Genomic DNA, 121896 nt, shown 5'->3' with positions numbered 1-121896 from the left:
CGGCGACTGGAAAGGCTAGCTCATTATGCGTTAAAAAAAAAGGATTCCACAGATTGGAAAAAAATGTATCGAATTTCTGTTATGACTGTACAGTACTTGTCTTTACGACGCCTGAGGGAATAGACACTTGTGGAACAGAGATTGGAATGTTCCATTTATCGCAGATCAAAACATTTGTATAAACGTATATTAAATCTATCAAAATAGTATTTTTTAAAGAAAATCGGCCTGTCTTCAACATTATGATGCTGTACTCGAGCTGTTCAACCGGTTTTCAGCTATTAAAAACAATTATCGTAGGAGGAGATAGGAAAATGCGAAGCATCCTTGCATTATTGTCTGCGGGTATTTTTCAAGTTAGACATCCATTAGACAGTGTATACCACGACCACGAAACACCCTATTTGGGGCAAATCGTTGAACCTAAATTCGTTTTAATTGTCAATAACTAATTATCTAACTCAATTTAATTAGTAAACATGGTTACATCAGATGGTTAAAATCAGTACCGAAAGTACGAACCAACTTTATATACCATCGAGTAAAAATTCTAGAAATAAACTGCGATTTATCGAATTTTGCCCTTACGTAAATTTATATATAGATTAGAGCTATTAGGGACTAGAGACGCAACAGAGTTACCAACCGTGACAGAGAAAGAACAATATAAACGGAATAATCAAAGAAATAAAAAAGTGGATTTAGGCACGACACATATTCAGGAGAAAAGAAGAGTTTGCCATAGACTGTACACCTAACCCACATGGAAGAAACGGAGAAGGTAGACAAAACAGACGGTAGCGAGATAAGTAGAGAGTTTAGAGGCAAGGGAGGAATGGAAACAACTGGCTTAGAAGAGACTAATAGAGGATTGACGGAGAGGCCTATATCCACCCATGGAAAATGGCTAACAATGAAAAAAAAATCGAGGCTCCATTGAAACTGTGTAATATTTTAATCAGTGTCCTGTATTTTAATGATATGTTGTTATATTGTAATTGTCTTGTGTATTATATAATAAGCTTTATAGTGCTGAAATAAAGTGTATTGTTATCATTATTATCTTGTTATGGATTTTTACTCACAATGAGAAGTGTAACTAATTAGTTTCCATATTAAATTTACCTTTTATCAACTTCGATCTAAGTTGTTCCTATAATAGTATCCACTGTTGTCATACACCTATAAAATAAAAAAGGTTATTCCAAAATTAGAAAAAAATTAAGTGGAATAAAAGAGTGAGTGAGTGGCCGAGCGGTTAGAGTGAGTGAGTGGCCGAGCGGTGGTTAGGACAGTGGAACCGTAATCACGTAGCCATAACATTGGCAGGGGTTCGAGGCTCACTCACTCCATGGTTCTGGTGGTAGAACGAGTCTTCTCGGATAAGGACTTTAAACCGTAGGTCCAGTGTACACAACTTGCTCGTGTGCACTTTAAAGAACCTAGTACATCTTTCAAGACGAGTAGGGGGTTATCCCGGTGTATTAGTACATCACAGCCACTGATCACCAACTGGGCCCTCTGGGAGATCAGTCTTTGACTGAAGAGGTCACCCGGTATAAAGATAAAACAAACAAACAAAACAAAATCCAACACTACAAAAACCCGTAATATTAGATCACAAATTACACATTAACTTGATGACAAGGCATGAATTATAAATGTTCTAAGCGACCATATCCCGTAATTAACAATTAGAAGTTACTTACTGGTTGATGTGTATGTCTCAATAAATGCGCTATGTGATTCATTCTACTCTCGGAAAACACACTCTGTAGCGGTGCCGACGGTATCGGGTTCCGTTAGCATCTACCACCACCATAACTTGATGTACCAAATTGTTACTTGGTGAAGCTGCTACGATTGCGATAGTTCCGCCGCTACAGTAGTTGATCTTGTAGTTTTTTTCTTTTGTTGTAAATGTGGCAGTTGCAGACGACTTTGTTGTAGATACCTTCGTTGTTATTCATCTACAGTAGTAGATTGATACGTTGTGGATTTCTCTGTCATGTCACCTACAGTAGTAGATCCTTTTGTCATTGTTTCTTCTTGTGTTGTAATTATGGCAGTTGTAGGTAACTCTGTTGTAGATAGCTTACTAGTAGATGCCTCCATTGTATATGCATACGTTTTAAATTCATCTACAGTGTAGTATATTGATACGTTGTGGATTCTTCTGCTATTTCATCTACAGTAGTAGATCATTTGGTAGTTCCTTCTTTTGTTGTAATTATGGCAGTTGTAGGTGACTCTGTTGGAGTTGTAGATACTTCAATAGTAGATACCCCAGTTTCAAATTCATCTACATACTGATACGTGGATTCAATTGTCATCTAGAGTACAGCTAATTCTTATCCATCTACAGTTGATCCTTTTGTAGTTACTTCTTTTGTTGTAAATGGAAATGACTCTGTTGTAGACGACTCTGATGTAAATACACCAGTTGCAGATGCATCAGTTGTATATACCTCAGTTGTAGATGCCTCTGTTGTGGATGCCTAAGTTTAAAGTTCATACAGTAAGTAGATTGATACGTTATGTATTCTTCTGCCATGTCATTTACTGTAGTCGATTTTTGTATTGTTGCTTCTTTTTTTGTAAATGTAGCAGTTGCAGACGACTCTGTTGAAGAGCTCAGTTGTAGATACCTTAGTTGTAGATGGATCCGTTGTAAATGTCACAATTGTAGATGCCTAAATTTCGAATTCATCTACATTAGTAGGCCTAGATTCATACGTTGTGGAATCTTATGCCATGATTCCTTCTTTTGTTGTAAATATAGCAATTGCAGAGGACTGTTGTAAGCGAATCTGATGTAGATGCCTCTGTTGTAGATGCTTCTGTTGTATACACAACTCTGTTTCACATTCATCTACAGTGGTATAATATTGTGCTAGGCCATCACTGTAGTCGATTCTTGTGTGGTTACTTCTATTGAGAAGTAGATATTTTATATGCGCTATAAGAACAGACTATTATTGTTATTATTATCCAGGGACCAAAATGCGTTTATTTTTCAGGTGAAAATAGGCAATCCACTTCGCAACTCCTACAAATTTACAGACAGCAACGGCAATGATGACCTCTAATAAAAAGTAAATTAGCACGGCGCTGAAACAATGTATTGTAATCAAAAGTAAAAATACTTTACTCTTTTTTACGCTTCTTTTCCCGATTTCCCGATACAATATAACGTTTTGCTCAATATATTTATAGCAGTAGCTTCACATTTTTTTTCGAAATTGTTCTAGTTATTAATTGATAATAATTAATTTGTATTAATTGATTTTAATTCCTAACATTTATTACATGACCGGAAATACCTTCGTCAGGGACCTCCTCTGACCTTCGCATTGAACGAAAAAAATGTTTTCCTATTTGTCGCTTGTGTTTTACCGGCGGAAAAAACAGGCGTGATACGATCTGTTTTCTACTGTAGCCCGATATAGAGCGTCATTTCTATTTATCGTGAATTTTACGTGCGAGAGTACCATTTCCGGCCAACTGGAGGTGTCATTTAATACAAATTCCTTCGCCATATGTCTCCGCCGTTGAGGGAGGGGTGTTTTGCGGCTGTGGCGCAAATAATAATAATAGGCCTATATAATAATTTATTTGGAAAACGCTTTTTGAACAGCGGCACACATAATAATGGTGCATCCTTAAAACAATTAAACATACAATATAAAAAAATATGAGTACTGTATAAAAATAAAGATAGACTAGATTAAAACAGATAATACTCAGATAAGACGGGAGTTCGATAAAACCAAATTAAAAATAAACTGTAATACTAAAACCAAGAGGATTTTCTGGTATGTCTATGGTATCCGACGAGTGTGACGTCATCCTAATTAAACGATCTTTGCGAGAACTAAGTGCCGGCTTTGTGGTAAGTGTAAATAGGGATGAAAATATTAAAGTGAGAATATCGTCAGCGAAGTGTGTAAATGTAATAATAAAATTAGGTATCAATCAGCCACATTAATGCTATACTTTTGTTTTTGTAGAAGGCCTACTTTTACATCTGTGTTTTTACGTGTCCTTGTCAGTATTTGCTGGTTATTTCCGTTTATTGCTGGTCATCCTCAATAAAGGTTTAATCAAATAAATAAAAAAAAGCATGTTATTTAATATGAAACTTTATTTTCATCATTTAAAAAAACAGCTTGGTTTTACCATTGAGAAATGAGTATATTTATACTAGTGTACACTGTACTTAGTTTGCCACACACTCTTCTTATAAAGTGCGAAGTCTAAACTTACCAACTTGACCAAACGTTTAGTTTGTCAAGAAATGTTTTGCTAGTGTAGACAATGTCTACTGTTAAATGTCACTGTTACAACTTCAAAATAATTCTACAGAGAATCCTGTTCCTGTTAATGCACATTCATAACATTGACACAATGATGTAATGCTACCTCAGAAGGAACGTTTGATAAACAGGCAGACATACTCTTCTTGAATAAACTCTGTGAAGAGCAGCACGGTACTATGCAATTAATTTAAATATTTAATTTTCAACAGATTTAATCTCAGTACTGTATCTACCATCTTTCCAAATAAACTGCATGGTACAGGGTACTATGTGTATCCAATCCCATGTAAGACATGTTTCATCCCATGGGAGTCATGTTTCATCCCATGCGAGACATGTTTCATCCCATGCAAGTCATGTATCATTCCATGATACAAAACTGACGCATTTGTAATGCGGTATCACAAAACTGCTTTTTTAATTACAATGGAACCCTCCTCTAGGACACCCTTTATTAAAGGTACAATGTGCTGGGTTCTGTGTCCCCTTAATTAACGAGATGTATTGTACAACCTTGTATTGGAACTAACCTAATATTTATATACATTCGAAGGAATTCATGTCATTATTCTGTTGTTTCAAGAAGAACTTCTTGGTTGTTCAAACAAACTTTTCATACACTGTGGTTATTTACGAAATAAAAAACTCAAGAATGTTTCAGAAATTGCATTGTATGAACTGAATAGCATTGCATGAAAGTGGTAGACAAGACCACTTAATCGGTAGTTCGAATCACTTACTACTTACCAGAGCTCAAACATATTTGTGAAAGCTTAAACATTGATATCAAACAACTAAACGTTACTAGTAGTCCAAATGGCTTTTGACAAGTAAAAACTGATAATCAGTAGCCTGGAAACGTATTGGTACAGTCAGTAATTGTAAACATTTAAGTCAGTATATAAAAATCAGACACTTTCTCATACAGTAGTTTTTGTAGAACTACAGTGAAACCTCTATTAAAGAACCCTTTTGTCCTCTTAATACGAATGACTCAAAGAAGAGGTATTATACAGTATAAAACGACTCAAAGAAGAGGTATTATACAGTATAAAACGACTCAAAGAAGAGGTATTATACAGTATAAAACGACTCAAAGAAGAGGTATTATACAGTATAAAAGGACTCAAAGAAGAGGTATTATACAGTATAAAAGGACTCAAAGAAGAGGTATTATACAGTATAAAACGACTCAAAGAAGAGGTATTATACAGTATAAAACGACTCAAAGAAGAGGTATTATACAGTATAAAACGACTCAAAGAAGAGGTATTATACAGTATAAAAGGACTCAAAGAAGAGGTATTATACAGTATAAAAGGACTCAAAGAAGAGGTATTATACAGTATAAAACGACTCAAAGAAGAGATATTATACAGTATAAAACGACTCAAAGAAGAGGTATTATACAGTATAAAACGACTCAAAGAAGAGGTATTATACAGTATAAAAGGACTCAAAGAAGAGGTATTATACAGTATAAAACGACTCAAAGAAGAGGTATTATACAGTATAAAAGGACTCAAAGAAGAGGTATTATACAGTATAAAACGACTCAAAGAAGAGGTATTATACAGTATAAAACGACTCAAAGAAGAGGTATTATACAGTATAAAACGACTCAAAGAAGAGATATTATACAGTATAAAACGACTCAAAGAAGAGGTATTATACAGTATAAAACGACTCAAAGAAGAGGTATTATACAGTATAAAACGACTCAAAGAAGAGGTATTATACAGTATAAAACGACTCAAAGAAGAGGTATTATACAGTATAAAACGACTCAAAGAAGAGATATTATACAGTATAAAACGACTCAAAGAAGAGGTATTATACAGTATAAAACGACTCAAAGAAGAGGTATTATACAGTATAAAACGACTCAAAGAAGAGGTATTATACAGTATAAAACATGATATAAAAGAATGGTCAGTTATTTATTATATCTATAGATGGGTGGAAATAGGTAAAAAATAGCCTTTGAATCAAACAAATTGCAAAAGTTTGTTTTATTATTTATTGTTGTTGAAATATGTTAACAATATATTAGAGAATGCTATATCCAAAATCTACCCTGATCTGCCCAGTATAAGTGGCCTAATTTGCACAAAATCAAAATGGCTGCCATTTGACATAATAATTAGATGTTTCAGCAAAAAAACTCACTTTTGCAGTTTGTTTGATTCAAAAGGCTATTTCCACCCATCTACAGTACTACATTACACTAAATTATGAAAGGATTGCAATTTCTCAAAATGTTGGGAGTATGTAAAAAAGCAAGCTACAGCAGTTACTGCAGTAACCACATTTTGTTCACACTTTTAACCTGTTTTTGCAATTGTCTAGCAAAATTTTTGGTAAGGCCAAAAAAAAAAAATAGTTTGTTTGCTGTCATCCGCCGCCCCTAATTTCGCCAAAAATTTGGGGCGGAAATAAGAAAAAGTTTTTTTTTACGTTGAGGGCGCTTTAAATTTTTTTTTTTTTTAATGATTTTTTTTGGCCGAAAAGGTGTAAAAATCGAGTGTGCGAGGATGAAACAATAAAAATAATAACGTAGCGTATATTTCGGTGTATAATCGCACTTTTGACACGCAAATTTAACCTCTAAATTAAGGGTGCGTCTTATACACCGAACATAAATGCCTCAACACACAGATATCGCCACCTTGTTGGCTAGGCCTGGGCTTTTTAAGGTAAGGCCTATTAGTATTACTAAAGTCTAAAGAGTTGCCTAGCCTAGCTACAGTGTACTAGCGTAACAGCAACCTGCTAGTTTTCAAGGCATTTTAGCGTGATTTTTTCATTATGGAGCTGTTTTTTAGGCGCTCCGATAAAATTTCATTTGAAAACGACGTTTACGATTGGAATAGTATTATAGTTATACGCACGACCGTCGTACCCCCAGCGCGAGCGAGCCCTTCTTGGCAACCACATTGTTTACACAGTATTCGACTAGTATATTCTCCAGTTGATTATAGCATAGACCTCCTAGCGTACACACTTCAGGATACATAGATACTAATCGAATACGATTGTCCGTGAAAACGTACTTGCGCCTCTCGATAAAAGGATCGAGCGAGGCTAGCCCACACACACGTGCGGTCATGCACTCGATGTTGCGGGTGCGAAACTCATTCATAACAAGTTAGAAAGAACTGACGGAATGGGGGACTTCCCTTCTTGTTGAGGCTACTGGGCGCGGCCGTCTTATACATCGACGATATACAAAATACCGATATTTTACTCTCAGTTAGGGGTCGGGTGCGTCTTATTATACACAGGTGCGACTTATACACCGAAATATACGGTACACTAACTTCTAAAAATTAAAATATTTAATTAGGCCTGCTAACAACGACCTACTGTGTAGTGTAGTAGGCCTAGCCTAGGCTAGTTTAGACACGGGGCCTAACGTGCCCAAAACAGAATTAAAGTGTGAAACAAATTATGAATAGATGTTTGAGCTCGTTGTTTTATTCAGTGTGTTTTGTTACTCTCAAATTCGCGAGCAATTAACAGAGAAATTAACATTAAAAAAAAAAAAAAAAAAAAAAAAAACTTTTTTCCACCCGCCCCCCCTACCAAAAAAAAAAAACTTGACAGCAAACAAACAATTTTTTTTTTTAGGCCTAATCATACAGTCACCATGATTATTACAATGAATGCCTTACAAACAATAAAACAAACTGAAATCATTACAGTAACTGCGGTAGATTATTTTATAATGACATGATCCCTTAATACACTCAGAATTTTCAGTGTGTTGTTTACGGACTCCTCAGTTTGATTTTTATGAAGTTTATTTTTTAAATGATTTCATAAAAAAAAATAACATTCATGGCATTTCGCTTTTCTGGAAACTGGGAGATGAATTAAAGGTTTTAGAGACTCCTATTAAGTTTTGAATTTTTTTTTATTCTGAATAATACCAATCTACTAGTTTTTATTGAGTTAAGCTCTGTCTACACTATCAAAGTTTATGTGACAAAAAAATGTATTGTTCCGATAATATGGACACGATGAAGTCATATCAGTACCATATTTGGGCATTATTGGTGGCAATTAATCATTGCATTAACATCAATTATTAACATGGTACATGATTTATAATAATAAATAAATAACATTATCAGATTGGGTAAACATTAGAACACGATTAGAATATGCCAAATAGTTTAGATGAACTGACTATGTAGTACAATTTCAAATTATACAGTATAAAAATTAATCCGCTTTCTCAATGGAAACCCAATATGCAATCCTGAGACTACAATCATACATAGAGTATTTAAAGACACCTTCCCTACAATTTGTGACGTTTTGTAAAAATAATACATATATATTACTTTAAAAACATTAAACCAGGTCATTCCTTGTCTTAAATGTACGTTTTATGGTAAATTATAATAAAAAGTGAGAAACAATGCACTACTAAAGTAGCTCACTGCAACTGACCTCTCGTGGACGGTCTTTAGGCCTAGCCTAGCTTAGTTTTGTAGGCCGCCTGGTAAACATTGGTAACGTACGAACATCGTACGCTAGCTATATACCTAGCCTGACGTTGTATAGTTGCTGCATTAATTGTCTTTCTATTTTTGCCAGACTCCGTTGATACAAATTGGGGAAAACCCGGTATTTTCGCTGAAAAGTTAGGAGTCTTCCATTTGTTTTGGCCTCGCGATCGATCGAAAAGTGGGTTAATTACAGAAGAAAAGCAGAAATATCAATCCGCGCGCAATGCATTTTGGGATTTATAGCGGGCCGCTATAATTATTAGAATCGACTTATTTTTCACATTTTTAACCATTTAAAGACGAAAAAAGTTATCGCAATAGGACCATATAGTATTATTTTTACATTAAATATAGTTTGTGATCTTAAAATAGATCTAAAAAACGTAGGGAAGGTGTCTTTAAGTATAGCTTAAATTAAAATAAAACTTGTTTGGTAAAAACTTACATACCCTAATAGACATGCTTTCGGCACATAATGACATTACAAATGTAAAGATACAGTTTGCAATATTTGTTCATAATTTAAAGGGCGCCCTCATAAGGCTATACCTTTATCCACGAAAGATATTTACAATGTCCATCATGGTTTATTTCTCCATGACTTTATGAACGTTCAACAACAAATATACCTAGTATTAAGGTGGTTAATGTTATGATTTTGTAGTTTTTCGTTTTAGACGTTCTCTCCAATCTCCTTTGATCGTTTCAAAATTAGCATTGTAAGACGCTTTTCCTCTGAAAAATAAAGGATATTTAACGTAAAGCTAAATTATTTTGTTATTAATCTTATTATATCATTATTAAAAGGCTGTAGCAATGAGAGAAAATTGACAAGGCAAAGATGCTTTAAATATAATTATTAATATAAAATATGATGATCTCTGCTGGGGAAATAGGGCGGGTAGTGAAAATTGAAAATCTCTCTGCCTCATGCTGGTTACGGCCCTGAATATTTGATTTTCTTCATGGTCTTCTTCCAACAACCCCAGTTTATCAATTTTAATTTTAACATTTTATATGACTTATTTCAAAAATAACATTTCGACAGGGCTCGCGAGCAGGGCTGTAATTAGCGACGATTTTGATACCGAAAAATAAGCAGACCACGATTTTATATGCTAGGCATTAGGAAAATTAATAGTTTTGTCTGAACACCTTAATTGTTAATGCCATGGATTATGTTACACTTAGATAGGAAACCTTAATGTTTCAAGTCTAAATTTTCAAAATATCCATTTAAACATTGGGAAAATTAATTGTATCAAATAATTTGAATGCTATGGATTATGTTACACCTTGCTTTAGATAAGAAACCATAATGCTGCGAGTCTGAACATAGACGAAGGAAGCCTAATGAATTTATATTTAAACATTAGGCATTGGAAAAGTTGTTTGTCGTGTCTAAATGCTATGGACTATGTTACACCTTGCTTTAGATACGAAATCTTAATGCTGCGAGTCCGAACAGAGTCCGATGAATTTCCATTTAAGCATATGAAAAATTGCTTTAGACAAGAAACCTCAATGCTGCGAGTCTGAACATAGACGAAGGAATTTCCATTTAAACATTAGACAAGTTATTTGTCGTGTCTGAATGCTATGGATTATGTTACACCTTGCTTTAGTGTTCAAACAAGAGTTAAATTAAAATTCATACACTGTTGTTATTTAAAAATAAGAGACAGGAAAGTTAATTGTTGTGTCTGAATGCTATGGACTAAGTTACACCTTGCTTTAGATAAGGCACCTTAATGATGCAAGTCTGAACAGAGTAAGTCAGTACTTACGTGAGACGTTGCTTTTCCTTCCACTCTTCTATCCTTCTTTGGTTCATTGTCTCCATGTCTTCTTCCTCTTCTTCAACAACCTCTTCCTCTTTTTCTTGCTCTTCCTTAATCTGTTTCCACTTCTCGACTAAATGCAAGGGAAGAGTTTTGTTGGCAAGGTTTTTTTTAATCTGAAAGAAAAAATCAAATTTAATGAAATTATTATTTTATTTCAAACACAAACAAGGCGATGGTGATGATAACAATCATGGTACTTTGACAAAGAAAAGACTCGAACCAAGGACTATGGAGATGGTAAGCAAGCATGTTAACCACAAACTACACAGTGCTATGCATGTCTATGTTAAAAATAAAAATTGTATATTATTAATAACAGAAAGAAAATCATACATGATTGCGTGGATATTGGTGCGAAGGTTGGAGAAGGGCGTCAAATTTGTTCCCAAAATAATTGTTTTATTTTTGAAAACCATCTTTATTTTCAGGTATATCACAAAAATCTTTTTAATAAAAATCGCAGAAGAATATTTTGTTACTATTCCATGTTATTTTAATTTATTTGATACACTACATTTATTATGTCATTTATCCAGTACAAAAGTCAATGTACCTTTTTAGTCTTCTTCGTTTTTGTCTTTACCGGAACAGGTTCTTTCTTTACTACAGGCTGTGGTGGAGGAGGTTGTGGTGCTACAGTTGGTTGGGCATACAGTGTCGGTTGCACCGGTACAGCCGAGTAGCTTGGTACCATCATAATGGGTGGATTGACAACCGATACAGGATTAACATATCTCACCACAGGTTTTGATACAATTGAAACAGGCTCTTGTGGAAGTAAAGGTTCCGATGGCATTGGAGGTATTTCTGGGGGTGGTGAAGGTGGCGGACTCACTCCTGGTGGAAGCGGTTCACTGTCAGAGTCAAAATCTGGAGGAGGCCTAGGAGGAAGTGGTGGTGGTGGTGAACTGGGAAGGGGAGGTGGTGGAATGTCTAACTCTGGGGGTGGTGGAGGAGGGGGTTCATCAGGTAATGGAGGAGCGCTTGAGACTTCTGATGAAATGTCTACATCAATTGATGGGCGAGGTTCCTCAATTGGTTCTTTACTAATTTTGTCCATTTCTGCAAACAAATAAAATATAACACTGCATATATAGTACATTATAAGTACGACCTTCAATGAGAAATGTGAATAGGTATATTTTGAGGATAGATGCCTGTTTATACTAGCAGAATAATGACTGACAATAAATAATTTTTTTTTTCCACGGAAACAAGATTATAAAAGTTTGTAATCCTAGATCTATACGGTTTATAGTGAAAATAATATTTCAAAAATTCAATCAAATGATGCCCGGATCTATATGTACAATATAATGGTAACAAATTCTTATTGATACTTAAGAAAAGTGCCTTCAATTTAATAAATTAATTTATATTCACATGAACACACCTTTTTGTTTGTTCTGGTTGTGACCCGTCTCATCTTTGTTTTCGTTGTTGTAGCCACCAACACTAGACGCCTGGTTGAAAGTATCCTTACACACAAACTGATCATGATTGCCTTCCGAGCCGACTGTCTGCTTGTGTTGCTGCAACGCTTCTAACGGGTATTCCCATTGTGAATCACCGGTGTTGTTGTTTACGTAATAGTACAATTTGTGCGTTCTATGGAACGAAAAATACAACTTATATCAATTGTAATTCAAACTCGGTTGACTTGAGAGAATGTCATACAAGTATAGAATATATAACTAAGAAGATCAGAAGGTCCCTGTCCTGTGAAACTAAAAAAAAGTCAGTAACTAATGAAATATTTCTGCATCGTCTCACTGTCTTTTTTGCAAACACTATGTTTGTACTAAGACAGAAAACATTGGATTATAACAAAATGCTGCAATTTTGTTTTCAATTGGAATAAGTCAAAACCGGCAAGAAAATATGAAGCGCGAAAAACAGAAGATTATCATTCTTTTAATAAATTTTACTTAAATTTGAAATAAAAAATTGACATTGGTATTGAATCGACGTTTCATCTTTCAAGTTATAATTTTTGACAACATGAAAGGTAGTGTCGGAATAACCTTTCAATTACGGCTATCCAGACAGTGCGGTTTAGAAGGCAGTCAAAATTGCATTCAACTTTGACTGACTTAGGGTATAAGGCATACTCACAAATCGTTGTACTCGTCAGAAAGACCATTTTTACACCTCTGTAGCACATTACTTCATCGTAAAAGATAGCCGCATCTTCTCTCACCACGTTTCAGAAAAATTTCATACATAGCAAAAAATATGGCTTACATGCCAACTTAATATATTCTATAAAAATTACACCACCCTCATTTATTGTAAAAAAATATTTAAAAAAAAGTTGTTTGTATGTTGTTGATGTGGTAATGTATATTAAATTTGTAAAAAAAAATATGCTACGGACGACTCCTTCTGCAACTAGTGCTGATTCAGCAAGTTTTTTTTTTGTTCACTACCGTCAATTCGTTGAGATTATTTTTTGCGGTGTTCCTTAAAACTTTCAACAACAAAAGTTACAACATTCAATGTGTATGATATGTACGGTCATTTTTGGTATCTCAAGAAAAAAGAAATGACCGTACCTGTCCCACGCGCACGTCCAACTGGGCGGTGCAGCTTCTCGTTCATAGAGTTCTAATTCCCAGTTAGCAATTTCTAATTTTTTCTTCAAGTGCTTGCCGTCTAGAATTCCATCTCGCCAGTCTTGCACACGTGTCTAAAACAGAAAATCATTGCAATGTAATAACGCAAAAAAAAATCAACAAAAACAGAAATTCCAATCAGGGATGTCACCAGCTTTTTGGAGTGCCGGTCGGCAAATTTCCCGGGGAGGGGGTCCCCCCGAGGTATCCCCCCCCCGGGGTTTGTCGTTATTTTAGCGAAACATAAAGAATTATGAAAATAATAATAACAACAAATTGCGTCAGGTCTAGGCCTAACCTTGTACCACCGGGGAGTCGCCGTTATTATTCGCGAAAACAAAAAAAACGCCTACGAAATGAATAGCAATAGCCTTGTAGACACTACGACCACTAGGCCTAGCCAAGGCTTAGATAGATGCCCCAAAATCTGAATTCCACAAAAACAGGCGCTTCCTTATTTAGGCCTAATCCCTAATCAAATACTGTAGATAAATTATTAGCCTAGACCTTACTACTTGTTGCTCGATATAATGTTCGTGTTCTTTTGCGCGAGAGTTGTTTAGCGTATTCGCGAATTCCGGATTTTTTGTTTCACAACTGTGCGGCAAGCATGTAGTGCATGGCCGGCAAGAACAGACACGTGTTTATGGGTTAACTGAAGTTCAGCAACCTGAAGTTATCCCAGGGACGTGTAATTATTGTACCATGCTCGGCGATCATAAACGAACGAACTTGCCCGGTCTCACTGAACCATGCGCATGTTTTTTTATTTTTTTTAATAGTTCGTAGAGTACAAAAATGTAAAACTAGTAACATAATATAATTAAAGCAGGGTGACAAAACATTCAGCAATTAAAAATGATTTTTATTGGGTCTATGTAGTTGTACATTTTTAATTACTGCGTACTTGTTTGTATTTTTAATCTGTGCAAAATAAAACGCTTGAATGGTCGCTATGTGAACTTTAAACTTGTACACTGTGCTGTGTAGCACGTTGTTCGCCATGACTCACAAGCTGTAACAATGAATACCAGGGCAGGGTAGGCCTGGTATTGTGTTACAAATAAAGTAACGTACGTAACCACGGAAACATTTGCTGTAGTCTTTTGTCTTATCTATATGAGGCTAGCTTGACGATGTGCTAGGTAAAATGTTTTAGTACGAATTTTAGTTAGGCCTAGGCCTAATATAAATATCGTAATGATTAATAAATAATAGTGGTGGTCGGCAGCCTGTAAATCCTGGTCGGAAATGTTGAGTGCTGGTCGGGGCCGACCAGCGCCGACCAGCGTGGTGACATCCCTGCCAATATTCAGAAGGTATTTGACTGTAAACATACAAATACACATTTGGGACGTTTGAAGTCTCAGGAAAAGAGAAACACAGAACTTTGGAAGTTTTATTGTAAAAAAAATTGTTTGACTAAGGAAATTAGTGACATTATAAAAATGTCGGATATTGTTTAATATGTTTCCATTTTACTTGACAAATGATTTCTATATACCTCAATTTCAATCAAAAGTATGTGAAATTTGTTGAGATCTTTCCTTGACATTCCCAGAAATCCAAGCTTGCTTTTTAAATCTGATGTCACTCCAGCAATTTCAGCCTATGAAGAACAACAATAAAACAATAGATATAAATGTTCAAACATAATAGTGCACTGGGAGAAAGTCCTACTAAACATATAAACTATATAACACCTAGATATATTCCTGTCATTTCATTGGACGATTGTGGGTAACATGATAAAAAATAAATGCTCGCAATCATGGTGTATTTCTATTTTTGTTGATGGAAGGCCAGAGGGCGCAAACTCTTACAAACAGCATATCAATAATGCTTTAGAAATGCTCTCATGAGAGTTTTGTGTATTTATGAAATTATTTGTACCATTCCACTCATAAACATTCATTATTTGTATACTAACCAATTAAATTTATTGTAGAATGTAATAAATAATACCACTCTGTATAATATAGATACTGATAGTAACCTTCAAAACGTTATAATTGGAATAAATACTTAGATTGTCAAACCATATACCGCTGTGCTGGCATAAAATGTCTAGTTATCGTGAAAGTCTGTATTAATTTCTATAGTTTGCAGATGTCTTTATATATGCCTTTTTTCATCTGAACTCAATTTCAGTTATAGCTTACCTTCAGATCTGCTTCTTCTTTTGATTTCTGTTTGGTCTTTTCATTTGCAGCTTCTGCTACGTCCAGGTCATCGCACTGTGTGGCTTTGTCTTCCATTAATGCCTGCTTCTGACCTTTTAGCATTTCCATACGTTTCTTCTTGAATGGAAGCAGATTTATCTCTCCATTTTCGGCTAGAAATAAGCAAAACATTTTTTGTGATTAAAAGAATAAACGGTGCAAGTTCAATATTTATTCAATAATTAAAATAAAAGTGTATATAGCATTGTATAAACATAGATCTCGAGTACAGTACACCAGCAGTGAAGTCAACTGATACCAAGTATCCGTCAATGTCAGTCATGTGTCTTCAGAAGAAGATGGCTACAAGAACATATTAGACACAACATAAACAAAAAACCATTAAAATGGCAAAGTTTTCAATTAATATGTCAAATATTTTCCCTGTACTTCTTGGCCTGTTTCCTGTTAACCTATTATTTTTTTTTTTTAAGGTTTTCATGGTGAAATCAAATGTTGATATAAAGTTTGCAATACACCACATATATTTAGTTCTGTTGAGTTTCACAACGTTACGATAAATATAAATTTTTTGTTCTTCGATATCTTTATTCATTAATTCTGCTTTGAGATGGCATGCAGAAATCTATTCCCTTCAAGACAATGTTAAAAGTTTAAACTTACTGTAAATATTCTCAGACATTTCATCTTGTTTGCGCTTTTGTACTGTAGTCACTTCCTCAGATGAATCAGATGGCTCAATTTCATCAAGAACCCGTAACTCTGCCTATAAAATGAAAAAACAACAATCATAAATCTCAGTCTACACTATCACACTTTATGTGACAAAAAAAAAATGATGATGTCATATCACTACCATATTTGGGCATACCACTACCATATTTGGGCATATCACATTTTGTTTTTGTCAAACTAGACAGAGCTTTAGTAGATTAATAATTGCCTGTACTGTGTATTCCTCATCCAGGATATTGCAGCAAATGCTACAATCTGATCTCTCTGGTTTTCGGTCTTCATATAAAGTAAGTCTGTCTGCACATGTCATTTAAACTGTATAATATTACTTTAATTTGAAGTTTCAGAATTTAGTAGGCAATATATACTGTAAAAGAAGCTTACTTTTTTCTGTTCAAGTGCCATTTCTAACTGGGCATCAATATCGTCTTCATCAAATTCCAACGCTGAATCCTTTGCATCTTCTTCCTCCGCTGCCTGTCCATCAATTGTGGAACCATCTTCCTTCTCTTCTGACTCCATAGAATGATCATCTTCATTGTCACTTCTGCCCTGGACATCATTTCCCTCTTTCACCTCCTTAACCGGTGATTTGTCCGCAAAAATATCATAATCTCTTTCATTAGATGGCACCAAAGGCTCACCTTTGACAAATATCCCGTACTCTTTAGAAATATCTGGCTTTTCTTTTTTTAAATCCTGATTAACAGCTGTCGATGCTTTACTTAAGTCTGCATCCAAGTCTGGCTTTGGTGCTTTAGGTCCAAAGAGAGGAAATGCTGGTGAAGCGTCAACCTCCATATCTTCAGTGTCATTTTCTGGCACTTCTGGGACTTCTGGGATACTAGGCTCTGCCTCTTTATTGATGTTATGTTTATTGTTTATTGTGTGGTTTGCAGAAGTAGTCACAGAGGATGCAGAAGTTGAAGGTTCTGCTACGTTCTGAAGTGACTGTGGCAGTTCCCATGTAACTTCATTGGTTACTGTGTTCCAAAAATACATGCAGTTTGTATTTGGATCTAGTAGCTCCTGCCATTCACCTATGGATTTAGAAAACACAAATTATCTTAAATGACTGCATAATTTAAATTAATCTTATATACTATAGTAGCACTGAATCAACTCTTTTCTCCTAAACCTCAAACACTTTTAAATTCTGTTGTTGGTATTTCTTGACCGAAGTCACAATCAGAGATATTGATTGCCATTACCCTTCTAATGTACGGGCACTATCTATTTAATTATTATTTATTAAGTGTGTCTGGAAGCAATTAAGGCTGTCAAGTGCATAAAATGCATATTTGAATATACATGTGTCACAGTTCTGACAAATACATTTACTCTAAATACCTATTTGTTCTGCAGATTGTTCTGTAGTTTGTGCAGCAGGTTGTTCTGATACTTCAACAGATTCCTCATCAACAATCTCTTCTCTAGGTGTATTGGATCCACTGCCTGTTGGAGTGTCTAATGCTTCTATCTCCTGTTATAAATAGAAACAAAGTTTTATTAAAAAAAATTTAAAATTAAACTTTTAGTTTACTTAATGTTAATGGTTTGATCAAATGATTGGCGGGGCACCACAAAAGTTTAACAACATTTCAGGGGAATTAAATTGTTACAATACCAGAAATAATAAGATATATTTTTTTAACACACTTGGTTATATTCTTGCCATTTGATTGGCTAATTACGCATCACATGCTGGTCATTATTTTGAACTAATTAACGATGACCGGCACTATTGAACGTTCATTTTTTTGTATAAAAATGTCAATACTTTTAACAAAAAACAGTAAACTTTATATAACTATCAATACTATGTTACTTTTATGCAAAATGTTTTTATATGAATATAAACATAACAGTACATACCGCAAGGAAGTCTGCCACTTTCAAGTCAATTTCTGTTTTTGGCTTAGCTGGTACTTCTTCTGTAAAAAATGAAAGAAACCAGAAACTTAGTACTTCATGTCAAAATTTTAAGCAAATTTAATAATGGATGCATAAATTAGGGATGTAGAGAAAACTCTAGGGGTAGGTTTTAACAACTTTAAGGCAGGAGGATGGGGTACTAAGAAGGGAAAAACATCCTCAAGACACTTCGGAGAATTTATGTAAATTCGTTACCTTCTTCTTCCTCTTCACTATCTTCTCCATAATGACTTATCAACCCTAACGAGTTACCTGCAATGTAATGTACAATAATAATAATGTAAAAATAAATTCTTATACATTGTTTATGAATTAAACTCAAAGTCAGGTTTCAAATTGTATATTGCATTTGAGATATTTAAAATGTGAATCTTAAATTGTATATTTCTCTCTCGCTGATTCACTGCAAAATTAATTATTATTAATTAAAGCGAATAATCTTACCTTGTTTAACTGTAACAGGGCTGCTTCGATTATTTGTAGTACCTTTAAAGAAAACAAATAAGGAAATATATATATATTATCGGTAACGGGACGATTCGGCCCTGAGACGATTCGGCCCGGGACGATTCGGCCCTGAGACGATTTGGCACACTTAAATTTATTGGCTTTGATATGCATTTTATAAGCACAAAATAAGCTTTTTCCCCAAACGTTATTTCCAGAGAGACTATAATATGGGGTAGTACTACTAGGGATAAAGATGCAATAAAGCAAACATTTTGAAAAAATTGTCAAAAATGATCATTTTTTAGTCACGCGAACGATGTAAACAAGGTACACCCTCTGTTGGCTGCTTGGCGAATGCATGCACGAAATAAACAAGGTTTTCGAAGTAATAAATTGAATATAAAATTATGTTTTTTTAGTAATTTATTATATATATTATATCAAAATTGTCAATATCAATAAAATACGGATTGTTAAACACCTTTAAAAACTTGATAATACCCAAAAAAATGAATATGAATTTGGTCTAAAGTGAGACGTTTCGGCCCACAACGTGGGATGTTTCGGCCCAAAAAAAGTGGGCCGAATCGTCCCACCAAAAGTGGGCCGAATCGTCCCTAAACCATATTATCAGAAACTTTTCGGGAATATATTATTTTTGTATATATTATTTCTTCATCTGTGTATAGAACCTTAATGTCTTACCTCACCTTTTTAAGTAAGAAGAGTTTGCTTTACCATATCAAACTTTTTTTAACCATCCGTGGTTAAATCACAGTTTTTATAATTTGTATAGAAAAATGAGACCGAGAGATAGGCCTAGCCTAGGCCTAGTGTTTACTATATTTCATACAACATTTTATTAGATTTATTATCATATATAAATTAAAACCATTTTTAAACAATAGATATGCCTAAAAAAAAATAAAAAAATTAGCGGTTACCTCGATTGTCATCTAACTGTAAAACAGTTCTTCTCTTTGGTGCACTTGCTAATTGGAGTTGCCTTTTCCTACCCATTTTAGTTTTCTTTTGATAAGTCGGTCGTAGTTTTCAAATCAACAATTTAAACTCTGTAACCATCATCTTCCCTGAAGAAAAACATTGAATGTTAAAAGCATGAAAAGAAAAAAAAAAACATCTATAAAATGCATATTCGACAATAGGCCGAATGGTCCCGGGCCGAATGGTCGTGCTGCCATCGACGACACGGCCTCCTTTAATCTAGCTAATTAATTAGGCAGGCTAGGCCTTGCATTTGGTTTTCAGTAGGCCTTCTAACAAAACACACAATATTTGCCAATCGACCCTATATTATATATAATTTGTTAACCCAATATGAAGGTTCATAATTAAAGAAATTGATACTACCACTCATATTGAAACTAAAAATAAAACAACGAAAACTACTTGTATTTTATACCTCGTTTTTGCGAAAAAATGCGTTTCTCCGTCGTCCATCATCACTATATATGGCTAATGTCTATTGTCTATGAAAGAAACATTGTGATTGGATAACTAGTTATTCTTTCAGATATTTAGCAAATCAAATCTAATGTTTTATACCGTTAGGTAATCTTCAACATCACGACATGGATTTTGTCAATATTAATATTTTAATTATTGTGTCGCGACAAAAATGGAAGAATTTGTGCAGTCAATGTTTACGGTGTTTGACAGCAGAAATGAAGCACAAATATGTAGTAAATTGCAAGAATTTAATAAAGAGGTAAGTGTTTATTATTCCATTGGTAAATAAAATGGATTAAATACGTAAATACTGTATTTTATGATAACGAAGTTTACCTAGGCTAGGCATATATAGGCCTCTAAGTATAGCCTAGGCCTAGAGGCTAGATAGTATAATGATGGGCTAGGCTCAGGCCTAGGCCCTAGGCCTATCTTAAATGCTATGGAAAAGGCTAACCTGACAGAAAGAAAGCTGCGTATGTGGTGAGAAGGGTAGAGGCGTGGTCTGGTGGGGTGTTGCGTAATAACATTTTTTACACAGAAATATTTAATACTCTACATGCATCTTTTTTTTTTTACAGAATGCCCAAATATTTTCCTTTAGACCACTCAAAACTGAAACAAAAAGGGTAAGTATAACTATATTAAACAAGTAGATACTGTAGACTACCTAACTAAGCCTGACTAAGGCCTACTTGAAGAAAGGACATGTATTTGACCAATTTTCTTTTTTAATGATGATTGATATGATTTATAAATATTGTAATTGCATGCTAATGCTATTGTTTTGTAATAGAAACTGATAGGTGATGTGCTGCGATGCCTTGAGGAAGCAGATTATGGTAACGAGTGCAAGTGCCTGTGTTTGGAGATGGTTCGAATCTTGAGCAGGGACAAGTATCGCCTGTTACAGCTACAGGAAGAAGACGGGGTTAATTTAATTATGAAGTTTGCTGGGCTTACAAATGAAACTTGTATTACAGATGGTAAGATTAGGAATGTATCAAAAATATCAAACCTACATCAAATAACATATTTTTTACATCATTCATTTCACAGAAAAATGACCATTATAAAAGGGTCAGAATGATATTGCCATGAATGAGAACAAAGTTAGTTAAAAGTACATTCCATTTCTAAATTTGTTTATTACTGTTTGCATTGTCTACACAGCTTTGATAGAAGCACAAAAATGTTTATGTAACTTAGTCTACAACAGCCAGACTGTACAACAAATTAGCAGGTAAGAACTTCTTCTAGTACATACATTGTACCACTTTTGTTTCATCAGAAAATGTACCCTTAAAGGGGTTTTCCAAAAAGAGGTATTATAACTTTGTATTCATTTACATTTTCAAATGGTTTTAAAATGGAGCGCTAAATCAGGTACAAATGTATTATTGGATTGTAATTTCTTTACAGTAATGGAGATTGTGTTCAGCATATTTTAATGAGAGTCAACAACGTGAATAACTCTACATTGAATCACGATACAAGATATTACGACCTGCGATTACTCTTTCTAATAACAGCTTTTAATCCAAACACCAGGTTAGTGAGAGTGTATAATTATTCATTCTGTTTTTAAAATGTTTGGTTGTGAGTACCACTTAAGTGAAATCCTCAAATGTTTATTGACTTAAGTGAAATACAAATTTTTTATTTCAACTAAATAATTGAATGCATTGAGATAATAAATATATGACATTTTATACAAGCTTAATTATATTATTTTGTAGAGGTATTGTCACTTTTTGTTATTCTTTTACAATATGCATTATTAAAATTGTTGACAGATCTTATCATGCATATAGCAGGATTTTCACAAAATTCTTTTGTGTTTTATAGGAGCATGGCCAGACTGGACTACAATGCTGTACGAGTGCTAACATCAACACTACATGACCACATTCTACAGCCAGATAACACCACTATTACAAGTCAACAACTCCAACTTGCGATTGAAGTTCTCAAATGCTTTTTTAATGTCACGATAGATGCTGATCTTGATGAGGTACATTTGCGTTTAAGTTTGCTTGTCACTAGGACGTAAACACATTGACAAATCACAAGCAGTGGATCATCCATTGCTGGCGATTGGTCAAATTTCTTTGCACATCAGAAATTGTGTTGTGTCCTAGCATTAACCAAGTTCAATCTAGATATATTTTTGAATAGCACCCTCTATGGTTTGATGTCATTTAAAAACAATTATAGCATCCTTTATAGTTTAGACATGTTTTTAAAAATATTCCCAATATTTGATTTTTCCAAGATAAACAAGTAAACGTTTTTTTTTTGTGTTAAGGAAAACGATCAAACATTGGAGCTTCTAGGAAATGTTATACAGAAGTTGCTTCTAATAAAAGGACCAACAGACGAAGATATTCACAAGCTACATGGGTATTGTATATTCTATTATATTTTAAAACAGTGTTTGAATATAATAGAAGTGTAAATAATTGTATGAGTTTTCATTCACGGTGAAGGAAAGGACATTCAAGACACAATTTTTATATTCTGGGTAAATTACTAATCGGTGTAAACTATTTCATTTTTACAGCCACATCACAAATTTCTTGACTGTCTTCTTGCCGAAGGTATGTGTCAAAGAGCTTGTACCAGAATCCGATGAGGGCGCCTGTGGAGGAGCATCCATTTACATGGGACATTCTATGGAGTGTGTTGATATTCTGCTCAAGTTCATGAACAAGAAGCTGGATGAAGTGAGTAAAAAGGAACGATTCACACGCTGGAAGATATTTAAAATTATTGCAAGTCAAGTCGAGTGGCCGTAGAAGGAAGGGACACGGAAAATCATAGCCATACATTTTGTACAGCTTCTCCTTGACTATAGTTCTGGTGGTAGAAAATAAATTATCACATAAGAAATAAATTGGAGGTCCTGTGTACACATCATGAGTGCACTTTTCAAAACCCAGAAAAACACAACATTGTTTATATCCAGCACTCATCCAAATTTCAGATCTTTTCTAATGCTTATCAATAGCACGATTTGTTAGTTTTAATTTATAAATTTTTGAATTATATTTTTTTTTCTCCAGGTCCAGGATAATAATAATAGAATAGCTGGTTTTGAGTTGATTTCTCCTCCAATTACCGCACTGTGTGCAATTTCCAAGACGGAAGCTATCATCCGGAAATACCTTAAAGATGTGGTAAGAGCAGTACTATTCCAATGAGACACCCCTATAATGTAGAAACTCATTTTAAGAATAAATTAATTAATTAAATTTCAGTATATCACATAAATTATATATTAATAATAAATATATTTAAATAAACGTTTCTTTTTAAACAGATTTTACCACCTTTAACTGCTACCATTTGCTCACAGCTACCTGAAGAGGGCGACACAACAAGAAACAGGTAAGCAAAATAACTAATTGAATGAGTATTCAGTACGTATCCATATAGTGTCAGAAGGAATTTGTAACAAATCTGTTCATAGTTTGTGAATCTAGGAGATATCTAATTCTGTACAAGTGTATTTGTCCTACAGCCTTTAGGCTGAGTAGTCTTCTGACTGTATGTCTGGGCTGCTTTTGGTAAGGTGTGTATCTAAACATCATTTTTCGAGGTTCATTTTTCATTAATTATAAATATTTCCATTCCTTTTCTTAGACTTGTTCGTCTTATGACAAGCCCAAACACTAATGTAAAAGAAATTGTAGCAGAATTCTTGTTCGTTTTGTGTAAAGAGAATCGTAAGTACAAGTACAATCGCATTAATTTATGGTATACTTTTGTTCTGGTTCTGTTTGTAATTGTATTTTTTGGTAGATTTGGCCATCACCCTGATTGGGCTTTACATACATATGTAATAATTCCATACACATGGCCTTCAACATATATATAACACTTGCACTGACAAGGGCTAGTGTTGCCCGAAAGCTCTGCTAATTTTGTTTGGCTGTTTTACTTCATCGTTTTGATTTAGCTTTTTACTTATTTTATTTTGTATCTCCATTGAAATCCAACCACTGATACCCACAGCATTGTCATTTTTTCAGTAATTTGCGGTTTTATATAATATATATGTGTGTCTTTTTATATTGACACAGCTGGGCGTCTGGTGAAGTACACAGGATATGGTAATGCAGCCGGATTGCTAGCCCGCAGAGGTCTAATGACACTTGGCAAGGGGCATGGGGACTATAGCTCAGACGAAGACAGTGACACTGAAACATACACAAGAGTAATAGACAAGTGAGTGACAATAGACTAATTGAATTATAAAGTATAATCTAATTGTGTCTAATAGAATATACATAGAATACCATGGCATATTAAGACTACTTGTACTCCCATAACACTTGTATAAGCTAATGTAGTGTGTATAGTTATGTCCTTGGGGGGAAAATAGAGATAGATTTCAAAGTCCATATTTGGTAACTTGCTTTAGCTAAAAATGCACTGTAAAAAGTGTGCATTTTGATGTTATATGTCGATGCAGTCAACATGCTGTCAATGCCCTAAATGTTTATTCGGCCCAAATGAACAAACATTTAATGTAACATTAAGGTGTTAATATGGGTGTCCCCTGAATAGAGGTGTCCCGAAGTTACCCATTAGTACTGTTGCAAATAACCATATATTTACATGTACCTTTTTTAAACCAAAAAGGATAAATCCAGTGACTGGTAGGGTAGAGGAAAACAAGCCAAGTCCACTAGAGGGCATGTCCGAGGAGCAGAAAGAGTACGAAGCACATCAACTTGCTCAGTTATGTGTTAAACTTTCAAGGTAAAATATTATATTATGTGTTTTTGATGCCACTGAGGCTGGTTCAATTCTTTCCAAACCTAATTGTTTACTAGAAAAACTGGTACAAAGAATGATGTATTTCAGTTTGGTAGAACAGAGAGTACTGTTGGAACCATTCTACACTACTGTATATTATAGGATATTCCATAGACTTCATTGTGTAAAATATAGTTGTATTAGGCAACCATTATAATAATAATAATATCCTGGATTTATATAGCGCCTAATGTTGTGAAACCTTTAAGCGCTGAACATTATTACCCCAGTCATTTTTTCCTGATCAAACACCCATGGAAACATACTCCCATAATGCAGCTAGTAATCAGCGCAAAGTTGTGTCTTGGTCTAACCGGGTTCCCATTTATACACCTGGGTGGAGAGAGGCAAACGTAAGTAAATTATCTTGCATAAGGATACAAGCAATGCAGCAAGAGTTGGATTCGATATTATAAAGCAAATCGGCAATTTATTATTTTTTAGGGAGGGAATAATCAAACCAATGCAAGTTGGACCTGATGGAAAGATGGTGAGTTTAGAAGAGAGCTTCAGTCAGATGTCACTACCACCAGATCCAAATGCAGATTCAGAGGAGGACACATGAACTGCTATTAACATTTTCTGTTAACATAAAAATGCTAGTGAAATCAACTTTGACTGTATTTGTAACAAAATGTGGTGTTCCATGCATGCAATGTTAGACAGACATCAGATAACCATTCCAACCATTTTACTGGTCTATTGGATTGAAGGAAGAACGACAAAATTTGTGTCAACAATCAGTAGTTGTATTTTCACAATTTAAATTTGCTTAAATAAATATTTTAAATATTCTTTTTTTAAATTCTAAGCATGTTCTAAGGGTGTTTACCTTTAGAATGGGTATGAATGGTAAATATGGCCACTGTTATCTGATACAGTTTGTTTTTATTTTTTTATTTTTATTTTTTTTTATTTATTCGACTTCTCACTAACTCAGTTAGTGAGGGATCTGGACCAACAGGTGGTAAACACCTCTAACACGGTCCAGTCCCAATTTGCACAGTGGCTGTGTGTGACAGTGGCTGTGTTTGTGTGGACTAGTACACCGGGGTACCCCCTACTCGTCTCGAAAGATGTACTAGGTTCTTTAAAGTGCGCATGAGCTATGTGTACACTGGACCTATGGTTTGTAGTCCTTATCCGAGAAGACTCGTTCTACCACCAGAACCATGGAGCGAGTGAGCCTCGAACCCTTGCCGATGTTATGGCTACGTAATTACGGTTCCACTGTCTTAACCGCTCGGCCACTCACTCGAGCTGTTATTGCATTTGTAATTTGGTATGGATCTAAGATTGTTGGTACATTTATTTTATAGAAAAGGAACTCTCTAGCTTTTCATAATTGCTACTTTATTGTTTAGTGCATGCTGAACAAATTGTTGGTTTTCATGTTTCTTGTCAAATTGTAAATGTTGTCATATTGTGACTTATGTCATGTTGTGACTTTTAATGTGACTTCTGTCAGTTTGTGACTTATGTCACTGCGATTTCATTCATATTATGACTTGTGTCATATGTGTGACTTCTATCATAATTGTGACTTCTGTCACTGATTTCATTCATAATGTCATTCGTGTCAAATTGTGACTTCTGTCATGTTGTGACCTCTGTCATGTTGTGACCTTTTTCATGTGACTTCTGTATCATATTGTGATTTCTGTCAAATTGTAACTTTTCTGTCATGCGATTTCATTCATATTATGACTTGTGTCATATGTGTGACTTCTATCATAATTGTGACTTCTGTCACTGATTTCATTCATAATGTCATTCGTGTCAAATTGTGACTTCTATCAAGTTGCGATATCTGTCATGCTATTTCACATCAGCTGTTAGTGCATTGTGTAATTATTTGCCTTTGTTATAGGGTGATGCTACTGAAAAGCTTTATCCCAATATGCCGTTACCAATATTAATTGAGGGAGCTATTTATGGTGCAATGCTTGAATATGTATATATTGTTTTATTCACAGAATAATGTACTGTAAAGTAAAATGTTAGTGTTGTAGTACTGAAATCAATAAATATCCATTGTAGATATATTATGTTTCAGATTATTAGAGTAATAATTTAAAACATTGATTTGATCATGAATTATATTAATTTTATGAAATTATTTTTACATGTTATATTTTCTAAGATTCTATAGTTTACCGTAGTTAAGTACATTGGGAAGCTTGTCCTCAGACAATTGTACACAATGACCAAACAAGAACAATATTATAGACCTAAGAAATTCTCGTGAGTGCTAGGAAAATATAGTTTGTATTTTGCCATAGTCAAATTCCTAAATACAGTGTAACAAGTGATATGACAAAACTTATAATTATACCTCATGATGCAGTTGTATTGAACATGTGACCTATATCACAGAGCTGTCCAAGGTATTAGAAGTGGAGTGAAGAAATCTAGTTGTCTGAGTTGACCATATTTCCAGTAACGGAATGACGATTTACATTATTTGTACTTCATTGTAATACGATTAGCAATATTTTGTAGATGTATTTATTGCGTGTGTATTGTAAACTTGAGTTGTGAAATAAAGACCAACTGTAATGATGTGTGTTTGATAAGACGTATCTCTTGTTCAACATTGAGATGTGTGGTGAGGTAGATGACTAATTATGATGCAATACAGCTCAGGATTGAGAAACAATTTTGATTTCTTGCCATTTGATGGGATTCGAATCCAGGGCTAAGTCCAGACAATTACACAATACAACAAGTTGGCCTGCTGAAACCGTTGATACAACCTATTATCCATGTTCATGCTCTTATAATGTCCTATAGTTTATCTTAAGAATTATAATTCCTGCCTGAGATATCAAGGAATAAAAATGTTGCGGACAGAAGAAGATCCATGTGGCAATCTTTGATTTTGTTATCATTGATTTTGTTATCATTTAGCGACCCCATTATTTCCAGTAAAACCACTAGCCTTAATGAAACTTTAAAAACAGAGTATTTTAAAAATTGCATGACCAATGCATTTTTATTCACCGGACAAAGAAAATTATAAAAAGGTTTAAATTTTATTATGTCATAATATATAGATTTAAAATAATATAAACAAGTATTCAATAGAATTTTATATTAATGTTACAAAATGAAGGAAGATACAAATTTATTTGAATCTTTTAGGCATTTATACTTGGACATAATTATGTTGTTAGATTTAACTAGGAAGACCAAGAATTATTATTCATAAAATCTAAATACATAATCTCGTACAGATGAAAAACACTGTAAAAAATTTCATCAATTCAACATTTTAGTTTGAGCATAGAGATATTTATAATAATCTCTATGGTTTGAGGCACTTATAATATAAACATTTACTAGTGGTAGATATGTTCAACGCTAAATACAATAAATAAATACAATTCTACTACTGTACCAATAAATACAGAAATTTTAAAATCATGCTTGGAACTTTGTTTTGGAAGAAATAAATTATGTAATAACTGTTATAATTATCGTCATACCTGTGAATACATTTTGTTATCTAAAATACAACATCTCAGAACCATAACTAAAAGTGTATGATTTAAAAAACGATCATAAAATAAATATTTCAATAAATGCATACAAAACGCATAAATTAACTGATCAATTTATAGTTCAACTTTAAAACTAAACCCACTCTCTCACGGTGAGTTTAAATTAAACTCAGTCTTCCGCATTCTTAAATCTTTCATTATTTTAACACAATAGGATTGGAATTCGTTATACAGTACCAAAATGCTGTATAAAGCTTCTATCTATTCATTTATATAATGACTATAATAACCTTTGACCTAAAGACTGCTTTGTTTTGTTGAAATAGTTCCTTTTGAAAAAGACACAAGACAAATTGTTAAATTCATTTGTTATATAAAATTGATATAAAATTGGAATTGTTACCATATACTGTATTTTATAAATATTAATACTGTACTGTGATTTTTTTTAATAGTAAATATTTGAGTGAATACATACATACAAAGTCTTGAATCCGTATCAAATATAAATTTAAAAATGTTTACTTGTATTTTGTAGTTTGTCTTTTTGGTAATATTCAGAAAATAAATGTCAATTTATTGTATAGAATTAAGATTAAAATCTTGATGGCAGTTACACTATATATTTTATTTAAAACAGCGTTATATTGCAACTTGTGTACCATTTATTTTATGCTTTGTTATCAATATTTGTAATATCACTTTAAGTAGCATATACTTTTGATTGTGACAATTTTATCTTAGCCCGGCTCTTCTTTTAAAACAAAATTGATTCCTTTTACTATTTTAATTATCATTATCAATATAAAACGACTAAATAACTGTACAATATTCACATAGTATCTATACATAATATACAACAACCCTTAGACCCAATCCTTTTATACAAAAATATCTTCTTTTCTTAATTATAATATTACAAAATAATTCTCTCTCAACAACAACACCTCTTAAGTTGAATCGGTTGCCGGTGACGGCGGAGGAGGATACAAATCGAAAAAGCTCCTTTCCGTCGACGGTGAGGGCGGGCAACTTTCTTGATTGTCTGATAAGCAGCTCTGAGGCGTTGGAGGTGGCGGAAACGGATCCGAAAGATCGTATTTTACCTCTACAGATTTGTAATATCGGCCTCCTCTACGACGCTTTTTTGGTATGTTTGTACTCGTCTCGCTATCGTTACAAATGTCACTACTGCACGGTGTCGGAGGCGGTGGAATATTTCGTACTTTGTAATGTCTGAAAAAGTAAATACAAAAACATTAACTATTAAAATATGACGACAAAAATAACCAATACATATTTTTTTAAGCTGTTCATTGTAAAAGAACTGTAATGTACTGTAATATAATCATTTGGTTGGAGGTGGTAAAATTGTTACAAAACAAATACATATTCACTACTTACTTATAAGAAGATTTTAGTTGAGTTTTGGGACTTGGCTGGTTATAATACACAACAGGAAAGTGTGAGCGTTCTGTGACAGGGCTAGGAGGCGGGTTTAAAGTTTCTTTTGGATATCCCGAGACACTGTTACTCGAACAAGATGACGTTCCAGTAGGTCTAGGCCTCTCGTTCACGCCTGACACATTTGTACTCGCTTTTTGTGAGTTTGTAAGATTCGTAGACTTTGGATGCATCATTACTGAAGCTGTAATTAGAAATAAAAATATATAATTATAGTTAACATGAGTTTACTGTAAGTTACTGCAGTAATTACCTATTCTAGTATAGTGGCTGTCTCCATTTAATTCTATTTAATATTATTTTTCTACTTTTTAAACTTGTTTACATAACTATTTAGCAAGCTTTTGGGTGTGGTGTGGGGGGGGGGGAGGTAATCATGTTTACAGTTGTGTTAAACTAATACATTACACACAGTAAAAAAAAAGAAATTACTGCAGTAAATGCAATAGAATAATTTTTCCTTCATCTAAAAAATTATCATTTACTCTCACTTCTTTTTTTCTGCAATTAGTAATATAAGTTTTTCTCCTTCTCAATGTATTTTGAAATGAGTAAAAATAAATGTATTATTTGAAAAAGCACTTAACCTAACAAAAACATAAACATCAATCAAAAAAATGATCAATGTCAATCAGAAATGAATGAATAACTAACTAACGCAGAAAAGGAGGTGATCTCAGCTGTGAACTAGGTCTTCATTTGACTCCCATTCTAGTCACTTAACTGTGTCCTTGGGCAACACGTTTTATCTACATTGTCAGTCAATCGACGGACATGTCAATCAACAGTTTAAAAATGCAGTAATATTAGCCTGAAGCTATCCAATGTTATATCACGCTATAAAAATACAGGAAAAAATAATTTGCTGTAATTCAAATTAATCCTAAAGTGTTGAATGTTTAAAGTGTCCATATTGTTATTGATGTAACTTTGTGTAAACGCCTACCCTCATAGGCATATTCTTAAAAATTCTTAAAAATCAATTTGCTTCTTTGATAAAACGATTAAATTAAACACGATTCGCTCCCAAAGAAAAATTTACCATGGTAATATTTTTTTTTATTTTCTCAAAGCTAAGCATTACTTCTCAAAATTGTTGTAACTAGATGGTACGCTCGCTTCGCTCGCGTACCATCTAGGTCGTGTCCACAGATGGTTCTCGAATACACAGTAATTTCAGCGTAACAAAACTGGCGATTTCAAATGTACGTACCGTAGGACTATAATACATTGTCGTTTACAGAAACGAATAAATAGACACGATGATTTATGTAGTCAACTAAAATTAGCATCCTGGGAATTACTTCCGAAAGAAACTTATCACAAAATGAGTCCAAATTTTTGATTTGGACTCATTTAAAGAAACCCAATTTGTGTTTTGTATGTAACATTAGGGTTGAGGGATGGGAAAGCGGATAGGTACAAAGAGGAACAATTTTTAAATATAATTCTTTATCCACTCGGTAACGAAATATTTTTTTCATGTTTTATAGGCCTATAAATAATATACCTCTAAATACAGTAAAACATTTGCGATTTAATACTTTGTTAAAACTGTCACTGTCATAATCGATTGAAACATGTCACGATACACCACTACGACGTTTATATTATTGGTAATTATTAATTAATACAAACGTTGAGAAGGAACTGTCAGTATAAAGTTTATTTGTATATAATAATGTGTTTATATATCTAATAGTAGAGCCTATCCACAATCTCAGGCATAAAGTTTATTTGTATATATTTTTATATTACATCTAACAGTACGAACATTCACACCCATTCACAGTAAGAAATGTTCGATTTAAATGAGGACCAAAAATAGTTAACAGGTATTTACAGTATTTTCAAAGTATTGCAAGTTTATTCTCAAAGGGCCCATATATTTACCTACCGTATGTGTTAAACCAAGGGCTCATAAATTTACCTACTTGTGTTAAACCAAACTCTGGCAGACTGAGAGATTGGGATGTTCCATTCATCGCAAATCAATACATTTGTATAATCGTATATTATATCTATCAAAATAGTATTTTTTAAAGAAAATCGGCCTGTCTTCAACATTATGATGCTGTACTCTAGCTGTTCAACAGGTTTTCAGCTATTAAAAACAATTATCGTAGGAGGAGATAGGAAAATGCGAAGCCTCCTCGCATTTTTGTGGCGGGTATTTTTCAAGATGGACATCCATCAGACAGTGTATACCACGATCGGAAAACACCCCTATTTGGGGCAAATCGTTGAACCTAAATTTGTTTTAATCGTCAATAACTAATTATCTAACTTAATTTAATTAGTAAACAGGGTTACATCAGGTGGTTAAAATCAGTACCGAAAGTACGAAGCAACTTTATATACCATCGAGTAAAAATTCTAGAAGTAAGGCGCGATTTACCGCATTTTGCCCTTACGTAAATTTATATATAGATAACCCCCAATAAATACCCCTTTATAAAATGGTTTGTTCCATTTTGTAGTATTTATCAATTTAATTATGGGCACTTCTAAGGCTGAACTAATACCCATATTGGAGTATATTTTCAATTACAGTACCTGTAGAACCGCATGCATGATGTCTCCTTAATAGCAGTGTCTCTTTTATGGGGGGGGGGGGGGGGTTTCTCTAATTTCCTGTTATATCTCAAATTGAATTCTGATGTCAAATTGAATTTCTACATATGAACCGGATGAAATAGAAGAAATTAAATTAATCAATTTGACAACAGTGGTGGCGCTATTCGATAATGCAACATGTAGTTTTATTTTGCTCTGAACCTCATGAATTAAATCTGCTAAAATCTTTGAAACCGGGATTTAAATTGTTCTTCAAAGTGGATGATATGATATATTAATTGATAATAAGTACTAGTACCAAGAAATTTGTATCAAAAAGGATATATTTTTCGATATTCTGGAAGCGTGTTTGCTAAGTCGGGGTAAGTCAACTGGACCCATGTGAAGCCTACAGTATCCATACAGAGGAGCATAGAGTCCTGGAAGCAGGGTGTAGGGGCTAGGCCTAGTGTTCCTTGAACTTAACAACCATGGCTGAAGGTAGGCCTACTACTAGAGGGAAGGCAAGGGATAGAAAGGATATGGAACTGGAACCTAGATTTAGGCCTGCAGATGCTAGGCCTAGGCCTAGCCAACCTGAACAGGAAGCAACTCCACAGTCAGTTGAGGGAGCTTGTGCTATCTGTAAAACCATCATAGGCGAAAAGGATAAGGGCGTAAATTGTGACATTTGTAAGAGGTGTTTCTGCCTGAAATGTTCAAAACTCTCAAATAAAATGTATGCTCTCCTCTCCGACAGCGAAATAAAGAATTTTTTATGGTCATGTGATACATGCCTTGTACAGTTACCTTTGTTGAAGAAAATTGCGGAGATAAATGAATTGCAGGAAAATATGAATGCGAGATTAAATATTGTGGAAAAAACGCAAAAAGATCAGGCGCTTAGAGCATCACTAACCAATAAAAACATTGAAGTCATTGAAAAAATCCAGGTCGACACAAGAAATAATTTGATAGAATTAAAAGAGAGCTACGATCTAATGGATGGGAAAATTAAAGAGAGTGTTCAGGAAGGCATTGAAGAATATAGAGATAGAGAATCTCGTAAATTAAATATTGTGATCGAAAATCTACCTGAATCTGATAACCAAAGTTCTCAGCAGAGACTGAAGGAAGACAGGGTTGCTATTGAGAAATTATTCAATGAGTGTCTAGAGATAGAGGGAGTTGAAATAACAGAAGTGATCAGGCTTGGGAAATACACGGAAGACGGGTGTAGAATGGCAAGAGTTTCTCTGGATAGCCTGAAAAGTAAAAGGGAAGTGATGGTAAATGCAAAAAAACTTAGAAGCACGGATCACGCATTTCTAAAGAACATATATATTAATCCTGATAGATCAAAAAAAGAGAGGCAAATGAACTATGAGTTAAGACAGGAACTAAGATCAAGGAAAGATAACGGCGAGATTGATCTTGTTATAAGAAGAGGTAAAATTATGAAGCGGGATAGCGAACTGGCGTTTGATCGTTTTCGAGGCCCTAGTTCATCATCATAAAGAATTTTCAAATATAGAATCTTTTTGTTTTGAAGAAAATTATTTTAATTTAGAAAGAAAAGTGAAACAAAAATTTATAAGAAAAAAAAAATGTTCAGAGGACAAGAAAAAATTTAAAACTTTTATAGAAGGATTAAAGCAGAAGAAATCTAGTTTAAGAAACGATGATATTGTTGATTTTCATGAGAAGTCGTTGAAATTTCTTTACACAAACGCAGATGCCCTGAGAAATAAAATAGGTGAGTTACGTGATATTATAAATCAAAGGAAACCTGATGTGGTTGCAATAACTGAAGTAAATAACAAAACTTGTACAGACATATTGGAAGTTGAGTTAAGCATCAAGGGATACACAAAATTTGATTCTGGCAGAAGTGGTAGAGGTGTGGTTATTTTTGCGAAGGAAGAGCTGAATGCCAGTATCTGTAACGAATTACTGAATTTAAATTTTGTGGAAGCACTATGGATCAAAATTGAAATAAATAAAAGGCAACAACTATTATGCGGATGTATTTACAGAAGTCCTAACAGTATTGACGAAAATAATCAAGCGTTACTATCTGCTATCAACAAAGCAAGTGAACTAAATGGTATTTCTGATTTCATCATGTTAGGAGATTTCAATTTTCCTGAAATTGATTGGATTTCTTGGAGTACAAATAAAAATGAAACACATAAAAGTAATCGGTTTATTGAATGCCTTAGAGATAATTTTCTATGCCAGTGTATACAGCAACCAACACGATTTCGAGATGGTCAAACACCTAACATACTCGACTTAGTAATCACCATGGATGAAACCAAAAGTGAAATGGAGATAGGTCCACCATTAGGAAAAAGCGACCACGTAACAATCTTGTTTTCATATGACTGTGTAACTAAAATACAAGAGAAAATGGAATACAAGCTAAATTTCAACAAGGGTGACTATATTAAAATGAAAGAACTGATTACTGAGGTGGACTACCAATTTGAAAATACAAATGTTGAAGAGGCCTGTGAAGCTTTAAATAAATCAATAAGAAATGCTGTTCAGATCTGTATTCCCAAGTCAAACATAAAAAAAGAAAATAAACCTATCTGGATGACTGGTGACGTTCAGAGGAAAATTAAAATGAAACATAATGCATGGAAAAAGTTTACAAGGTCTCGACAACAGAAGGATTATGACAGTTACAAAAAGGCAAGAAATATAGTAACAGGTGAAAAAAGGGCAGCAAAGATTGCACTGGAGCGGAAAATTTGCAATGAAGTAAAAACAAATCCTAAAAGTTTCTGGAAATATGTAAGAGAGAAAACCAAAACAACTCAATCTATTGGATTGGTGAAGGATGGAAAGGGTAATATGGCTGATGACAATCAGCATAAAGCGGAAATTTTCAACGCATTTTTCACAAGTGTATTCACGAATGAAGACCTCGAGTCATTGCCAGAAGTTACACCAAGAGTTGACGTGGATGACCATTTGGAGTCAATTGAAGTGACAAAGGAGGAAGTGCTTACATGCCTTCAGCAGATGAACTCAAATAAATCAGCTGGACCAGATGACGTGCATCCAAGAGTACTGAAGGAACTTAAAGAAATTGTTGCAACTCCATTGACGTCAATATACAACAAATCACTATCGACTGGACAGTTACCGGAGTGCTGGAAATGTGCAAATGTAGTACCAATTTTTAAGAAAGGGGACAAGACGGAGGTTGGAAACTACAGGCCAGTAAGTTTGACATCTGTCGTATGCAAACTTTTGGAATCAATTGTGAGAGACAAAATTATACAGTTTCTAAATGATAGAAACCTTATTATAAAAGCACAGCATGGGTTTCGGAAAGGTAGATCTTGCGTCACACAATTGCTGGAGGTGATGGAAGAATGGACGAAATTGCTGGATGCGGGAGAAAACTTTGATGCTGTATATTTGGATTTTAGTAAGGCATTCGATTCTATCCCCCACCAGAGATTAATAACAAAATTGGAAGCGTACGGAATAAAAGGAAACCTACTGAGATGGATACATCAATTTTTGACAGGGAGGAAACAAAGAGTTAGAGTGGCCGCAGCATTTTCTGAATGGTCTACGGTTAAAAGCGGAGTCCCTCAAGGCAGCGTGTTAGGCCCTTTATTATTTATCATTTTCATAAACGACCTACCTGATGCAGTTAAATCTAAAGTATGGATGTTTGCAGATGACACTAAGATGTTTAATGTTGTGTATGAAAACAGAAATGATACTGTTCAAAATGATCTCAAGGCATTATCCGATTGGTCTAAAAGATGGCAGCTGAAATTCAACATTAATAAATGTAAAGTAATACATTATGGAAATTCAAATCCACAAATGCAATTCACTATGCCAACAGAGGAAGGTGACGAGGATCTGCCAAATGCCAATACTGAAAAGGACCTTGGAGTTACTTTTGATCAGTCTTTAAAATTTTCACTACATACGAATGAAGCTGTAAATAAAGCAAATAGACTCATTGGATTGGTAAGGCGATCTTTTGCTTACATGGATAAGGATATGTTCCTGCCCCTTTATAAAAGTATAATTCGACCTCATCTGGAATACGCAAGCTGTATATGGTACCCTCTCCTAAAAGGTGATTTGGATAAGCTTGAAAGAGTGCAGCGTAGGGCCACTAAAATTGTCAAAAAGTTAAGAGATAAATCTTACGATCAGAGATTAAAAGAGCTTGGATTACCTACACTGAATTACAGAAGAAGGAGAGCGGACATTATACAAGTGTTTAAAATTATCAAGGGCTTGGATGATATTGAAGCCGAAACCTTTTTTGACTTTAGAGAGGACAGTAGAACAAGGGGCCATCAATTCAAATTAAGAAAGCCAAGAGCCCGACTGAAAATCAGAAGCCACTCCTTTTCATGTAGAATCGTCAACACATGGAACAATCTATACCACACTACAGTACAAGCAGAAAACATAAATGCATTCAAGGATCAACTAAACAAAGACAGAGCAATGGGAGATAAATTTTGCTACCAATTCTAGATAAATACAGAAGAAATGGAGGGCGTTTAAAAGGCATTTGCCTTAATCAAGAGCCCGAAGATTCAAGTAAGATTCAAGTAAGAACATGATATGACAACAAAATCTTTACAACTTACATGTTAAATATTTACGAGTTGTTTGTTCTTTGTTGAGTTGGTTGAGGACCAGAACCGTGGACAGGTTATGCTGACTGGCGCTGTCGTACCTCCGGTTGTCCAGCGATTCACTGCGATTTCTACGTTTGCAACATACGACGGTAACTATGACAACAGCGAGTATAACAAAGCCAAAAATGACAACAGAAACTAGAACTTCTTTTGTGATTGGTTTTTGATGAATTGAATCACTTCTTACTGAAGAAAATAAAACCAATGTTTTTTTTATTATTCAGTTGCCTAAACATTACATACTAATAAATAAAAAATATTGTATTTATATAGTAACCTCTATTATTAGTTTTGGCCATGAGAAAAATCCTGGTACTACGGTCAGAGAAAAGACAAAAGCCTAAAGCTATGTCTACACTATCAAAACTTATGTAATAAAAAATGTGATGTGCCCATAATATGGACATGATGTCATATCACTACCATATTTGGGCACATCACTACTTTTTTTGTAAAACTAGTTTGATAGTGTAAACAGAGCTTTAGGTTTGTTGAAACATGCTTGCTACCATTCCATATATGTATAAAAAAAGAATTCAACATAAATAACCAACACATCAAATTACCTGTACAATTGAACTCATCGCTCTTGTCAGGGCAATCAAAGAAACCGTTACAATAGGCATCAGAATCAACACACAGTTTGTTCTTGCAGGCAAACTGGAAGCTCTTGCACGGTTTCAAACAATCGTCTTCATCAGATCCGTCATCACAGTCAAAATCATCATTGCATTGGAATTTCTCAGGAATGCACACTCCATTGTCGCACGCAAATTCATCGTCGGCACACAAATCTAGAAAAACAATATTATAGTTATAATACATTTTTGAGCTGAGAGAAATCTGGAAATTCCAAGAGAATTGTGAAAACTCCAAAGAGAATTCTGGAAATTCCAAGAGAATTGTGAAAACACCAAGAGAATTGTGAAAACTCAAAGAGAATTGTGAAAACTCAAAGAGAATTGTGAAAACTCCAAGAGAATTGTGAAAATTCCAAGAGAGTTCTGAAAACTCCAAGAGAATTCGGGAAATTCCAAGTGAATTCAGGACTCAATAAGAATCTTGAAAAATCTTAGAGAATTCTGAAAACTCCAAGAGAGTTCTAAAAACTCCAAGAGAATTCTGAAAACTCCAAAAGAATTCTGAAAACTCCAAAAGAGTTCTGAAAACTCCAAAAGAGTTCTGAAAACTCCAATAGAATTGTGTAAACTCAAAGGGAATTGTGAAGACTCCAATAGAATTCTTGACATTCCAAGAGAATTCTGGAGACTCCATGAGAATTCTAGTCTAGTCCAAGTCCATTCTAAAACCTAAAAAAAAGAATTCCCCCCCAAAAAAACTGCGACTCTTACCACATCCTATTTCATCACTGCCATCTTCACAGTCAGGATCGGTATCACAAAGCCAAGTCTTTGGAACGCATTCAACATCACCGGATTTACACGCAAAATTATCTGGGGCACACGTAAGTGGATCTATCAAAATAAGTTATATAAGAGTTATATCAAGATAACATGGCTTCATATACTTTAATAGATGTATTAACTAGGTAAAGTGAAATATCGGGAGAATTTCTGAAAGAATGGCCTAACAAAAGATTTTAAAAATTTAAAACTGTATTCATGTATTTTATACCTTAGGCATCATCTATATTCAATAATAAGTTGCAAATTTTGGAAAATGTAATTTTTTTTGTCCATAGTAGTCTCTACATAACATTGACTGTTTGAAATATCACGGTTATTGTGAAACATCACATGGGGTATGCATTCACCACCTTAGGAGTGAACATAACCTATATATTATGTAGCCCTTTGTCATGTATAAAATCCATATATGGGGTTTACTTCAGATTCGGCAGACTTGTTACTTACCAATACACTGTTCTTCATCCTCATGGAGATTTAGATGACTGGGACAGGAGCAACGTGCAGTGCCCATACCGGTTGGGATGCAAAAGTGCGAACATTGTCCATTTCTACGGGAACATGGCTGGTTCGCTATAAATATAAAACAATCCGTACACATCACACCGACATATTGGTACACTCAATGTCAAGTCAAAGTGAAAAAATCTAGTCCTGTCCTGATAGTGTCCCTTATGTGTTCTTAATTGGGATTCTATATATGAAAGTAAAAATCATCATAGACTTACGATCTTCCGGTCTTTTAACAGCAAGGATGTCTGTCAGGTGATCAATACGTCCAAGCATGGTTTGTCTGTCTTCTCCAGAATATTTGTCGGCACGCATTATCTGTTTAAGTTGTTTATCCACCCAATAAATGTAATTTCTGTAAACAGTCAGACCTGAAACTAACACAAGGTCATCGACTATCTTACCACTGTCACCAGCTGTAAGACAATTTATATATTATATGTTATATATATATTATTATGTAACCCATAAATGCAGAACACAAATAAATTATAGATGCCTGTTAAGTTCTGTCTACACTATCAAACTAGTTTGACAACAAAATTGTGACGTGCCCAAATATGGTAGTGATATTCTTAAATATGGTATTATCATGTCCATATATGGGTACATCACATTTTTTTTGTCACATAAAGTTTGATAGCGTAGACAGATCTTTAGCCATTTTTCTCAATTGATCATGATACTGAAATTATGTATACATTCATTTTGGCAATATTTACTTACTATTAATATTAACATATTTAATGTTACCGGTTCTGTCTTCAAACCAGTAAACTCGGTCAGATTCCGCATCAGCTGTGATAGGGCCTGGCTGATATATGCCAGTGTTTATCAGTTCTTTGTGCATATCACCATCAATAGTTGCCATCTCTAAAGTGGCTGATTTGCTTTCTTTTATATTGGTCCAGAACATTAGCCTACAAATACATTTTATGGAATAGAATTTGTTAGGTATATAATTTGCAGTAATTTGATGCCAAATAACAGGTACTGACAGAGATGTTCAGCCTAGAAGGGCTACCCCAACACTTTTCCTCCGCTTCAACACTTTTCCTCCACCCCAGCGCTTTACATCCCCACCCACACATTTTTCAAAATCTTTGGTGCATATTTTAAATGTAGGTGAGATGGAAAACCTATCTGTAACCGAGGTCATTCTATGAAATGGGAGTTCCAAATTCTTTTTGGAATTATTGTTTACTTTATTATAAAACAAATAATTAATGTTTTGTATTTGTTTTGTTCATTTCTTACATCCTACATCATTATTTCATTCAATCATTAAAAGCCTGAATGTACCTTGCCTCATTTTCTCACTCACCCTCTTAACGGTAATAACGCAATGCTCCTTGGGTTCTTGTTAGGATCTTTCATAACGAATCCCATCGACGAACCATTCTCGCGGACGACGTTGATTTGGTTGCACGGTTCACAAGTCCAGAATATAAGTCGACTGTACGGTTCAAATGCCATGTCATATGGAGTGAATTTGTCAACTTTTACCAACGATTTGGGCTAAATGAATAAAATGATAAACATAATTAAATAACTAAACTAACTAATTTTTTTATCTAGCCCACAACCTTTAAAAAGTCTTTATTTATTGTTTTAATCCTAAATTCACATTGTTTTACCATGAGTATGAAAACTATGTATTAAAGGCAGGCAGGGGTGTGTAAAATAACGGTTGGCCTTGGTCAATTTAACCGTGCGGCAATGGCAGCCATATAAGGAATGCCATTTACTTATTGTTTATTAAAGCTTGGTTCCCACTAGCGACGCAACGTAAGAAAATGCCCTTCTAATAATTGTGTTTTCCCCCGCCTGCGTGAAATCAAACCTGTCATTTTTGCAGCACTGTTGCGTCGTCGGTTCCCACTTGTGATTACACAATACATCACTTTGCGTCAATACGTCGCTACGTTACGTTCTAGTGGGAACCACGCTTAACAGTTACTTACTTCAACACCATTACTTCTTGATCGTTTTATTTCCTTATTTTTACGATCGATCCAGAACACGTATCCTGCTTGGTAATCATACTCTATCGCCCTCACCCCCTCGGTTTCACTGATTGGTAGAACAATATCTGGTTCGTCAAAATCAAACAGCAATCGGTTTAAAGAATCCCTTTGACTGTAGACAAGAAATGCTTCAGGAGCTGTAAATAAAATTGAATAATCAAAAAAATTAATGTTGTCATTTTTTTTAATACAAACAAGTTACTAAGCATCAGGAATAGAATTATTATGTTATAACTAGAGAGTAAAATCCAACATATTCACAGCCCAAAAAGCGAACCACCATGGGTAGGGACCATTGAATATGGCTGCATCAAATCGACCAATCGGATACGCTAGTTAAAAGTCGCACTCACTACTCAGTCATACACAAATTAACCATCTTGTTTGATAATTATTATTATCATTTTTTCCGTTTTATATGACAATACATCTTTAATGTGGCCTATCAGAACCCCTTTTTTTAGAACACCCCTATTAAGGAGACAGGGTCTCAAAGGTGTCTTCTTAATAGGGATTCTACTGTATATGTATTTAAATTAATCTTAGAAAACTTACGTGAACATGTACGGTTATCTGCGTTCAATGTGTGGTGTGTAGCACACATGCACCTAAATCCATCCGGATGTGAAAGGCACAAATCGGAGCAACCACCATTGTTGGAATTGCACCTGTTGATTCCTATTTCAAAGAAAATAATTATTAACAATTAATTTTATTTCATCATCACCCTACAGTGACCAAACGTCACCATTAACAGGGTTGAAAGGCATAAAATAATATAATATATACAAGCAAAAATCAACAGATAACAAGACAACATTTAGATATTACTGACATTAGACAAAACCTTGTGACGGAAACAAGCAAGTGAATAAAAAAAAAATATCAACAAATCGATCAACTTTACATAGTGAGTGGTATAACAATAACCATTTTTAGTAATATTTACCCTCCCCCTAGATATAGAAAATAAAGCATGATTACGCAAAAAGATTAAATAAAGTATTGAATCGAGAGAAAAAGTGCAGAATTATCATGCAGCCTGCAATCGTTTAGCTTGCGATAGTGTGAATCTGTCTGTGTAATTATATAACACCTTCAGAGACTACCAACATACAGTCAATGATTCTTTCACAAATTCAACTGTTCACTTGGGACAACATTTTTAATTTAATAAGTTCAAAATTTGTGTCACCAACCTGCTTGGCGGGACTTGTGAAAAACTTTGATGTCGAGCACATTGTCTTGTTGCCCTTGGATAATCTCACGTCCTCCTCCACTGGTCTTGTTAGCTCGCTCAATAGTCATCGCCGACAAATCGGCCCAGTAAATAAATTCATTGTATTGGGTTAGTCCAAAGGGATTGGTTATATCGTCCTGTACGACTTGTATTATATTACTCCCTAATAAGAACAAGATAAAAAAGAATTAAATTCAATTGATATTAGTTAAGTATGGCATAGCTTTTTTTCACAACCTGACCCACATATTAACAATAGCCTATAGTGATTGAACAATAGCCTAGTGAGTAACAACAAAGCTGTATTATAACTTTTCACACTGAAAAATAACAACACTAGTTATAAATGGCTTTGCCGGTCAGGATCAAATATATGGTATCAATACTTTTTTAGTTAAAACCGAAATATAACAAATACAGCAGGTAATGTACATAGAAACGTTATTTTCTGTGAATAATAAACTTCATATTTTTCTTGTTGTCACCATTTTGGATCAATAATAATTTAGTGCAGTAACTCAATTTTGTTCACTGCAATACCGATATAATTTTAATTCCAATGTAGAAACTGTCATTGCATTAAACAGTTTGCTAATCACATAAAAAAATTAAAGCGTCAACAAAATGTTACTGCAGTAACTGAAGTAAAATAATTTTGACAGGGTCCATTATTTGATTGCAAATAAAATCAAACACACATCTTTGATTTACTATATACCATACAATTTCAAGAAAATATATTGACCTTTTCAAACATTTTGGAGTAAATTAATTTTCAAATTAGTAAAAAGTTTGTACCTAGGCATTCTATAGGATTTAGGCCAATTCTATTGGGCCTAAAGGCTGATTTATGTACCTAGGCTAATCTGTTGTGCTTAGGCAGAGGTTATTTGGCATATAAGCCTAACTCTGGCCACTTACCATCCAAGTCTGCTGAATAAATCTCGCTAAGATCCAAGTCAACCCAAAAGAGTTTCCTAGCCTGGTAGTCTATGGTCAGTCCATTAGCCCGCCCTTCTACATACATTAAAATCGTCAGGTTAGTACCATCCATGTGTGCCCTTGCTATACGATACCGGTTACTCCATTCACTCCAATACATGTATCTGAAAAGTAACGTATGATGAACGAATTACAACATTCCTCAGTTTAAACATACAATAGAACTTTAAAGGAACACTCGGGACAATCTTATGCTTGGTTCCCATTATACCGCAATGAAAAGTCATAAGCGCACTAATCACAAGCAATGGACAATTTAAACTGTCGCTTGCCATTGGTCAACTCACTTGCATTGCACTAATGTCCTTTGTGCTGCGTCCTAGTAGGAACCAAGCTTTAATAGGGGTGTCACTCTGAATAGAAGTTGCCATAGTGTCAGAACATACACTTTCCCACAATAGTGTATCATAGTAAAGTGCTCACTTTATAAAGGTGTCCCAAAGGAGAGGTTTATACTATATATTCCTAACTACAAAACAATAGTCGAGCAGGAATGCCATAATTTTTAGGAAAACATCCGGAATCATGAAAATATTGATTGATAACTAACAAACTACAATGAAATGTTCAGCAACTTACCCAGCTAGCGGGTCAAGAGCTAAGCTAGTTGGCGCCTCCACATCTTTCCAGATGAGCACACGCCTAGATGTGCCATCAAGTCGAGATACTTCGATACAATCTTTGCCAGAGTCAGTCCAATATAAGTTCTTACCAGTCCAATCAACAGCAAGGTCTTCTGGGAATCGTAGCCCGTACTCAATGACAAGCTCAAAGCCACTACCATTCATAAATGCTGTCATTATTTCCTGTAAATGATTATTATAGCATTAAAAATTAACATCATATAATTGCAACACACAACCCTTGATCGCACAGAATGTATGGCAGAAATATTGAATTATTACTACAAGTGTAATACTGAATTTAATAGCTTGTAACATGCTAGGACAGGAGAAGAGTGCATTCATGCGACAAACTGGAACAAAATAATGCATAGGGCCTAGGTCATTTCAAATCCATAGAGATTCCAAAATAAAAATAATATTATATTTACCCCAGTTTTGCTGTTAGCCCAATAGATCCGATCCCCTACAAAGTCAAAATCAAGTGTTGATCCTTCACGTGCCCCTACCACCGGTATCGCAACATCACTGTTGTTGGTCTCTAGAGCGATTCGACGAAGACCAATATTTCGACGAAGGAAGACGAGAAAAGCTTCAGGTACGATGCATGTCTTTTTATCAGCGTGCAACTCTAGTCCACGTGGACACATACAGACGGTGGCCGAGTGTTTGTACAGACACAAGTGACTACAGCCTGCATTGTCGTTGCTACATGGGTTTACTCCTAATAAAATAATTTGTAAACATTATTAAAATCTTCAACACAAATAAACTATTAACAAAAGAGATGAGAAATAATTTTGAAATGATCATTTAAAATTCACCCTAGCCAACTAGTAAATTTTCTTTAAATTCCAGTTGAAAATTAACTAAATACTAAATTCAGAGTTGTTCACTACAATGCCATACTGCTTGAAAAACAAACAAACATATTAAGTTATGCTATGATATGATTTTCATTTTCTTACCTGATTTCTTCTCAAGATTTATCGCCTTGAGACCCATCAAATCCGGGAGCGCATCAATTATGAGCTCACGGTCTTTACCGGTGTATTTATTCACGCGTTCGATGCATCGTCGTTGCCAATCTGTCCAATACACATAATCACCTGCGATGAAAGAAAGTGTGAAAGGAATTAATACATGAACGGCAAAAATTATCATATAGATGACACAAGCTTTAGGCACTGTTATACACTTGCAATAGACAATCGATTTATACATAAACATAGCATATCTTTACTGGCAACATTATAATACAAATCTATAAAGATATGGTGATGACTGTAACAAGACATACAGCACATTCAAATTTCATGATGACTGCTAATTAACAGTAATCTAGTTAAATCCATTTAGATATATAACTTTTGTATGACTTTTAAATACTCCTCCATCACACTAAATGCTACTGTGTTGTGAACAACATTCTAAATTATCACTCTAAATTATGATATTGAGTCAAAAAGTTTTTCTGCACATTCTCAGAAAAAAATGGGCATGAGTGGAATGATTGTTGAGTAGTCTAGTGGTTCAGAATTAAATAAGAAATTCTGTAATATTTATTTATTATAGTTTTTTTTATTTATGACAGTATCAGTATTTTACACATACCAAGAAGACTAAAACCAAATATATGCGGCGTATCCGAATCGTCTACCAGTATTTTTCTGTCACTACCGTCCAAATTGGCGCTCTCGATTCTGTCTGTAAGAGCATCACCCCAGTAGATTCTTCGCTGCTCGTAATCGACCGCGATTCCATTTGGCCAGTTTAATGACGTATTGATGAGAACTTTACGATCACTGCCATCCAGTGCTGCACGTTCTATTTTTGGATTATCTTCACCCCAATCTGTCCAGTACATATATCTGTAGGAAAAAAAATGAAATAACATGATTCCAGTTGAAAATGAAGCCCGACCCTTTATTTCCAAATATATTTAACGATATCAACTGATACTTGTTTTCTAATAAGCTAAAAAAACAAATATCTTTTAATTATTATTAAAATTATTATGTACTTTGCACCTCCCATCCATACCACCACCATCAAACACCAAATATCCTCGGCTCCTTCTAGCGTACTGTACTGGTTTTTGGGTTGATTTATCCTGCCTTTGTCCTTCCGTGTGTAAGATTAAGTATCTTTTTGAGTTCCTGCCTCCTTCCATTTAGATTTGTAATTATATATCTCCACGTCCAAAATAAACTAAAACTAGAAAAAATGTTTAAAAAAAATATTGTATACGTACCCATCTTCCGGATCAACAGCAATAGCTCTTGGTTCGTCCAAATTATCGTCGATCAGAATAAGCCGCGAGGTTCCATTTAAACGAGAGACTTCAATCCTGTTGTTGCCGGTGTCCGTCCAGTAGAGGTTGCGGGAGATCCAATCAACAGCTATGCCATCTGGATTGGAAATATCCTGTGTAACGATGTATTCACTCTCTGCAAAAAACAAAACAATCATGCAAATTGAGTTTATGTAGCTTAGCTAGTGAGGGATAATGATGGTGGGTGTCAAAAAGTAATGTGTAGATAAGAACGTGTATTCAGTTATTAGGTGTTGCTTGGGTGTGTGTTGAATTAAAATTAGGCTGGAGAAAGTAACCTATTGAACCATAGACTACTCATACAGTACTGCTCCAAAACACCAACTGTAAGTAAATATCTACACTAATTCAGTTCAGACCACTACTGTATATACAGTAAGGGGATAATAACAAATGACAAATATGTTTAACATAATGACCAACCCCTAATATGGAGACACATCCCTATTAAAGGGACACTTTGTTCGATCCATTTAATAGTGTTCTACTGGATAAATATTTTGCATTCAAGATTTGAATTTAATGGTCCTTATACTTGAAAACACTTGTTAGTGCCTCATTTGCCTTTTGATAATATAATCACACTCAAGGTATAAATAGTTCTAACAGTTATCTACCATAGATTGTGGCCTATACAAATTTATGGTTTTTCATAATAAACTCTATCAGTGTATCACTAACAGTCTATTGGTTCCCTATTAGCAATTATGATAACATCACAAGGTATCACCAAGTACTTATAATCTCTGAACTTATTGTTGGTGATCACTCACCCCAGTCTGACAGCCTGTCAATCAAACTATTTCATAACATTATGTTTATTGTTTCACCACAAATATTAAAAGTAGATTTACCCTCCATCCAGTAATAGATATCTACCAATCTATTTGTTTAATTGAAAATAGCAGAAATGAATGATATTCAACCATGCACATAAATTGATAAAATGAAAATACTTGATATTGCTTGAGAGGTTTGCTATTGAAAATGTGGTGCAAAGTCCTGTTAAATATCAGCCAACATAATGGTGGAAGATTGCCAATGTTGATTGTACCTTATCAATCAATGTCAAACCTTAAGTACATGGCAAATAGACTGGGGAAACAGGTTGATGGCTGTGTTTTTACAATCTGTATACCAAACACAATAGGCTGGGGCACTTAGCAGTTTACAGACGAGCACTCTAGTCACAATAGATCTGGTGAATAAATAGAGGACTAAACGAAGTTGTATTTATTCCAACTGTTCGTATACAAAAGAGTACAGTACACTTGGTTAATACTGTATTATTTATAATACGAATTCAATACAAAGAACCCCCCAAAAAAATAGTAATGAGGGACATGAAAAGAGGATAACAGTACCAAATAAAAGATCATTTTTGTCTTCTATTTTTCTGAAACTAAAGTTCTATCATGAAAATATTAGTACACCAAGCTTCTTCATACAGGGCTATTAGTAGTACAGGTATTAATTTTTAAATACTGTACACCATACTGTACTGTGGTAAATTGCTGTACCTCAGTATACAGTATCACCTTTCACATACAGTACAGTAGTAGTAAATGGTAAAATTAACAGCAATATTGCTCTTAGCTACTGTACTGTACTACTATTGGTCAACATTGAATGGCATTATAATTTGCAATATTTTTTTATTCTTCACAAACAACTGTATGCCATAACCAACAGCTCATTATTGTCAACTCCATGACTAGACATAGACAAATATTTACACACATTATGTTTATAACATAATGGCCAATCAAAGTGACTGAACCACAGCAAAAGCAAATAGAAAATTCTGTCAATCTTCCTTAATACCAAAGATCAAACATAATAAACAGAAAATGCATGCAGTACAAGTAGAATAAAGACATACTAAGCGTTTTTATAAATTATAATACAGTATTATAAGCACTTTCATACATTACTGTACACCGTTCATATCACATAGCAAACATCACATGTTTCCACACACGTAAACACAAGTGTTTTGTATGGTGTGCATGTCAGGGTGTGTAGAAGCCAGAGTTTTGTTTTGTGCATTTTTAGACAAGTTCTATTTCCTCTGAAATATGATGTAAGAAGCATTTTTGGGTAGAAGCTGGGATCCACTTGATTTAGGATATTTCGACCTCGCTGATTACGAATATGGCGGATCCCAAGCGAAATTCGGCCATCTAAGCCCTTAATTTGCATAATTAAAAATGGCGGCCATTTTTTATAATTACCCTATATCTCGAGAACCACTAGTCACAGATAATTAATTTTGGTGTCAAAATGTTTTAAATATATGTTTTTATATTCACTTTAATGACACATTTTCTCAAAAAATTGATGCAAGTCGTATTTCTGACATTTTGACCTTTGACCTTGATTTATCGTATCTCAGTAACCAATAATCGGAGAGACACGAAATAGGGCTCAAATTGTTCAGAGACTATACATTCTTATTTATTATAATGAAATGTTTTTACAAAAAATGGCCGATTCTACAACTATTGACCTTTGAACTATTAGTCAAATATAATAATATAATAATAATATAACTTTGAAAATTGTGGTCTTATGAATTTTTTTTTCTTTTTAAATTGTTTAAAACATGTGTGTTTCTATACAGTCTAATGGCACATTTTGTACAAGAATGGCCGATAGTATGGTTATTGACCTTTAAACTACAGCATAGGCCTACTGTATACTGAATATAATATAATATAATTGCATAACTATGAAATTATTTATACTCAATAATAATTAGTAAAATTATAAAATTCACTGCCATCAAATATGATGTGTTATGATTTATATAGATTTAAAAAAAAATTGAACACGCAAGTTACATTTGTTGAAATTTAAAATTACCTGCCATCAATATGATGGAGTATGATTATAGATTTTTTTAAATGTGAACATGTCAGCTACATTTGGAAATTACCTGCCATCAATATGATGGATTATGATTATAGATTTAAAAAAGAATTTGAACACATAAGCTACATTAGAAAATTACCTGCCATCAATATGATGGATTATGATTATAGATTTAAAAAAGGATTTGAACACGTCAGCTACATTTGGAAATTACCTGCCATCAATATGATGGATTATGATTGTATAGTACCAGCCATCAATATGATGGATTATGATTATAGAATTAAAAAAGAATTTGAACACGTCAGCCACATTTGGAAATTTGGAAATTACCTGCCATCAATATGATGGATTATAATTGTATAGGTTTGAAAGAATAGTGAACACGTAAGCTACATTGGGAATGAACATGTTAAGGGCATCAGTTTTGATCATTCATGCAAAGGTTTCCGTCATCTTTAGCGTTGTTACAGTAGCATATTAAAGCTGTACATGGTAGTTTTGACTTTTTGCACCTACATCTATATGGTTATGCATCGTGTCTTGCATCCACAATAAATCATCTCTAACGAAGCAGTAGGAATAGCTTCATTTTTCAGAAGCACTGGTTGAAATTTACCATTAGATAGCTCCCAACCAAAATATGTTGGTGATGGCAAATGCTGGATTGGCGATACAGCTTTTTTCAATACGAGTGCTTGGAAGTGTGCTCTTTTTATATGATGCTGGTGCACTGCATCGCTTGTTGGAGGTAATTTTTTTTTTTTTAAACAGGGCATGCCTAACTTAAAACTGTCGATAAAGGACACCACCAGACAAAGATGAACCAAAACACAGAGACCAATTCGTCGAATTATAGAAAGTGGTGAAATACCGCTGCCAAATTGCTGGTCAAACTTGTTGGCATTACAAGATAATAATGCAGATCTGACACGATTTCTATCAGAGGAGTTGATTCGTCAAGCTCCTATAGACAAAGAAATTGTCACAGCTGGTGGATTTATGAAAGAATCAGTTGTTAAATCATCAAAATTGTACACGAATACGTTGTCTCTGGTCAGACCATGAAGAATCGGACACGAGACTTGTCATGCTGCCAATGTCCGATACGACACAGTTGTAGTTGCTTCTAGGGATACAGACGTACTAGTGATTCTAGTGTCTCACTACCAAAGCATGGTATCCAAATGGATGATGACAGGGACATCCAAAAAAAGAAAGTATCTATAAAAGACATTTTTCAAGCCTTGCCCGAGGGTTCTGCAAAAGCACTGATTCCATTCCACACTATTAGTGGATGCGATACTACCTCATATCCAGGGAAGAGTTAAATTATATTAATACATACATACAGTAATTTAACTCTTCACTGCTCATATCTAAGTGGTCACTCAAAGGCATCGGCATGGGAAGTATTAAAAAAAGGTATGAACTAATTAAAGACCTGGGAGAAAACCTATCAGTGACCAAGTTATTATGAAATCGGAAAGATTCATTTGCTACGTTTACGGTGTTGGTCAAGTTAAAAGTACCAATAAAGTTAGGCTTTAAAAAAAAAAGGCATTACCTCCAACAAGCGATGCAGTGCACCAACATATAAAAAGAGCACACTTCCAAGCACTCGTATGGAAAAAAGCTGTATCGCCAATCCAGCATTTGCCATCACCAACATATTTTGGTTGGGAGCTATCTAATGGTAAACTTCAACCAGTGCTTCTGAAAAATGAAGCTATTCCTACTGCTTCGTTAGAGATGATTTATTGTGGATGCAAGACACGATACATAACCTGCCAATAGATGTAGGTGCAAGAAGTCAAAACTACCATGTACAGCTTTATGCCGCTGTAACAACGCTAAAGATGACGGAAACCTTTGCATGAATGATCTTAACTGATGCCCTTAACATGTTCATTCCAAATGTAGCTTACGTACGTGTTCACATTTTCTTTTAAATCTATACAATCATAATCCATCATATTGATGGCAAGTAATTTTCAAATGTAGCTTACGTGTTCAAATTCTTTTTTAAATCTATAATCATAATCCATCATATTGATGGCAGGTACTATACAATCATAATCCATCATATTGATGGCAGGTAATTTCCAAATTTCCAAATGTAGCTTACGTGTTCAAATTCTTTTTAAAATCTATAATCATAATCCATCATATTGATGGCAGGTAATTTCCCAATTTCCAAATGTAGCTGACGTGTTCAAATTCTTTTTTAATTCTATAATCATAATCCATCATATTGATGGCAGGTACTATACAATCATAATCCATCATATTGATGGCAGGTAATTTCCAAATTTCCAAATGTAGCTGACGTGTTCAAATTCTTTTTTAAATCTATAATCATAATCCATCATATTGATAGCAGGTAATTTTCTAATGTAGGTTACGTGTTCAAATTTTTATTTAAATCTATAATCATAATCCATCATATTGATGGCAGGTAATTTCCAAATGTAGCTGACATGTTCACATTTTAGAAAATCTATAAGCACACTCCATCATATTGATGGCAGGTAATTTCAAATTTCAAATTTCAAAAAATGTAACTTGCGTATTCAAATTCCTTTTTAAATCTATATAAATCATAACACATCATATTTGATGGCAGTGAATTTTATAATGTTACTAATTATTATTGTGTATAAATAATTTCATAGTTATGCAATTATATTATATTTAGTATACAGTAGGCCTATGCTGTAGTTAAAAGGTCAATAACCATACTATCGGCCATTCTTGTACAAAATATGCCATTAGACTGGATAGAAACACACATGTTTTAAACAATTTAAAAAGAAAAAAAAATTCATAAGACCACAATTTTCAAAGTTATATTATTATTATATTATTATATTTGACTAATAGTTCAAAGGTCAATAGTTGTAGAATCGGCCATTTTTTGTAAAAACATTTCATTATAATAAATATGAATGTATAGTTTCTGAACAATTTGAGCCCTATTTCGTGTCTCTCCGATTATTGGTTACTGAGATACGATAAATCAAGGTCAAAGGTCAAAATGTCAGAAATACGACTTGCATCAATTTTTTGAGAAAATGTGTCATTAAAGTGAATATAAAAACATATATTTAAAACATTTTGACACCAAAATTAATTATCTGTGACTAGTGGTTCTCGAGATATAGGGTAATTATAAAAAATGGCCGCCATTTTTAATTATGCAAATTAAGGGCTTAGATGGCCGAATTTCGCTTGGGATCCGCCATATTCGTAATCAGCGAGGTCGAAATATCCTAAACCAAGTGGATCCCAGCTTCTACCCAAAAATGCTTCTTGATTCGTTTTCTAGGCCGTTTTTTGAGAAATGGAACCTGTCTATTTAGGGTTATTCAGGGGCCACTATTTATTCAACTTTAACCAGGAGTTAGTTGGCAAATGTCCAATCTCTAATTATCACATGATGACAGACAAGCTTTTTGTGAGAGATTAGAATGTGCTTTGCAAAAACCAAAAATTGGAGACATTCTTTTATAAAAGTATTTGGAATTGGCTTTCATGGTTTCTGTAAGATTAATGTACTACTAACTATTGTATATGTAAAAATTTAAGAAAGAATGGTTGCTACTGTACAGAATATTGCAAAATAATTTGTCATGCATATGGTATACAATATGGGCAGCTAAACAAATTAATTTGGGGTTGCACATTGTAAAAATATGATGGTATAAGAAGTGAAATTAAAAGCAGACTTGGAATACCAATTTACTTTTTAATAATTGAACTGTCAATAAATCATTTTCTCTGCCAGATCCCTGGCTAGTAATCCACAGCTTAGGATAACATAGCCTAGCCCTGTACATCTAGTATACATCACCCACTGTGACAAGTCACTGTCACTCTGTGACAACTGAATTATGTTGTTCACAGACAGAAGCCTACAGTACCATTGAGGTGACTTCATAATAGTTGGAACAAAAAAACCAATCCATTTCTTGACCTTTGACATGCCTAACAATTCTTACTTAATTATCAACTTCATTAATTAACTTAACTTTTGTCATTAAACTATTTAAAAAATCATACAAAAATTTATCATAATAATGTAATAATCTTTTATCGTCTTTCTTTCTCAAATAAACATCACATCATAACTTAAAGACAAAAAGCATTCAAGTTTTGGCCTTTTGCCCCAATTTCATTTATTGAACTTTTCTAGAATTTCACTGACCTTTCAGTCCATGCACTGATCTGTAGAATGTGAGATTCAAATTAATTTGAGTGAATTCTGATGCTAATAATAGGTGAAATGAAGCAGGCTAAATGTTTGATTTACACCGGCTGTGAATTATTCCCATTCAAGACAAAAACATCATGTTCAGTAATTTCTAATACCTAGATGAGGCTTCATTTGAACTGTGAAATGTTTGTAAATTGCCATCAACCATTTGTACATTAATAGTATTAACATTTTGTTATTTAAAAATCTAGCCAAGATATATAATAACTCTACTATTTAGGTATGAATGTCTCCTACCGGATGTTAACTGCCTGTAAATAGGGTATTGAAATGGTATTATTATAATACAATTCAAAGTTACATGTTGTATAAAATGTACTACAAAACTATTGCTAGATACACAGTAGTAGAATAGCTTTACCCTTGAGAAATAAGTTATTACATGCTTTAACTAAGGGTTTAACTTTTAAAACGTAAGCGATACTTGGACTTCTTTGTTTAACGCCAATCATTAATATTAACGAACGCCGTACGTGTGAACACATGAGTATTTTAATCCATGGATTACCTTACTTCTTGCGTAAGCCATGCCATTCTTACGTCGTACATGTGAACGTACCCTAATAATTTCCTAACCATTCTGTGTTGAAAAATATGTTTTATAGTAAAGCTAAGTTGAACCCTTATCATAGACCTTGGAAAACCAATTTGACCTTTTAAGTACCTTTAAACAGTTCAAAGGTCACCCATCAAATTGCCACTTTGCATACTTCTCTCTCATTATACATAGCTCATTGGGAAAAATATGAAGATGATGATGGTTTAATAATTGTAGTCAAGGCTCAGGAGTAGAGAAGTACTCCCTGGTGATCATCACATAACTCAAACAGATTCAAGAAAGGTTTTTCACTGCAAATACCTTATTATTTTTGGCTGGGAATTTATAAAATATTTACAAAAAATTACTGCAGGCTTGCTAGAGATTTTTTCAAAAAACTGGCAAAATTTTAGTATGTACTGAATTTATCAATCACAGGAAAATTATTTTCAGGGCATGTCCAGATCATTTGGGTTATGCATTCATATTGTAAAAAGCATGGTCACAAAGTGTCATAATTATTAATTTAATAAGATTGAGATTTAATAGATTGACGAATGCTTTCATTACAAACTGAAGTCTACAAATATGATCCGGGCGAAAATCTGGTATGCATGAATAAATTTGATTTGGTTGGTGGCTGTCAATACATGACTTTCGTATTGTAAACGGTGTATCCAAATGTATACCTTGAGCTTTCGTAATTTTCTATAGAATTCTATGCTGTATTCAATACAAAATTATTATTCTGTATGTATGAACAGACACTTAGGAATCTATAGAAAAGTAATTGTTGCATGTGAAAATATAAATGTGTAAACTGAGTTTGTGATAGCTTATTCATTATTTACCTGATCCATCAAGTTTTGCTCTTCGAATGGCATGAACATCATCATCGGTCCAATAAATTAAACCATCCACAGGATCATAATCAATAGCGATTGCGTTCTTCACGTCCTTGAGTTGTATCACCACGTCGGTGTAATCTGGCGTATCCAATGAAATCCGCCGAATGTCTCTTCTTTTCGCTAATAATAAAATCTCCCGAGGACCTGCAATAAACATTGTTTGATTCGCTTCAGATAAAAATTATCGTTGACAGATTTATTTTAATGTAAATAATTATATTTTTTATATATTTATATTACTGATCATTGCTTTTCTCTTATACTTTAAAGAGCATATTCAAATGAAATTATTACTTACACACAATGCATAATATAATTTTATGTCATGTTTATACGACCAATTAATTGGCTTTGAAAATTCATTGGAAAAATGTCTAAACATGAAATTATGACAGACACTTGAAACAAATACAATATATTGTGCTATGATACCTGTAATATGATCTTAGCCAACAAAAAACAAGTTATTTGAAATGTTGAATATAATCTGTATATATTACAAATCAATAACCAGCAAACAATGTCTTCAGGCTGACTGGCCACACAAACCACTTGAAGGGAATATAGCATAATCAAGGGATATTGATTTTGTTCAGCTGTACAGTGTTGGACCTTCCCTTGACTTGCTTGGCTTGTCTGGTCATAATCAAGTAATCTTAATTCAGGCCTACCATAACATTAGATATGTTACACAAACTTTGAAGTTTGAAAATCAATGTCAATGCATTTTTGAGTATTCAAAAATAGTCATTATTTTATTTTAAAAAGACATGGCTGTTAAATTTTAGGGGGCTAAAGTCTGGGTTGCAAAAAATATTCATTATTTTATATTAAAAAGACATTGCTGTTATTGTGTTAAATTTTAGGGGGGGTGGGGGGAGAGGGGCTAAAGCCTGATATCCCCCTGCTTAAATTCGTGCTTGGTTGCTCTTTGAAACTACAGTAATAAAATCTATTGTCTAGGTTTATCCAGTGAAAATAATTATTATGTGTCCAATGATACATACCATCGGCACAGGTGAGTTGATCTTCAAGAAGTAGTACACCAGTTGGACAGGCACAGGAATGGTGAAACTCATTTGGAGCCATTAAACACAGGTGTGAACAGCCTCCATTGTTCACTGTACATGGATTAAAACCTGCGAACAAAAGAAAATTAAGTTTCAATACAGTTGGGAGGAATAAAGTATTGCACAGTTAATGAAAACCATTACAGAAGGTTGAGGATTGAGAGAATGGGCCAGTTTGGGAAGTTTTTTAAAGTAAAATAGACAGTAGAATGGGGTGGGAATGAGGTACCTGCTCAGGTCTGGTACAGTATATGTTCGGATAGTATACAGTAATATAAATACTGTATAGTTTACTTCTCCTCTTTGCACTACTGTATACTTTGAACCAACTTACTTGATTTTTTTTGTCTTTCCGCCGAATAAACATGTATATCCATAGGTGAAAAAACATCTTTTTTAACTACTTTTCTATTGCTTCCATCGTATTTATTACAAGAGGATATTATATGCAGTTCCCAATCTGTCCAATATAAAGTATCTCTGTACAAAGTCAATGCAAAAGGGTGGGGCAGCAAATCGGCTCCTTCTAACACAAGAGTCCTATTTGATCCATCAAAATTGCAACTATGAATAAAAGTCTTTTTGGCATCAGCCCAGAAGAGACGCGACTCTTCGTAGTCTATTGTTAAGCCATTTGGCCAATGTATATTTTCTTCTATAACTACAGAGCGTTTTGTTCCGTCCATTCCGGCACGCTCAATTTTTGGTAATTCCCCCCAATCTGTCCAATACATATACCTGTGGGTTAAAAAAAAAAATAAATATTTAATTACATTATATAAGAAACTGAAAAGGATTGTTTAAAACTATATAACTGCAAAGATAAAGCTTCAATATCAGTGAGTGGCATGCACTAAACAGTACATATTCAATAACTTTTGTTGGTTCAATGAGGTTTGCTATGGATTTTTTCGGTGTACAGTGATTTGCAATTACCTAATAGTAATACTGTATGTAAAACATAGTACTACAGTACTACTGTACAGTACTAGTAACATACAGTAGTACTGTATTAATAGTACAATAATGCTTCTTATAGTGCCAATAGATTTTGTAAATTGCATTTAATTCTAAAAAGAAAAAAAATGTCAGGCCGATTTTGGCAGGGATTGGATGGTAAAAAATAATTTGTATGGCATAATTACTTTTTGACTGAAGGGGCAATGTTGTATTAAATAAGAAAACTACTGATTACTTAAAAATATTTTTATGTAGATGTTCATAAGTTCATATAATTATAAGTTATAATTAAATACAAGGGGTGAGTGTACAATAATCATACCCAATTAAAGTTAATGTCATGGGAAAATTCTGACTGTCAAATGTATGTAAGTCTTTAATGTTTTTCTTAAGACCTTCTGCTAATTAATGTCATGTATCCTAGTGGGTAGACAAATATAATAAATGGTTGTGTTTACCCTAATAGCATGTCACTGCATTGATTTCTACTGCATGTGTGTAAGCCTATTTGAGCCACAGTAAGAAAGAGCTGACATGAGGTTTTACTATATTTATAAAGTAGGAACGCTTTTAATTTTGCCAAGCTTAGGTTTAGATCTTTTTGCGGTCATCAAAAAGTACCTGTCCAAAATGTCTTGTTAAAAGGTTCTAAATGATATTTTGAAACATTTGGGTAGACTAAAATCTTGACAAATTTTAAATTAATATTCAATAGATTAAAAAAATGTTAAGAATGAATTAAAACAATGCTGCTTGTATACTTTTCTTTTAAAATGGTACAGTATGTTAAAATGAAAAACTTGTTTTCCTTTCCTTTGTCAAGTGAACATACAGTAAAACAGTTGAACATACAGTAATAATTTACATCATCTGTCATTGGAATATTACTGTACTTGTGAAGTTGAATCAAACAAACTGAGAACTTATTTTCTTTTCCTTTTTGTTGTCAATTAACACATGATAGTTGAACTAAAGAACATTACTAGTTGACATTTTACCAAGTACAGTAATAACATATTACCTACTGGTGACAAACTATTGGACAGTAAAAGAAATTCTTGTCATCAGGCCACATGAAAAAACAATTTAGCCAGTCTTCTACTAGATGACCTTGTCTTCTACCAGGACACAACAGGGGCCTGATAGCTCACATACAGACTGAATGGCACCATGTGCCCTAGGGTCATGCTAAGCTAACTTGTCAATCCACCTGCCAATCATAACTTCTCTGTTTGTTTTCTTGTGAATTTCCTAACTAGTGAAAAGGGAGATTATTTCAACTTGTATATGATCCCTGAACTAAGAAATACAAATTAGTTATAAGACTTGTATTTTAAAGGCCGACTGAAGTCTATGGTTAAAAAACAACAATGCATAGAAATAAACTATCCACTCCACATGAAAATTTAAAACAACAAAAAAACAAATGTCACATTAAAAATCAAGTGTCAATCATTATTGTGACAAATGAACAAACTTGAGACATGTTTTGACTTTGAACAAATTGAAGACTGATGCATTACACAAACTCAAAGGCAGTACAATTAAACAGGAATGTTACTAGTCCTTCCATAAAGTAGTAAACTAAACTAGTAATCTACATAGTAGTACTGTACAGTATTATAATTAATTGGCAGCGCCATTTCACCAGTTTAGCACTGTGCACCATCTATTTAACTAACAATGTACTACTGTACTGTATACTTTACTACAGTAGGCCTACTAACTACTATACTTGGATATTTTGAAGCTTCATTCCTTATACTGTAGGAAGGGTCCTCAACTTATCTCAACAACAGAGATGATGACGTACAAATACAAATTGATTGACCTACTGTACTACAGGTGGTACTAGACTATAGGATCTTGATTGTTTGACCGCCTGAGCATTTTGCATTCTGTAGTGATAGAGTTTTAGTCTACAGTATGATGACCAATAAAACCCGTTCTCTCGGTTGAAAAAAAAACTCAATATTAACATCCCTGAATGCTTACAAAAACAGTGCTCTATAGGAACATTTAATTTTTCACATCCAAGTCCTCCCTCGAGCAGAGGCTACTGTTGGTTTATCCAGGTAAGCTAGGCACGACATAGATACATATAAACAATACTGTATGGCACAGATTTTGAAGCCTGTCATCCCATATATTTACACCATACCACTCTTTATTATCTGGAAATTTGTCAATTTGACATGACAAACCGTATTTTTCATCCTACTTACCCATTTACTGGATCCAACGCAATTGCTCGTGGTTGGTCCAAATTTTCCCAAAATAAAACTTTTCTCGAACTACCATCGAAATTGGCCACCTCAATTCTTTTTGTTTCCGAGTCCGTCCAATATATTTTGCGACCAATCCAGTCGACCGCAAGGCCATCGTTTGAAATGAGGCCCGATGTAATAATGTCCTCCTGTTCGTTACTCCTTGTACCGTTAAAATGTGTTTTACTAATTCGGGCAAGATTAATGTCCGTCCAGAAGACATATTGTTCTTCAAATATAAAATCCACTGCAGCGGCATCATCCAAGCCGTTTATTACCAGGAAATTGTTCGACTTTGGTTTATTACTGCCTGCATCGATAATTCTAATATCTCTACGGTTTGCATACACAAGATGGGGTTCGGCTGTGGAAGAAGGAAAAAGTAGGTGTTATTCTGTGAAGGCACTTTAAAATAGACTTAAAAAATTCACTTGAAACAAAAACATTTTACAGTTACAGTTATATTTTACAGTATCAACAGCACACATTACTGTGCATTACAACACATACACTCCAGTTATAATAGCACATGTCTTTACTTTTGAGAACAGTAAAGGTAATAAACAAACAAAACAAAATCTTTGCCCAAAATAGACTTAAAAATTCACTTGAAACTAAAATATTTTACAGTTACAGTTATATTTTACAGTATCAACAGTACACATACAGTCCAGTTATAATATCACATATCTTTACTTTTGAGAACAATAAAGGTAATACTGTATATTATTTCTTACATTTTTAATGTATTGTAGCACCTCCATAATTTGAAGCAGAAACTAATCTAACTAATCCAAAGCATTAACAAACATCCAACACACTGTATTTTGATTTTTTTTTATCACAAAATAAAATAAAAAAACTACTATAAAAACTCAGTTTATTTTAGTATTTTTTACAGTATATAATTACTACAGTTACTGACTGTATTATTATTAGCCCAAGGGTCTGTTTCTGCTGCATAACGCAATTTAACCGGTTATTTTAAAATAGATTAAAAATAAATAACAATAACAAGACCGCGTTTCTGCTCAATTTGTGCTCCGAAATAACCGGTTAAATCTATGGGTGGTCGTCGAGCAAAATGTCATCATTACCCAAAATGCAATACACTCAGACGGAAGTAGAAGTTGGCTGTTTGTTTACATCGACGTCGTGTGTACACACGTGTGTATTATATCGCCGAACATCTCACTCAAACATGTTAAAAAAATAAAATGTTGTCTCCAGGTCTACAAGTTTTGTTTTTTGTAAAGCCTACTTACATCGCTAATAAAATTAATTCTCATGGCGCCTTCAATAACATGATGGGGAGGGTCGTGCAGCGCCCGATCGCCTAAACTAGGATAATTTTATCCTCAACAAAGACGATGACATACGGCCCTTCCCACGTGAACGACTGTTGTCACAAAACACCAAACGGAAACAAAAACGAGACTCAGAATGTTGCAATACTTACCAAACGAGAGTAGATAATTGTAAATTAATTATGAAAACCCAACTTTTATAGCAAAAATCGTCCGAATTTATGTTAAAAACGATGAGTTTAGCCACAAAAACTTAAATCAAACGAGAGTATCCAAGTCATAGAATATCGCACGCATATAGTGCCTTTAATAAAATAATGAGTATTGAACATTATTTCGTATATTTATGTACTAACATAAATAATAACACATTTCTATGCTTAATAAAATCATATTTAATATATTATCAAAGGCTCTGATTACCTTTGTTTTCGGTCGATGTGATGTTTTTTCTAAAAAATTATATTATGTAAAATGATCAAAGTAAGAATGTTCATTGTTCTCCTATTAAAGGCACTAAGGGCGTGCCATAAATACGCTCGTTTGGATTAAGTTTTTGTTGCTAAATTCATCGTTTATAACATAAATTCGGATGATTTTTGCTATAAAATTTGGGTTTTCATAATTAATTAACCATTATCTACTATCGTTTGGTAGGTATTTGCAACATTCTGAGTTCCTTTTGTTTCCGTTTTGGTGTTTATTATATAGGACCATCCATACCCTTCGCAAGCGTGTACTAACGCCTCAAATTGCTTAGCTTGGGTAGTCCCCGGAACTCCACCCCAAACTCCTCTTTTACTTTCGCAAAAATGCTCTTAATTATTATCTGTGATTCTTTTCTATTGCCTGCCATCCTTCCCCGTACTTTCTCTCCCCCCACAACTGAATAACATATCTTGTGATTTCATTCATCCACATACATGTTCACTTCTTCGTTCGACTGTCAAAACCACGAGGAAAACACACATCGTATGCGACGGTATCTGACCCGGGGTCACAACTGTCAATCAAATAACCGTTATTTCGTGTTGCAGCTAAGAATTGCTCAGCGATAACCGGTTAAACGGCGTTCTAACACCGATTTAAATTGGTGTTTTTAACCGGTTATTTTGCGCTGCCTTTTAACCGGTTACCACAAATGTGTCCTGTTTCTGCTGCCAAGAAAATGGAGTTAATTTATTCACACCGATTTTAATTTATTCACACCGATTTTAACCGGTTATTTTTTATGCAGCAGAAACAGGCCCTAACAGTTATAAATTCCTCTGGGTTTTTGTTCATTGTTACACTGGACAAAGCAGCCGCAACATGGCATTTAATGATTGTTTCCGAATTAATACATTAATCAGGCTTAAATGCTTCCCATTAAAACATCTCTAATGTATTACCATCAAACATGTTATATTACAGTGTACAAACACTCTACCAATTCAATTCTCAATGTCAAAACATTAACATGGGCAAGCGTTCTGCAAGTAACGCCTATGGTGGAAAAAAGCATTATTTGGCAAGTGTTAGAATTATTGATGGACGTGTATATTGTTTGCTACTTTTGCACCATTCATATCATTTATTACAGCTCAGTAATTAATTTCCTTCTCCATGAAATGTTTTAATTAATACAATTGAAGGTTTATCAAGGTTAAGTGTAGTACTGTAGGTTAGTATTTAATGGTAAGAAAAAGGTTTTGAATGAATATTTTTTTATTCACCACCAACCATGTTTACTGTACTGTCTTAAGCTCTATATTTATTTGGGAGTATCACTACCATATTTGGGCACATTACACCTTTTTTGTCCAACTAGATTGATAATCATCGTGTAGGCAGAGTTTAAATATAAAACTACTAATTTAAAAATCACTAATCTACTGCTGTAGTGTAATCATTATTTGAAAATGAAATTAAAAAAAAAAAATTTTCATTCGTTTAAAAGTGACTCTAATTTTTCTGAACACTACAAGTTGGCTCTTCAAACATGCAACAAATAGACAACATTCTAAAAATATTCAAGGTATAATAGAACCATAACAAAACCATTAAATGAAACTGTTATAATGCAATAGAACAAATACTGAATGGAGAATTTAATACTCAGTACAAAATTAACCAATCAAATGGCGAGAGGATATTACACAGGTGTGTTATAATATAACATATAGTAATCTACTTATTAACCAAACACATGTGGCTAAATTTCTCTTTTGATCATATTTTTATGGCTATCTTACCTAATAGGTGTTCATTAAAGCCATTATACAGGCACACAGAATGAGGTACAGTAATAAACAGTCAATGCAATTTAGTTCTGACCTTTGAACTGTCAGGGACCACCAACAAACTGTAAACAAGTATGGAAAGCATTTCACACATGATCACTAATGAGGGCAAATTTCTAACATGGTCCTGTTACAATTTCTACATAATTAGGTAAGCATGTGTTTTAAGTTAAAAATGGTTTGTCTTGATAAAGTAATGTATAGAAGTAGACATAAAACATGTTCTATAAAACATTAAATTTAAATTGAAAATAATTTAAAAGTTCTTTAACAAAATTAAAATGAACACATATTCTGTACTTATATGTACAGTACTTAGTCAGCAATAGATACAAAATGAAACAAATCTTAAATCTATACTTATAATTCAATAATTTATCGTTACATTTATTGTTTGATTGTTTGTAGTGAAAAAAGGAAACCATTGAGTTATTATTTCTTATTCTTTGTCTACACCATTGTTATTAACATTAGCATTCCAACACATACAGTAGCAACAAATAAAGCCATTTTGCTATGTATTGTAATGTTATTTATTACCATGTACCCAAAGGCTCCCTCCCTCATTGTAAACAATTTATTTTCAGATTTTATAAATTAAATTGGAACGTAGTATTAATTATGGTCAGTTTATTTAAAGAAAATATTTTAAAATATAAGAAATATAATTTTGCAAAGAAAGACATCTCTTTCAACCTTGCTTACTTGTTATGATTTTCTAAAAATATTTAAAACAGCAAATAAAGTAAGACTGAGAGTTTGGAATTCAGAATAAGAAACAATGTACAGTACAGGCAGGTATACATTGTATTGTCATTGAGTGTGGTACACTCAAGCATTCCAAAGCCTGGGTATTATTTAGTGAATTGACCAGGTATTTTTACAGTAATCAACAACCTATTGTACAACAGTTCAGTAAGCTTAGTCCCAACACAATAGAGCGCACATTTCAAACATGCAACCATTATTACAAAGCTGAAACGCTTGCACTGCTATTCTTTATAGGTAACCCTCTGAGCAGAGGCAAGGAAATAACAATCTATACCAACTGGTATTCAATGGGGGCTACAAGTACAAGAAAGGGGTATTGCTAAACACCGCAAACCCCCAAAAAACGTAGCAAACCCCATCAAACCAACATAAAAGTGATTGAATCATGTAGTGTACAACCCACTGGGTATATCCATGTAAAAAAAATAATACATTTTTACTGTTAACTAATTATTTTTGGGGTAAAACATCATTTTTTTGGTCAAAAATGATTGCTAAACCCTGCAAACCTCCAAAAAAATATAGCAAACCACATCGAACCAACATAAAAGTGATTGAATCAAGTAGTGTACAACCCACTGGGTATATCCATGTAAAAAAAATATTAAATTTCTACTGTTAACTACCATATATTTCGGTGTATAAGACGCACCCCCTAAACTGAGTGTAAAATATCGGTATTTATTAAATATCGGTGTATAAGACGCACCTTATATTTCATCAAAACAATGTTTTTTTAAATTGTAATCAATATTATTGTAATAATATATTTTGTTATATCTGCAACGGCGTCCTTTATTTAGGTTTTTTCTTACCTAGCCTCGGCCGCGCCCAGCCTCAACATCGAGTGCATGACCGTGTGTGTAACATGTACGTGTGGGCTAGCCTCGCTTGATCATTTCGAGAGGGCGCACGTTTTCACGGACAATCGTATTCGATTAGTATCTATGTATCCGAGAAGTGTGTACGCTAGGTCCATGCTATAATCACCTGGAGAATATACTAGTCGAATACCGTACATGTGGTCGCCAAGAAGGGCTCGCGCTGGGGGTACAGCGATCGTGCGTATACCTACTGTATAAATAAATACTCTTCCAATCGTACGTACAGTAAACGTTTACAAATGAAATTTTATCGCCATAATGAACAAATCTTTTCATCATATTTAGTTCAACATCATGCTAAAATGCCTTGAAAACTAGGCAGAAGCAGGTTGCCGTTACGTTAGTTAGTTACTGTAGCTAGACCTAGCCTACTCAGGCCTACAGTAGCAAACAAGGTGACGATAGCCTAGGCCTATATGTACAATCTGTGTGGTGAGGCATTTATGTTCGGTGTATAAGACGCACCCTTAATTTAGAGGTCAAATTTGCGTGTCAAAAGTGCGACTTATACACCGAAATATACGGTACTTATTTTTGGGGTAAAACATCATTTTTTGGTCAAAAATTATTGCTAAACCCCGCAAAACTAAAAAAAAATATAGCAAACCCCACCGAACCAACATAAAAGTGATTGAATCATGTAGTGTACTGTACAACCCACTGGGTATATCCATGTAAAAAAAATATTAAATTTCTACTGTTAACTACTTATTTTTGGGGTAAAACATCATTTTTTGGTCAAAAATTATTGCTAATTTTTAACCAAAAAATGATGTTTTATCCTCAAAAAGTAGTTAACAGTAGAAATTTAATAATTTATATACCCAGTGGGTCGTACACTACATTATTCAATCACTTTTATGTTGGTTCGGTGGGGTTTGCTATGGTTTTTTGGAGGTTTGCGGGTTTGCTATGGTTTTTTGGAGGTTTGCGGGTTTAGCAATCATTTTTGACTAAAAAATGATGTTTTACCCCAAAAATAAGTTGTTGACAGTAGAAATTTAATTTTTTTTATTACATTGATATACCCAGTGGGTTGAACACACATGATTCAATCACTTTTACTGTATGTTGGTTCGGTGGGGTTTGCTATGTTTTTTTTTAGGTTTGCGGGGGTTAGCAATACCCCAAGAGAGGGTGTTTAATCTTATGTATATAAAAAACATCTAGTGTAACAGTATTTTGCTTGATAATTTCCGATCATAGCTCGTAAAGGAAGTGAATAGTGTTTAAAAGTGACAGATACATGGTCACCAAAGCTACTGTCCCAACGACGTGACAATTTTAGAAATGTCTATATACACAGTATGTAGTGTAATTAGTATTTACATCACTGTAGCAAGCTATCATTACAATTTAAGTATATTTTTTGTTTTATTTCATATGAGCGCATCCAACAGTCAGCAACTTGACAATTACAGGATAGATTAACTGTTTTTATAATTCATTTATTTCTTATTTGAGGCTTATAGGGCAGTGTATAAATACTGTAGTTGTGAGTTACAACCCTGGCACTAGGTCAGGATTGAACAAATTATGGTAATTTTATTAATAGTTTTTAAAGTACAAATAACGATGTTTGTTGTGAAAGCATGCACTCAAGCTCATTTTATTTTCACTACTGTACTGTACAGTAATACCATTTCCCACAGAAACTATGAAATGTATACTGTACAATACCAGGGTTCACACCAAACATCCAGGGGTTGACGATACAGTACAGTATGTGTAAACTCTAAAGTTGTACTAGGCGATGTGTAACTGTCTTCTTCAATTGTAAAATTTCCCAAATAAACAATAATTTAACTGAAAATTCATTTATATACAATGTAAACAATTGATCCATAGAGTAATGTTGTACAGTACTGAGGCTACAGTATTGAGAAACATTTTCATGAACAGCTGAATAGTACTGTATGGTAAATATGACATAAGTTATCAAAGGTATTAATACTAATTAGTCATTTCATACTACAGTACATAATACTGTTAAGCAACAATACATATTTATCAAATTTAATCGATTTCTACTGAAATAAAAATCAAATTAATTATGCTTTAATTACTAAAAGACCTAGGATGCTAATATTTGTATTTTTAATGTACCGTATATATATACAGTACAGTAAATAAGATTTTTTTTAAATAAAATGTATTATTGCAAGATTTAATCATCAATCATTCAGGATAAGAATTTAAAGCAGTTAAGCATTTACTGGATAATTTGCAGATTTTTTTTCTGAAGAAATCATGTCATTTCAGTCATTATATACCTCTTGTCAATTTTTCATCTATGGCCAGCTTTAAGGAGCCGAAATGCCTGACAGACAGAAAGTCATCATTCTGCATAGATGACTTGGCTAAGTGTACACACTAATAATTTTATAACGTACATTTATTTGAGTCTATGCCGAAAGGAACAATTATTACTGTACTTGCTATTTGTATGTACTACACATGTACTACTATATAAGCTTCCAAAGTCATCTACTGTAAAAAATAACTGTACTGTATTCAGAAAGAGCAGAAATGTCAATGAGATTGCAATTTCTGTAATTAGGGATTGAACCAAATAACTGAATTACAATGTTACAATCACATTTTGTAAAAAAAAACCAGAAATGTTTGCGCTATCCAAATTACAGTATTACTGTATACTGTAATTATACCACTACCTGTATATACATTGTACTGATAGACTATTTAAATGTTTTACAAAATTGTACTACGTACTGTATACATTGCAATGCAAGTCTGTACAGTACAGTACTTTATCATTAACATCTTAAGCGTGGTTCCCACTAGTGACGCAACACAAGGACGTAACGCAACGCAAGTGAATTGACCAATCACAAGCGATGGCTTATTCGCTTGTGATTGCTAACTGTCTATAACTTCGCTTGTCATTGGGTAAAACGCTTGCGTTGCGTTTACGTCCTTGCGTTACGTTCTAGTGGGAACCAAGCTTTAGAGATAATTATAAAACGATCTACTGTATATCACTTTAGACAATTTATGGATTAGCGTTCAATTGATTACCTAATTGTAATTGATAGTAATTTCCCATACAATGATGATAGGTTATATCAAAGATGATTAAAAATGTAATATATTTTATTAACCAACACACATTACATAACTATTGTACAAACAAAAGTTGCGTAAATGAATCGGTATAAAATAATAATTACCCATGGCATAGCATCATCATGGTTGATCTATAAATCATCAAAACTACAGTAAATGTACAGTATTATATCATCACCATTTTCGAAACCAATAATAGATTACTGTAGTCATCAAGATGGCCGACTAACACAAATTTTCTTTCAACATTGATGGTGCGTTTGGGTATTAGAGTATTAATGAATTGATAGACTTTATTACAAAATATCTTAAACAACATTTAAAAGTTTAGCAATGACATACACAAGACAGTATTTTGATTGAATTTATCAACATTTATTGATTTATGTCTTTTCAGCAATTTTACATTTAATACTGACTACGGCAACTCGCGTTTTGTAAAGTAACATAGAATTCATTTTTCACTGACCGCATTTCAAGTCCAATTTCAACATCTATTTTTCATCGTAAGATGCATCATCATATTCACAATACAATAAATACACAACAATATACACAAATTTTACTTTGCGAACAATGTATCAGAAAGACCTACATTATTGGTTGGAATATTGGCTATCCAATGTTATTCAACTAATGTTACAGCAGCATATAATATGCCAGCCTGTGACATGAATAATGTACTGTAGGAAGGAGTCTATCATGCTGCACATACAAAAACAACAAGAAGTGCACACAAACTGGACTCATTTATAATTTCAAAACAATCATTACAAATAAACAGTACAAACAATTAAAAAATATTAAATATAATAAATGTCATATTAATATAGAATTAACTCTTTTTTATTTCAATCATTATGTTACCAGATACTACAGTAAAGAAGTGTATCAAGTCCGGATATATGCTAGCCCAGAATAAGTGCATTGTGTTGTTTTCGATTGCACACTCAATACTCTTTTTCAAGGGGAGCCATTCTGGCTCCAGCACACACGACAACACTCCACTAAGCACAGTTTCAACAGAGCACAAAGCGGCTTGATTAGTTAAGTTAGTAATCTTACCTTTTACAGCCAATATTATGGAGCAGAAATTAATGAGTGTATACATAAACCTCATCTCTCCCATATGCTAGGGTTATATACTTCCAAAGGCATTTTCTATTGTCGTCAAAAGTGAATCCCAAAGTGTTGATATTAGAACTTTAGCAGTAAACAACTTAACCAGTTCCCTCGTTATTACATTTTATGAAGCTTGCTTATTATACCGTACTAAGGTCAAATGTGATATCGCATTACACAATATTAATCCGCGTCTTGTACAACAAATCCGTTTTATAAAAATAGTCATTTAAAAACAAATAATGAAGTATTATAAGTTCTAAATTCTGATTTAATAATTAGTTTGAATATTTAGTTAGTATTAGACAATATAGTGTAGACAGTCTAGAATGTTTGAAATAAAACGGACTATTTTATTGACAAGGAATGTTAAGGCGAGAAGCACTCTCGGCATGAACCCCTGGTGCGATCAAGCGTAACAACAGAATGGCTGTGTGTGTCATAATGATGACGTTGATTGACAAGTAATAGCAAAACATTTGTGTGAAAATCAAACGCAATACAATAGGTAGTTATTGTTGCAAGAAATGGTGGGGGAAGACCTCATTAGAACTAAAGTATAAAGAAACATGTACATTTCTCGGGAAATAACTGTAAATTATGAATGAATTGCTGTATTTTTAAAACAAAAGAACCCAATTCTCTTTATATTTAGTAGGCCTATATTAATCTAAAATTGATTACAAAACTATACACGGTAGGCCTATTACTAGTACTAGGCCTACTACTTTAGTCTATACAAATATCTTGAAGAGATTTAGTTTTTTGGTTTTTTTTTAAATTGAATGAATTGTGTGTGGTAAGAAATATGCAATTAATAATTTCTGTTTATTTATAATACAATTTTAGATGCTGTTTCTTCGGTTTTATTTTGTAAGTTAGGCCTACTGTATTGCTATTTTAATCGACCTGCGCCCTGCGCCCTACAACACTCCACACTCTCTCTGTTCTACAATCAGCTGTTCGTGTGCGTGCGCGTGAGCGAGTGTTATAAATTATATAATTATACACGTTTCCTATACGCATTTCCGAAAAAACGCGAACGCGTACGTACGCTCATCCTCTAACGAAGTCAAGGCATTACGCGTAAACATGTAAGATTGAGGGCGGTAACCTAAAATACGAAAAGATTATGTATGTGTTGTAAATCAAATGGAGAGCCGCAGCCCGCGCGGGGTTAATATTTCCAGCGGCGAAACATTTTCACCAAAAACCGAAATGTATTTATTATAAGCAGCGAGCTAGTATTAAATAATACAGTATACAAATAGAAATGCGTGTTGTTTATATTGGGTTTTTATTTCTAAAGTTGCAAAACAAAGTAAAAATCATATTAGATATTTTAGATATTTTTATCTGTCAACGATTTTAACTTTTATATGAATTTTATATAATCATTGGAAATTTTTAAGCCCGTTTTTAAGCCTTTAATATATTTTATGTCATTTGAATATTTAATATTTTATGTGTTGTACTGTATGTTTGTTTTATCGAGGGCCCTGAATGATCAGTTCTATTAGGAACTGGATAGGCTACCCTCAGTAAATATGGTAATAAATAAAAATAAAATAAATGTTTAGCATTATTTATATTTATTTGATCAATGTCTGTTATATTATATGTTATAATATTCTATTACGTATTTGACCATTTAAGTATTTAATCTAATCATCATTCAAATTAAAATCATCTAAATATTGTACTAGGTATCGGCCTATGGGCGGTAGTTTATCTTCTTCTGACGGGTAGTCTATAAAAATGGTTACGTATGTTCCGTAAAATATTCAGTGCACCCAATTGTCGTGAAGTACGTATGTATTATTGTGAGAAGGCTGAACGAAATACTCATACTAAAAAATAAATGATATTTTTAACACTTCAAATTTGAAATTAAGGGACCTCTCAAATGCACACACGTTGTAAAACACTGATAACACCAAGTTAATCTTTATTATACAGATCCGCAAAATATTTATTTAATCTTTTACCACTGAAATTAGAATCAATGCAACTGAAAACAATTTTTAATCAACAAATTTGCATCAACAGAAATTTCCTGGATAGCTAATATATAAGCTCTCTTTCTTTATATATCGTCGCTATTTCTATCATCCCCACACACCATTTGAAAAGCAGTTTGAAAAATGAAAATTTAATCCAGTCAAATAAAATAATTAAAAAACAATAAAGTTTGATTTACGTCGCCCCTTTTTTCTCATTTTCGGCGCTCGCACTCTTCTCTCTATTCTCAACTTTTATGTGATTAAATTAATTATACGCATGCCTGAAACATGATCACAGTTTTAGTACTAGAGAGTACATTACAACTTTTGGCACACAAGGCCTGTCATAACTATATGCAACGTGAGCACGCCCCACCACTGATGGCGCTACATAAAAAAACAACAACGTACGACGTTTGTGGTTTGTCATGTTATGAAAGAAGTGGAGACAAGTGGCAAATTTATTGTTTAGTTATTCTTAATATTCAACACTATAAACAGGTTAAGGTTATTTATTTAACTAATAGTTTTGAAAAAGATTTTTTTATTTTTTGTATACAGTATAGTATAAGGTCTTACGCCTAGAGAGAGTAGTAAAGAAGTAGGTTACGGCTAGCTAGAAGAGTAGGTGGCCTACTACTAGTAGTAGTAGCCTAGGCCTAACTAAGAAAGCCTAGCTTGGTAAGGTGGTGAACAGACGATCGGAGCCGAGGACGATCGGGGCCAAGGATGATCGGGACCATTTTTTTATGTGCCCGCAGCCCGATCGTCTTATAAGTTTGGCCCGATAATCTTAGGCGTTGGGCCCGATAGTCTTAATCGTTAGGCCCGATAGCAAAGTAAGTGTATCATCATCGTTTGTATGTAAATCCATTCTATTAATAGGCCTAGCTAGCCTAGTTTATAATTGCGTTCTCGTTAAACAATGTTTATGAATGTTTATAATATTAATGGTAGCCATTACGTACGATTAAAATGATATGATACTAGAAAATTATTATATTAATAAAGGTGGCGTAATCTAAAAAAACACCACATTTTGTCATTTCGCGTTGTTACCCGATCGTCTTTAAAAAATCCTGATCGTCTGGCCCCGATCATCCATGGCCCGTGTCATCCATGGCCCTGATCATCTGTCAATCGTCCTGGTAGCAGGAGAAATATTCTGCCCTGGACGTTTTGTTTTTTGACAAAATTTAAGGTGTTGATGTTTTAATTATTCTTTAATTAATATACCGGTAATAGGGTGAACCAATTATAATTATAGATTATATTTATAATATAAAGCCTCCATAGAAGTTTTGCCGATTCTAGGTAGGCCTAGGTCGTCCTAGAGGGCAAACAGTGGTGTCTCTTTGTGGCACTCTCTCAATCAAATAAATGATTCAGTGACCTAACTGATTGATGAGCGAGTTTATCCTCTGCAGTATGTAACCTTCAGAAAGGACTTAAAAGTGTGTACGGTTTTTTTTTGTAGGATTGTTTGTTGCGACAACCATTAGAAAGATGGAAGCAGCATCCAGTTCATCCTCCACAGACGCATCTCCTAAGGATAAGAAAGCTGAAAGAATGAAGAAATTAAGGGAACTCCATCTGAAAAGGGTAAGGCGTGTGACAGATGCTACCAAATGAGTAGGTAGGAGTTGGAAAGAAGTAAATTTTAGGTCATGACCCCTAACATAGTGACATCTTCATGATATTTCACATAGAGTGGGATCAACGTTCATAAACAACAAAAATAATCATACCTATTTATTTGAATATATATAGGCTTCCTATAAAAAGTGTGTAAACATTATGTGCTCTTAAATTTCCACACAAAAACATTATTGTGTTAATATTTAAATATACCACAGAATCTACAGTATGTGCCTCGTATAACAAATATTAATTTAACCTCCACACAAAAAAAAACACGTTCCCGCACCCCTGATGATGTGTTGGTTGTGTTATTAATAAAAAAAAACACATTTTTATATTAGAATGAAGCAAGGAAATTGAACCACGCAGAAGTAGTAGAAGAAGATAGAAAAGCTAAACTGCCTTCAAATTGGGAAGCAAGAAAGAGACAAGCTGACTGGATACTACAAGATGATGAGAAAAGAAAGGTTTAAGATTACAATTAATTATGAGTTGAGTGGAGATCTTGTGATTCTATTGAATGAGAAATAGAGATAAGTTAAGATTCAGTCAGACTTCTGAACATTGTACTATTATAACACACCTACTGTAACGTAAAATTCCTGTAACACTCATGCCGTCATCACCCTTTTTCAAATCTGAAGTCTTAGAAATTATATGTTTATAAAGTACAATTTGGATGTTTTTTTTTTCCAATTCATATACAAGTGTAGTTCAGAGCATAACACAAATAGCAGAGAAAGCAGGAACCCAATAAACTATCCCCTTAATAGGGATTTGCTGTAGTCATATAATACCCTAGCACGTTTCTCAGCAAATTGTACCCTTTCTACTGTATTTGTTTTTAAGTACACTCTATTTTATTTTAAATTATATTTAGGCTGCTGAAGCAAAAGGTCTTGATTACGACAGATTAAAACTAATGGATGTGACAGCAGAAGAAGCGGAACGCATCGAAAAGAAAAAAAAGAAAAAGAATGCTGATCCTGGCTTTTCAGGTAAAAATGATTTGTAGAATTCACTTAAAAATTGTAAATTGAAAATATGAATTGTGTTTAAAACAAATATTAATGAATATTAATTAGATATAAATGGCTTATTCTTTATTTTCTTTGCAGTGTACAAATAAAATAAATTATTCTTAATATGGTGAAGAAACACAGTAAAAGCTGAGAATTTACCAAATATATTATTTTCCTCTTGTTTTAGATTATGAACAAGCTACCTTTAGACAATATCAACGTTTAACAAAACAAATGAAGCCAGACATGGAAGAATATGAAAGGAAAAAAGACAAAATGTAAGTTTTTTATTCATTAGTATTCAAATTAAAAATTGGATTGCACGATTGTGTTCATCTCTACAAATACCTGACTGGTTAGTTTGACAAAAGTTACTCTTGGATAACTTACACTAGCTATATAGTTAGTTTTACCACTTAGGCAATCTATACTGAGGTCAGTCAAATAAAAAATTAGCTCTAAATTAAAATTGGGCTGTTTGAAAGTCCCATACAAAACAGAAAAGTTAATGTTATCCTGTCACCGAGTGGATGTCACCACATAGCACATTTCATTTCATTTCATTTTTCATTTATCTTTTTATTTCGGAATATCATGGTGACATAATATTATATCCATAGCGAAAGAGAGGGAAAAAAAAATCTTAATCTAACAGCTCATAGAACAAAAACAAAGATATGTAAATATTTAAAGTCAATGCAACAAAGCATTCCATTGTATGTGCATTCTTGACACATTAAGAACGTGGCGATTAATGGCCATGATCAAGGAATTACTACTTGCGTTCACACGATTTTTAAAACTAAAAACAGATTTTCTAATGAACTCATCAAAGGATGGGACGTCATTTATTCATTCATGCTTGCACTACAATGTCTAGGCTGCTTCAGCAGCAAACGTAAGGCATTGTTATGAGATCATTGAAAAAGAGTGCTCTTATTATATCTACACCATAAGGTTGAACAGTACATGCTGACACAGTAACTCTTAAATAGATAACATTTAGTCTTAGTAGAACATTTTCCAAACTTTCTATTTAGAGAGTTGGCCCTAATGCAAATAGATCGATATTGACGTTTGATGTCACTTTCATCACTCAGGTTATTACTGATCACATGACCAAGATAGGTTATTGAATTATCAACGATTAGAGGTGCCCCATTTAAGGTAATATGTGGAACACCTTTGAGGTTGCGGACTTTCGGGCAAAATAACAAGCATTTTGGATTTGGTTTCATTAAAAGTAATATGGTCACTAGCAAAACCTTCGCAGGTTTCAATTCTCGTTTAGTTTTACTTAGCCACCAAAGTGTGAATTACTCTGTTAATTTGATCGAATACTGTCCAGTGTTGATTAAATCTAAATAGTGGTTTTATATTAATAAATGTTCTGGATTCTAATCCTGTCCTATGACAAGATTTTTCTCTCATTGTCATAAAACATAAATATGTATGATTTAATATGTTTAAAAATAAATGTAGTGGTGGTGTGATTCAGAAAATTATCAATATTTGTTTTATTCTCTACAAAATAGACCAATTGATTTTCTCCAGTGTTTATATTTCTATTAATAATTTATGATTTTTAGAGAATGTTTTTTTTTTTTCACTAGGGGTGAAGATATGTATCCTACCGTCAACAGTCTAATGCAAGGGGAACACAAAGATACTGAAGACGCTATTGACAGAATGGTAACAGATTTAGAAAAACAGTAAGCTTTTGTTTATATGTTTGCAGCACATTTAAGTAGTATTTATAAAAAGAAAGTCTTTATTAAGCATGATTTGATCAATCACAAGCAACAGATCAGCCAGCCATTACTTATGATTGGTCGATGTACTTAGCTGCATTGCTATAGCACCCTATATATTTTAAAACAATATATTTTGGCCCATTAATAACATGAAATAAAAAAATAAAATAAGACTGAACCTGTTTTTCTATTAATGCTGTGCTTCATTAACATAATGATTTTGTTTACAATGGCCAATCTTAAAATCAAAATTTCTATTGAGAGTTTTTTGATATATATTAATTACAGTATTCTAATATCTGTAAGAGTGAAGAAATTATTCAAATTTGGCAGCTTCTTTCTACACACAATTATTACACAATGTTTATCAATTATTTTTGTTCATTTTCAGAATTGACAGACGTGGGAAGTTCAGTCGTAGGCGAATGCATAACGAGGACAATGACATTGATTACATTAATGAAAGAAACAAGAAATTCAACGAGAAAGCTGAAAGATTTTATGGAAAATACACTGCTGAGATTAAACAGAATCTGGAGAGAGGAACAGCAGTATAACAAATTGCATATAAACTGCACTTCTCTTTGTGTGTGGGGCAGGGTTAGAGGTGTTAGTAGTGGATGAAGGAAAGAAAAACTAATCTTTAACTTTAATAATATTTTAGACTGACAAGACCTCCATTTTGAACAAAGTTACTGATAACAAGATTAATTCACTGTCAGCCAAACCTTGTATAGTGATTACATCCAGTAAGAATTTTCCACTTACTTGACGTATACCTATAACTTTGTTAATACATTAGTTATCAGCTGTTATTTTCTCCTATTGTTATTTTTTAGTATGGTTGTATAAATATAAATAAATAAAAAAAATAATGTTAATGAATAAAGCTATTGTTTTATTTTCTAGTCTCAGTGTGATCGAGCTTTTTGAGAAGTCTAATTCAAAAGTGATATTTTTAGATGGGTAAATTGAGTTAAATAATGTGATTGAAGTTTTCTTGTAACTGTCATTTTGTCCGTCATCAAATAAAAATATTAGGACAAGTCAAATTTGTTTTCTGTGAATTTCCATTTCTTTGTCCATATATCTTCAGTCTATTTTTTTCAGGCAGTCTGTTTGCATTTCTGGATTTTATATCAGGGTTGGTGAACATAGTCTAAAATATGCAAGTATTTTTTTATACGTCAACTTGAGGACACAATTGATTTTCCAAGTCTTTATTTCACTACGTCCAATTGCTTTGGTTGTTGGATTACATTGCCAAAATATCCATTACGTCAATATTTACATTTACAGAATAAAAAAAAACACATAATAAACTATACGCACAAAATAATATAGCACTTATTTTCATATTATTTATTCAGATAATAATGTATACAGATAAAAAATACTAGGTAAGGATGTTCGGTGAAATTAAATATGTACAGTATATACTTTGTGTAAAAGCGCATTACATTTTGTACAAAATTCATGACAGCAACAACATTATTTATCCTAATTTTACTCTTATAATAATACATTCTGATAATCATACCGCAGTGGAGACACTAATTGCAAATGACTTGGCCATGTTGTAATTAATATATGCTAGTATGCTTACAAATTTTCAAAAAAATTAAGCTCGAGATATTCACACATTATATATAGATTGTTGAAAGCATAAACAATTTGATATTAGAACTACGAATAAGTAGGTCTACATTAAACTCAAATTTACATCATATATGGTTTAGTTTCTGTAAACACTACTATATCTTTCTATTATACATTGACAATATTTCTATAATTTAATTTTCAGTAAATCGTCAACGTATGATATTAATTTTGAAATCATACAACTGATCTTAATTATTTCAGAGTAAATTAGGCTTGGAGGTTTTAAAAAAAGCATATGATCATTGATCGAAGCAATGTTGCTAAAATTATTACTACATATATTGAGCAAAATAAATTTCTTTTAAATAAGTTTCTGTTGAAGGCATTCATTACATCACTTTTAGTCTAGGTTCTAGACTGAAATTAGTAAAACTTTTACTCACATAAATATATATCGGAGATAAATATTTTTGCACATATGGCGTTTCATACGTAAAAAACATGAGCTCATATTTTTCAGTCAAAAATCAAAATGCTGACAGGTGGACTAACATAAAATAGACAATAAATACCAACTTGGTACATGGTATATTGCAATAGTTCAAACAGATCAGTAGACGTAATAAATCAAGAATCCAGTAAAATTCTATAAATATTGGCACCATATTATTACCAATGCCAATGAGATGTTATCAATTATTATGAAAATTACATTTTTAGTTTGTTTTGTATGAATCGCCCTCAACTTTAGATTCATTACCAATGTTACAGTCACCGTATCAAAAGTGATTAATTAGGCGATTCATTGTTATGAACATGAGATGAATTTAATTCATTACATCATCTGGTAAATTGCAATTTTCAGTTTGAAGGGATCGTAGGTTAGGAGATACAGTCAAAAAACGAAACAGTAAACTACAATCAATGTCACTAAAATCATTACCACTGACATTGAGTGTGCTTACACTCAACTCATCTAGTCTATTTAAACATTCTGTAATCATAGTATTCATTACAGCACCTGATAATTTGCAATTATTCATGAAAAGGCGACCGGCATCATAATAATCATCGTACTCTTCAGATATCACAGTAAGTAAAAAAAGCAGTGAACTACCATCAATGTCACTAAAATCATTATCACTGACATCGAGTGTGTTTAAACGCAACGTAACTTGTCTACGTAAACACTCTGTATGCATAGTATTCACTACATCACCTGATAAATTGCAATTATTCATGAAAAGGCAACCACCACCATAGGTTTCAGATACCATAGTAAATAAAAAGCACAGTGAACTACCGTCAATGTCACTCAAATTATTACCACTGACATCGAGTGTGTTTAAACGCAACACGGCAATTTGTCTACGGAAACACTCTGTATGCATAGTATTCACTACATCACCTGATAAATTGCAATTATTCATGAAAAGGCGACCATCATAGATTTCAGATACCATAGTAAATAAAAAGCACAGTGAACTACTGTCAATGTCACTCAAATCATTACCACTGACATTGAGTGTGTTTAAACACAACTTAACTTGTCTACGTAAACACTCTGTATTCATAGTATTCATAACAGCACCTGATAAATTGCAATCATTCATGAAAAGGTAACTATCATGCACTTGAGATACCATAGTAAATAAAAAGTACAGTGAACTACTGTCAATGTCACTCAAATCATTACCACTGACATCGAGTATGTTTAAACACAACTTAACTTGTCTACGTAAAAACTCTGTAATCATAGAATTCATTACAGCACCTGATAAATTGCAATTTTTCATGATAAGGTAGCCATCGTTAGCAACGATAGTAAATAAAAAGTACAGTGAACTACTGTCAATGTCACTCAAATCATTATAACTGATATCGAGTTCGCTTAAAATCAACTTAAATTGTCTACGTAAACACTCTGAACTGATAGAATTCACTACATCACCTGATAAATTGCAATTCTTCATGTACACTAAATGTACTGTTCCAATTAATAAAACATGAGACAAAACAATCCCTCTCCTATTAGATAAAATTGTATTAAGAAATGTGGCCCACTGAAAGTGATCCAAAATATCATATTCAATATACATTAGATTCCATTTCCTTAAAATATGTATAAAATGTCCATTAATGTGTTTAAAGGTGTAAGAAGTTTTATATTGAATAAACTTTGTTAATGAATTAGATACATCTTCTACGAGTTGTTGTATTTCTTCACTTGTTGTGGTTATGTGATTAGTTATTGTTTTATTCACAGCATCATCATGATGGTTTTCAACAAATTTTAAGCAAGTAGTCAAAGATCGATACGTTGATAAATCATTTGTAATTAAATATTTTAAGAATTTACCAGCATCAGCAGCAAGAAACCCAATTGCAAACTCTCTTGTCATTGCAAAACCTTTACTTTCTAATATGAACCTCCATTCACTTTCATCCAATGGCGTAAGTAGTAACTTTAAAACATCTTTCATTATACCTTCACTTTCAGAAACTTTGGATAAATAAAATCCTACCAATGATTCAACTATCAACTTGTGTGGGGGCATGTAAATCTCATCATGGTTAGTTTTTGAAATGGGTGCATCTTCATAAACAAACCCAAGTTTTAAGGCCATATCAACCATGTCAGTCATCGTCTTATTTTTGTAATCATCTTCAAAAATATTGCTGTATTCACCTTTGAAATGATTTTTGTCTATGAAAAGTTGATTTTTTTTCAAGTTTTTATACATGTATTTCCCTAACAAAATCATAGGATATGCATACATCTCTTGAGCGTCCTCAAGTTTAGAAATACGTTTGTGTTGGTTTTGTTTTACAATGAACTGATTCAAAATACTTCGAAAAAGTTCTTTAAAAAGATCCGATTTACTACTAGGAAAAGTTTGTTTGTCTTGCCACATACTACAAATTGTGAGAAGTAACAATGGATTTTGACACATTGAATAAAGTTCTGCGTGTTTTTTTTTGCCATCTCTAGAAAAAAGCTCTTTTGCAAAGGATTTTCCCAAGTCAGGTTTTTCAAAATAGTTAAAATACTTTTTAATATACTTTTCTATGCTCTCTTTACCAAATCCTCTTACTCTCACATGTACGTCACACGCATTTATGAATTCATCTGTGTTCTCTCTACGTGATGTAAGTATCACTAAACTCTTACTTAATTCGTTCTTTTCAAAAAGATGAATCACACTTTTATTCTCCTCAAACCTTAATTCATCCAATCCATCAATCATTAACACAATCTGACCATCATGTTGCACTATGAAGGATCTGAGTTCTTGAATTGAAAGTTTTGTAGCATCCTCAAAATCCTTCATATTTGGTTGCTTTACAATAAGATCTACAATACTATCATCTTTTTCTAAATCTCTTGCATTCAACAGAAATACACTTTTACCTTTAAAAACATTCTCTGATGATATGTACCTTAACAAGGTTGATTTACCTATACCACACTCACCGTCTATAAGCACTTTACAAGCAGGTTTGGATTTAATGTTGGCTAATACTTCATCCAATGTTGTTTGCTTAATCTCTTGATTCCTGTCATTTTCTATGAGTAGGTCCAACTCTGTGAATAGGTCAGTAATGTCAAGTGCGAATCTTTTATTCAATATTGCTGGTGTAAAGTTCTTGGTATTGCGACAGAAAGTCTCTTGTTTATCACGCAGGTATCTGTCTATCTTTTCTGTAAAATAAATAAAACAGGCCATAATACAAATTATCTGGATTGCGTTCATAACACTTTAAAAAAATTGTGCTTTATGTATAAACATTGTTAACAGTTAGTAATTGTTATGAGAACACAAAAATAGTAATAAATCAAAATAATAAAAATTTTACTGGAGCTTGGTTTTCAATTACAAGGCCAGTGGTTCAACTGGGTCTATAAGTCAAGGTTTTTCTGATTATGATCTTTTTTTCATAAAAGTGCCCAGTGCACATGAGCACTATGGGTATAGGCTATGGGTATAGGCTATGGGTATAGGCTATGGGTATAGGCTATGGGTATAGGCTATGGGTATGTGCTAATTGCTGCTTTGTTTTATAAAAAAGAAAAAAAAGAAATAAACCTTGCAATGGAATTTTAATTGGTTATCCGCACTTTTTTTTTCTATGTTCTTCTTTCTTTCCACGAATTTTGTTCTTCTTTCTTTCCACGAATTTTGTTCGCAGCGTATCTCTAATTCTGCCCAACATGATATTGTGTAACTTTGTCATAAGACACTATACTAAGATACTATAGCTGTAGATGTACAAGAAACTTTGTTTTATGATTTTAGAGTTGCGCAACATGACTTACGATCAATTTTATGAATTTCAATGATTGATCAAAGATTAAAAACCAAAAGTCATTTTGTATTGACACGTCACTTGGTGAAAATTTAAGTCAGATCAAGGGCAAACTTTCTGTGGATTAAAAATGGCATGTTTAACAGAAAGTTACGCACGAACGCGCGTTTAGAAATAAAAATGCAAAAAATCAATTTCTAATCAACTTTCTACGCGTTTCATGTAATTTTAAGCACATTTTTACGCGCGCGGTGCGCACGTAGCGCTAAAAACATCTTTTTTTGCGTGATTTTTGTTTTTCGAGCCTTTTCAAGTAATTTTACTAACTTTCAGACAATTTCGACTTAAAATCACGTCATGCGAGCACGTCGAATTGGATAATTTGCTCGGGTTTTGATGAAAAAGTTAACAAATTCGTCAAAAGTATGCCTTTTTTTAAACAGTCATATTGTAAGTTGATGAGTTGTAGATATCGGATCATGAATCAATATGGCTAACCGGACATTGTGACGTCATCGTATGGCCACTCAAATATAAAATATCGGATTTTTGTCTCTTTCGTCATAGCCTATCACATTTAATTTAGCGCCTCTCCACTTATCCGTATTCCATTTCCTCAAATTTTTTTATATTGTCTAGGTCAATTATCTTTTGCAAGATTTACCATTTTAAAAATTGTTATGACGTCATCATGTTCAAAAGCGTCAATAAATTTGGTCAATTATTTTCATCTATTCTGCAATGTATGTAGTACGTATACAGTAGTGTTATACTGTATATACTTAGACGTGACACAAAATAGAGAGCACACTAACATTTTTTCAATGGCATAATCGTTTTTCTGTGCGCATATAAACGTATGAAGTGCACGTGGCGTTTGCGCTGCGGATAACCTAACTCGTCCATAGTGACGAGTTCAAATCTAGTTTGCTGCTTGCTGTTGTATGTATGTTTTTTATTGCAAAAACGAACACATACGGGTATTTAGTGAATGTCAGAATCTTGTGTTTCTAGTTTTCCATATAGGATATAGGCTACTGTTGAACTACCTCAACATATTTGGTTAGGCGGTCAAGTAAACACACAAAGAATTTGATAAAACTTAACCTTCTGAATTAGCAATTTTTTTTAAAAGTGCAGTAAAACAACAATATCTTACCAGATTGACCATTAGTTTGTGATTCCATTTTACCTATATGAGATGAAAACAAATTCAGTCAGTGATTAATCTATTACTGGGCTATACTAATTGAAAAAATTCATTAAGTAGCAAGATTTAGCTTTGTTGTAGGTAACAAAAATTAACGTAATATATTTCATCTGAAGTTTGGTGGATTAATTTGTTAAAATGTGCTCTCATTGTACAATAAATGTTACCAATAGCCTACTGGTCATTGACCTATAGATGATAAGTGAAAGTTCCTGTTCTAAGAAATAGATGATATACCGGAACTGTCCCCAGACCACAAAGCAATCCATCATTGCTTTTCTCACTCCTTAAGATGATAACATTCTTCTATGTGAATCACTCTTCCATATTTATTCCTATTGTGTAGATGTGTACTTTGTATAGTTTATTACAATAAAGTTATTATAGTTCTAGATAGAACATTTTGTATCTGCGTCAAATACTGTTATCGATATGGCTCACAATCCTACAACCTTAACAGGTTATGGGCCCAGTAAACGGCTTTTATTTAATGGAGACGAAACTAAGTACGAGTTGTGGGAAGTCAAGTTCCTAGGACATTTGCACATACAAAAATTAAGCAAAATTATTGTACCGGAAAGCGAAGGTGGAGTAGCCGCTCCCGATGAGGCGAAAAATAGTAATGCGTTCGCCGAACTTGTGCAGTACCTGGACGATAGAAGTCTATCTTTGATAATGAGAGACGCAAAGAACGATGGAAGAAAGGCTCTAGGAATCCTGCGGGAACATTATTTGGGAAAAAGTAAGCCAAGAATTATATCACTATATACTGAGCTTACCTCATTAAAAATGGACGAACACGAACGTGTAACTGACTACGTTACTCGTGCAGAAACAGCAGCTACAAGTTTAAAAACTGCTAAAGAACAAATTAGCGACAGTTTGCTTGTGGCTATGGTCCTAAAAGAACTACCTCAGCGATTCCGGACATTTGCGACCGTAATAATGCAAAAAGAAAAGGAGATAAACTTTACCGATTTTAAAATTGCGCTGAGAAGCTTCGAAGAGTCGGAGAAGGCTCAAAGAGAGACAAAAGATGACAGCGTAATAACTTGCAATAAATATCTACAAAATTTAGTATGTGTTTTTTCTATAATGTTTGTGCTATCTGACATTCCCCAGATTTCGCTTCCATACGTTAAAATAGGAAGTATTTTCACATCAAAAATATGGTTCCATGTATTAATTGGAAGAAAAGATAAGTTACGATAAATGAATGATTTTAAGCAGAATAAACTTTGATTTGCTTTTTGTTGATTATGTTGCATTGAGTTGTTCCATGCACCATTTGAACTAAAAATAACACCAAGATAATTATACGAATTAACAATTTTTAATTGAATATTTTTATACTTCCATTTTTCAATGTTCCTTAAATTGCGGCCATTTTTAAAAACCATAATTTTGGATTTTGTAGTGTTTACAGTAAGTTTCCAAGTATCACAATAAAGTTCAAGTTTATTTATTAATTTTTGGAGACCTTTCACCGTATCACTAACAAGCACTAAGTCATCTGCATAAAGAAGATGATTCATATGACAATCTCCAATTTGAATGAAATCGTTTACCTGATTAAGTATACCACTCAAATCATTAATGTAAATATTAAAGAGTAAAGACGACAACGGAGAACCTTGTTGTACTCCAATCGAACAATTAAAAGATGGACTAAGTTTGTTGCCAATTTTAACATGAGCAGATAAGTTTTGGTATAAGGAATTTATTATGTGTAACATTCTGCCTGAAACACCGATACATTTCAATTTAGAGATGAGGGTATCTAAAATGAATATATTATCTGTCGTTCTATATCCCTTACGAAAGCCTGCTTGTTCCTCATGAATTAACTTTTTACTATTTGTAAATTGTGTTAACCTAGAATTAAGAATATTTAAAAATATTTTTCCTAGGATTGGAATTAAAGAAATACCTCTATAATTTTCAGGTTTGTTTTTATCTCCATTTTTAAAAATTGGAACGATTAAGCTTGTTGCCCATTGTTTGGGAAATTGTTCAACTAAAAATATGGCGTTAAAAAGAATTTTTAAAATATCAAAAATAATGTTGGGGGCGTTTAGCAAAAATTCAAAATTCATTCCATCAATGCCGGGAGCTTTTCCACTATTTTGAGAATTAAATGCTTTTTTTATTTCATCCAACGTTATGTCGTGGTCTAAATTATCATCGTCTTCATTCTGTTGGCATTCTGTGATTTTTGGCAACTCAGCGCTACCAATAGACTCATCGTTTTTGAATAGGTTCTTAAAATGAATATAACATTGATTAATAGAAAGTTCGCAAGATAATTTCTGTTTTGTCTTCAACTTCATCCAAAACGTTTTGCTATCCTTTGTATTGAGTGAATCGATAATTTGTTTGCGTATTCTTTTATGAAAGTTATTTTTTTTGCATTTTAATAGCGATTTATATTGCTTTTTTATCTGAATATAATTATTTAAAAAAGGTTGAGTGCGCATAATTCTAAATCTCTTTAATGATTGTTTAACCTGCATTTTAAGGTTCTTACAATCTTTATCAAACCATTCGTTTCGTTTTGTAGCTGCGGCATATATACGTAATCGATGTTTTAACAATCGTGTGCAACAAACTCCATATTTTATGATGACGGGTCGAAAACCCAATCTGTCCAACATGGGAGTATTTGGATCTGAATGTTATGCATACAAGCAAGACAAAAGTAAATTAGATGATCAGTACAGCCCGGCTTATTTAGTATATTTCCCTGAGAGTGGAAAGATAATGAAATATAGAATTGTTAAATTTAACACAAATAAGAGTGTCGAGCAACAGATCCAAACAGAAACCGATGATGACGATTACATTCCATTAGATTCCAATAAGGGTAAAACAGATAATTCATCTGAAATTGATAGGATACAGGAGACTGCTGATCCATCCAATCTAGAACCCCAACCTGAGGACCAAAGGGTAATTAATGAATCGGGTAACGAAAATGTAAGGTATCCAAGACGGGAGAGAAAACCTCCATCGTATCTTGAGGATTATGCTACCGATTTAGAGGACAATAATGACCAATTATTATCCAGTATTGATTATTGCTACAAAATTTCAGAGTTTCCTCAAACTTTTAGGGAAGCTATTAATTCACCAGAGTCCAAGTATTGGCAAACTGCAATGGCAGACGAAATGAAATCCCTTAAGGAAAATAACACATTCACTTTAACTACCCTACCCACAGGTATGAATTCAGTGGGAGGACGATGGGTGTACACTACTAAAGAAACTGCCGATGGTTCAAAGAACTATAAGGCAAGATATGTTGCAAAAGGGTATAGCCAAATAAGAGGTGTAGATTATAATGAAACATTTGCTCCAACTGCCAGTATGACATCCGTACGTATTTTGATGCAAATTGCAGCACAACATGATTTGATTTTACATCAGATGGATGTGAAAACTGCTTATCTTAATGCTCCAATTGACTGTGAAATTTACATGGAGCAAGCAGAAGGTTTTGAAGTCCCTACAAATTCTAACAAAAAGTTAGTATACAAATTAAATAAATCACTGTATGGTTTGAAACAATCTGGCAGAAATTGGAACAATGTATTGCATACTTTTCTATGTGAAAATAATTTTGTACAAAACCCTGTTGATCACTGTGTATACACTAAATATGTAGAAAATGAAATGATTGTACTACTCATATGGGTTGATGATTTAATTATTGCGACAAGTAATGAGTCCATGATGACAACAGTTAAAGAAATGTTAAAAAACTAAATTCCATATGAAAGATCTTGGTAAACTTTCATATTTTCTTGGTATTGATTTTAAACAATCCAAAGGTTCTGTAAAAATGAATCAAAGTCGATATATAGCAAAAATGCTAGACAAATTTGGAATGACCGATTGTAAACCAAGGTCTACTCCATGTGAACAGAAACTAGAATGTAATAGCCAGGAGGCCATTGACCCCCAAATTTAGAAATATGTTACCAGCATATAAATCTGATAGGCATTCAAGATCGTTAAGGAGCAATACTAGTTCTACTATTCCACACTTAGCACGAATCCTTTAAGTTTAATGTTTAGTTTAGATCTTCTTTGATGTATTTTATTTCTCAGTTGATTGTAATCCAACCTTTTCAGCTCTTGCTGCTGGTTGGAATTTGATGTTTTTATACCTTAATAAATAAATAAATAAAAATAAATTGTAGGTAGTTTAATTTATGCTATGACATGTACCCGGCCAGATATAGGCTGGATAGTTACAAAGTTGTCACAATATTTGTCAAATCCAAAAATTGAACACTGGGTGGCAGCTAAACATGTGTTAAGATATCTCAAAGGTACAATTAATCATGAGTTGTGTTACAGTAAGTGCTCTGAAAATTTAAGATTGATGGCTTATAGTGATGCTGATTGGGCATCATCCCCAGAGGACAGACGTAGTACTACTGGCTACTGTTTTAGTTTAAATAATTGTGGTCCACTTATTTCATGGAAATCAAAGAAGCAAACCACAGTAGCACTGTCATCATGTGAATCTGAATACATGGCACTAGCTGCAACAACTCAGGAATGTTTGTACCTTATACAACTATTAGATGGAATTGTTAGCGGATATCAATATGGGCCTATTCAAATTTTTGAAGATAATCAAGGCACAATTGCCTTAACTAAAAACCCAGTAAGTCGACAAAGGTCCAAGCACATTGACATCCGATATCACTTCATACGAAATGTATTAAATGATGGTAAAATAAATGTTGTTTACTGTCCAACAGCTGAAATGGTTGCTGATATTATGACTAAGCCAGCAACAAAATTAAAGTTAAGTAAATTTAAGAATTTTATTTTTGGACAATGATGTGTTGTGATACACACACTGTACAATGTAATAATGTAATAGATTTTATAAAATTAATATGGTAAATTAGAGAAACACTTTTATACTTTTATAATTTGATGAATATGCATGTTGTATTATATTTGATTTTTAATATTATTAGTATTACTGTAAAATTAAGAAAAATGAGAACAAGTGGGAGTGTTAAAATGTGCTCTCATTGTACAATAAATGTTACCAATAGCCTACTGGTCATTGACCTATAGATGATAAGTGAAAGTTCCTGTTCTAAGAAATAGATGATATACCGGAACTGTCCCCAGACCACAAAGCAATCCATCATTGCTTTGCTCACTCCTTAAGATGATAACATTCTTCTATGTGAATCACTCTTCCATATTTATTCCTATTGTGTAGATGTGTACTTTGTATAGTTTATTACAATAAAGTTATTATAGTTCTAGATAGAACATTTTGTATCTGCGTCAAATACTGTTATCGATATGGCTCAAGTTGAAGCTTAGTCTCATTTGGGTAATTTCATATATAATCAACTTGATAATTAACCGCAAACTGCGATCAATGCCTGTATTGTCTAATAAAACAGTTTAAAGTCTGTACTACGACGATGGAATTATTCTATTAATCTGTCATACAAGGTAGGCCTACTATTTAAAAAATGTTAAACATTAATACCAGATAATAATTAAAGTTGTTGCTTACAACATCTGCATTGGCATTTTTGTCTAATGTATTCCCATCGATCATCTGGGCAATAATATCTTATAATTCTCCATGTAAAGACACACAATAATGCAATAACAAAACTTCCAATTGCTATGAAAAACAAAGGTAATGAAATAGTATTAATAGCGTAATGAAAGGTGGATGTGCCTCACATTCCTCCAATAAAGTGACAAAAATACAATAGGGATTATGCTCTATGCAACTCACTGTTGACTGATCAGTTATAGTTCTTCATCTTTCACCTCATGAAATTATATATTATATTACACTCATAAACATTCATTATTTGTATACTGTTTTTTGGATTATGCCCGTAAATATACGAAAACCACTGGCAGTGATCGATTGGGCTGAAAATGTGGACCCAGAATAAACAAATAAACAAAAAATAATACCGGTATCTAAAGCAATACTGCTAACAAATATATATGTAATGTTTTGGAGCAAAATTTATCCAGTAAAAATCATTCTAAGACCAATTTGTATAAAATCTCACAGATTCCCAATCTTCATTATTTAAACTAAATTCAGCATTATTGCTGAATGTGCTTGAAAAAAAAACTGAAGTTACATACCACTTAATGTTATTATTAAGCCAACCATATTATCTAAATATAAAAGTACAATCAAAATCTGTGTATGTTAAATCTTACAGCAGAATATCATAAGAATACATTTACTAGATGATCAACATTTTGTTTTAATTTTAAATTAAATCATTGGTTATTATTCCTCTTTTTTTTTTGCAAATATCATTTAATTTAACTAACATACTGTTAGGTTAAAAAATGTTCCTTAATTACATTTCTCTTGACATATAATATGTTATATAGGCCTATATACAATTGAACAAGATATTTATGTACAGTTAGAAAATAATACACATACAGTAAATAACAAAAAGGGCATGATAAATGACTATTTTTTGCCTTTGGAAATGGCTACACTTGAGGTGTTTTTAACCAATTTAAAACCGTCTGAAATTTATACAATTACAATTTTTCACAAGTCTTTTAAATGGCGCAAATCTCAGATAATACTCAAATAGGTTAACATTGGGTTTGAAAGACACAGTTATACAATAAAGGTATTCACAGAATGAATAGTGCTATACTCACACAAAAATATACTATAGAATCTTTGAAACAAAAAGTAGTTTACTTACCCTCAGGGGTACCCTCGGTGGTACCCACACTGATACCCATAGTGGTCTGCTCAACAATAGTCATTGATGTATTATCATAATTCATCGTTAAGGCTTACTGTACTATTCTATTATTGGGAAATAATATATATAAGAATGAATAATTATAGTTAGAGTGTAGTTTCTGACTATTTGTCCAAATTTCATCAACCAGTGCACTTTATCCTTTTCCCTTTTTACAACGACCATCACCCACTGATTTTAACGATGTTTAGGAATACAGAAATGCGGTTAATATAACATAATTCTGTTATTATCTCATTTTTAAATAAACGGTTATTCAACTCTATGCCGCAGAAAACGGTCCAGTTACTTGAAACCATATTAAGTCCTTTTTTAAACCCTTCTCAGTTATGAAAATAGAAAAATACTTACAATATTCATGAATGTAAATCGTAGGCATATCCGTGTATCTTATGTACTATATACATACAATACACATTCGATTCTCGATTAGCTGAGGGTTTGTAATGCTCACCTTCTCGAACCACACCTTACTGAAAGAAACGAACCACTGATCAGTTTGTTATTAATCAGGTACGTGGCACTGTTGTATTTGTTATGCTTATAATAATATGTTATTCATATTCTAATCATGTTTGACAGATGAATGCACACTTTCTTCAATATGAATTGACCAATCACAAGCGATGGCTTATTCGCTTGTGATTGCTAACTGTCTATAACTTCGCTTGTCACTGGTTAAAACGCTTGCGTTGCCTTTATGTCCTTGCGTTACGTTCTAGTGGGAACCAAGCTTAAAGGCACAAGCATAAAAAACTATAATAATATATTTAATTAAATGTTGAAAACACAGAATAAATAATTGATTTTCGGGCGGGACACACAGAGAGCCTATAATTAACGATATATTTCAGTTCAATTCTTTTTATTCATAATAAAAGTGTAATTAACATACGAGAAAAGACGCGATTCAATATTGAAATTTAGTCTTCTTCTATATTAGCAAAGAGAAAGAGTTGGTTGGTGTTAAATAAATCACCATCAATGGATTTTTCATATCCGTGTGAATGAATATTACTACTGTACACTATCGGATAAAAGAGAAGAAGAGAGGAAGACTCTTACTCTTATCCGTTCTAATTCTCAGGAGAATCGGCTCAAACGTGCTAGTAAAATGCGTTCATCGTATCGTCATACTAAGTATTTGAATGACTTAATGAAATGCAAGCATTATAATAACTATATTACGGCCCTTCAATTAAGAGAGACCAACATGTTTGCTTTGAACATTTATTGTTTCCTTTTTCAACATAATTATATTTAAATTGTGTTGACAATAAGGCATTTCAAACCAATTTGAAGTACGCTTCATTAACGTTATTGAATTTAACAATTAACAGGTAGGCCCTACTTATTTATATGTATCTAGTGATTGTTTAAGTTGATTAAAATTGTAATATATATATAAGCAACATCCTTGTTTTGCAAATTTCGGAAAATAAAAATGGATGTGTCTTAAATAAAATTTATCATATAAATAAAATTTGATCTTTGCGTGTTACACTACTTTTTTGGAATATGAGTATGACATATGTAGAATCGTAACTGCACCAATGTTTATACGTGCGGGTTTTTTTTTATTTAAGCTAATAATTCCTGGTGTTAAATAGTGTTATTTAAAATGTATTCCACTTACTAATATGATGCCAAAATAGATTTTGAGAGGGAGCAATGAAAAACATTAAATCGGTGAAGACACCCTTGATTCTGATTTTACCTGAATTGAAAATTAATACATATACTTACCACCGCAATTTATACCACCTAATATCTCAGTAAACTAATTATAGAGATGGTACGCTCGCGTACCATCTAGGTCGTGCCCACAGATGGTTCTCGAATACACAGTAATTTCAGAATAACAAATCTGGCGATTTCAAATGCACGTACCGCAGGACTATAATACATTGTCGTTTACAGAAACGAATAAGTAGACACAATGATTTATTCATTTAAAGAAACCCAATTAGGGTTGAGAAAGAGGATAGGTACAAAGAGGAACAATTTTTAAATATATTCTTTATCCACGTCAGTAACGAAATATTGTTTTCATTTTTTATAGGTCTATAAATAATATACCACTAACGGTGACTAAATATAGTAAAACATTTGCGATTTAATACTTTGTTAAAACTGTCACTGTCATAGTCGATTGAAATAGTAAAGTACATGTAACGATACACCACTACGACGTTTATATTTTTTGTAATTATTAATTAATGCAAACGTTGAGAAGCAACTGTCAGTAATAAAGTTTATTTGTATATTACGTGTTTATCTATCTAACACTAACAGTAGAGCCTACCCATAATCACAGTAATAAAGTTTATTTGTAAATAGTTTTTTACATCTAACAGTATTCACAGTAAGAAATGTTTGTGTATATTTTTCACGCTGCTGCTCTAGCCCGCTACGTCCCATTAGGACTACTCAATCAGAAGCTAAAGCAAGCAGCAGTTATAGTTCTAAGGACAGACAGTTTTGTGAAAATGGAAACTCCACTATGATTTATTGATTCCAGCTGCTACAGTAGACCCAAAAAACGGCTGGGAAAGAGTCTATTAGGACATGTCATGCTAAAATTACAAATCCCTAAGCATTTCTGGTATATTCACTGTCAGATATTCATTGAATTATTATCGAAACAGTCCATTAAAGTTTGTGTTTGTAATAGGATACTTCACAATTGAAATATCTATGGGTGATGAAGTGACCCCCAGATTTGACCTTAGCAATAAAATTAACTAAAGTGACAGAAATTGAGTATTCACTTCTGTAACAAAAAAGTAATATTTATTCACATATAAAAAAGAAAAAGAAACCCAAAAACCATTGTCTGACAGACAATTTAAGTATTTGATGCTTTAAATTACATTTTTTTCAGGTAAAATAACTATCTATTATGTGACAATAAAATGACACATTCAAAAACATTTGAAATAAAAAATATTTTTCAATAAGCGAGCAGCGTTTTTTGTAAGAAATATTTCTTGTTTACATCTAACAGTATTCACAGTAAGAAATGTTCGATTCAAATGACGACCAAAAATGGTAGGTATTTGCTGTACTGTATTGTCAAAGTATTGCAAGTTTATTCTCCAAGGGCTCATAAATTTACCTACTTGTGTTAAACCAAACTGGCAGACTGAGAGATTGGAATGTTCCATTCATCGCAAATCAATACATTTGTAAAAACGTAAATTAAATCTATCAAAATAGTATTTTTTAAAGAAAATCGGCCTGTCTTCAACATTATGATGCTGTACTCGAGCAGTTCAACCGGTTTTCAGCTATTAAAAACAATTATCGTAGGAGGAGATAGGAAAATGCGAAGCGTCCTCGTATTATTGTGTGCGGGTATTTTTCAAGTTGGACATCCATTAGACAGTGTATACCACGATCGGAAAACACCCCTATTTGGGGCAAATCGTTGAACCTAAATTCGTTTTAATCGTCAATAACTAATTATCTAACTCAATTTAATTAGTAAACAGGGTTACATCAGGTGGTTAAAATCAGTACCGAAAGTACGAACCAACTTTATATACCATCGAGTAAAAATTCTAGAAGTAAGGCGCGATTTACCGAATTTTGCCCTTACGTAAATTTATATATAGAAGACAATGCAAATAAATAAACACAAAATCATGCGATATAATATCATAAAAGTGTGAAACATTATTACAAATAACTAATTCCAATTACAGGAGCCTCACCTACTGAATACCACAAAACTACTGATCAAATGGAGCCTCACCTACTAAATACCATAAAACTACTGATCATGAATATTTAGCTAACCGCGTCACTGCTCTATTTTGCTATTTCTGTTGTTCATATTCCATTGATGTGGCACAGGTGAATGCACACTTTCTTTAATGGGGTGTCACGAAACCTAAGACCACGAAAGCTAAGACCCCCTAAGACCTAAGATTACGAAAGCTAAGACCCAAGACTACAAATTCTAAGATATACTACAGCTTAAAAACAATACTTGTTTATCCATTTATTACCATAAATATAATTAAATACTACGGCAAAACATAGATAAACTCATATTATTTTCGCCTGTTGAGTAAATGTATATTTTTTCTTTACAACAAACAAACTTGACGGGTTGTTTGTTGGTATATATTTACTCCGTTGTGTTGGTTCGGAGGATGTTTTTCTATCGCACCTGCCTTGTATTTTGACTCCAAATTTGTCAACTAATTTTATCCTGAATACCACACTTTAAAATTAGGACTTATATAAGTACATTAAGAAGGAGAAATTTTGTTTCTTTTCAATTTCAATTTTTTCGTTTCTGTCGTATTTATATGGTGTTGATTTTGTTGTTGTAATACAGTATCACGAACTTGTGTAAAAACAATCAATATTGATTGAACGAGTTGTACTGCACATCAGTCTCGTGTCTAAATAAAGTTTATATATATATATATATAAAAACAAATAATAAATTCTTCAAATTGATGATTTTACAGACGTGTTTCATTGTACAGTATACTCTTACTCCATGGTATATTGTAACCTCTCTCCATGCTCAATATTTTTGTTTCAATAATAGTAGGCCTACAAGTATAAAAACAGAAAAGAAACGAAACAAAAAACTTATTATCATGATTTTTAAATTAAAATTTATTTTCGAGTATTTATTCCTTCGTACTGATCTAAAAAATGCGTTAAAATAGATGGACTCCACAGAGTTTTCAGCCCTCTATATAATTTTTGCTCTTTTGACATTCCATAAAAACAAAAATATTGAATGTGTGCGAGAAAAACGTCTGTAAAATTTAATTTTTTTATCAATTTAAAAATGTATTTGTTACTTTTTATGTGATTATTTTTCATAAAAGTGCTAATTCTAAGGTGTGGTATTCAGAATAAATGCTGGGAGTTAAAATACAAGGCAGGTGCGAAAGATAACGCTACCGTTAGTAATCATGGGCCCACAGGATCTACACTGCCGCTTATGATAAACACGCTGATGTTTCGGCTGTGCCGATTCTTAAAAAAATGAAAAGGAAAAATGGTTGTTACTAGTAAAATTATTAAATTTTAAAATCAATCATAACAAGTGCTTTCAATGTTGTTGTCTTTGGGCACCATCTAACGACTTGACGGGTGTTTCTTTCATAATTTTTGCTGGTTATTAAAGTGTTGAACAGGTTCGGACACAGCCGACAAAACAGAGTCTGAGCATCAGTATTTCATATGTTCAGTTTTGTTTGTCTCTCCTCTTCCTATGACGTTGTTTGTGACTCCTCTTCGTTACATGTCACGGCAGTAAATAAAAGACATTTTAATTACATTACATTATTAATTATTGGCCGATTTAATAATTTATTATTTCTATTCCTACCTTGACGATCACTTTCTTCTATTTCCCATTCTTGTTCAACATCTACAGACATTTTGTAGAAGATTTCACTGAGCCGTTCCAATGCTGTATTATTAACTTTTAATATGTGTCGGTAATGTTGATGGCTATTTATCATACAAAATGGCTGCGCCCATGGATTTGTTATTGTTTATATGTTTTACACAAACTAAGATTATAACTCCTTGATTCAATGAATAGACTAAGTTTAGTATTCAAATAGTGTGAGTAAATTCCAACATGCATTTATTCTAGTAATATAATAGTACGCCGTGGTTAGGATTCCGGCACCGGAACTCAACTGCCAACCGTTAGGGAATCCGACACGCTATTGCGCATGCCCAGAGCGCCGGTAATCGGTGACTCTATACTTTATCAACAGCGATGGATCATTTCATAGCTCCGCCACGGCGAACTAGCGTAGATGCCTACTAATAACGGGATCCACTAATAGTAAATACTAGGCTAGGCCTACCAGCTAGACGTGACCAGTGGGCCTATTTATTTTGTAATTGTAAAAGTGGTGGCTTCATTCATATATAAACTTCATATAGGGCCTAATTATGAATTATATAATTACATGAGTTGACTAGTTTTATGATTTTTCAAGTACAAAATAAAAGATTTCATATAACGCATTATAACTGTACATAACATGCAATCACAAGTTAATTTATTGACGGCAGCCACCGCGTGGATGTGAAAAAACTGTTCGGGAAGTCGGGGTCGCAACGCTAAATACAGTAGGCCTATTACGATTCTTACGGTAGATAGATATACCGATTCTTATTAATATCATAATAATTATTTTAACGCGTGGCGCCTGGCGTATTCGTATTTTAATTATTAATTCATGTATGGCCTAGGCCAAGTTTAATCCATCGCTCTCTCGCTCGCGCAACGACTAAAACTAGGCTACAGTAAATCCTAACACTCCGACTCTCTCAGCAGTGGTAGTGTGGTGTGCAGTGTGGCACGTCACAAGCTATAATTATTCACTTCCCAGAGCTCTGAGCATGCGCAATAGCGTGCCGGAATCCTAACCACGGCAATAATAGTAATATTCAGGCAGGTAATTAATTAGGTATTTGTATACTCTAACAAAGTATACAGAGGCTGTTTAGGTAGACGTGCCGTTTGATGTAATAGTCGCAGTCCTCAGAGAGAATCTTTTTTATTAGAGTCGCCTGTTAAGTTGAGGTCGTTACTAAGAATTGGCTTGTATTTTAGAATATTATTTACTTTTGTTTCTCATTGTATTTATTTTGTGGTTTTCAGGACCATACTAATCTCTATTGTTATGCTAAAAACAAATTAAAACCAAATACACCACCGGACCGTGGTAAAAGTGAGAAAAGGCGTGTTTTTCCTTTTGTGTTGTCGTCCACATCCTTACAATTTGGTGTCAGAAGTGGGATCGTGGATCGTATTTGGCTTTAACATTAGAGATCAGTGATGGCAAGCAAGGCATCGTTGCGAGATGTGCAGAGGACGGTTGATGAGCTAAGAGCCGAACTAGAAGCAACTAGGCGTGCTGCCCATGGGAATGGAAACACAGTATATGTTCTCCCAGAGAAGAAGATGAGACACTTTGTGGGAGCCGAAGGGGAATGTGTAGAGTCCTTTGTTGAAGACATCAAGGCAGCTACAAAAGTCAGAAATGTCATAATATTAAGTTTGAGGACAAACTCAGCTTAAACAGGGGAGTGTGGGGATTAATCTAATCATGTGATAATTAAATACTGCCCCCTATAGGTGTTACTGCCCCCTATAATTGTAACAGTCTTTTTCAAATGATTTGCTTTCTTTTGTATTCATGAACCGGTCAAGGAAGCAGATAGTTTTGTCTCTTACTTAATTAAAGATCTGATTAAAATTGAATTACTCTACTTTATACATATATTACTTTGTTATACATTTATAAGATTCTGTTATGTTTAAGAAACATTAATGTTGTATTTTAAGATGATTGCATTCATAGGCCTAGACATTTGTTTTGGGTTAACCTTGACTCATGGAATGTGCAGTTAGGAAGCCTATTGAATAGTATTGTGTTACAATCTTTGAACTAGGATTTTATGCCATATAATGTTATAATATATACTTTTGTGATAAACCTTCTTTGTATTAACAAAATATGTTTAGATAGATTTAGACAGTTTGTACAAAATAGTTCATCCTACAGTTCACACTTGATTAATTTGTACACACGAGGCTACCATGCTCGTGATAGATCGTCATGTAGTGCGCCCTCTATTTATCATACAAAATGGCTGCGCCCATGGATTTGTTATTGTTTATATGTTTAGTATTCAAATAGTGTGAGTAAATTCCAACATGCATTTATTCTAGTAATATAATAGTAATATTCAGGCACTTATGATGCAATTGTGTAGGTAATTAATACCACCACTTTTCTCACTTTTACCACCGGACCGTGGTAAAAGTGAGAAAAGGCGTGTTTTTCCTTTTGTGTTGTCGTCCACATCCTTACATGTAGAAAAACAAAACTAAAAAAAAATGTTTTTTTTGGTCAAAGTGGATAATTATTATGTGACATTAAATGGCAACAAAACAATTTCATTTATTTAATATCGTTAATGCTTTGAAGAAAGTAATTGCATTACTGACTATTTTTTCTATATATTTCTTCTTCAAGGTCTTCATGGCAATCCTAGCGTCCACCTCCGATACATCAAGATTATCATTAAAAAAAAAATATACGGTGAATATTATCCTTGAAAAAGGTTAATTATTACTGATGAATTCTAGAAATGATCAATGCTCAAGAATTAACCGCTACATCACCCCAAAAAACGACGTATGTTCAGAACTATCATGTGAGCAGGTAGGCCTAAACTTTTTTCAGAGGGTTTTGCTTCTTTGATTTGTAGATATTAATTATTTTATAACCATTTGATACAAATAGTAAAATCATTACAATTAAATTATTCATTTCTTCACCTGAAGTGCATGCATCCCGTACTCTTTATAAACAATATAGACTGTGGGCTACCGTAACCCCCCTCCCCTCCCCCCTGGGGATTTTATGACCCATACATTTTTGGAAACCTCACACATATAGGTTTTCAAATCAGGTTGTCTGCACATTGCGCAGTGGTGCGTAAACCGATGAGGGCGCTTTTTCCAAAATGGCCGCCAAATTTAATAAAATATTATATATATTGATAAAACAGTAATTTATATGCTAAAATTAACTTGTTTTTTAATTGTTCTGTATTGAAATAATGTGTGGTCAGGTATATGTTTGTATTCCGAAAAGTCAATATAGAGGGCGCATTTCAAAATGGCCGTCGAAAATCATAAAAAATAGAAAAATGTCAGAATGTCATTTTACCATTCAATAATTTAACTGGTACTGACAAATTAGTTGATGCATGACATTCAACTTTAAACCAATCAGAACACAGATAGCAGTAGTAGTCTAGTTGATCAGTTGTATGAAACCAGTCTAGTCTATATAACATTGACCTAAATTATCGAAGGAAATTGTGCTTTTTCAACAACAAAGTTAATTCATAGTAAGTATTAGCAAGCAATTTGCTCTCCTAGTACAGTACATGGTGCAAAAGGTGGACTAGCCTAGGCCAAGGAGAACTTGGTAAAACTGCACAGTTCTGGCTTAACTATATGGATCGAGTTTGGCTTATCCTTCAATTTCAAAGAGCAACTAAGGAAAACAATTTTGATTTGTATTTAGCTAGCCTACAAAGAATGTGTATTTCCTGTCTCTCCTAAACATATCAGAGACACATCCCGGAGCAGAGGAGCTCTTGCGTTAAACGATCACAAATTCCGATGTCGAGAAATGCTGTTGACATCACAATTGAACAAACTATCAACCGTCACGCAAAGTGCCATGGTGGAATCATAGGATTCAGCAGGAACTATTCGGCATATCATAGGTGGTGCACGACAAGACACAGTAGGGCTGGTTACCAGCAAGCCACAATGGAAATGGCAGACATGGATAACTTAGAATCGACTTCACACAAGGGCTTGAAGTCCTCACACATCATCAACAGTGAACAAGATACTTGCAAGGTTCTAGCAGCATTTCATAACTTTGTAAATCAGATGAGATTGAACATGATCTCCTCCAGGCTGATAATATTGGAAAACAGGCTTACGACAAATTTGTTCCGCAACGACTTGTTGAAGGCACAGTAAGTTTTCATCATCCAATCAAGAAGTGAAAAGACAAATCCTGTAAGATCTCGGGACAGTCAAAAAAGACCAAAGAAGTAAAAGCTGAAAGAAATGTATTTGGTCAGCTTGTACTTTTAGCAATGAAGCATGACATTAGTATGGAGAGGGTGTTTAGTTTCTCATTGGGCTCTGTGCCATGGGCACTTGCAACGGCTGATGGTGTTCCACTGAAGACAGACAAGGCAAAGCTTATGCATGCATTAGTAGGCGAATCAAACACAATAGAAAGGCCGGTTGGAGAAACCACATATATTGTTGACGGAATGGCTCTGCTGCAAGCACAGATGGCTTTGCCTGATACATTTGGAGACCTGCCAGAGAGTATATTTGGACAGCTGCCTAAGGTAAAACGTGTGGACTTTGTAACTGATACTACCTCCCACTATCAATCGAAGGAATTGAAATGGCTAGAAGAGGTTCTTCTAAATAAATATGCACCAAATCTTCATGGAAGAGAAGTTGTATTTGGCTATACGAATAAATGCATAAGTCTGAAGAGCAATGATGGCCGAGAAACTATGCCTGATGAACTTACAGAGTTATCGTCAACACAGGAAGAGGCTGATACGAAGTTGATTCTCCACTGTCTGCAAATTGCCAGAAATTCATCATCCAATTCTACCATAATCATTCGATCTCTAGACACAGATGTATTCATTCTTCTGCTTCATCACACCCAGGAACTGACTCAAACAATAATATTTGATACAGGTGTTGGCAATACAAGACGTCTTGTAGATGTGCATAAAGTCATAAGTGATGTGGGAAATGATGTGTGTCATGCCCTTCCCGCATTACATGCATTCAGTGGTTGTGACACAACCAGTGCATTTGTTCGTAAGGGGAAACTACTACCTTTGAAGATCCTCAAACAGCACCAGGAATTTCTTGGTGCATTTTTGACTCTTGGCCGATCATTGGAAATTGCAGATGAAACTCATGAAAGCTTGGAGCATTTTGTGTGCGGTCTTTACAACACTAAATCTACTGTAACTGACATTAACCTATGATGACATGGATATGAGCCTCCTTCCACCTTGCCTAGATGGTCTAAAAATGCATGTTAAAAGATCTAATTATGAAGCGTTTATTTGGTACCAAGCACACCAAGCCGTACCAAATATCCCTCAACCAGACGGGCATGGCTGGTGTATTCAAAATGAAAAGTTGGATTTGAAGTGGACGGAAGGTGATATGATGCCACATGAGCTGGTTGACGTATTGGTAGAGGAACAGGAGGTTATGTTATGTCTTTAAAATATAGAAAAAAACCCAATAGTGCACTTTTATTAGAATTGTTGGCAGCCATTTTGACAAAACGGTCAGAAATGGCATTCCCAGTCCCCTTTACATAAAACTCCTTATTAGAGCAAGTATAAAACCACATGTTCCAAACAATTTGCGACAAATTCCAAATGTGTACTACCAGTAGTTATAGAGATATGACAAAACCGGGTCAAAGGTCAGAGTGACAAAAATGTCATTTCCGGTCAAATTTTTACAAAACTTTTCATTAGAGCAAATAGAAATGTGCTAACTGTAAACAATTTGAGACCATTTATAAGTCTCTACCATGAGTGGTTGCCAAGATAGAGGCACCTGAGCCTATGGGCAGCCATTTTGAAAACGCGCCCTCACGGGAATACGCACCACTGCGCAATGTGCAGACAACCTGATTTGAGTTCATCATATATGGGTAGGGTTAAAAAAAATACTGGTCCCAAAAAATCCCCAGGGGGGGGGGAGGGTCCCGTGTTTGTGTTTGTGTTTAGGCGCGCCTAAACACATTTTAATATTATTCTTTGTTTTGATTAATGACGCAGCGTTCAGGCTCCTTTAAATAATAGAAGGAGGCTAACGACTCTGTTAAGATTGTTGGATTCTTTTAAATTTGTTTTTTGTTTTGCTTTTTTTAGTGTTTGAGTGATACTCGAATAGGTATTGGTATCATTTTTCTAGCGTGTATGTTTTGTTTGACCATTGCAAGTCCTTGATTAATCCTTAACGATTCTCCCAACTGTTATTAATTAATCCATTTCCTGGCTCCGTGTTTACGGTTCGGCTGAAGGATAAGGAGGTTAAATCTATTGGTCACTGTTATAGGAGGGGCTTTCTAATTACGAAAGAATGTTTGACCAATAATGATAAAGTGTAAAGTTATTGGAAGATTTAAAAGTAGTGTAATTTGATTTAATAATTTAAGCAATAATTTATCTGCTGACGATAATAATATTACTGGAAGATTTTGTGTTTGGCGATCTTGTATTAGACTTCCCCTAACTCTCATCAGTTTAAATTGTTAAATACATTTTTGAGGGTTTTTATTACTGATTTTCCAAATTTGGAAAGTCTCATTACGCTTCATCATCATCCGATTCTAACGATAATTTATTTATCAAATGCCAAAGAGATGCTGACACTATAATAATATTAACATTTTCACGCGATTTACTAATGACTCCGATATCCCAGATGTTGGATTGCTGGAAGATTTTGCTTTTGAAGACCAGGAATTTGATTTGCCACTCAGCCAAAGTATGTCCGAGATCGGTAGCCTTTCTCTAATGGATATTTCTCATTTCAAAAGTCTATATCTTTATGCGCATGTTGAATAACATTATAATGAAGAGCATGCTCAGACCACATTGTTTTACCATGCGCATGTTAATAGTATGGTAACCAGGTATTTAAAAATCGAAATTTATCCATTTTTTAAAGACAAAAAAAAAATCCCTGTACTATAAATAATAAAAATAATAATAGGACACATATTCAATAAAGCATTGCATTTTTGATCATAAAAAACATTCACATCGCTGTTCCATAAACACGATAACTGACACAAAACCAGCGTTTATTTAAACAAAATTATATTTATTTAAACGTTAATATCATATGCACAAATTCCCTAATTGAAAAATTATAAATTATTCGCCGATTCAATAATGTATTATTCATATTCCTACCTTGATGGTCACTTTTTTCTATTTCCTATTCTTGTTATAGTTTTTCAGGTAAATAATTTATTTATCGACCTAATTTTGGTCAAAGTGGATAACTCTTATGTGACATTAAAATGGCAAAAAATAAACAACAATTAACCGCTACGTCACTCCAAAAAAACGACGTATGTTCAGAACTATCATGACACATGTGAGCAGGTAAAGTTTTTTCAGAAGTTTTTGTTTAATGTCAGAAATCTTCTTTGATTTGTAGATATTAATTTGGAATTTATTTCTATGCCTGTTGTGTTTATTAATTATTTTATATTCATGTCAATGGCGAGTTGTGGTCACTGTAGGTTTTTGATAAAATATTTACAATTAAATAATTCATTGCTTCACTTGAAATGCATGCATCACGTACTGTTCATAAACAATAGGAGGATAGGCGCGCCTAAACACATTTTAATATTATTCTTTGTTTTGATTAATGACGCAGCGTTCTGGCTTCTTTAAATAATAGAAGACTCTGTTAGTACAGTATTGTGAACTTGTACTTAGGCCTATGCTTTAGTTTACACGAATAGGCTGGACGTTTCCATTTAGCTGCCATCCTTCCGGTCAAAAACACCATCGACGCCAACAATCACGACCAACATATTATCGCCACTGTAGGCATATCTACAATCAACAGCAGCAACACCACAACAAACGCATAAAACACGTCAAAAGGTAGGCATTTTGATTTTTTTAAAAACTACAATGTTACCGGCATATGAACGGTTGGGCCGCCGATTTTTCATGAAACGCCCCGCTCGTATTTTCCGAGGGGTGTACATCGTGTTCGGCCGCAAACGGTTTCGGCCGCAATGTTTTGAATGCCCATATAAGGCGCTATGTATGGAGCGCCAACTATGCATCAACTTCCGTTTGTTCTGACATCGTTACTTATCGGCGATTAGCAGGAACAACAAAACGTGGGAATGTAAGTTCTTAAAATATTTATAATCTATTCTTTGTAATTTTTTTTTTTATTATCGCATTTCTTGTGAAAACCAACTTAACCTTCTGTTGTTTCAGGACTCGCTTGTAGACAAAGACAAAGACGGGCAAATACAACATGGAGATGTTTTCTCAGAAACAAGAATGTGACGTGCAAAGCAACAACAGTGTTGGAGAAGAATGGAGTTGAAACATTGTGGGATGAGTACCGCGAGTATAGTGTACGTTCTCAAATGCTTGCCGCGAGTAAACTTATTACTCGCGATGCTCGCGTTGAATAGTGCTAATGTATGTATGTTAGTTAAATTAGTTAAAAAATTAGTAAAAACTCTTATGTTAGTAATAAACATTAAATATAATTTATATTTGCAAAATACGTTAGTTAAGAACTTTTGTAATATAACATGTTATCGCTAGAAATAAAGTCAATTTTAATGTATGTAAAGAAGTAAGATATTAGTAAAAATCGTATGTTAGTAATAAACATTAAAAAAGATAAAATAAAATAAAATAATTTTCATTTTTCTCTATCTGTGATGAATCTAACTGTATCTGAAAAGAAATCGTAATATTATATACAATAATACAAATGTAGAGAAAAATCGGTAAAGCAATGCACCCCTATTTTTTAAATGGAATAAGCCACGGAGATCGCCAATCTAAACAATGCATTTAATATAAACAATGCAAGCAAGCCTGGCGTTCCATACTAAATACATGCGGCCGAACTCGTTGGCGGCCGAACACGACGGTATTCTTACGAGGCATACGAGTGCTCTAACTCCGTAGTACGATAAAAGCGCTCATGATTTTTTTTATCAAATAATATATATAGTAATAAAATTACTAAATTATAATTACTAAAAATCGAGACTTTATGTAATTATTTTTATCGAAAAAGTTATCCCTCATATAATAATAATTACGTATGGTATTGCTGAATCTTTATGAACTATATCTACTTCATGTACTCTATTCCGGTTTGTGTTTTCAATCAAGCAACGCGGGATGCCGAGGAACGCGCAAGCTAGAGCACTATGCTGAACGCCACCAGTCGAGTTATTAATTCTTTTGAAGTAGGTGGCAATATAGGGTACAGAGTTATTATGACAAATCTATTCTTATGGACATGAGATAGTTGTAATGATTTTACCCTGATTTCAATAGTAAAATATCCAACCTTGTCTAGCTTAATTTTACCAATATGCTCACGGGAACCTAAATCAAGAAAGAAATAATTGACTTATTATATACTATGTTAATATAAAATACAAACACCACAATGTTTTTATTGATATACTGTAGATCATTTAAAACAGCTAAAATAAGTAATATCAATTCCCCAATTCGTTTGAAAGAACGTATCACATTCAACCTGTAAAAAAAAGAAAATTACATTAATTAGGCAAAAAGAAATTGGTCAACCACGAAAAAACACAACCGCGCGCGTCTTGTAGAATCAACCATTGAAAATAAATTTATGAATGCATTTGGAGAAGAGAACTGAACTAAATGAATGCAGCAATGCGGTAGAAACACCGTGTACATGAACGTGGTAAACATTATTTCATTTTATATGGTACTGGCGTGTCTCTAAAATCCACAAATTGAACATGAAGATGCTGTTCCGATTAATGTGGTTCGACTTGATACCACATTGAGGATTTCATTGTGGGAGTGTTGGAGGTACTCATTGGTAACATTCCCGAGTAACAAGTGATGAGGGAGCTGCTAACGACGACAACGATAGATACCACATTGTGGTATCCAATGAAAAAGAAGGCTGTGGAGATGGAGGAACATAGCAGAGTACCAAGTAGTGAGCGATCTGTTACTGACCACAACGACAGATACCACACATTGTGGTATCTATTACGAAGAAAGACCATGGAGATGGAGGACATGAATTGGGATCTGGTTTTAGATTTTCCGTACCCCTTTTCTAATTAACCATCTCCTGTTCTTTTAATTTGGAATAACACTTTTTGCAATGTCTCAATACGCTTCAACATCAACTGATTCCAAGATTCTTTATTCGTTTACTGATTTTCCAAGATTTGTTACTGACTTTCACAATGGCTCATTAAGCTTCCACCTCACGCTTCCACCTCATCCGATTCTAACGATAGTTTGTTTAGCGAATGCCAAAGAGCAGTTGAAGCTATAGTTAGCCTATCGCGGTCTAATATAAACTCTATTGTAACTGACGGTAATTACCCCCGATATTGGGTTACTGGAGGATTTTGTTTTTAACGACCGGGACTTTGATTTGCCAGTTAGTCAAAGTGTTTTTGAAGCGACTTGTCGAATCCTCAGTAGAAAATAAATCTATGAGTGTACTTGGAGAAGAGAATAGAAAAAAAAAGAATGCAACAATACGGTAGGAATAACGTGTACATGAACGTTTCTTCACGTAATAAAAACTGTGTTGCTGACTTTGTCGTGCCGATTTTTGACATAACCAATGGCGACGTGAAACGTATTTGTTTCTATATGGCACTCGGCTGTCTATACAGTCCACAATGCGATGATGACGATGATGTTGCGTTGTCGTCGCCGATGAATGGCGTTCGACTTCGAACTCCAAATGGAGTTGTCTCCGCCATCATGCCGATAACTGTAAAACGACGCATGCGGCAAGAATTCACTCTAGAAAACGAATTGGACAACGACAAACTGGAAGAGTTGCAAATGACGGTGATAGGTTCGTTTTTCTTTTTTATCAATTTGAATATACGGTTGTTGTTGAAGTATCCCATAACTTTGAACGGTGCTTTTTCCACACCGTGCACATCGGAGAAAAATAATGGTGTTGCCACCCCCATTGCGAATATTGCCAAAACCAATTCTATCAACAAAACACTATTTGCTCGATTTGTGGGAGGAGCGATCGAATCACATTAAAGCAGTGATTGGACTGCCATAGTAAACATTCTTGGCGTATCAGATCAAATGACGGTACTACAAGAAAAGGAAAAACGTACGTACAAGCGAAAAAGAATCATAGAAGACGCTATATTGGACAATTATCCATCGACGAGAGGTTTTATCAGTGATGTCAATAATCTACCCTCATCTAACATTGACATTCAACAACTCGTAAGCCAACTGGAGCAGGCACGCAAAGATTTGCGTGAAACCGAAACAAAACTGGCTACTTTGCAAACACGATTCGATACGATGTTAACAGAATTTCAAAACCATATCGCCAAATCTGAGCAAAGAGAAATTAAACACCAACAGGTTATAGAAAAATTGCACTTGGAGTCAAAAACAAACATTGAAAAAAATGGAAAAAAAGAGAAGCCGATATGGTTTCTCATTACGCTTCAACCACAACTGACTAACGATATTTTATTTATCGAATGTCAAAGAGCTGTTGACGCTATAGTTAGTCTACCGCGCGCTAATGTATCTGACGATATTACCCCAGATGTGGGATTACTCAAGGATTTTGTATTTGGCGATCTGGGCTTTGATTCACCGGTAAAAGTATTTCTGAAGCCGGCAGCCTTTCTATGGCGGATTTATGCGATAACGTCATACAGGTTGTACAAGATCTGTCTGAAAGTTTACCTCTTGATCACGTAGAGTAGCTTGTGTAAGCGAACATTTACAACGTGTTTCTCCGTTTACAGTTCCAATGCGTTTCCTTTCTAATTTTTTATTTATTCATGGGTTATTCTTTAGTAAATAGGAAAGCAGTATGATATAACCTTTACAGTATTATAATTTCCCATCAGAATTTCAGTTTAAAACCTATTAAAAGTACTGTCTGTATAGAATTATTTCCAACAAAGAATGATTGAAAACGAGTTCTGGGCGGGATTTAGGTGGTGGTATAAATTTTGCCAGATAGTACCGTGTGGAGCCGTGAAATGTGCAAAAAGTCACATTTGTGCAAAAAACCACATTTGTGCAAACATTTTACCTTCAAATGTGCAAAAAACCACATTTGTGCAAACATTTTACCTTCAAATGTGCAAATCTGTAAAAATTCATTACCCGCAAATGTGCAAACATCACGCCGTTAAATGTAAAAACGATCAGTTTTGACGTTAAATGTGCAAAAGGTATTCTACAAATGTGCAAAGCATTTCTTCAACCAAACTCCTATTCCATTTTATATTTCAGAGTAGAAATAACAATGGGGAAAAGAGTAGAATAAATCTAAAATGTTCAATATCATAATAACTAATTATAGTGTTGTATATTCTTCTACTATGTCAATGATTAGTAATATTAGTTTAACAGAATTGTTTAAGACATCAGTGACAGTCATGCTATCTTCTGAAAATTAATATTTTCTTGGAATAGTAAATGGTTTTGAATGTATAGCATCATACTAATAAATGTTAAAACAATCATTTTTTGATTATTCGAGAAAAAAATACTGTAAAAAATTAATAATGGAAATAATTTTATAATTCCTAACCCGTTATTTTTCTATCATTGTATACTCGTCTGAACTCTCCATCGAAATGTAAATGTGCATCAAATATTCCCATTCCAGATTTTTTGGAAAGTGTGTGGAGAATTTATACGAGGACGAAATTACAAAGGAGCAGAAGAGTGGTATGTCGGAATAAACAATTAAACTGAACGTCCCCAAACTTGGCAGTTATTACAAATAAAGATTCCTCTATATTAATCTGTAATCAAGTTAGGAATAAATTAGGTATTCTATATTTAAGAATTTTTATAAAACACTACGTTTGAATCTTCAACACGCTGTGTGTCTAAGTGCGTTTAAAGCTGATTACAGGCTCTGCATAAACATCATTCGCGTAACATGTCTCATGTAGATGTTGTGAAAATATTTCGTGCCTAAGTATTAACGGTCAAAACCTTATGTTTTCGGTTATTTTTTAACAAAATGTATGAAAACAGTAAATATAAATATGTATGTTCTGAACATTTCAACACCAATATCAAGACTCGGTGATTTTGCAGTTACGTAGATATATAAACGTCATTCCATATGTCAAAGGTCACAAAATGGAATTTCCGGTCATGTTTCAACTATATAAACATATATATTTTGAACAATTTGACACCAAATATAGCTGTCTACTACAAGCGGTTGCCGATTTTTAAAAATTGGCGGCCATCTTTTTTAACGTTAAATTGTGAACATTTGCGGTAGTCCGATTTGAGTAAACTTTTGATATATGTTTTTTGAGACCATATTTTATTGTAATACATCAAAAAACATTTTCTTGCAATTTTTTTGGGGTTAGGCCCTATATTTTCATATTTTGACCCGACTACTCGACCCACAGAAGTTGGCATCTTCAGCAAGCACCTACCACGTGTCAATCTGCATCATCGGACATAATTGTAGTTTTTTTGGTAAAACTGTAGACCTAAACAGATTATTAAAACCTGCATTTATGAAATTAATACGTAAGTCGCTTTATATTGAATACATAATAGTATGTTAGGAAAACCCGTGGATATTTACAATTAGGTTTTTGTATAGGCCTAATCTAACAAGTTTCATGCAAAGTTTGTGTTAGGCACGTAGGCGTACATCCAGAATCCCCGCCATGCTTGCCATCTTCCTTGCAGTGGAGCATGGTCAGTAGGTGGGGCCTAGGTACTTTAGTATACAGTTGATTGATGTCGCAATTTCAGTTGTCTTTTGTGACTGTATCTTTTAACTTATCATTGAGTCATATTTTGACCGGTCAGTTAAGGCATGGCCGCGGTTCACCGTAATTAAAGATCCAATAGTATAAGTTCGAGGCCGACTCGCTCCTAGTTTTGGTGGTGGAATGAAACAAGTTTTCTCAGATAAAAGCTATAAAGCGTAGGTCCAATATACACAGTTTACCTGTGTGAACTTGAAGAAGTCCAGTATACACAGTGTGCACTTTAAAGAACCAAGTTTAATAAAATGTAATAGTAATAATAATATATTATATAGTATTACTAGTAGTAATAATAATTTTAATATTAATATTACTATTACTATTACTAATATTAATATTAATCATTTTCTATTTCTATTTTTTAGGATGAAGATTTTAGGATTTCTATGGCTAATCCTGCTTTTAGTTGGACTGTCTGAATGTGGAAAAAGAAAGTCATCGGCAATGGACGATGACACTTACAACATCATAGTGAAACTCATCAAAGGCACATTCCACGTCCCATGCGCAAACAGAACCGTTACAGAAAGATCCGCAATAACACGATATAACAGGTATAAAGAAAGATTAACTGTACAAGGTGAACCTCCAGAAATATATCTAGATGGGGAAAAGGTAGTGAAGAAATCACAGGTGCAAGATATTGTTATGGGCGAATATTTCAAAGCGAAGGGATCAGGAGCAAGGCGCATATATCATAGACTTAAGAAAAAGTTTTCCGGTATTTCAGAAGTAGCCGTTCACAACATATTAACGAAATGCACAATACATCGGCGCATGAATGTAAGATTTACAAACAAAGTACCATATATACCTATTACAGCTAAACACGTAATGGAAAGAATTCAGATAGATCTTCTAAAAATGAGAACCGCAGCTACGTACAAGAAAAAAGGTTTCAGATACATATTAACTGCAATTGATGTCTTTAGCCGATATACATGATTACGTCCTATTGAAACGAAATCAAGCCGAAATGTGGCACGCCACTTGTCAGCAATATTTGACGTATTTGGTACTCCAACATATGTACAGCACGATCAAGGAACTGAATTTAAAGAAAAAGTAAAAGACATGTTAAATTATAGGAGAATCAAAGATATAATGAGTGCCCCATACCACCCTGAATCCCAGGGAAAGGTAGAGAGATCTCATCGAATTCTGCGATCAAAGATGTTATTTGACCTTATTTCTAAAAAACACGGTGTAAATTGGGTACGTAAACTTCCCGAATATGCAAAGATAATAAATGACGAACCTAAAGAAGTTTTGGGTTGGAACACCCCATTTAATGTTTTCTTTGGTCGATGCTCGGATGAGGCATGCAGTAAAATAAACAATAGAACAATAAATATACAGGAATGGCATAGAAAAGTGGCACTCATCAGGAAACAGGCTTCCGCCGCAACAAAACGGGCAGATAAAAGACAAAGAGTACGCCAGCAAAGGAGTCTTAAGATACCAAGATATCATGTCGGGGACAAGGTTCTTGTTCGATTAGCAAGTAAGAGATCGAGAGTGACAAACAGAATGACAATATTGCCTGGCAGAATTACCCAAAGAAAATTAAATATACACAAATATAGAGTTGCCTTTAAACATCCCCGCATGAATAAGAAAACGAAACAATGGTTTAATGTGGTAAACATAACGGCAGATACTTTGTCTAATCAAAACAAACGTGAACAAGTCTCTTATCCAAGAAGTAAACACCATAACAAATATTATATAATTTTAACGCAAGAAAACAGAATTGAGCAACTACTGGAAAACTATGGACTTTCCGTACGCCTTAATCCGAAGGGAGATGGTAATTGCCAATTTAGTGCAGTATCTGATCAATTGATAACAATGGGAATCTATCGATCCCATATTACTCTAAGACAGGAAGTTGTTCATTACCTACAAACCAACTCACACTTTACGAACGAGAGGGAATGGTCGGCATTTATTACAGAAATGCCAGAAAATTATCTTAACCGCATTTCAAGAAATGGAACTTATGGTGACCAAATAACACTACAGGCAATCGCCGATATTTTTAACATTCAGATATTGGTCATAAGTTCTTTAAATGGAGGAACAACGTTGATTTCACCAAATGATGCCAACATTTTCACGTTCAATTTGCACTACCTGTCGCTTACAAACAATAATGCGGAAATACTTAGTATCATTCGTAACAGTTCCCAGATTGTTTTTGAAGGAGACATATTGGATCATAGGCCTATTGTTGTAGATGAGAAATCAGATACAGACGAAGGAATAATCAATGAAGATACAGACGAAGTAAACAATGAAGAAACTGAAATAGCAAACGGTAAAGATACTAATCATCAAGGGAAAAACGGTGAATACGTTGATCGAGAAGTAAACAATGAAAGTACTGGAGAATGTCTAAACGATGTAAATATGCCTACAGACGACGAAGTAAATGAGGAAGACGTAGGAAGCATATCTGTATTTGACAGACTACCCAACGAAATTCTGACCATGATTCTTACATTTGCAATGAGCAATGATGCTGCAAGTAGGCAGTTTCTGCCCTGTGTGAACAGAAGGTTTATTTATTTTTATTTTATTTTATGTCAGATAGGTGGTAATCCCCTGATACAGGGGCTATTGTGTGAACCAGTACACCGGGGTAACCCCCTACTCTTTTTCGAATAATGAACTGGGTTTCTTTAAAGTACACACAGGTTATAACTGTGTACACTGGACCTACGGTTTATAGTCCTTATCCGAGAAGACTTGTTCCACCACCAGAACTAGGAGCGAGTCGGCCTCGAACCCTTGCCGATGTTGCTGTTGGCTCTTTAGGTACGGTAAACGGCGCCCCTGCCTTAACCGCTCGGCCATATGACTCAAGGTTCAAAGCTGCAGCAGAAAAAGCCATGCGTTACCTTGGGGAGTTGCTTGTCTATGTCAATCCTGGCGTAGAACATGAGCTAATGTTACCAACCCAGGGAAGCTGTTGCGTTAGTGTAAACAAACTTATAAAGACCGCCGGAAAACACAGTGGACTTGGCATTAATATTCGGTCGATAATTAGTGTCTCAATTTGGTATTTTGCATGGCTGATAATACAAAAAAAAGGAGAAAGTCTACCAGGATGGTAGACTGCCATAGTAAACATTCCTGGCGTATCAGATCAAATGACGGTATTACAAGAAAAGGAAAAACGTACGTACAAGCGAAAAAGAATCATAGAAGACGCTATATTGGACAATTATCCATCGACGAGAGGTTTTATCAGTGATGTCAATAATCTACCCTCATCTAACATTGACATTCAACAACTCGTAAGCCAACTGGAGCAGGCACGAAAAGATTTGCGTGAAACCGAAACAAAACTGGCTACTTTGCAAACACGATTCGATACGATGTTAACAGAATTTCAAAACCATATCGCCAAATCTGAGCAAAGAGAAATCAAATACAAACAGGTTATAGAAAAATTGCACTTGGAGTCAAAAACAAACATTGAAAAATGGCAAAAAAGAGAAGCCGATATGGTTTCTCATTACGCTTCAACCACAACTGACTAACGATATTTTATTTATCGAATGTCAAAGAGCTGTTGATGCTATAGTTAATCTATCGCGCGCTAATTTATCTGACGATAACATCCCAAATGTGAGGTTACTCAAAGATTTTGTGTATTGTATATATGGATTCAGCCAAATTACCGTAGCCATAGAAGTACTAGAGGTTCTCATTGAGAACATTGAGACGTGTAAAGTGGTTAGACATCTACTGGCAAGTACTAAGACAGATACGACATTGTGGTATCTGTTGCGGAGAAAGGCAATGGAGATGGAGGACCTGAACTGGGAGTTGGTCTTGGACTGGCCCCGCCCTTCATCTTCATAGGTCTTAATTACAGTTTACGCCCTTCATTTACTAAGAGATTGGGCGTTAGGGAGCAAACATGCATCAAAATTGCCAAAAATACCAAATTATTGCCCTTTTCAAAGACAATTTATATTCTGTAATTTTTAGCGACGATTATCGAAAGAAGCAGATTTATCTTTACCATCATGGTGGTTTTGATGTTGATAAATTGATCGTTTTGGCTTAGAATTATTTGGAAAACGAGGAAAAATTTGAAGGTGAATATCCGGAAGCAATCAAGAATCAAGTTGATAAGGTGAAATGTCGCAGCGCTAAGTCATTACACGATCTGCTCGTGTGCATGTTCGAAGACGGCAATGTGAATGCGGGCCGCATTATTGTCACACTTCACGTTGCTATTACGTATTTACTGAGTACAAATATAATCATAATAATACGTGTATCGCTCACAACCTCCAGGGCTACGATAGCTATTTCGTGCTCGAGTACCAAAAACAAAAACTGTATCGTACCAGATATTATTGCTGGCGGTGATAAACATTTCAATTTCGGACTATCGAACCGAAGAAGATTGAATCAGGACGACAAATTAAATGCTCAATAGTTTTTGGAGTAAATTTGATCATCGTGAAAATCTCACGAGAATTAAATATACGCAAGATCTTAACGAAGTTTACGATATTTTATCGAACGCTCGGATAACCGTTCATGCAATAGCAACTTCAACAAATTGTTGAAGTTGCTATTGCCGCACTTAAATTATACGAGTTGTTGGAGCAATTACAGAAGCATGTCCTGTATTACGATACCGACAGCGCAATCTACGTACCCGGTGCTTGGGACCCTCCCATGGGCGACTATTTGGGTCAGTTAACGACCGAGGTCGATCCTAAAGATGGTAAATTCATCGAGTCCTTCGTTTCTGGTGGGCCTAAGAATTACGCATATAAATTGGACACAGGGAAGACCGTGTGTAAAGAAAGGGGTTTGCCCTTAATTTTACAAACGCTCAGAAAATTAACTTTGACACCGTCTCCAATATGGTAAGGGGTTTTGGTCCCGATACAATTAAGACGGCTGAGAAGAATCGCATAACGCGCAAGCCAAAAACACGTAAGATAGTCAACAAAGCATCTATTAAAGACTAAAATTATCGCACAGTTCCTTACGGTTATGTTTGGTGAATCATTAAAATAAATTTCTTCTCATCGATTAGCTATTGTCTAATTTATTTGTAGAATCAATTAAAGTATCGATTTTGTAGAATTTGTAGGACTTTCGTTTCATACGATCATCAATGCTACATGGAACCGATGTTTATTGTTATTGTATTGTTGTAGAGATGGAATCTATTAAAGTATCAATTTCGGTGGGAGTGCTAGAGGTGATGGTCGAAAATATTTCGGAGTATCAGATAGTAAGACAACTGCTATCCAGCACAACACCTGATACCATATTGGGGTACCTTCTGAAAAAGAAGGCCTCTGAGATGGAGGACCTTAATTGGGAGCTGGTCCTCAACTGGCCGTATCCATCTTCTTTATACTTTTCTGTAATTATTGTGTTGGTTTCTAAATAAAATTTTCTCGAGGATTTCCTACTAATTTGTTTTTTAATTTAGTGTTTCAGTATTATTCGAATAGGTATTGTTAATCATTTTTCTAGCCTGTATGTATTGTTTGACCATTGCAAGTCCTTGATTAATCCTTAACGATTCTCCCAACTGTTATTAATAAGTTTCCTGGCTCCGAGTTTTCGACTTGGCCGAAGGCTTAATCGAATGGTCACTCTTATGGGAGGGTCGTCCTAATTATTTAAAGGTTTTTTGACCAATCTTAATAGTGGACACATTTCCTAAAGGAAGTTTTAAGTGCCTTTTTTTTATTTAAATTTAATTAGCATCATTGGGGCAGTATAAAAACAGCGTAAGTTGTTTTAATTCTTTATTCGTTTAATGATTTTCCAAGATGTGTTACTGATTTTCATAATGGCTCATAACGCTTCCACTTCATCCGATTCTAACGATAGTTTGTTTAGCGAATGCCAAAGAGCAGTTGAAGCTATAGTTAGCCTATCGCGGTCTAATATAAACTCTATTGTAACTGACGGTAATATCCCCGATGTTGGGTTACTGGAGGATTTTGTTTTTAACGACCAGGACTTTGATTTGACAGTTAGTCAAAGTGTTTTTGAAGCGACTTGTCGAATCCACAGTAGAAAATAAATTTATGAGTGTACTTGGAGAAGAGAATAGACCCCCCTTCTTTAATTATTGTTATTGTATTGTTGTATAGATGGATTCAACAGAAATAACAGTGTCAGTAGAGGCGTTGGAAGGATAATTACTGTTATTGTATTGTTGTATAGATGGATTCAGCATCAATAAACGTCGAGAACTATAAAATTTTGAGAGAGCTTCTGTTTAAAACAAAAAGAGATACCACACTGTGGTATCTGTTGCGGAGAAAGGCTATGGAGTTGGAGGATTGCTGGCGGTGGTAAACCTATTTCAATTTCGGACTATCGAACCGAAGAAGATTGAATCAGGACGACATTGCGTACAATCCTGGGCTTCGATCTCTGGCCAAATTAACCCGGCAACAAGGTCTTGGCATTCTATGGCTCCAACCAAATTGAACAGGTTATGCTAGTACACTAATTCGCCGTTTTCGTTTCCAACTCGAAGTTACCGTAGCCATAGAAGTACTAGAGGTTCTCATTGAGAACATTGAGACGTATAAAGTGGTTAGACATCTACTGGCAAGTACTAAGGCAGATACGACCCTGTATATACGGTTGAAGGATAAATCTAATGGTCACTGTTATGGATGGAGTTTCCTAATTATTAAAGAATGTCTGACCAATCGTAATCGTCACGGGAAGGTTTATTACTGTTATTAATTAATCCGTTTCCTGGCTAAATCTAATGGTCACTGTTATGGGCGGAATTTCCTTATTACTATTAAAGAATGTATTGACCAATCGTAATCGTCACGGGAAGGTTTAATAATATCGTGATATGTTTTAATTAATTACTCATTTACTAATTCTTTCAAGTTCCGGTAATGATTTTTGTCCAAGTTTTGCAATGTCTAAATTCGCTGCAACCTCAACTGACTCTAACGATAGTTTATTTATCGAATGTCAAAGAGCTGTTGACGCTATAGTTAGTCTATCGCGCGCTAATGTATCTGACGATAATATCCCAGATGTGTATTGGACAACGACAAACTGGAAGAGTTGCAAATGACGGTGACCAACAACAACCGTATATTCTTATTGGATAAAAAAGAAAAACGAACCTATCACTGCGGTGCGGACATGAAGTATCCCATAACTTTGAACGGTGCCTTTTCCACACAGGAGAAAAATAATGGTGTTGCCACCCCCATTGCGAATATTGCCAAAACCAATTCTATCAACAAAACACTATTTGCTCGATTTGTGGGACGAGCGATCGAATCACATACAAGCAGTGATTGGACTGCCATAGTAAACATTCTTGGCGTATCAGATCAAATGACGGTATTACAAGAAAAGGAAAAACGTACGTACAAGCGAAAAAGAATCATAGAAGACGCTATATTGGACAAGTATCCATCGACGAGAGGTTTTATCAGTGATGTCAATAATCTACCCTCATCCAAAATTGGCATTCAACAACTCGTAAGCCAACTGGAGCAGGCACGCAAAGATTTACGTGAAACCGAAACAAAACTGACTACTTTGCAAACACGATTCGATACGATGTTAACAGAATTTCAAAACCATATTGCCAAATCTGAGCAAAGAGAAATTAAATACCAACAGGTTATAGAAAAATTGCACTTGGAGTCAAAAGCAAACATTGAAAAATGGCAAAAAAGAGAAGCCGATATGGTTTCTCATTACGCTTCAACCACAACTGATATTTTATTTATCGGACTGGACGAAGGTAGATTTAAGTCATTTCTGCAAAATTATTCGATTAGCTGATAGATTTAACCAGCGTTTTAACGCTACTATTAACGATTTTGCAGTTAATTTTTTTAATGTAGAACATTTAAGTTTAGAGGTGTTTCTGCCCATTCTGTATAGAATTTTCGAGCATGTCGTCCGATAATCTTTGCATTAACGTGCATGTCGACGACATAATTCGAATAGTCATACAGGCTGAAGGGTTGGATACACCTATCTCTATCCCTTTTGCACGGAGGGATCATCTGACGTCTGACGTTATTTTCGCAGACATATGAAGGTCCTTTATTCCAAAAAGTTGGAGACAACGTAAGAATAGGAATGTTGGGACAACGTAAGAATAGCACTGTTGGGGACAACGTAAGAATAGCACTGTTGGGGACAACGTAAGAATAGCACTGTTGGGGACAACGTAAGAATAGCACTGTTGGGGACAACGTAAGAATAGCACTGTTGGGGACAACGTAAGACTAGCACTGTTGGGGACAACGTAAGACTAGCACTGTTGGGGACAACGTAAGACTAGCAATGTTGGGGACAACGTAAGACTAGCAATGTTGGGGACAACGTAAGAATAGCAATGTTGGGGACAACGTAAGAATAGCAATGTTGGGGACAACGTAAGAATAGCAATGTTGGGGACAACGTAAGAATAGCAATGTTGGGGACAACGTAAGAATAGCACTGTTGGGGACAACGTAAGACTAGCAATGTTGGGGACAACGTAAGACTAGCAATGTTGGGGACAACGTAAGAATAGCAATGTTGGGGACAACGTAAGAATAGCACTGTTGGGGACAACGTAAGACTAGCAATGTTGGGGACAACGTAAGACTAGCAATGTTGGGGACAACGTAAGAATAGCTATGTTGGCGACAACGTAAGAATAGCTATGTTGGCGACAACGTAAGACTAGCAATGTTGGGGACAACGTAAGACTAGCAATGTTGGGGACAACGTAAGACTAGCAATGTTGGGGACAACGTAAGACTAGCAATGTTGGGGACAACGTAAGACTAGCAATGTTGGGGACAACGTAAGACTAGCAATGTTGGGGACAACGTAAGACTAGCAATGTTGGGGACAACGTAAGACTAGCACTGTTGGGGACAACGTAAGAAAAGCACTGTTGGGGACAACGTAAGAATAGCACTGTTGGGGACAACGTAAGACTAGCACTGTTGGGGACAACGTAAGACTAGCAATGTTGGGGACAACGTAAGACTAGAAATGTTGGGGACAACGTAAGACTAGCAATGTTGGGGACAACGTAAGAATAGCAATGTTGGCGACAACGTAAGAATAGCAATGTTGGCGACAACGTAAGAATAGCAATGTTGGCGACAACGTAAGACTAGCAATGTTGGGGACAACGTAAGAATAGCAATGTTGGGGACAACGTAAGAATAGCAATGTTGGGGACAACGTAAGAATAGCAATGTTGGGGACAACGTAAGACTAGCAATGTTGGGGACAACGTAAGACTAGCAATGTTGGGGACAACGTAAGACTAGCAATGTTGGGGACAACGTAATAATAGCAATGTTGGGGACAACGTAATAATAGCACTGTTGGGGACAACGTAAGAATAGCAATGTTGGGGACAACGTAAGAATAGCAATGTTGGGGACAACGTAAGACTAGCACTGTTGGGGACAACGTAAGACTAGCAATGTTGGGGACAACGTAAGACTAGCAATGTTGGGGACAACGTAAGAATAGCAATGTTGGCGACAACGTAAGACTAGCAATGTTGGGGACAACGTAAGACTAGCAATGTTGGGGACAACGTAAGACTAGCAATGTTGGGGACAATGTAAGAAAAATGTTCGATCAGCTACTCAATTTATCTAGAGGTATACACAATATTAAAAGTCAAACCCCAGATTTAGAATGTTTGAAAGAATTTGTACACGGTAATGTGGAATACAATTTGGAGAGGATAACCTACTGTGATTGCAACGTTAAGAAAACTTGTGTGCAAATGCTAGATAACACTGATAAGTTATAACCAATGGCTGAGGAAGGAAATGGGGAGAGAAAGTACAAAACACCAAACACAATCAGTCTTTCCTGTTGTTGATATGTATAGAACATGCGTCGAAACGTATGCAGAAAAAGCAGCAATCACGATAGTGGAGAAAGAGTTCACAGAGACACGAGTGACAACGGAGGTAGCAAAAAGCATGGAAAGACAGAGTGGAAAATTGGCGGACCATTTAATTGAAAAAAATTAGTTTTCTACTGGACGTGGCCAGAACGAAAAATAAAAAAATCATGGGTTAATCTTTATTAAATAGGAAAGCAGTATGATATAACCTTTACAGTAATATAATTTCGCATAAGAATTTTAGTTTCAAACCTATTAAAAGTACTGTATAGAATCATTTCCAACAAAGAATGATTGAAAACGAGTTCTGGGCGGGATTTAGGTGGTGCTGGTGGTATAAATTTTGTAAGATAGTAATGTGTATCTGAAATGACCCAGTCCGTTCATTTAATAGAAATAATAAACGCATCGAAGAGTTTAATAGAACGGGATTGAGATTTATTTAAAATTAAAACGTATTTCTTTATGAATTAACATAGCATTGTATAGTTCGAAAGTAGAATTTTAACTATTGACCTCCACGAAGACTTGTTTAGTAATGTTTACCAAGAAATAATATTCTTTAATGGTGTGTTCGGTTATCATTGTGGTAGTATAGTGTATACTTGACGTTGAGCGTTAACAAAATTTATTATCCATACACTTGCTAGGCTAGAGTAACTTGTTCCTTATCTTTATTCCTGTAAGTCGCGTGTTAGCAGAGCGGTGTGCTTCCTTTGCAAGTGTAGTGTAGCATCTAGTTTCTGGTTTCAAGGTACTAATCTTGAACATAATTTTCCCATTTTTATATTTTACAAGTTTCGCTGCTTCTAATAATAAGTACAATGGAAAATGTTCAGTTTTCTATGATTTGTTATGAAATTATATATGCTGTTCATTATTACTTTTCTGTGTAGTTATTTGTTTCTTCAATCCTCCGGTTGGTTGATTGTTAGGCCATCGGAGATGCGAACAATTTTAACTTTTCGAAATCTTGCTGTTAGTTATGCTGCTCGGTACCACAAATGTACAATACAGAAATACGGTTACAATGCTTACTTCATTACTGTTCATTACATCCATTTAGCACCAACTGTGGAGATTTGAGTAATACTTCAATACAACTTCACTCCATGTTCTAAAACTTCGGACGGAAACACAGGAATGTTTTCTTGGCATTGTGTAGATCACAGGTGGCTACTCCATTCAGTTACTAAGATTTTTCTATCACCAGAACCAAAATATGATCGAGGATATCTTAAACATAAGTCAAATTTATGACTGATTCTCGGCGCACTGGTGCTTCGATCGTTCATCCATCTGAAACTTGGTCTTGTTTTGTTCAATATTCAGTATTGTTTTGAAAGTGTTCAAGGTACCAATTAGTTCGTAACTTATTTTTGTAAATTTTTGTTGAACTTTATCAAATGCGATACATTCATGTCCAATAATATTGCTTTAAATCATCGGTAAACATTTACTAAACAAACACGCAGTGGAGATCGTGTTAATGGTCACATTCTTAGTAAGATGCATTTCACACATTGTGCAATATTACACCGTACAGATGGTCTGTCAGTCAGATGTATTCACTTTAGAACTATTTTTAATGCATGAGATAATGTAAATGATTATATTTTCAACATTCATATACATTAATGACATAGAGTACTGTAATCAACAAGGTTTGAAACATATTCAATGCAGACAAAAGAAATTCCATGTGGTTGTAATATCAAATGCAATAGTAAGAGAACAATAATTAAAGAGTAGGAGGAGCGACATAACGGGGACAATTTGTTGAAGATATGTTTAACAAATGAAGGTGTTGGCGCCATGTTGATTGAAACAATAAAACGTAACTTGGCGTTTAATTAGCAGACGGACTAAAAAGTGATTATAATTAAAAGAATAACGTGATTGCTCATATTGTAGTTGAAAGTAGGATAAACTTAAAGGATGGATGTAAATTGTAAGAGAAGACAGTTTTACAGAATTAGGGTTTTGACGCCAAGTTGATTGAAAGTAAATCTTACTCAGGCAGACGGACTAAAAATTGATGATAATCATAAAGCAAAAACGTTTAGTTGTAAGTGGGAAAGGATGGGTGAACATTGTAACATAGAAGAAAGGTTTTTTAGCCAAATTAAGTCTGATGAAACAATTTACAGACCATTTCTTGGCAGATGGACGTGTGGAAATAAAGGAATAATTCAAGCTTAGAGATTGGCGCTTTGGCGATTGAATTTCCTTTGAAAGGAATGGAAGAACAAGTATTCAATAACAGTTCACTTTAACCGAGGCAGATTTAGCAGAAAGAATTAAAATGGTGACATAGGTCAGTGGATAGTTAAAGTACATGTGTAACATGTATGTTAGTTCAATATTATCTGAATTAAAGGGTACAGAATGTATGCACACAAGTTTTCAACGATCGAGATAATCTGTCCACCGTAAATATTAAAACAACTTAAATTCTATAGCTACCTGAACACGGCAACAAAAGAGTGGATGTCAACATTTACTTATTTATTAGGAAGCTGTTGTGTTGTGCGCAACACCAGATACCACATTGTGGTATGTGTTAAAAAAGAAAATCGCCAAGATGGAGGACCTGGGGGTGAGGCTGGTGAGATATTTTCATATAAATTTAGAATCACCGCGCAGGTATTTTCATTTATTTATTTGAGCAAAATGGCACACGCACAAATTAATTTGTTTGTCATGGAAGAGCAAATAAAGAAGTTGCAGGAGGAAAATACAAGCTACAAAAGGTTACACGTGGGAACGACGAATTAAATTCTTTATTTTTGTTTTGGTTTAGACTGTAAGTTACAGCAAAAAGTCATACAAAAATAAGAGAAAAGGAATAAGAATGGCAGAAGGAAAAAAGAAACGATCACCAGCACCATCACCGGCTCAAGCACCACCACAAGCATCACTCCTAGGACCAGCTCCTCCTCTAACAACACCACACCCGGCATTATCACCATTCCCTTCATCTTCAGCTTCATCACCCCATCAATCACCAACACCTCCATCATTAACAAAACGTTGCAGCGTCATCTTAAAAAGAGTGTCATTACCATCATCACTAACTTATCCAGCGGCATCACCTCCTCCATCACTAAAACCACACCCACTATTAACACAACATTGCAGCGTCATCTTAAAAAGATTACCAGCATCATCACAATAAAGTCATCAAAATTTCAAAAAACAAATTCAACAACACAACGCGCGCGATCAATAAACGCAAACACAACACAAGGAGGAACTTTGCACATCACAAAGCATAGAGAGGAGATGACTATCATACAAACACATCACATCTAGCCACCTTTATTTCAATAATTTGCCGTTGATTTTTTTTAAGCAAATATTTTTTGTGCAGTCATCACTAATTGAATTAAAAAAGAAGAAGAAGAGGTGGTTTTATTTATTTGGTATTTTTGTTGTTATTGAGGAGTTCTCTCTTGTTATAGTTTTTTGTATCGTTTTTTCCCAGGTTTTGAATAGTTCTCCTTTTCTCTCGGTCTTGCCCACTAATTCGTTTTTTTTTCTGTTTGTAACAAGTCAGTATTGTTAGTTGCTTTTTTTTTCTTGTCTTTTTTATAACCGTGGGAGAGCTAGAGGTTCTCATAGGGAACATAGCAGAGTACAAAGTAGTGAGGGATCTGTTATTGCCCACGACAGATACCACATTGTGGTATATATTACAAAGAAAGGCCATGGAGATGGAGGACATGAATTGGGAGCTGGTTTTAGGTTTTCCGTACCCCTCTTCTAATTAACCATCTCCTGTTCTTTTAATTTGGA

The 121896-nt window shown here is 34.1% G+C and overlaps 4 protein-coding genes across 5 annotated transcripts; 2 read left to right on the top strand and 2 right to left on the bottom strand.

Annotated features, from left to right (window-relative positions):
• Nucleotides 1-6956: 6956 nt before the first annotated feature.
• Nucleotides 6957-20084, bottom strand: LOC140054038 (formin-binding protein 4-like). Its single transcript, XM_072098845.1, has 15 exons — nt 20022-20084; nt 19543-19689; nt 18593-18634; nt 18344-18400; nt 18089-18147; nt 17564-17696; nt 16598-17253; nt 16142-16244; nt 15458-15630; nt 14800-14904; nt 13236-13369; nt 12074-12288; nt 11234-11742; nt 10624-10793; nt 6957-9571 (listed from the first exon to the last, which is right to left on the bottom strand). The coding sequence occupies exons 2-15, from the start codon at nt 19616-19618 to the stop codon at nt 9487-9489; spliced, it is 2517 nt and encodes an 838-aa protein (XP_071954946.1). The 5' UTR covers nt 19619-19689; nt 20022-20084; the 3' UTR covers nt 6957-9486.
• A 153-nt stretch (nt 20085-20237) lies between these two features.
• LOC140055172 (chaperone Ric-8A-like) lies at nt 20238-27454 on the top strand. The gene is made up of 14 exons (XM_072100412.1): nt 20238-20327; nt 20650-20697; nt 20865-21054; nt 21242-21311; nt 21491-21619; nt 21917-22082; nt 22377-22471; nt 22632-22794; nt 23134-23247; nt 23391-23458; nt 23714-23796; nt 24154-24298; nt 24716-24835; nt 25337-27454. The coding sequence occupies exons 1-14, from the start codon at nt 20238-20240 to the stop codon at nt 25455-25457; spliced, it is 1602 nt and encodes a 533-aa protein (XP_071956513.1). The 3' UTR covers nt 25458-27454.
• A 363-nt stretch (nt 27455-27817) lies between these two features.
• Nucleotides 27818-68756, bottom strand: LOC140055171 (low-density lipoprotein receptor-related protein 6-like). Its single transcript, XM_072100411.1, has 23 exons — nt 68563-68756; nt 59125-59530; nt 56274-56677; nt 55877-56008; nt 54813-55013; nt 46193-46388; nt 45553-45809; nt 44907-45047; nt 44370-44662; nt 43895-44121; nt 43235-43419; nt 42273-42476; nt 41629-41751; nt 41011-41210; nt 40371-40564; nt 39773-39966; nt 39265-39462; nt 38984-39109; nt 38462-38584; nt 37676-37903; nt 37059-37295; nt 29800-30043; nt 27818-29631 (listed from the first exon to the last, which is right to left on the bottom strand). The coding sequence occupies exons 1-23, from the start codon at nt 68624-68626 to the stop codon at nt 29346-29348; spliced, it is 4863 nt and encodes a 1620-aa protein (XP_071956512.1). The 5' UTR covers nt 68627-68756; the 3' UTR covers nt 27818-29345.
• Nucleotides 68757-71014: 2258 nt separating this feature from the next.
• LOC140054441 (pre-mRNA-splicing factor SYF2-like) lies at nt 71015-75918 on the top strand. Of its 2 annotated transcripts, none has more exons than XM_072099427.1 (7): nt 71015-71123; nt 72100-72224; nt 72605-72730; nt 73144-73261; nt 73473-73563; nt 74899-74997; nt 75431-75918. In XM_072099427.1, the coding sequence occupies exons 2-7, from the start codon at nt 72129-72131 to the stop codon at nt 75594-75596; spliced, it is 696 nt and encodes a 231-aa protein (XP_071955528.1). In that variant the 5' UTR covers nt 71015-71123; nt 72100-72128; the 3' UTR covers nt 75597-75918. The 2 variants fall into 2 exon arrangements, with proteins under 2 accessions (XP_071955528.1, XP_071955527.1); XM_072099426.1 differs by having other exon boundaries at nt 71043-71129.
• The last annotated feature ends 45978 nt before the right edge of the window (nt 75919-121896 follow it).

Source organism: Antedon mediterranea, chromosome 7 (assembly GCF_964355755.1).
Source record: "Antedon mediterranea chromosome 7, ecAntMedi1.1, whole genome shotgun sequence".
NCBI classification, from domain to species: Eukaryota; Metazoa; Echinodermata; class Crinoidea; order Comatulida; family Antedonidae; genus Antedon; species Antedon mediterranea.
Note: the sequence above shows the minus strand (reverse complement) of the source record. Positions and strands in the feature narration are given on the sequence as shown.

Bases quoted from the DNA above. Each gene is read 5' to 3' on its own strand.
- LOC140055171 (XM_072100411.1), bottom strand. From the start codon at position 68,626: ATGGGAGAGATGAGGTTTATGTATACACTCATTAATTTCTGCTCCATA. The intron at 39,967-40,370 runs GTGAGTGAGAAA...ATGTATTTGTAG, and splicing joins GCGTTATTACCGTTAAGAGG to GCTAATGTTCTGGACCAATA. The intron at 30,044-37,058 runs GTAAGTTGTAAA...TTCTAATTACAG, and splicing joins AACTCGTAAATATTTAACAT to CTTCAGTAATGATGCATCCA.
- LOC140055172 (XM_072100412.1), top strand. From the start codon at position 20,238: ATGGAAGAATTTGTGCAGTCAATGTTTACGGTGTTTGACAGCAGAAAT. The intron at 21,055-21,241 runs GTAAGATTAGGA...TTGTCTACACAG, and splicing joins TGAAACTTGTATTACAGATG to CTTTGATAGAAGCACAAAAA. The intron at 21,620-21,916 runs GTTAGTGAGAGT...TGTGTTTTATAG, and splicing joins GCTTTTAATCCAAACACCAG to GAGCATGGCCAGACTGGACT.
- LOC140054441 (XM_072099427.1), top strand. From the start codon at position 72,129: ATGGAAGCAGCATCCAGTTCATCCTCCACAGACGCATCTCCTAAGGAT. The intron at 73,262-73,472 runs GTAAAAATGATT...CTCTTGTTTTAG, and splicing joins TGCTGATCCTGGCTTTTCAG to ATTATGAACAAGCTACCTTT. The intron at 73,564-74,898 runs GTAAGTTTTTTA...TTTTTTCACTAG, and splicing joins GAAAGGAAAAAAGACAAAAT to GGGTGAAGATATGTATCCTA.
- LOC140054038 (XM_072098845.1), bottom strand. From the start codon at position 19,618: ATGGGTAGGAAAAGGCAACTCCAATTAGCAAGTGCACCAAAGAGAAGA. The intron at 13,370-14,799 runs GTATATAGAAAT...TTTCTGTTTTAG, and splicing joins TACTTTTGATTGAAATTGAG to ACACGTGTGCAAGACTGGCG. The intron at 10,794-11,233 runs GTACATTGACTT...TTTTTCTTTCAG, and splicing joins AAACGAAGAAGACTAAAAAG to ATTAAAAAAAACCTTGCCAA.